At 46.9% G+C, this 144179-nt stretch overlaps 1 protein-coding gene across 1 annotated transcript; it reads left to right on the top strand.

Moving 5' to 3' along the window:
* Positions 1 to 20786: 20786 nt before the first annotated feature.
* GALR2 (galanin receptor 2) lies at positions 20787 to 91078 on the top strand. Its single transcript, XM_069200205.1, has 2 exons — positions 20787 to 22890; positions 85779 to 91078. The coding sequence occupies exons 1-2, from the start codon at positions 22550 to 22552 to the stop codon at positions 86551 to 86553; spliced, it is 1116 nt and encodes a 371-aa protein (XP_069056306.1). The 5' UTR covers positions 20787 to 22549; the 3' UTR covers positions 86554 to 91078.
* The last annotated feature ends 53101 nt before the right edge of the window (positions 91079 to 144179 follow it).

The following is a 144179-nucleotide window of genomic DNA, read 5'->3' on the forward strand; positions in this document are numbered from 1 at the left end:
ACGCGGTGCTTCCATTAGTAAGCCTTCATAAAATAAAGTAAAATTCTCTTACTTTGTTGCTCATGTTCGGTCGAATTATAAATTCCAGCTTCCTTTTATGGATTCCACTCGTTGTTCAATGCTTTGCTTGAAATTATTTTGTAGTATATAGAAAAATTCTAAAATCAAGAGAAAAAAATCCTTTGAACGATGGCAAGGTACTTAAGTTGATTCAGTGGGTAAGTATCCCATCCTCATCGCCAATTTGTTGTGTGAGGAAGGTGACACACATCGTAGTATTTCCAAGAAGTTTATTCCTGTAACAGAAGGCAGGTCCTGTGCAGCTGATGTCTAGAGTAAAGATAGTGACAGGTCACCCACCTCCTTACAGACGGGACAGGGCAGAGTCTAGGCAGTGTGAAAGACTGAGCTCTAATGTTTTGCAACCCATGCCCTGCCCTCTGCAATTGCTGTAAACAAGAGTTTAACCACACACACACACACACACCACAGACGCAAGGAGCAGAGAGGGGCTTTAAAGGACATAACAGTTTGACAGCATAAATGTAGGAAAGGGAAATAGAAGATCTCTTACGAAAATAAGCTGGCACAGTTAAGCGTTACCCACCCACCGGAGCAGAAACGGACTGTCACAGACGCAGCGTTGTCTTCCACTATGCTCCAACCTATAATTAATTGTCTTCAATTAAAAAAATATTAGTTAAGAAACATATTACAGCAACAGAAATGCATCCTTCTGCACTAGTAATGCCTACAGCATCCCCAGCCCAACTGTCACTGTGGAAAGAATCCGTGGGTGCAGTCAGAAGCAGGAAGTGAGCGAGCTAAAAGGGAAGCTTGAAAAAGTTAGTGGTGGAATAGCAGGGTGAACTCACTAACAAATGATTGCAGGAATACATTGAAAGCAGAGGTGCGCGAAACTTGTATCGTTTGCTGTATCGTAACTATGTGAAATTACCTGGAAATTTCACATAATTAGGCAAAATGCATCTTGCACTAAAAAATATTTATAACGGTCTGTTCGGGTAAATATTCAATTCAAAAATGTAATTTTGAGTTGATTTCCAGACTCTTGAATTCAAAACACTGCCACTTTTGTTAGGATTTGTAGTTTTGTATTCACAAATTACCCGAATGGTCCTTTCGGGTACTAAATTCTACCTGAAATGTTTGTTGATCGCCCACCTAAAAGCAACTGCTGCTCGTGTTCAAAACACTGCTGCTCACATTTGGATTTGTAGTTTTGCTCAGGTAGGGGTCGCTCTTCCGGCCGCCATTTCCAACAAGGCCCGCTGCATACAGAAACAACGGTTGGCGTGATGGTCGCCAGGGAACCTTCTACCCCAACAGAGGCAGAGGAAAAGGCAGAGCGCATAGACTCGCCCGGGGAGCAAGTAATGCCCCAGGAGGACCCTCGGGTGAGGCTTATCCCTTTTTCCCCTCAAAAATTTGGAGGGAGGTTACGTTTATTCAGAACCGCTTGGGAACGTATCACCTCAGATGCCTGGATACTTCAAACAGTCTCCGGTTTTCAAATAGAGTTTTGGGGGACCCCTATCCAGGACTCTTTACCCATTCCTTTAGTCTTCTCAAGGGCAGAATCCAATCTCATAGATGCGGAGGTTCAGGATCTCCTCCAGAAAGAGGCCATTTGTGTCACGGCCTTGCATCCCAGGGGTTTCTTGAGCAACATCTTCCTTGTGGAGAAAAAGGACAAGGGTTTTCGCCCGGTCATCAATCTCCGGTCCTTCAACGAATGGGTAACATACAGGCATTTCAAAATGGAGGGCATTCATTTACTCCGAGATCTCCTCTTGAAAGGGGACTGGATGGTCCGCCTGGACCTAAAAGATGCTTATCTCACAGTCCCGATTTTTCCGCCTCACCGCAGGTTCCTACAATTTCAGTGGAGGGACCAGGTGTTCGAGTTCACCTCTCTCCCATTCGGTCTGTCATCAGCACCATGGTGCTTTACCAAACTCCTCAAACCGGTAGTGGAGGTTCTCCGGTCGCAGGGAATTTGTCTTATCATTTATCTAGACGACATCCTTCTTATGGACCAAGCCAGGTCTCAGCTTATCTCCAATATGAACACAACTATTCTGCTTCTGCAGAATCTAGGATTTGTGATCAACCAACAGAAGTCAGATCTCCTCCCTTCCCAAACCATGATTTTTCTGGGTTTCCTTATAGACTCCCGGTCAGCATCTCTCAGTCTCCCGAGCCCGAAGATCTCCAAGATCAGGAAGGAATTAAAAAAGGTCCTAAGACGCGACAGGATTTCGTTGCGCCAGTTGGCCAGGATAGTGGGTCTGCTTTCATCATCGATTCAGGCCATCTTTCCGGGCCCCCTCCACTACCAGACCAGAGACAGCGACTTCTTGATACATCTACAATTCCTTTTGCAGCAAAGTCGACGAAGATTGACAGGCTCGTGGATATTTATACTGCCGGCAACACTGGACCCTCATTGAATGGCGGTTACCATGGTGGCAGTCTCGTGGAGCTCATTGCCGTTTTTTGTTTCTTGTGTTTAACTTTGAACTTGCGGTTTAAATAAAAAGTGAAGAAAGATATGCATAATCCTCGCCTCCGGTCCTGTCATAGAATCATTCCCTCTGCCAGCGCTCTGGGGGACGTATGCAGAGGAGAAAATGGCAGCCAGCTGGTTACTGATGCAAGCCATCTTGCACCAGCCTCCCTACCTCTGATCTCTTGGGCAACGGAGCAGCCCTCCTGAGAGGGCGGGGCAGCTGGCAAGGTAATGACACCCATCCCCTAGTATCCACCTCCAAGGAGAAGTGATTGAAATGCTGTTGAGAATCAGTGTGGCCCAGTCAGGCATGCATCAGTGCAGTGGGCCCCCTGCTGGTGACCTGAAGACAACTGACTAAACTTTGCTATCCTCGCACAGCAGGTGGTCCAAGGAGGGTGCACACCGTGAAGCGCCAGAATAGAGAACAATGTCTTGCTGCCAGACGACTCCTGTCCCCTCCCCAGTAACAGCCATGAAGTACAAATCCTATGACAAGGAGAAGACCCACGGCAGACGGCGAGGACATTTTGAACATTCAGGAGGGCGGCCCCTCCACAGTACCATCCAGGTCACCTCATTGAGTCACCCAACTGGGCCCGGCACAGCACAGGACTGCATTGCAGTAGAGAACACTACTTTGGACACCTGCTTGTGAGGCAGTCCTCACTCTTGCCCCTGACCCACTCAGAGAGCCTCCTGGCCACAGCTCCAGGGAACTCCTGTGTGGCTCCTCTTGTCCAGACCCTGTGGAGTACTAGGCGGCTCAATGATGAAGCAGAGGTTGGGTTACAGCGTGGGGAAAGAAGGCACACAACCTCAAGGACATGCTTACCCGCACTACCAACAGACTTGGAGAGGATAGCCATCAAACCCCACAGGGCCTCACCCCTAAACCCATCACTGATGATGAAGAACTCCTCACAGGCTCTTCCATGGAACCTCTCTTGTCCACTCTGTGGGATGACCTCCAGGCTCTCAAACAAGATCTATCCTACGATATTCAAGAGGTGCGTCACGAATTGGAGAATGACAGTCTCCAGGCTAGAGGACAACACAACGTCCCAGGGCGAGAGCTCTCACGTCTAGAGCAAGAGGTTCTCCACCTCTAGGAGAAAGAAGCCGCCTTACAGGCCCACAATGAAGACCTGGAGAACCGCTCCTGCAGAAATAGCATGCCCATAAGGGAGGTACCCGGGGGTGGGGGGGCAGAAGGCTCACACATAATAGATATGTGCAAATGCTTTTCTGCCACATCATAGGCACAAGAGAGGAGACACCCACAGAAGTAGATTGCACACACAGAGTGGGCTGTGAGAGTGGGGATGGAGTGCATCCCCCCAGACGTTCTAACCTGTGTCTGTGACTTTCAAATTAAAGAGAACATCATGTGATGTGTGACAGGCGCTCACCTGGTGCTCTTTGGTAGACACAAGCTAACACTCTATCAGGACCTTTCTGCATTGATGCTCCAGAAGGGTAGAGGGTTCCAACCTATTCCTCAGGGACAAGGGGGTAACGTACAGCTGGGGCTGCCCGTTACGCATCGTCTTCCATTGGGAGGACAAGCCTCACCAGGTCAGGACCATTGAAACGTGTGTCAAACACTAAACAATCCAGACGATACCCTCAATGTCTCACATAAGAAGCCTAGGGGAGCTGGTGGCAGATGGGAACACGATGGTGCCGAATAACAAACACCCAATGGGGTATGTGCCTGGATCCCGATACACTTACTGTAGCGCAGCAAGCTGTTACTGACAGACTAACGGGAGACACTGACCACGCAGAAGCAAAATGTCTCTTTTCTCAACCGGACCAGGCAGGGCACCTCTCAGTCCCCATCTAACTGCCCCCAGTTCTGCTGGGCAACAGCGAGTGGCAGGGACCTCTGGTTGTTTCGCTGGTTGCAGACAGACTCTCATTTACTGCTGGATTCACTCTTCAGACACTCCATCTTTCTCTGTCTATTGAACTTCTCTGTTGTTTTCATGTTTCGTAACAGGAGGGGAGCGAAAGTACTCACACTATGTACCAAACCACTTCAGCCACTGCCACCAACTCACCCAACTGACTACTGGCCCCTACAGCTTGGCATGCTGAATCGAAATCCTCTCAGCATCTCGTGTCAGGACTCTGGGATCATGTGCACCTTTATCCCCTCGAACTGATGACCCTCAAGTTAATCAGCCTAAAAGAACGAGGCCTTAATAACCCAGCTATGAGAAAGGCAATGCTCGCTATGCTGGAGCAGACAGTGCGGGAGCTCTGCCTTATCCAAGAAACTCACCTGGTGGCCCAAGACTGCACAGGATGAGATCACAACATTTCCTTCATCATTAGTTCTCTTCTGGCCCAGACAAGGGGGGTGATACCTGACCAAGCAATTCTTATAGGCAGAGATCTTAACCTAGTAATGAATAATGACTCAGGCAGATACAGTCAGTGCTTCTGCAAAGCGGAGTCAAGTGGAGGTAGGGCAACTTATGGAGGACAGCACACCCAAACAACAGAGAGTACAATTACTATTCATCTGTCCATAAAACCTATGCCTGCATTGATCACTTTCTTGGTTTCCCAGCAGTACAATCTACAGTCCAGAACATTTCCATAGATCCCCGGGCACTATCTGACCAGGCCCCACTAGCCCTCACACTCTGCTTAGAGACCATGAATCGGTCGCCAGGCCCATGGAGACTATGAGACACTCTCCTACACTGACCCAACACAGTTCAAAAACTGACCTGCACCCTGATGGACTTTCTTACTACCAACACAGGGGGCACCCATAGCTAACCTCTGGAAGACACTGAATGTGGTGATGAGGGGAGGAATTCATTGCCATCTCCACAGCCAACAATAAACTACAAAAAGAAAAGTGGGTGGAGCTAGAAGAGTGGGTCACAGAATTAGCAATGTTTCATTAGTGCACCAGGGACCCCAGGATCGGTTGACAGATTATGTCAAATGTTCTAGACGGGAGGTAATGGTCCTGGCAGTCGAAACAGAGAAAGTGTTTGATAGGGTGCACTGGCCCTATCGCCTTGCTACCCTGAGACACTTTGGCTTTTGGAGTATTTGAGCAGATTCTGCAGCTGGATATGAAGTGGCTAAAGTGCGCCTTAGGAGATGATGAGAGTCAACTGTGTCACATAGGACCCCTCCCTTATTCGCAGGGGGACTCAGCAGCGGTGTCTGCTGTCCTCACTGCTGTTCACCCACTACATGGAGGCAATGGCTCAGAACGTCAGAGATGAGCTGCGGATCACTGAGGTCAACTTTGGAGGGGATACACATACTTTTAGCCTGTATACTGATGATGTATTTTCTTCACTTGATGACTGTACACACTCTCTGCTGGCCATTTTGGAAAAGTTGCAGCTCTTCAGGAGGACATCAGGGTTTAAAATAAATGTACAGAAATCGCAGGCCCTCAACTTCTCATTCACACTGGCCCTTCAGGCAGAACTAACCATCCAATATTCTTTGACATGGTCCCATTCCTCTATCTCCTACCTAGGCGTGCAGAAAGCCACTGCACTCAATGACACAGTTGCACTTCACTATGGCACTCCACTATGCTAGGTGAAATTGGACCTATCCCAACGGAAACAATACCTTCTTTCCTGGCTCGGCTGGATAGCGGCTTTGAAAATGATAGAGCTCCCTAGGGCCCTATATCTGTTCCAAGCACACCCACTTACACTACCACAGGACACCTCAGAACTCTACAAAAAGAGCTCCTCCACTTTGTTTGGAATGGCAGGCACCTCTCGCATACATAGGTACTTAGCTTATCATCCCACGGTGGAGGGCCGACTGGGAGTCCCCAGTGTGATCCGATACCACAAGGCCGCCCAGCTCTGCTATTTTGTAGAATGCCGCTGGAGAGAATTAGAGAAACATTGATGCTTCATGGACTGAGCGATAGAAGGGACATGTGTGGAAAACTCCTTGGCTACCTCGGAGGCATAGGACATGGAGGCTCTATTTCTCCCCTATTGCGAGGGTCACACTCACGACTTGGGACTCCATCATGCTACGGGGAACATTAACCACACCTCCATTGCCAATGACTCCAATTCTGGGCAACCCAGACTTCACCCCAGGCCTCCAACCCACTGCTTTCACTGTTTGGCAGAAGTCTGGCTGCAAGTCGATAGGACATCTCTTTGACAAAAGCCGGACACTCCCATTAGACCACCTAAAGATAGCCTACGGCCTTTCGGAGTCTGAATACCTCCAATATCTCCAGGTCCAGCCCTGGGTGATGCAGCCCTCCATGTGGAGTGGAGCACAGAGAACACTCCCTGTCCAGAGATGTCTCCAAGTAAAAGAGGAAAATAAACACTTAATAACAGAACTCTATACCCTTATTTCACTGGCTCCGATGAACGAGAAATCTCCAGAACAGTTGCGCAGGGAGCGTGAAATTGGATATCTACTCACACACAAGGACTGGGGAGCGATATACTGCAAAGGCAACACACAGCACATAATGTTGCAAGCAGAAAACGGCCATCAAAGCCACCACATACTGGTACCTCACCCCCTTCCAGGCTACGCAGCACTGCCGGGCAGCGGGGCAGCCCCGCCAGCATTCGTAGTAAGACCTGCTGGCGGGGCTGCAGAGCTACCGGTCTTCGACCTCGAGACAAGTGTTGCACAAGACATCAATGGATGCCGAAGGGGAAAACTAACCAACTTAACCTGTCCATCTTCACGGACCCATGGCCGCATAACTCTTCTTACAGCGAGCGTGTGTATGGGAGGGAGTGGGTTGGTGGGAGGGGACAGTTGGGAATTACCTGTCAGTTCTTTCCTATTTTCAATCTATTTTCTTGTAACATATGCTCGGGCTCTCTCGGCCCCAATTTAGTACGCGCTGTTGTGTGTTACCTTGTAATACAATTAATAAAACAGATTTGAACACCAAAGTTCATAGAGGATTCAACATGACAGTGTTGACTAATAATTAATTGGACAGTACAGGTTTCTTTCCATTTAGTACCCAGATTAACCCTTTATTTGATGGCTGCTTTAGACATATAAAGATGTGCCTATATATTTGTTCTTATATGTATACGTAAATGTACGTTTGTCTATACATGTTATTAATATATGTCCGAATTTGTTGTTGCTGTTTCTAAATGTTTTAAGTGATGGGGCATTGTAACTGACATGCAGTAACCTAGACTATTTAAAGTAGCAGGAGCATTATACATGTATGTTCTTCTCCGGCACTGAATAGTGAAAGTTCACTGATGATATATGAAGTCAGGGCACTCTCTTTCGTTACTATTAGAAGAATACATATAACTGCATTGTTCTTGGTTAGTTCGTTCTAACATTTACACAAATACATTTGCCTTGCTTCCTATGACGTCTAGACAGCATGGGAATGCTGGTATGAAATGACATGTTGAGAAGCATTGTCTGTTAAGACTAATGTACTCGCATTTACAAGGGGGAAGGATCAGGTAGGTTGTATTTAGGATTTCTGGTTAATGTACGTGAAAGAGTTGTGGAACATGAAAATAGCAAAATACATGAAGGGTGCAGCAGAAAATGAATGTTAATGGCGTGAGAAGAAACGTGGAGCAGTGTCGAAGAATGAGCGCCCTGGGTGGGGCACAAGGCAGGAGAGAAAGTACTGATAAAATCTGCCCTTAAACAAGATGCATTTACCACGATGCCTTTACAACGCATATGCGTTTACCACGCATGCCTTTACCACGAATATGCTTTTACCACGCATGCATTTACCACGAATATACCTTTAACACGCATGGCTTTACAATGAATTTCGTTGTAAAGGCATGAATGGTAAAGGTGTATGTGTGGTAAAGGTGTTAAAGGTATATATCTATATCATATATATATGTATATAGTGTTTAGGGTGGGTAACGGTTATTGGTGGTAAATGCATTTTTAAGTTTATGGGTGGATAAGGGATTTGGGGGGGTGAGGGCATTTTTAGGTTTTAGGGTGGGTATGGGTTTTTTGGTGGTAAGGGCATTTTGAGCTTTTAGGATGGATATGGGTTTTGGGGTGGTAAGGGTATGTTTACGTTTTAGGGTGGGTATGGGTTTTTGGGTACTAAGTTAATTTTTAGGATTTAGGGTGGGTATGGGATTTGGGGTGCAAAGGGGTGTTTAGGTTTTAGGGTGGTTATGGGTTTTGGGTGGTAAGGGCATTTTTAGCTTTTAGGGTGGATATAGATTTTGGGGTGGTAAGGGTATGTTTACGTTTTAATGTGGGTATGGGTTTTGGGGTGGTAGGGGTATTTTTTCTATTTTAGGGTGGGTATGGGTTTTTGGGTAGTAAGGACAATTTTAGGATTTAGGATGGGTCTGGGATTTGGGGTGGCAAGGGGTGTTTAGGTTTTAGGGTGGGTATGGCTTTTGAGGTGGTGAGGGCATTGTTAGGTTTTAGGGTGGGCATGGGTTTTGGGGTGGTAAGGGTATTTTTAGATTTTAGGATGGGTAAGGGTTTTGGGGCGGTAAGGACATTTTAAGGTTTTAGGGTATGTCTGGGATTTGGGCTGGTTAAGGGGTGGTTAGGTTTTAGGGTGTAAATGGGTTTTGGATGGTAAGGTAATTTTTAGGGTAGGTGTGTTTGTATATATATGTATATATAGTATGTTATACTTACCTCTACTTTTTCCCATGCATATGCCTTTACCAACTATGCCTTTACTATGAAATTTTCGTGGTAAAGACATGCGTGCTAAAAGCATATGCGTGGTAAAAGCATTTTGTGGTAAGTGCATGTGTGGTAAGGACCATGCATTGTAGTCACTGCGTCGTAAAGTCATGCGTTGTAAGTGCATGTGTTGTTCCATCATACATCCAGCAAGGCTATCTAATTGCACCTTATGTTGTTCACGCAGTGTGTGTTCTATGTTGAAGCAACATTTCTGCAAGGAATTTATTCTGCACGAGTTGCTGTATTGGTTGTTTTAATAAATATCCTGTGTTGTGGGTACAGAAAAAGCAACAACTATTTACACAATACATGGGCATATCTTTGAAGTTGTTCCTCACTTTTGGGCAACCCTATGTTTCCAGAACTTAATTCACATCAGTTGGTCCTTACGTAAGAAACGAAAATGTGGGTAGTGAAGCCTACCTGTTCATTGCCATTAATTTGCTATACATGTGGACTGTGGTTAGATGAGCTGCTCATCCAAACACTGTATAAAAGGTCCCAAAAGATATATTTTGTTCACATGTACCAGGATAGCTCACATGGCGTCATGCCCCGGAAACAGTTGTAAAATGCATTTGAAAGAATAAGAGTTTTGACCTTTTAATGGAAGAGAACTCTGATTTGGAACACCATGCTTTGTGAATGTACATTTGACTGATGACTGGTTGTTCTGGATTATTGCCTGGTATCGCATTTATAGACTTCTACAGCTTTTAAAAATAGCCTTCTGCAGGCTCCAAATGACCTTTTTCAAGCTTTGTAGTTTTTAAGATTACCATAATGAAATGTGCTGCTTGTACGTCATAAAAAGATTCTGCAAAAGAATATTCAACTACAAGTTGTACTTTTAACGTGCTTGCGACAATACCAAAGTCAACTGAATGGAAAATGCTTGGTCATTATTTCGAGCCACAGTATGTGCAGCAAGGGGTTACAGTATGTTAATTACAGTCTCGACCTCAATGTTGATGTGTGCAAACAGAGGAGGACCATATAGGTAGGTCCAAATGAGCAACTCTGTTCATCAATAGCTCTGCTTCCAACAATGGCATGATGATTTCATGGCCCCCCACATGCTGAAACATTGTGCAAAAGGATCTTCTCAAAGTTTACAATTTAATTTTCTTGAAATGCCCCTCCCAACTAATTCAAATATCTACTCTGTTTCTGATTGTTTACAGACGAATTGAGGCATTTCCCACAAAGAACTGTGAAATCTTGACTACTGCCAAATGACTTTTAAAGAACTGATTCAGCTCCTTGAGGTTCAAAGGCTTCTCAACTCTCACAACAAAAACTTGCATTTGTTTCCCAAATATCAAGATGTCTGCAAAGGGCTTGGGGTGAGGCAGAAATTTCACTATTCCTATCATCCACAAGCATCTTGTGCGGTAGAAAGGAGGAAGGATTTGGTATTAAAATACTATTGGAATTTATCTGACATATTGCTCCAACTTCATTGCCAGAAATTGCAGTCCCTGCCTGATCCACAAGCAACTTCAGGACGCATCTTGCACTTAAAAGATTGGGTGCATGTGAAGGTCCACAACAGATGTCGTTGCCTTCAACGTCAGTGGTGGTTCATTCCAGGAACTTTTAACAACTGAAATTGCAGTAAAGTTTGCTGGACTGAGTTCCTGAGTGCATGGCTTCCATAAAGAGAAAGGAATTCTTCTGGAGCAACAGCAGAGAATCTTCGGCTCTCAGCCCAAACTACCTGCACCTTTTACCACAACAACAGGCTGAAATGTAAGGTTGAAGAAGAATACTTGTTTGCAACCAATGCTCAACTGAAACCGCAAGCAAATGACTTCTCTGTGCATAATGGCTGAGACCTCTGGAAGAACAAAGAAGTGGCCTTGCTTGCTGGCTGTGATGTGCACCTTGATCCAGCTACATTAGTGACTGTGTTGTTCATCGTTTTCAAGGAACACATACAATGTGGATATTGATTGAAAGGCAGTCACTGTGAATGATTTAAAAATGAATGAATGAATGAATGAAAATGGAACTTGTAGAGCACACAGTCACTCATCCAGGGCCAGCTTGCACACAGATCCTGTTTACATAGGCCATCGTAGAAGAGTAAGGCAAAGAAAAGGTTAAATTAAACCATAACACAGATCGTCCTGAGCCGTAATCAGCCTCTTTTTAAGGCTCTTCTTAAAGCTGACTTTGTTAGTTATGAATTGAAGAGGGCCCGGAAGTTGGTTCCAGGCCTTAAACCCCAAGACAGCAAAGGATTTTGGCAGGAACATCTAGAGATCAGAGATGAGGGGATAAGAGGAGAGAAATTGGAAAGATTATAGGTACCGGAGCTTAGTTGGGGGGAGGAATAGCGAGTGTTGGAGGGAGTGGGGAGGACTCTGCTTAAATTGTGAGAAACTCTGTGTCAGGGCCCTGCGTTCTGCTCAGAAGCCATGGCAGTGCCACAGAATGGGAAGGCTGTGGAATACTAGGGCTGCTGAGTCTTGATTCCACCTCAAGCCTACTTCACCCAGCACCACACACTCCCTGCCCCTTTATCTCACTCTTACAGATTATTTGTGTCCGTGCTTTCTCCCTTTGTTGCTGGTTTCCTCTTCTTTCCTCTTTCTTTCCCCTTTCATGTAGTTCTTGCTCTTGTTCTGGGCCAAACCTTGATTTTGATGAATGTCACAGGCGGCCACCTGCAACCATAAGCTCAAATTAAGCACTGGGAGGACTACTTTGAGAGGAAGGGGGGAAAGGTGAGCCAGAGCTCCTGGGAGGACCTCATGTAGTGCAGTGCATATCTAATGCATGTGCGACCTAAAGAGTTAAGTAACTGATGAATGAATGAGTGTGCTTTTGAGATGTAAAACAGTTCATGCTGTCCAAAGCAAGCACTTCATAGAAGGCGGAATGATACACTGAACACCCAGTAGCATGATGTGAGAGATCACTCCTCTTCTAGGCAGGTCCAACATGTGACTGATAAAGCCTAATGCCTAAAGCCAGTGACTAAAAGAGTGTGGATGCAAATAATTCAGTAGCTGAAGGGACTGACCCAAGAGGGTATTGCATATAGCTGTGCTGCCACAACAAACCTATGAAAAATGCTCAGATTCAGACAGAGCAGGGACTCAGAAATTAGTATTAAGTGTGAACGCATGGGAGCGTGGCCAAGATGGCGACCGGAGCGGCAGCATAATCTGCAGCTCCGATCCTGTCCGAACAAAGTCTCCTGCTAATAAGCGATCCCCGATCCATGTCGATGGATCGCATGTCTCCCCGCTGACCTGGCACCGCTGGGGGAGCCTTGGCTGTGATCGGCCGCGTGGACGCTTAAGGAGGCTGAGCGGAGGGGTGCTTGGCTCGAATTGGACCTGGTGGAGTTGAGGCCTGGGGCGCAGCCACGAGTCTTCGTGAGCGGAGGTGCCTACCCGATGGTGCGGAGGCCGAGGGCGGGCTCTGGCTGCCTTGCGCTGCTCGGCTTGGACGCAGGAGTCCTGTGACCCAGTCCGGGTCGTGGACGGGGTTGAGCAGGCCGCGCACGGCCATGTGAGGGTGCTGTGCACCACGAGTGGCTAGTCGGTGGCGCACATCGGGCCGCGCCGCTCCAGTGCCATCGGTCCTGGGGGCCCGTAGATGGGTGCGTTCCCTCGCGGGTGCCGCTGTAAACCCGCTGTAAGGAAGAAACAAATAACGCGGAGGTGCCACGCTACATTATCGCACCACAAGACACAGGATTAGATAAAACCTATGAAGTGGCTGGGTCCCTGGCCTGAACGAGTGTGGCCCGGGCTCCTGTGCTGCCTGGCCCTACGTGGAGGGGTGCAACATCTGTCACCATTACGGACAAAGTTTGCCTCCAACGCAAGGGGAGCAGCAGAAAAAGTGCCGGGCACCGCCATTTGCCTCCGCAGGGGCAGTTGAGCTCTACATCCTGTGGTTTGCATTTACCACCACATGCCGAGTGGATTCCAAGTGGAATAAAGTGTAGGTACATGGGTGCGGAAACCTGTTGCTGTCGTGGGTGATCGGTTAAAAACCTGAGCACTGGATGATCTCTTTCCCACGTCATAGCTCTGAAGGGACGCAATCCGGGCGGTTTTGATCAGAAGGCTGTCCCCTGGCAGCCTCTTTCACTGCTGTGAGGGCAAAATGGGAGAGCCAAAGATGGCGAAAGCACCCTTGGGGGCTATGAACGCTCCAGACGCCCCAACTAAGGAGCAGGATACGACTATCCAGGCGTTGCTGCAGATGGATCTCACTTTGCGCAACCATACTTTGCAGTTTGAGAGAGTTTTGCAGGCCATTGTAGAAACCAAGACCACCCTGGAATCAAAGATCGGAGAAGTGGTGGCAGATGTCAGACTACTCAGGGCCGACCAACGTGCGTTGGCAGACTGGGTCTCGGATGCAGAGAAGGACCTGGTTGGGTTGGTCCCAACGGTCCAAACGCTACCAGAAAAGGTACTGCGTCTGTCGACAGAGGTGGACGGGCTGAAGCGCAGAGCTGATGATGCTGAAGGTAGATCAAGACGGAAAAATATCCACCTGGCGGGGTTCCCAGAGAGAGCCAAGAGCCCTAGTGCCGAACTGTTTGTAGAAAAATGGCTGGCAGAGACTGTCTTACGGGACAAAATATCGAAATTCTTTTAGATTGAACGAGCTCACAGAGTCCCAGGCAGACCACCACCGCCGGGAGAACATCCTCGCCCCATAAAAGCCAGGTTACTCCATTATCGGGACAGAGACCTCATACGTCAATTGTTTCGCAAGTTGGGACCGTGGCAATTTGAGAATGCCTCAATCACAGCTTATCCAGACTTCACCGCGGAAGTCCAGAAGAAACGTAGTTCCTTCTACCAGGTAAAAGAGCGCTCTTGTTCCTCGCCAAACTACGTGCACAGAACGAGCCCAAGGTGCATAACTTCACCTCTCCAGATGATGCCTGGACCTGGCTTCAAGCCAAGGGTCTTTCCAGGTCTGCACGCTCGGAAAACTCGGAGGAGCGTTGGTTGTCCTCTAAGGAGAAATGCAGACGCCAGCTGCGCTCAAAGATCAAGCCAACTGTGGATTAGGTGGCGGAGGAGCGCTCCCGTCTACTACGTGAGACGATATGATTTGTGGCCGACCCTCCAGCAGAGACATTAGAGCAAGGTGATACTGAACCTGAGCATGAAACCCATTCTGGCTCTGCAGACTCCCTCCCGGGTCCGCTTCTCACCCCGCGTTTGGCAGATGACATTTGACTCGCACTTATATTTAGCTGACTGTGTATGTACTGAGTCCCTGGGTCTTCCATGCGGCTGGCCGGAGGTGCCAATGGAGATCTGACAGAGATGAGGTGTGTGGAGCATGGCGCATGCCCTGGGGCCTCCCCTGTTGGCGCGCTGTAAGGCGGGTGCATCCACTGGGCTGGGAATGTGCACCTCTAAAGCTGGCCTACATCACCCGCGCCCCATTCCATATGGACCTGTTCGACCTTATGCCTGCTTGCAGGAATTGTTTTGTTTTTTGCACACTCAGTGCTACTGTTTATTAGTGTTGTTGTTTCTCTTATTTTTCTTCAATGGGGTTATCCCTCTGTTTTTACATGGGACTGTTACATCAATGCCACACATTACACTTATCCTAGTGGGTGGCGAATACGCTGTGGGCTCTCAGGGGCGAACATGTCTGGGGTAGGATGCTCCGGGTACTCCTTATGGTCATCATGGGTTGGGATCTCTGCGCTCCCCCACCATTCTACCTTCACGTATTTCCATGACTGGGCAAGGACAATCGCATACTCCAAGATATAACGTGCTTACATGGAATGTAAGGGGGATAGCGAATCCGCGCAGGTGACAGCGCATACACGCCTACTTAAAACGTCACCAGGTACATTTTGCCATGCTTCAGAAAACACACCTGTTGGACGCCACTCTGGATAAAACTTGGACAAACTGGAAGGGGCAATTATTAGGCATGGTATCCTCATCTTTTGCTCATGGGGTAGCGATCTGGATCGCTCTGGGGGTGCTCTATGTGGTCACTTGCACACAGATTGATCCTGATGACAAATATGTGGTAGTGGAGGGAAGCCTGGATGGTGCGCCACTGGCACTAGTGGCGCTGTATGCTCTCAATTCTAATCAACCTGTTTTTTTACACACATTATCATCGGGACTGCTCCACGATCCAGCAGTAGATAGCATCTGGGGTGGAGACTTTAACTGTGTCATAGACATTCACATGGATAGGTCCTTTCCACCACTCCCGACTGCCCTAAACAGTCGTATCTCACGGGAGCTGGCTACCTGGAAGTCGACAAACGGTCTGTGTGATGTTTGGCGACTGAGACATCTGACACAGCACAAATATTCCTTTTACTCCCCCGTCCACGCTCTACATACCAGGATAGACATGATTCTCACATCGCCGGCTGTAATACAAAAGATCCATGCGTCGGACTACCTGGCTCGCACTATATCAGACCATAGCCCTCGACGTGCGGTACTGGGTGGGGTAAGCCGCAAACACGGATCCCTACGTGGCGCCTGCAGGTAGAAGCACTATCTGCCCCCCCCTTTTGTGCTGAACTTGCCCAGTGTCTATCCACTTACTTCTCTATAAATGATAACATAGCATCCAACCGTGCAATTGAATGGGACACCCACAAGGTGGTGGTGCAGGGCCACTGTATGATTGCCTCAGTGGGGGTCCGATGGGTGTTGATAAGGGAGATTGCGGGTCTGGAGTCCCGGCTGCGCGAGGCGGAGACCACAGTGGCAAGCAATGAGATGACAGTAGAGGAGCTACAGTCACCGAGGGCAAGTCACAGAGAAGCGGATACCAGATTGAGCAAACATGACTATAGACACTATGACACATAAATATGCAGAGGGAGATAGGGAAGGCCGCTTACTGGCCTGCCTTGTCCGACAAGCCAGGCCGCTTACTGGCCTGGCTTGTCCGACAATCCTCTCAACCCTCACCCATAGAAGCAATTTGGTTAATTTCAGGGCGGATAGTAAATTCACAGGTAGAAATCAATTATGCCTTTTACAATTCCTATTGGTCCCTATACTCATCCATTCCTCCTCCACCCGCAATGCAGATGGCTGATTTTTCAGTGTCCGCTCCTCAGAGACACGTCAGCCTGAGCAGGCTGACACGTTAGATGGTCCAATTAGTACAGAAGAAATCCGCTTAGCGCTATCACAGATGGCCCCCAACAAGGCACCTGGTTCAGACGGCCTACCAGTGGAATATCTGACATCTTAAACCAATCACCTCCTACAGCCACTGCTTCAAGTGTTCAATGAGGCATATGATAGGACGCAATTACCTGACACGATGAACAAGGCTCTTATAGTTGTGCTCCCAAAGCCTGGCCGCGACCCCCTAGACGTCCGATCATACCGCCCCCTCTCCTTGCTCAACACAGACTGCAAGTTGCTGGGGAAAATTTTAGCCAACAGACTCCTTCCCTTTTTGCCGCATCTGATCCATGAGGATCAATCAAGGTTTATACCTGGTAGAAATACCTTCCTAGATATTGGAAGATTACTTTGTATAATACACAGCGCCAACTCTGAGTCCCCCACCAATGTGGTGGCCCTGTCCCTGGATATAGAAAAGGCGTTTGATATGCTGAGCTGGGACTTTCTTATCGGCACGCTAGAAGCAATGGGATTCGGGCTGGATACATTCAATGGATTAAGACACTGTATGCTAAGCCCATAACCCGCGTGAAAACAGGGCAAGTTATCTCTGAGTCCTTCCCAATATGTAGAGGCACCAGACAGGGGTGTCTGCTGTCTCCCCTACTCTTTGCAATCGCCATGGAACCGCTAGCAGCCAAGCTGCGCACGCGGGCACCTACATGGGGCATCCCGGAACTTAATACACATCATATTATCTCTCTGTATGCAGATGACGCTCTGATATATTTGTGTGATCATACTACTTCCATGGTTGGGGTAATGGAAACACTTTTCACCTTTGCAACCATTTCCGGCCTACGGGTCATATGGACTAAAACTTGCATCTTTCCTCTTTTCACTGTACCACTGGAGCTCCGCTTGTTCTTCCAAATTATCAACTACTGTGGTGCCACTCTACTTTTAAATATTTGGGCATACAGATACATAATTCTGTAGATGACCTCAGAGAGGGCAACATAGACAGGGTTCTTCGCTCAGTTCGAGGCTCTTTACCATTTTGGGTGGCTCTCCCTCTGTCACCTTTGGGGAGGATGGCCATCGCAAAAATGCTCATCCTCCCGAGATTTCAATACTATTTTACAGCGCTCCCGATTACCCTGCCTCGCTCTTTTTTCAAGGCCTTACAATCAATAATGACTGACTTACTACGGGGCAGGGAAAAAGTATTATGCAGCAGCCCAATTACAATGGCCAGCCTCATGGCTTGGTGAGACTCCTTCAGCGGAACGTACAGCAATAATAGAGATGCTGGCACCGCTCTCGGTGCTCACTTGGCTGCTGGACGGTTCACACCATCCACCACATGGCTCCGTTTTACTAGAAGCTGCCAAGTCGTGCTGGCAGCGAAATGTCCATGGCAGAGGTGCCCCAGTGCCATATTCTCCTATGCTCACATGGACTCAGTTGCCTAGGACCCAAGCTCTGATAGAGCATCACGACGTATCTCTGTGGCGCGAAGCCGGCCTTTCAAACTCAGGTGAGCTCTATGTAGGCTCTACACTGAGGTCCTTCGATGAACTTATGACGACAGTAGGGATTCAGGCCAGCGCTTCCATCACATACTGCGCAGTTAAGCACTTGTTGGGAGCCACATGGGAACAGGGCAGCGCTGAACCACAAGAATCACAATAGCTCACACTGATCCTCTCGATTGGAAACACGAGGGGCGCAATCTCAAGATTATACTCTACATTATTAGCTCAGGTATGCCCCCCGAACTGATGAGCGCCAAAGCCCGATGGGATGAGGTGCTCCCCTCTCCCCTCTCCCTTGTCCCACAATGCCTGGACGGCGGTATTGTCAGCTGTCAAAAATGTTTCTCGCAATACCAGACTTCGCTACACTCGGTTCAATTACGTGCATCACGCCTATTTGTCTCCAGCCAGCATAAAATGGATATACCCAGGCTCGAACCCGTTGTATCCTAGATGTGTGCAGCCATCAGCAGATTTTTACCACATGGTGTGGGCGTGTCCCCCACTAGCCACAGCATGGCAACGCATTACTGACACCATAGCTGATATTACAGATTATACGCTACATATGGAACCAGAATCATGCCTGCTAGGCCTGCGCCGGCGTGCTAAAGGGGATAAACAGCTACACAGGTTTATCGATTTGGCCTTCATAGTGTTTAAGCGCCTAATAGCGACTCACTGGAAGGCTCCACATATTCCCGGATACAACAACTGGTTGCGTGACCTGATACAATGCTCCCACGCAGAGGCGCACACACTACGTCAGCTACAATACAGAGGATTAGCCCAGTGAGGGTCTGAAATTTGTGACGCTTTTATTGTTACCATGGAGGCCAAAAATGATACCCACCCACCTTGAATTGCGTATGTACCTCATGGTATTAGATAGTCAAATGATTCCCCCTATCCTCGGGTTGACTGTACCCTTATAGGAGTCACCTACGTGCCTTGCTCGCCACGCTGTAAGGGGCAGAAGCAGCTGCCATACATACAGGTCACTATTTATTACATTGCCCCCCCCCCGTAAAAGGTGTTGGCCATGCCGAGACCAGAGTATCCCCCGACTGACACATTCCCTCACCATGTTTAGTGATGCAAAATGGGCCACCAATGAGTACCCAATGTATGCATGCATATATACATAAATAAATGCATCCACAGGTCCCTTAATTAGAGAAGAGTTAAATCTTACCACCCCACACGAAACATAACCACAGTGATCGCTACTGCTGTGGCACAGTTCTTTGACACACTACCACACCATATTCCCATGTTCGTTTTACTGTTTTACTGTATGAGTAAATATATATGCATGTACATGTCTGCCCACTTGGGTGGACGACTGATCTGACAAATCTCAACTTGTTCAATAAAAAGATTTGGAAAAAAAAGTGTGAACGCATGTCTGGGACCATAACCAGCGCTGGACAACGAGTTTCAACTGCTCCCACAGAGCAAACGACCCCGACCTTCTCTGAGGCGTTGGGGGACAGGCCTCTCCACGAGATGGTGTGTTTTTACATGTGCACAAAGATTGCTTTTAAGGCATGAGCAAAGTGTGCAGCTGCCCAGGACCCCCATCTTCCAAGGGGTCCCCTGAGGAAGAGAACTTCCTCTCTATCTCATCTCTGGCTAATTCTGTATCTCAAATCCTCTCTGCTTGTACCATGTCTCCCTGCCCCTGATCATCTGAAGGGTTCCAGGGCCCTGTGTAAGGTACATTTCAACTGTTTTCTGTGTGGCCATATTTCTAAACGTTTGTTTAGCATCATGCAGATTTGAATTATCAGAAAATTAGCTAAAATTCAAAGTTGTTCCAGACAAGTGCCCCCAAAGCATGTCTTGCCCATGAATCCCAAAATTATTGAAATTACACTGTTAATGTGACTTAAAGATTTATTGGACAGTCACTTTATAAATTATATTGACCAAAGTTGTTAGGCTTCCAGGCACATGTGTACAGCAGCTGGTGAAAAGTTCCAGTATTTTGGGGGTCTTTCATGGCGGAATGATTTCTACACAGTAGCAAGTCGAGCGTGTAATGCTGGTGGCCGAGATATTTATGTTTACAGGACCTTTAAAAACTTGTATTAACCATCCCACTGACTCAGTGCTAACCCAACCGTGACTGAAGTTGGTCAACAGTAGACTGCTCATCCGTGTCTGCAACAGGTGCACCAACCCACTGAGCCATCACACTGGGATTGAAAACGGTCACCTGGAGGCGGCACACAGATTTCTATAGCATATGCATCGACTCACTGAATTACCAGAATGGAATTGGAACATTTGACCCGCAGAGTACATACATCGATCTCTGCAGGAGGTGCTTTCACCTTCCCTAAGGTGTCAGCTCCGGGGCGGAGGGCCGATAGGCCCCGCTAGAGGATAGTTAATGCACACTGCATGGCTCCTGGTCTCAGCCTCAGGCCCTAGACATGTTGACAGTTTGAGAAGCTCCGTGCATAAGGAGTCGTCCCTCGCCCCCGACCGTCCAGCCCTCTGACGCGCGGGAGAGAGGATATATCGGGGGCAGGTTTCTATGGACACATCCGTGTGTCCTCTTTTTTATACATTTCTTTCTTCCCTGGAGACTGGATGGCCTTTAGTTTCAGGAATACTCAGTACAACGGGCGCACGTCTGCAGGTGTCCAGTCTGAAGAGAGGAGCCGAGCGCCTTGAAGCTGGGACGTGGAAGAAGAAGCACGAAACTAAGTGTCGGCAACTTCATCCTGTTCGGGATGTGAACTCCGCAAACACGAGATGTGAAAAGGGGGTAGGGGCTGCAGGGGTTGCAGTCTGTGGGAGTGGTGTGCGCGGCTGCGGTGCTTCGGAGAGGGCGTGAAACAAGGAGAGGCGGGAGGAGTCCCTCAGTGGAGCGAGGGAGCCGGGAACTCACCGCAGCTGCCCACCGGAGGAGCGCGGGGTCCGACCGGAGAGGGCTGGGCAACAGGTCACTGACCGCAGAGGAGCGCGCTGACCAGGACTCTGACCGCAGGAGAGCACACTGGCCAGAGGACGGCACTGACCACTGGAAAGACACTGACCACAGCAGAGAGATTGAGCGCAGGAGAGGACACTGATCATAGGAGGTGCAGACCACTGCGAGGACACCGTCCGGAACGCTGATTTCAGAAGGGTCACTGGTCAGAGGAGAACGCCACAGCGAGGATGCTCAGGACGCTGGTCATAGATGGTTCTTTCTGACCACCGAACAGATCCCTGACTAAAAGCGTGGGTCACTGATCAGAGGAGGACGCTTTCCACAGAAAGAACATTGACTAATGAAAGGACCCTCGTCGGAGGAGAATAGTGACCGAAGGGGGCAGTGATTTGAGAAGGACACTGAGCACTGGGGAGGACACTAATCAAACGAGGACAGTGCCACAAAAAGGTCACTGGCCACTGAAGAGGTCACTGATCAGAGAATACGCTGGCACAGAGAGGGTACTGATCAGAGCACTGTCCACAGAAAAGACACTGACCAGAGAAGACGTTACTGATCAGAGGATGGCACTGCCCACAGACAGAACACCCATCAGAGGACACTGACCACAGGAAGGGGGCACTGGCCAAAATACTGACCACATGGGAGGATGCTCACTGGAGGGCACCGATCCCGAGCGAGCTTGGTGATTAGAGGACACTGACCACAGGGGAGGACACTAAGCAGGGGAGGACAGTGGACACATAGGAGGACACTGACCAGAGGGGGAGGCACTGCCCACGGAGGGGTTGCTGGCTGCAGAGAGGACGCTGATTAACGGAGAGGGAGGAGGACACTGACCACTGAGTACACCTAAAAGAGGAGGGGCGTTTCGCAGGGGAGGACACTGACCAGAGAGTGCACGGGGAGGATACGAGACAACTGGGATCCTCACCACAAAAGTACTCCGACTAGAGAAGGGCACTGGACAGAGGCTGTCTGCAGGGAGGTCATTGATGACAGGAGGGGAGGGGCACGTGGTGGACACTGACCACCTCAGATACACTGACGACATGTGAAGAAACTCACCACAGAGAAAAGGCTCTGACCCCTGAGACACGTGTCCTTCAAGAATGACACTGACCACAGAAGACGCTGTCCAGTGAGGGTCACTGACTCTAAACAGGACTTTGATTTGAATTGAGAAGACTGACCGGGACGGAGGGCACTGTCCACGGAGATTACAGTGACACTTGAGAAGTATGCCGACCAAAGGAGGGTCTGACGTCAGCAGAGGACAGCGACCAAAGGGTGCAGAATATTAGCGGACAGAGGAGTCCAAGACCTCGGCCAGGAGCGTCCGAGGAACTAACTGCGAACAGATCTGATAAATCTGACAGTTCAGGGAGTTGAACCCAGAGGAGACTGACCGCAAACGTGGACACTGGTGGACGCTGTACCTCGGCGCCCTGTCTGTCCTCGGAGTGAACCTGCCCTAAGGTGCTGTCGTGTGCACACAGTCCAGGGGCGGATCGCAGCCTCCGAAGCGAGGTCAAGTGTTGTTGAAACTTCAGGTGGCACTGGAGCGCGCTTTGCCTCTGAAAGTTTATGGCGTAGCACGCCCTGAACTAACCACTCCAACACCGTTCGTTTGGCCGCGGTGGGTAAGTAGGCAGGGGTTCTTCTGTCCGAACCCCGCCCTAAAACCAGCCCTCTCCGCAGGATGAACAGGTCAGCAATGCCCCTTGGCGAGAGCACCCGCCCGGAGTCGGTGATCATCCCTCTGCTCTTCTCTGCCATCTTCGTGGTGGGCACGGTGGGCAACAGCCTGGTGCTGGCGGTGCTTCTGCGCAACGGGCAGGTGCACAACACCACCAACCTATTCATCCTGAACCTGGGCGTGGCCGACCTGGCCTTCATCGTCTTCTGCGTGCCCTTCCAGGCCACCATCTACACCCTGGACGGATGGGTCTTCGGCCCCTTCATGTGCAAGGCCGTGCACTTCTTCATCTTCCTCACCATGCACGCCAGCAGCTTCACCCTGACCACCGTGTCCCTGGACAGGTAAGGGCCGCGCCCACAGTACTGGGTGTCTGTGCGGGGAGAGGATACTGATCACCATGTCCCTGGGAATGCAAGGGCCGCGCCCACGGTACTAGGCATAGGGTGTCGGTAAGGGGGGGACGGCGCCCTAGTAAGGAGCACTGTGCCTCCGGACAGGCAAGGGCCGCGCCCACAGTCCTGGACACTAAGTGCCTTTGCGGGGAGGGTGAGCCCCCGGTATAGACCTCCGTGGCCCTGTATAGGTAAGGGCCTCTCCCACAGTACTGGGTCCTGTGTGACTCTGAACAATGTGCCTCCGGACAGGTAAGGGCAGCTCCCACAGTGCAGGCCACTGGGTGTCTGTGGAGGGACGGCGGCACCCCAGTACTGAACATAGTGCGGGGAGGGCGGAGCTTCATTCCTGAACATAATGTGGCTGGACAGGTAAGGGCCGCGTCTCAGCACAGAACAGTGGTTTCCCAGTACTGACCACCTTGCCCCGGGCGGGTAAGGGCAGGGTCCCTGATGCCTACCCATGTGTTTCTGGGCAGGCAAGAGTGGTCCCCCAAATCTGACCGTAATGGCCAGCAGAGAACTCTCTGTACCCTGATAACCCTAATGTTGCCCATCTTGGGGCATAAAAAGTAAATCCCCCAGGGCCGAACTCCCTGTCCATGGACAGGAAGGGGTGCAGCATCCCTAATATTAACCACAAAGGGGAGGAACATTTGGGGGCAATATTAAGCACGGCGTTATAAGAAAATAGATTTATACCCCAATAGTCACCACTCTGACTCTTGACTGATATGGGCAGCACACCACTACTGATCAACATTGAGAAGTAAGGGTTACCACCCCCGCCTGCAATACTGACCATCCTTTTCTTGTTAGTATAGAGCAAAGCCCCCAGTGATTATCATCCTTTCATTGGCCGGAAATGGCTGTGTCGTAAATACTGACCATCGTGCTCCTTATCAGTGAAGTGCCCCCAATACTGACCACAGTGCTCCCTGCCATCCAACAGTCCCCTAGTACCAACCATGCTGGGGGAGGTTAAGAACATCTCCTCCTTGAACGCCAGCTACATATCACAACCTCAACTTCAACCCCCCACCTAGCCGCACTACCTTCCTAAGAATAACTCTTTACTCAACTCCACCCGTAATACACAACCTCCAACCACGAATCAAAACACAGCACAAAACCTAACTACAAGCCCCACCTTCACCTCAGCAACTTATAACTGCCAACTTCCAACCACAACTTAATCCACAGCACAACACTTAACAACAAGCCCCAATTTAACCTCAGCAATAAATAACAGTCCAACCGCAACTTCATCCACAGCACAAAACTTAACAAGCCCCAACTTAACCTCAGCAACCTATAACAGCCAACTTCCAACCGCAATTTCAGCCACAGTGAAAACTTAACAACAAGCCCCAACTTAACCTCAGCAGTTTATAACACCCATCTTGCAACTGCAACTTCATCCACAGCACAAATCCTAACCACAATCCCTAGCTTAATCTCAGCAACCTATAAAACCCAACTTCCAACAGCAACTTCATCCACAGCACAAAACCTAACCACAAGCCCCAACTTAATCTCTGAAACCTACAACACCCAGCCTTCACCCGTGACTCCATCCACAGCACAAAACTTAACTATAAGCCCCAACTTAACCCTCGGCAACCTACAACACCCAACTTTCAACAGCAACTCCATCCACAGCAAAAAAACTTAACCAGAAGCCGCAACTTAACTTCAGCAACCTATAACACCCAACTTTCAACCCTAACTCCATCCACAGCACAAAAGTTATCCATAAGCTCCAACTTTACCTCATCAAACTATAACACCCAACTTCCAACTGCAACTTCATTCACAGCACAAAACCTAACCACAAACTAACAACCAACGTCCAACTGCAACTTCAGTCACAGCACAAAACGTTTCAACAGCAACAATGCCCCAAATGTAACTTTAATTCCCAATCAAAATCCTCAAGCAGCTCCAACCTCCAGTACCGTACTGACGACCTCGAGGAGGTATTGAATGTGTGACCCTCAGCATTGGATTTCCAAACACGGTAAGCGTGTGTGTAGGGGGCGGTGCAGTGCTATGCGGAGGGAAGGGTAGGCCTTCAGTGCACTGACCTCTGTGTCCCCAGTAAAGTATGGACAAGACCTTTACACATTGATAGCTACTGGCGACGCCTCCAACAAACAAAGGAAGGCAAGGGCTGCTCCCCTAGTAAAAAGCATAAACCAACATTAATTACTACAATGACTTCCCGGACACCTGGAGGAGAGAAAAAGAAACGTTTTCCGGAGATTGCTACAGGGCACCAGGGTCAGACTGGCCTATAGGGCAACCAGGCAGTGCTCGAAGGCTGGCCCGGCTGCAAGATTTGGGATCTGGGAGGGCCATGAAGAAAAGATGGATAGGCCTTAAAGATGAGTGCAGTTGTCCAGAGTCTTCCACGTGTCTGAGAGCTGTCTCTGGCCATACTATATGGTCTTGCACGGATATTTCCAGAGGTTTAACCCTACGGGCTTCACCTCTTCTGCTCTTTCCATCTCACCCTTCTTTTCCTCTGAGTACCCCCCTCCTCGCCCTTGACTTTACGCCCTTTTCGCTCCACTTCACTCTGCTGTCCCACTCACCTCACAGCCTTCTTCCTTCCACCTCACTCTCTTCACCTCGCCCTACTCTCTTTCCATCTTGTCCACCTGTTTCCATGCTGTGCCCTTCTCTTTCACCACTTCACCCTCATAATTATCCCACGTCACCCTCTTCTCTTTCTGGCTTATTCAACTTTTTGCTCTCCGGACTGCGCCATCCTCCCGCTGTGCGTCAGCTTATTCACACTCCTCTTTAATCTTCTGTTTCCACCTCACCCTTCTCTCTCTCTCTTCCTCGCCATCCTCTCACCCTTGTCACCCTCTTGGCCCACCCTCTAGAACCGGGCCTGACAGGTCACTGTCTGGGCTATTTATTTGCCTGTTTATGGTCTGTTGGGCCGATTTTTATTGTTGATTTTCCTGATGTTGATGCAAGCTCAAATCCATCCAATCTTCCACACCTCACACTCATTGCCATAGTATGCAAATATGGGCCACTGTTTCAGCTATCTAATTCACTCATGGGGCTTGGAGAGGGTTTGGGGGTACACTTTTATTTTAGTGCCCAAGCCTATGATCTGCTCCAGTCCTACCCTGCTGGTCACTTTTTGAAAAGAAGGGCACAGTGAACAAAAAACTATGAAATGGAATGTTGAACAGAGAGATTACCACTGGTTAAGTTTGATTCATTCGTCCACTCATGGCTTTTTTTCTGACGAGTCACTCTAAGTGCCATGGGTGCTCCCAGGAACAGCTAGCTCCCTGGCTCATTCGCCACCATGGAGAGGAAGGGCAGCTCCCAACACACCGATCTTCCACAGGAGGAAGGAACGGCCCCTCTAGGTAGTAACAGTCCATAGCAGGTAGGGGAAGAGCCCGGCTCAAGCACTGGGGAGGTGACAGCAGCCAACCCCAGCACACTTCCCATCATGGGGTGAGAAAACCACCCCGACCACGTTGCCCGCCCTGGGCATGGTGTTAGCTGCCCACTGTCATGGCTGCCGCAGGGTGCAGGCATGAAGAGACGCGAGCAGCATTTACAACACGTTCACCACCCGGCAGACTTGGAGCCCCCAAAGCTCTGCTCCCCACCCACTTCCTCCTCCCCGAGAGAAGTGAGGGAAGCACCCCAGAGAACAAGGCACAGGTGTAGAACAGCTGACCACACCTAGGATGTCCTGACACTTAGAGACGCACGGACACCGCTTCTGCTGACCGCACCCAGGCCAGGATGTCCTGACACTTAGAGGCGCACGGACACCGCTTCTGCTGAGCGCACCTAGGATGTCCTGACACTTATAGACACGCAGACACCGCCTCTGCTGAGCGCACCTAGGACGTCCTGACCCTTATAGACACGCAGACACCGCCTCTGCTGAGCGCACCTAGGATGTCCTGACACTTATAGACACGCAGACACCGCCTCTGCTGAGCGCACCTAGGATGTCCTGACACTTAGAGACACGCAGACACCGCTTCTGCTGACCGCACCAGGGATGTCCTGACACTCACAGGCAGGCAGACACCGACTCTACTGACCAAACCTAGGATTTCCTGACACAGAGAGGCATGCAGATACCGCCTCTGCTGAGCGCACCTAGGATGTCCTGACACTTAGAGGCGCACGGACACCGCCTCTGCTGAGCGCACCTAGGATGTCCTGACACTTAGAGACGCACGGACACCGCTTCTGCTGACCGCACCTAGGATGTCCTGACACTTAGAGACGCACGGACACCGCTTCTGCTGACCGCACCTAGGATGTCCTGACACTTAGAGGCGCACGGACACCGCATCTGCTGAGCGCACCCAGGCCAGGATGTCCTGACACTTAGAGGCGCACGGACACCGCCTCTGGTGAGCGCACCTAGGATGTCCTGACACTTAGAGACGCACGGACACCGCTTCTGCTGACCGCACCCAGGCCAGGATGTCCTGACACTTAGAGGCGCACGGACACCGCCTCTGCTGAGCGCACCTAGGATGTCCTGACACTTAGAGACGCACGGACACCGCCTCTGCTGAGCGTACCTAGGATGTCCTGACACTTAGAGACGCACGGACACCGCATCTGCTGAGCGCACCTAGGATATCCTGACACTTAGAGACACGCAGACACCGCCTCTGCTGAGCGCAACTAGGATGTCCTGACACTTAGAGACACGCAGACACCGCCTCTGCTGAGCGCACCTAGGATGTCCTGACACTCAGAGGCACGCAGACTCCGCTTCTGCTGACCGCACCCAGGCCAGGATGTCCTGACACTTAGAGACACGCAGGCATCGCCTCTGCTGAGCGCACCTAGGATGTCCTGACACTTATAGACACGCAGACATAACCTCTGGTGACCGCCTCTAACATGTGCAGAGAGGCACCCAGACAACGCCTATGCTGACTGCACCTAGGGTGTCCTGACACAGACACGCAGACACCGCTTCTGCTGACCGCACCAGGGATGTCCTGACACTCACAGGCAGGCAGACACCGACTCTACTGACCAAACCTAGGATTTCCTGACACAGAGAGGCATGCAGATACCGCCTCTGCTGACCACACTTAAGATGTCCTGACACGCAGAGGCACACAGACACCACCTCTGGTGACTGTAGCTAAGATGTCCTGATACAGAGAGGCACACAGACACAGCCTCTGCTGACCACACCTAGGATGTCCTGACACTCAGAGGCACGTAGAATCCGCCTCTGCTGACCACACCTATGATTAGGGTGACCAGGTATCCCGGATTTGCCGGGACAGTCCCGGTTTTCCACCATCTGTCCCCGCAGATTCGGGGAAATTCAGCTCATGTCCCGGTTTTTTGACAGGGTCGACTGAACAAGGTGAGAGGGAATTTTTATGTTTTCCGAAGTAGGCAGAGATAGCATCTGTTATAAGAAAGCAAATTAATTAACAGGCAGAATACTGGCATTAAAATTTGCTTTTTATTTATGTTCCATGTGGCTCTGCTGTAATTTTTTCGCTGATGGGCGCGCTCATTCTGTGCGCTCGGTTGAGGTAAAATTGTAGTCCTTCTTCTATTTTAGTTAAATGTCCCGGTTTTTTGGCTTTAAAATTCTGGTCATCCTACCTATGATGTCCTGACACGCAGAGGTACGCAGACACCACCTCTGGTGACTGCATCTAAGTTGTCCTGATGCAGAGAGGCACGCAGACACTCCCTCTGCTGACCGCACCTAGGATGTCCTGACACTTAGAGACACGCAGACACCGCCTCTGCTGAGCGCACCTAGGATATCCTGATACTTAGAGACACGCAGGCACCGCCTCTGCTGAGCGCACCTAGGATGTCCTGACACTCAGAGGCACGCAGACTCCGCTTCTGCTGACCGCACCTAGAATGTCCTGACACTCGGAGGCAGTGATAACGCATCCAAACCTTGATAATTTAACTTACAAGGGGACTCGTTTTAGCCCAATGAATCTTTTGACCACGTTTGGGGACTTCCCAGAACGAGATATCCGTTTAGCATGTCAATCAATAGATCAATAACCTAATCACTATTCACAATAACTAGTCAATCAAACTAATCAATAACATTTAATAAGAATAAACACACCATGACCTTTCAGCCATGAATAACCACACAAAGCTAGTAAGATTTAGGATATTTATTCCCTATTAGTTACACTCTAGTATCATATTTATTAGTCGTAATATCAAAAAGCACATCAAAACCACTATAACTTGGCAACTCGAATAAGACTTTATCAAAGCAAAGGTCATGAACATTAAAACAAAGCACGACGTTAGCATGAGTCAACTTTAGCAGAGTATCATTAGTACATTATTCAACAAAGAAAGAATTTCAGTCATTTGTCTATTTGCACCTGATATTAGTGAACTCCTTAACTAGTCTCTAATTAGCATCAGCATGTTGGGCTTCATGCAAAACAATTTAGCGACATGAATTTGGAAAACATCTAACTATGGCCGCTATCAAAAGAGCAGTTGGTACCTAGAAAGAAAAGGCAAACAGACAATTACAGTTCATCATCAGATAGTTACCCCTCCGAATGAGTCAGCATGCAGGATCAGTCTTCGTCCTCAGGACATCAGTTGATTCGCCATCAGCCAGGATGGAACAGGTAAGTCTCAGCAGGGCATAGCAAGAAAGCTCTTCCCTCATAAGGAGGAGAAGTGCATAACAGGCAAGGGGTAAGGCGAGGATGGTTTAAAGTATAAGGCAAAGTCTCTCAGAAGGGCAAGGTATAGCAAAGTAATGGGTCGGTGGAATGGCCGGTAATGGCTGATTACTCCTTGTGTCACGCCGTTATATCAAAGTTGTCGAACAAGTCTCTAATTTCCTATTGGGCAATATTTGATGCATCGTTATCTCTGTCCAATAATCCGTCACACACCTTACTAGAATTTTCACCTAAGACAGTTCTCATGCAGTTTATTGGCTCCTGTGATTGACGTCTTCAACGGGTAGAATGTCAGGTAAGAAAAGTTATACTTGTCGCTCCAGTCAGTAGTTCCATTGTCTTCCCCTAGTCCAGGCGACCTTGCACCTGTTGCGAATTACACTGTTGCATTCGACAAGAATGTCTCCTTGAGCAAGTCGGGTCCCATGAGAAAGAATTTACTACAGCTACACACATATCTCTAGCTTCTGGAAAAGTACAGCTTTGTGTCCTTCAGGAAAGCAGCACATTGCACATTCGAAAACACAGTTAATATGAGACCAGGCAGCTAGGCCCAGACCCTTTCTACCTAAGGCCTAGTGAGAACTTTAGCAGAACCTTAATACATAACTCTAATTAGGATACGTTAATACAAAACCATACATGAGTACATTATTAATTCATTATTAGTCAGTTTCATTAAACATCGTATACATTGGTGGCCACTCCCCATGGGCACATTTCAAACGCGTACATTAGTATTACATTAACACATTTTATTCGGTTTCATTAGACATTTTATTTCAAGCTTTTCATGTTAATATTGATTATAAAAGTCACACTCCAACACATGCAGACCGCCTCTGCTCAACAAACCTAGGGTGTCCTGACACTTAGAGACATGCAGATACCCCCTCTGCTGACCACACCTAAGATGTCCTGACACGCAGAGGCATGCAGACACCACCTCTGGTGACCACAACTAAGATGTCCTGATACAGCGAGGCACGCAGACACTCCAACTGCTGACTGCACCTAGGGTGTCCTGACACTTAGAGACACGCAGATACCCCCTCTGCAGACCGCACCTACAGTGTCCTGACACTCACAGGCACGCAGACACTGCATCTGCCGATCACACCTAGGATTTCCTGACACACAGAGGCATGCAGATACCGCCTCTGCTGGCCACACCTATGATGTCCTGACACGCAGAGGCACGCAGACATCACCTCTGGTGACTGCAACTAAGATGTCCTGATACAGAGAGGCACGCAGACACTCCAACTGCTGACTGCACCTAGGGTGTCCTGACACTTAGAGACACACAGGCACTGCTGACCGCACCTAGAATGTCCTGACACTCAGAGGCACGCAGACACCGCTTCTGCTGACCACACCTAAAATGTCCTGACACTCAGAGGCATGCAGACACCACCTCTGCTGTCCGCACCTATGATGTCCTGACACGCAGAGGCAAGTAGATACCCCCTCCTCTGACCACACCTATGATGTCCTGACACGCAGAGGCACGCAGACACCGCCTCTGGTGACTGCAACTAAGATGTCCTGATACAGAGAGGCAGGCAGACACTCCCTCTGCTGACTGCCCCTAGGATGTCCTGACACTCAGAGGCACGCAGACTCCGCTTCTGCTGACCGCACCTAAAATGTCCTGCCACTCAGAGGCATGCAGACACCACCTCTGCTGTCCGCACCTAGGTTGTCCTGACACGCAGAGGTACACAGATACCTACTCTGCTGACTACACCTAGGATGTCCTGACACTCAGAGGCAAGTAGATACCCCCTCCTCTGACCACACCTAGGATGTCCTGACATGCAGAGGCACGCAGACATCACCTCTGGTGACCGCATCTAAGATATCCTGATGCAGAAAGGCACCCAGACACCACCTCTGAAGACTACACCTAGTGTGTCCTGACATCAGTGCTTCATTTGTAAATAAAAAGGTGCCGGTGCCCAAAGCCCTCTTCTTAAACACACGGCTGCCGCAATTCAAACTGCGAGCAAGGAATACTGAGGCAGCTAATCCTGAAGCCATCTCGGGCCTCTTCAATCCTTTTAAAGCCACTCCCTGCCCCTTCAGCTCACACCTGCAGCTTTCTGCTTTCTCTTATTGTGACACTTCTTCAATTTTCTCTTCCTCTGTCTTTCCCAAATGTCTCTTTTGCCCGCAACAAATGCTTGAGGCAGAAGGCTAAGCGCCGCCCCTCAAAAATAAGTGCCGGTGCACAGCACCGGAAACAACAAGCACAAATTAAGTACTGCCTGACATAGACACGCAGGCACCGCCTCTGCTGCTCACCTAGGATGTCCTGACACTTAGAAACACGCAGGCACTGCTGAACGCACCTAGGAAGTCCTGGTAGTCAGAGGCACCCAGACACCACCTCCCTGCACCCTGTGCTGGAAGATGAAGGCCTCTACCTTCTTGGAACGGGAGATCCCTCTGATGCGATCAAAGGCCTTGATCTGAAAATCTAGGGGTTGAGAAAGGTTCTGCGTAGAATGCGGAACTGTACAGGATAACATTCTCTGGTGGCAGGAGCACTTCTTACTGTTATTTCTATATCTGAGGACTTGTCTGTACTGCTGCACGAGCCGGGCGTGTTCTGTGTGTGAAGAATGTGAACACTGAGCCTACTACTGCTGTATGCGCTGCACGCGCTGCAAGCGTTCGGTGCGTGAGGAACACGAGCAACACCATTAATACTGCTGCATGCGCTGCATGCGCTGCACGCGCTGCAAGCGTTCTGTGCGTGAGGAACAGGAGCAACAGCAGTAGTACTGCTGCATGCGCTGCACGTGTTCTGTGCATGAGGATTGTGAGCAACAACAGTAATACTGCTGCATGCGCTGCACGTGTTCTGTGCATGAGGATTGTGAGCAACAACAGTAATACTGCTGCACGCACTGCGCGTATTCTGACATGAGGATCACCAGTACTACAGCTACACAAACCGTAGGTCTTCAGTGCGTGAATTACATGAGCAACGAGTCTACTAGCGCTGCATGCGCTCTGCGTGTTCTGTGCATGAGAGACGTGAGCCGCACCAGTGAAGCTGATACACGCGCTGCATGTGTTCTATGCGTGAGTATTGTGAGCATCACCAGTACTACGGCTGCATGTGCTGACTGTAACTGTGCATGAGGAATTTGAGGAACGCCAGTCTCTTGCTGCATGTGCTGTACATGTCCTGTGTGTGAAGAATGAGAGACACTCCAGTACTACTGCTGCATGTGCTGTACATGTCCTGTGTGTGAAGAATGAGAGACACTCCAGTACTACTGCTGCATGTGCTGTGCGTGTTCTGTGCATGAAGAACGCAAGTAACTCCAGTACTACTGCAGAATTTCTGTACATGACGAGGATTGCCAGGACTACTGCTGCATTTCTGTACGTGGGGAATGCCAGGCTACTGCTGCATTTCAATACGTGGGGAATGCCAGGCTACTGCTGCATTTCTGTACGTGAGGAATGCCAGGCTACTGCTGAATTTCTGTACGTGATGAGGAATGCCAGGCTACTGCTGCATTTCTGTACGTGATGAGGAATGCCAGGACTTCTGCTGCATTTCTGTATGTGATAAGGATGCCAGGGCTACTGCTGCATTTCTGTACGTGATGAGGAATGCCAGGCTACTGCTGCATTTCTGTACGTGATGAGGAATGCCAGGCTACTGCTGGATTTCTGTACATGATGAGGATTGCCAGGACTACTGCTGAATTTCTGTACGTGATGAGGAATGCCAGGACTTCTGCTGCATTTCTGTACGTGAGGAATGCCAGGCTACTGCTGCATTTCTGTACGTGATGAGGAATGCCAGGCTACTGCTGGATTTCTGTATGTGATGAGGATGCCAGGACTTCTGCTGCATTTCTGTACGTGAGGAATGCCAGGCTACTGCTGGATTTCTGTATGTGATGAGGAATGCCAGGCTACTGCTGCATTTCCGTATGTGATGAGGAATGCCAGGCTACTTCTGCATTTCTGTATGTGATGAGGATGCCAGGATTACTGCTTCATTTCTGTAGGTGATGAGGAATGCCAGGCTACTGCTGCATTTCTGTACGTGAGGAATGCCAGGACTACTGCTGTATTTCTGTATGTGAGGAATGTGATGAGGATGCCAGGACTCCTGCTCCATTTCTGTATGTGAGGAATGCCAGGACTAATGCTGCATTTCTGTATGTGAGGAATGCCAGGACTACTGCTGTATTTCTGTATGTGAGGAATGTGATGAGGATGCCAGGACTACTGCTCCATTTCTGTATGTGAGGAATGCAAGGAGTACTGCTGCATTTTTGTATGTGATGAGGATGCCAGGGCTACTGCTGCATTTCTGTACATGAGCAATGCCAGACCTGCTGCTGCATTTCTGTACATGATGAGGAATGCCAGGACTACTGCTGCATTTCTGTACGTGAGGAATGCCAGGTTACTGCTGCATTTCTGTATGTGATGAGGAATGCCAGGCTACTGCTGCATTTCTGTACGTGAGGAATGCCAGGAATACTGTTGCATTTCTGTATGTGATGAGGATGCCAGGACTACTGCTTCATTTCTGTACATGAGGAATGCTAGGCTACTGCTGCATTTCTGTACGTGAGGAATGCAAGGACTACCACTGCATTTCTGTACATGATGAGGAATGCCAGGCTACTGCTACATTTCTGTACATGATGAGGAATGCCAGGACTACTGCTGCATTTCTATATGTGATGAGGAATGCTAGGCTACTGCTGCATTTCCTTATGTGATGAGGATGCCAGGTCTGCTGCATTTCTGTATGTGATGAGGAATGCCAGGACTACTGCTGCATTTCTGTACGTGAGGAATGCAAGGACTACTGCTGCATTTCTGCATGTGAGGAATGCCAGGACTACTGCATTTCTGTGCATGATGAGGAATGCCAGGACTACTGCTGCATTTCTTTACAAGATGAGGAATGCCAGGCTACTGCTGCATTTCTGTACTTGAGGAATGCCAGAACTACTGCTGCATTTCTGTACGTGAGGAATGCCAGGAATACCTCTGCATTTCTGTACACAAGGAATGTCAGGACTACTCTGCATTTCTGTACGTAAGGAATGCCAGGACTGCTGTAGCATTTCTGTGCGTGAGGAATGCCAGGAATACTGCTGCATTTCTGTACGTGAGGAATGCCAGGAATACCTCTGCATTTCTGTACTCGAGGAATGCCAGGACTACTCTGCATTTCTGTATGGAAGGAATGCCAGGACTGCTATAGCATTTCTGTACATGAGGAATGTCAGGAATACTGCTGCATTTCTGCATGTGAGGAATGCCAGGACTACGCTGCATTTCTGTATTTGAGGCATGCCAGGAATACTGCCGCATTTCTGTGCATGATGAGGAATGCCAGGCTACTGCTGCATTTCTGTACGTGAGGAATGCAAGGACTACTGCTGCATTTCTGTACATGAAGAGGAATGCCAGGCTACTGCTGCATTTCTGTACATGATGAGGAATTCCAGGACTACTGCTGCATTTCTGTACGTGAGGAATGCAAGGACTACTGCTGCATTTCTGTACGTGAGGAATGCCAGGACTACTGCATTTCTGTGCATGATGAGGAATGCCAGGACTACTGCTGCATTTCTTTACAAGATGAGGAATGCCAGGCTACAGCTGCATTTCTGTACATGAGGAATGCCAGAACTACTGCTGCATTTCTGTACGTGGGGAATGCCAGGCTACTGCTGCATTTCTGTACGTGATGAGGAATGCCAGGCTACTGCTGGATTTCTGTATGTGATGAGGATGCCAGGACTTCTGCTGCATTTCTGTACGTGAGGAATGCCAGGCTACTGCTGGATTTCTGTATGTGATGAGGAATGCCAGGCTACTGCTGCATTTCCGTATGTGATGAGGATGCCAGGTCTGCTGCATTTCTGTATGTGATGAGGATGCCAGGGCTACTGCTGCATTTCTGTACGTGATGAGGAATGCCAGGCTACTTCTGCATTTCTGTATGTGATGAGGATGCCAGGATTACTGCTTCATTTCTGTAGGTGATGAGGAATGCCAGGCTACTGCTGCATTTCTGTACGTGAGGAATGCCAGGACTACTGCTGTATTTCTGTATGTGAGGAATGTGATGAGGATGCCAGGACTACTGCTCCATTTCTGTATGTGAGGAATGCCAGGACTACTGCTGCATTTCTGTATGTGAGGAATGCCAGGACTACTGCTGTATTTCTGTATGTGAGGAATGTGATGAGGATGCCAGGACTACTGCTCCATTTCTGTATGTGAGGAATGCAAGGAGTACTGCTGCATTTTTGTATGTGATGAGGATGCCAGGGCTACTGCTGCATTTCTGTACATGAGGAATGTCAGACCTGCTGCTGCATTTCTGTACATGATGAGGAATGCCAGGACTACTGCTGCATTTCTGTACGTGAGGAATGCCAGGTTACTGCTGCATTTCTGTATGTGATGAGGAATGCCAGGCTACTGCTGCATTTCTGTACGTGAGGAATGCCAGGAATACTGTTGCATTTCTGTATGTGATGAGGATGCCAGGACTACTGCTTCATTTCTGTACATGAGGAATGCTAGGCTACTGCTGCATTTCTGTACGTGAGGAATGCAAGGACTACCACTGCATTTCTATACATGATGAGGAATGCCAGGCTACTGCTACATTTCTGTACATGATGAGGAATGCCAGGACTACTGCTGCATTTCTATATGTGATGAGGAATGCCAGGCTACTGCTGCATTTCCGTATGCGATGAGGATGCCAGGTCTGCTGCATTTCTGTATGTGATGAGGAATGCCAGGACTACTGCTGCATTTCTGTACGTGAGGAATGCAAGGACTACTGCTGCATTTCTGCATGTGAGGAATGCCAGGACTACTGCATTTCTGTGCATGATGAGGAATGCCAGGACTACTGCTGCATTTCTTTACAAGATGAGGAATGCCAGGCTACTGCTGCATTTCTGTACTTGAGGAATGCCAGAACTACTGCTGCATTTCTGTACGTGAGGAATGCCAGGAATACCTCTGCATTTCTGTACACCAGGAATGTCAGGACTACTCTGCATTTCTGTACGTAAGGAATGGCAGGACTGCTGTAGTATTTCTGTGCGTGAGGAATGCCAGGAATACTGCTGCATTTCTGCACGTGAGGAATGCCAGAACTACTGCTGCATTTCTGTACGTGAGGAATGCCAGGAATCCCTCTGCATTTCTGTACTCGAGGAATGCCAGGACTACTCTGCATTCCTGTACGGAAGGAATGCCAGGACTGCTATAGCATTTCTGTACATGAGGAATGTCAGGAATACTGCTGCATTTCTTTACAAGATGAGGAATGCCAGGCTACTGCTGCATTTCTGTACGTGAGGAATGCCAGAACTACTGCTGCATTTCTGTACGTGGGGAATGCCAGGCTACTGCTGCATTTCTGTACGTGATGAGGAATGCCAGGCTACTGCTGGATTTCTGTATGTGATGAGGATGCCAGGACTTCTGCTGCATTTCTGTACGTGAGGAATGCCAGGCTACTGCTGGATTTCTGTATGTGATGAGGAATGCCAGGCTACTGTTGCATTTCCGTATGTGATGAGGATGCCAGGTCTGCTGCATTTCTGTATGTGATGAGGATGCCAGGGCTACTGCTGCATTTCTGTACGTGATGAGGAATGCCAGGCTACTTCTGCATTTCTGTATGTGATGAGGATGCCAGGATTACTGCTTCATTTCTGTAGGTGATGAGGAATGCCAGGCTACTGCTGCATTTCTGTACGTGAGGAATGCCAGGACTACTGCTGTATTTCTGTATGTGAGGAATGTGATGAGGATGCCAGGACTACTGCTCCATTTCTGTATGTGAGGAATGCCAGGACTACTGCTGCATTTCTGTATGTGAGGAATGCCAGGACTACTGCTGTATTTCTGTATGTGAGGAATGTGATGAGGATGCCAGGACTACTGCTCCATTTCTGTATGTGAGGAATGCAAGGAGTACTGCTGCATTTTTGTATGTGATGAGGATGCCAGGGCTACTGCTGCATTTCTGTACATGAGGAATGCCAGACCTGCTGCTGCATTTCTGTACATGATCAGGAATGCCAGGACTACTGCTGCATTTCTGTACGTGAGGAATGCCAGGTTACTGCTGCATTTCTGTATATGATGAGGAATGACAGTCTACTGCTGCATTTCTGTACGTGAGGAATGCCAGGAATACTGTTGCATTTCTGTATGTGATGAGGATGCCAGGACTACTGCTTCATTTCTCTACATGAGGAATGCTAGGCTACTGCTGCATTTCTGTACGTGAGGAATGCAAGGACTACCACTGCATTTCTGTACATGATGAGGAATGCCAGGCTACTGCTACATTTCTGTACATGATGAGGAATGCCAGGACTACTGCTGCATTTCTATATGTGATGAGGAATGCCAGGCTACTGCTGCATTTCCGTATGTGATGAGGATGCCAGGTCTGCTGCATTTCTGTATGTGATGAGGAATGCCAGGACTACTGCTGCATTTCTGTACGTGAGGAATGCAAGGACTACTGCTGCATTTCTGCATGTGAGGAATGCCAGGACTACTGCATTTCTGTGCATGATGAGGAATGCCAGGACTACTGCTGCATTTCTTTACAAGATGAGGAATGCCAGGCTACTGCTGCATTTCTGTACTTGAGGAATGCCAGAACTACTGCTGCATTTCTGTACGTGAGGAATGCCAGGAATACCTCTGCATTTCTGTACACAAGGAATGTCAGGACTACTCTGCATTTCTGTACGTAAGGAATGCCAGGACTGCTGTAGCATTTCTGTGCGTGAGGAATGCCAGGAATACTGCTGCATTTCTGCACATGAGGAATGCCAGAACTACTGCTGCATTTCTGTACGTGAGGAATGCCAGGAATACCTCTGCATTTCTGTACTCGAGGAATGCCAGGACTACTCTGCATTTCTGTACGGAAGGAATGCCAGGACTGCTATAGCATTTCTGTACATGAGGAATGTCAGGAATACTGCTGCATTTCTGCATGTGAGGAATGCCAGGACTACGCTGCATTTCTGTATTTGAGGCATGCCAGGAATACTGCCGCATTTCTGTGCATGATGAGGAATGCCAGGCTACTGCTGCATTTCTGTACATGAGGACTGCAAGGACTACTGCTGCATTTCTGTACATGAAGAGGAATGCCAGGCTACTGCTGCATTTCTGTACATGATGAGGAATGCCAGGACTACTGCTGCATTTCTGTACGTGAGGAATGCAAGGACTACTGCTGCATTTCTGTACGTGAGGAATGCCAGGACTACTGCATTTCTGTGCATGATGAGGAATGCCAGGACTACTGCTGCATTTCTTTACAAGATGAGGAATGCCAGGCTACTGCTGCATTTCTGTACGTGAGGAATGCCAGAACTACTGCTGCATTTCTGTACGTGAGGAATGCCAGGAATACCTCTGAATTTCTGTACGCGAGGAATGCCAGAACTACTCTGCATTTCTGTATGTAAGGAATGCCAGGACTGCTGCTGCATTTCAGCATGTGAGAAATGTCAGAATACTGCTACATTTCTGTACGTGAGGAATGCCAGGAATACTGCTGCATTTCTGTGCATGATAAGGAATGCCAGGCTACTGCTTCATTTCTGTACGTGAAGAATGCAAGGACTTCTGCTGCATTTCTGTACGTGAGGAATGCAAGAAGTACTGCTGCATTTCTGTACATGAGGAATGTCAGGACTACTGCAGCATTTCTGCACGTGAGGAATGTCAGGACCACTGATGCATTTCTGTAAATGATGAGGAATGCCAGGACTACTGCTGCAATTCTGTAAATGATAAGGAATGCCAGGATTACTGCTGCATTTCTGTACGTGAGGAATGCCATGGCTATGCTGCATTTCTGTATGTGAGGAATGCAAGGACTGTTGCTGCATTTCTGTGCATGAGAAATGCAAGGAGTACTGCTGCATTTCTGTACGTGAGGAATGCCAGGACTACTGATGAATTTCTGTACAAGATGGGGAATGCCAGGACTACTGCTACATTTCTGTAAATGATGAGGAATGCCAGGACTACTGCTGCATTTCTGTACGTGAGGAATGCAAGGACTACTGCTGTATTTCTGTACGTGAGGAATGCCAAGACTACTGCTGTAGGTTTTCTGTTCCTAAAAAGACACTTGCAGCCCCAGTACTATTGCTGCATGTGCTATATGTGCTTTGCACGTGAAGAATGCAAGGAATACCAGTACTCCTGCTACATGTGCTGTACATGCTTTGTGTGTGTAGAATTCAAGGAACATGAGTACTACTTCTGCCGCTCTTCCCCCAGGTCGCCTTCTGGTGCTCCCTCCCTTCATCAGTGCAAGGCAGGATGGCGCTTTCAAAAATGGTAATGCTCCTGAGACTCCTATTACTTCGTCGTTCTGCCAGTAATGGTGCCACGTAGCACTTTCTGTAGATTACACGTCATGATGGGTGGTATCATTTGGAACAGGAGTAGACAGTGGATGGCACTTTTTAATTTACAGCTCCCGCCGCAGTGAGGGGGCCTTGGGGCCCCAAATTTTGAACAGTACTATCTGGCATGCCCACTGGATTGCAGGGAGTCACATAAACAAATTGGATCGTGCCCTAGGTGAAAGCACACGGCAGGTAGTACAAGAGGCCTTTTCACTTAATGCGGAGCTACCTTTGTCAGCAAATGGACTGTTGCGGGTGGCCCATTTTTGTAAACCACTTTAAATCCCTTATTGCCATGCGACCGTGGCCCCGCAATGAGAAGGAGAACCTTCTTATTGCCAAGATTCCTTTGCCTACTTTGACCCCAGCTGAAAGAGAGGCCCTTGACCAACCCTTGACAGTCGAGGAGCTTTGTGATGACATGACAGACTTCAATCCAGGCAATTCTCTGGGCCCAGACAGGTTTCCCATGGAATACTGCTGCAGGTTATGTATTTCGTATCTTGTCCCCTCTTTTAGATATACTTTTTGAGGTGATCAAGCAAGGCCACCTTCCACTGGGCATAGATTTAGCTACTATCATGGTCCTGTTGAAGCCAGGTATACTTCTAGACCAATACGTCTCATACAGGCCCATCTTCCTCATAATGCAGAGGTTGAAATATACGCTAAACTGCTGCCACAGCGCCTGATCCGTGTGCTGGGCCACTTGGTCCATCCAGACCAATGTGGATTTATTCTCACCAAAGCACTAGACACTCAACCCGTAGCGTCCATCTTGCCCTGGCAAGGTTCTGGGACGGCTACACTGTGCTACAGCACTGATGATGCTGGATTTCAAGAAGCCATTTGATTCCCTGGATTGGGACTTCCTCCAGGAGGTGCTGACCAAGATAGGGTTGAGACCCAGATTCCAGGCCTACATCTGTACCTTGTATGCCAGGCCGCAGGCACACGTGCAGGTGAACGGTGTGCTCTCCCCTAGATTTCCAATTTGTCAGAGCACAAGGCAGGGATTCCCCTTGTCACCCCTTATTTTCGCCCAAGCTATGGGACCTCTGGCCTCATTGATACGATGTGATGCCCAGGTCTGAGGTTTTGATTGGGGAATGGCCCTGGAAGCCTTCTTTGCTGATGACGTCCTTTGGCTTATGGCCCATCCGGTGGAAACGGGACGCAATTTCTTTCTGTTATTGTCACCTTCGAAGACACATCTGGATTAGCAGTGAATTGGCGCAAGTCCCTGTTGATCCAACATATCAGTCCAGAGGGTGCCCCAGGAAACATTCAAAGCCGTGGGTCCATAGCTCCCCATGCCACTGGAGTCAGGTTAGCCTGGTTGATGAAAGGTGATACCCTGAAACTGGTCCCAGGATGCTTGTTTCCAGTCCAGGGAGGACCTGGCTTGGCAGTTCAGCTTGACCGTTCCCATTTGCATATGGCTGGGCTCAAACTGGAATGGCATGGGTATCAAAAAAATGATGGATTTAGGCCCAGATCTCTATACTGGGGGTGAATTTTTTACATTGTTCAGCATTCTGCCCATCACTTGTTCTTTTTGCATTTGTCTATATTTGTGACCTGTCAATGGTGCTGGGCTGGACCCTTGTCATTTGCTGGGTGCATGGATGGCGAAAGACAATGTGGCCACATATTGGAAGTCACCAGGGGCCTTGATGCTGAAGGAGTGGAGGTCGGACATGGACCACTTCTCAACGTTGGAGGAACCAACATATCGGTCTCAAGGGTGTCCCAGGAAACATTCAAAGAGATGGAGGAAATGGTGGTTGTACTACAGGCTAGAAATTGTGTCTGCATATATGCCACGGGACAGGGTGGGTTAAGTGTGGGTACTGTCCGAGAATGCATGAGTGATTCCCCTGTGTGGCTTGGCATTGTGTGTGTTGGTCTGTGCCTTAAATAAAACCAATAAAGTGTTGTTATAAAATATATTTATTTAGGCATGTGGGTTTTTGAGTACATGGAGAGGATGGGGTTTACTATATAAGTGCAGTTAGTCACTCAGTTAGGATGGAAAACCATTTGTAAGATCTCATCTAGAGTCTAGTATCCCATGTAATGATAGGACAGGTCAGTGTGTTCATATATCTTCTGTACAGATCCCAAAAAGAACTAATATCTAGGAAAAGACTAATAACCTACATGGAAGCTTGCTGCATTTACATAATAAGATGGCATATGGTAGTGCCACACAATTATTTATAGAACCTAAACTTTAAGTATATTGAAGTACCTAGATCAGAAACCTACATGTAACCTAAATTTAAATCCCGACACTTTACAGATAGAGAAAGGTAAACACAGATGTACAGAATATAAAAGAATATCAGTGGTTTGTAAGACTTTTTTCCTTCAATAAACAGTGAGTGCTGCAGGGAAAACTGTTTTGACGGTCTGACTGTTGCCTATCTTCCTTTTGCAGCGAAAGCCGAGCCAGAGGTGAATCAAGGGACTAGCTGGGAACTTAGAGTCTGTGCATAAGCCGAGCCTTGAAAATGTTAGCTATGTAAATCATACAACAAACATCACGTAAATCATGATAAAACTTTTTAAAATTTTTGAAGGGCTTTATTTCTTTAACATATAGCAGCCATAGCATTAATATGTCCCGATATAATACTGCATTAAGAAGTACTTATTCAAAGTGATGATAGTTTTTAATCATAAACTATTAGTGAAATAGGAAGGCAAGCCAGTTGTCATGTAAACCCTGTACCTGGCCAATTTATCATAGAGCATCATTATAATCTATTAAATCAAACACAATAGGTTTTTGTACAACTGGTGTTCTGAACTCACATAGTTGAAAGTGTTTCATAGATGATAACGAAGAAAAAAGTGTTTTGTTTAAATAAAATATTTGCCTAAAATCACACAATTTAAGTGGGAAAGCTGTGATTTATCCCTTTTTTGGTTTCACTTTTTACTAATCATGCTGTACATGGGTATCTATTTGTCTTTCCTTATGTTAAGGATTTTTTTACTTCTTTGTGCAGTTTTTATATCGAGGAAACTAGACCTGAAGGTATTGGAGCGCTTTACATGAGCACCAGTTACCTTACACAAGGTAAACATTCATTGTTTATAGGGATGGGACGATTACGGATGGGAACATTAATCACAGAATGTTGAGCTGATGCAGAGACTCAAACCTGGTTCCCCAGTTCCACAATCAGCAGCTCTGGCCCTAACACCATATCCAGGCTACAGGGAGGGGGGTGGGTAGGCAAACGCCACACGAAAGCTTGGCTCGTTATTGGCCTAAGGTTCCAACAGAACCTCAAGCGGAGTCAGAGTCAGGCTTGTGGCTCGCCCACCTGTAGCTAGGAGGTTATGGGGAATTGTTAGGAGGCCAGTGATTGGCTGGCAGTATCCTACAGGGCTTTTAGGGACAAATGCACTAATTTATGTCAGGCCTGTTTGCTTCTGTTCTTAACTGTGACAGAACGCCACGAGTCAGGTTTCAAGTTTCATGTTTATTTGATTGAACTCGGCTCCAGCCTTAGCTTACGTGGTCGATTTATAAAAATGTCAGGATAAATAAATAGTAGAGAGAGAGGATAGCCGTACCTCCATATTTCATATTAATAAACTAAACATACGTGGGACAGGCAAAGGCTTCGGGAGCGTAGGAGGGAGGTTTCTGTGGCTCTCTGGGAATCAAGTGAGACATTTTAGTCAAAACAGCGGGGGCATGGGAGACTTTTTAGGTCTGTCTACTCAAGTGCATGTGAACCACAAAACATATTTTAAACGCAGCATAGTGAGAAGGGCGTTGGCCTTTGTTGATCTTCCTGACAACATTTGATTGGGCAGCAATTTCTCAAAACTGAGAGCAGCGTTGTTAGCATAGACCCGGTGTTGGACACAGAAAGAAGGGACTTTGCCTGCTGTGACAATCACAGTTAGAAGAGGCCCTACATTGGGAACTTGTTGATAAATGTATGTTCAGGGTCTGACACTGTGAACTCTTACTAATCCAACAGGAAGGGACTTACATTGTAAACTCAGACAAATACAATAGGAAGGGGTTTTATATTACAATCTCTGCCCTGATAAATACAACTTGGAGGAGTTTTATTTTGTGAACACCATAAGAAGAGGTATTACATTGTGAACTATCTGACAAACATCATAGGGAATGAGGCTTACATGGTTTAACACTGGGGCCTTCTTACACAGATCTATAGTTCAGGGTGGACCAGAGGTGTCTAATTTTATTTTGTGCACATTTGCAATTTTATGTTTATAATTTAGTTATGTGTGAACGGAAGCCCCAGTCATTGTCGAATGGACAAGGCACCATGCATCGTGCTCCAGCAGAGGTAGGCGTGTGTAACATGACGTGACCATCGGGGTACTCCTTACACCTTCGCTAGCAGTCATATATAAATGCAATGATGGAGGCAGATGAGCACATGGGGGGAGTTGCATGCATTGTGTGTGGTGCTAAGAAACAAACTGCAGAGCCCCAGTGCTTTGCTCCCTGCCTTAACCTCAGCAATGACCATGTTATGTTAATGGATAAAACACCCATTAGCTTTAAGGGCCCTTAGCACAAAGATCAGATGGTATCATATGACGAGAAATGCTAAGGGCTACTGGAGAAATAGGAAAGTTAACGTTTTTTTCTGAAATCAATATGAGACGGAATTGATTTCAGATTAAAAGGAAGCTTATTTCCACAAGGACAGCAAAGACAAAAAAACTCAACATAATTAAATTAATTTAATTACACCTTTCAGCCCCTGCCAGCATAAAAGCAATTTCCCCAGCAGGACAGCCTGTGTGTGGCGCTTGCCCTGGGTAGTACCAGGAGGACTCTGTAGACAGGCACTGCACCTAGGATTCCCTGCTGGGGAACTTTCTTTCAAGGTCACTGTCAGGGGTTCGGGCAAGGTATTTACTTTAATGCAATTATCATTAAGATAAATACACTGAGGCTTGGTCTGACAACTGAAGATGGTGGACGATCTCTGGGGAGCTCCTGCGCTGGATCCCCACACCGATGCCCATCCTGCTGCTGGCAGCCTAACATGGGCTCAGCGGGGGCCCCTATGCTCCTCAGAGCAGCCACCAGGGTGGTGGAGCTGCCCCTCAAATCGTGGGTCCCCCGCGCTTGCGGGATGACAGCCGTGGCCCATGTGGCTTAAGCGAGCAGCCTCCCCAGAATTCCGGACCGCGCCGGGCGATCATCGTGGGAATGTGGCGAGCCGCTGTCGCCCACAGCGCACTCCGCTCACCTCCCATCCCAGGCCCTGCATGGAACCAGCTGGCTTTGTGAGCCTCCCTCTCGTCTCTGGACTGGGGCCTTCCCAAAGACACCACTGAGGCTGTTGCAGCCTGCACCAGCGCCGGGAGAAGTGGCATATAATAGGTTGTGCTGGGGACGGGGCTTTTGGAGTGTGGACAGCGCTGTATGATCACCACATTCTTACAGTGAATTGGGTGGGGAACGCAACACTCCCCACCAGGCCCCCCCTGTGCTCCACCTGGGACCTCAGGAGGGCAGGCCTTCTACCTACTTTGTGGCATAGAATTTGGCTGCAGGTGCTGCCGGAGATGGGACAGCTGGCACTAACACCAGTGGAGCTGTGCAGTCGGTTGGGGTAGTCAGTCTGTTGGGGGCCTCCCATGACCTCTCTTGTACCCTCCTTCCCTACCCCTTATGCTTACATCCGCAGGCCACTAGGTACTCCTGGGCCTAATGTGTTTCTCCGCTACACGAACTGGGAACTCTGCAGCACCTGAATCCCTGTGCCTGAGGTGGGGTTGATTGGAGGAGTGAAGGAAGCTCCCACATGTGAAGTGGGTGCTACAATGGACCCTGGCCACCCCCGAACTCTCTCCTGGCCGGGTTGCGAGGGTCCTGGTTTGGCTGGGCCCTGAACTATTGACTCTACCCTTTTCTGGGAGTCCCTGGAGACAACCATTCAAGGGTCTGTTCAGCTGCTCGTGCTGCCCATGTAGGCCTGTAGGGCATGCATGACGAGCAACACCTTTTCACCCTTCCTGTGGTTTGGACTCAACACCAGCAGCGTCACCATGGGCAAGGACTGGCTGCCTTCCTCTGAGGTCCAAACGAAAATAGACAACCACACTACTTTCTCAACTGACACCTTTAAGCCTGCTGTGAACGCAATATTGACCTTGGGCTCTTGGACGCTGCAGGCACTGAGTCGATCCTCCAGGCTATAAATCCTCCTGTGTGACCCTCAAGACAAAAGTTGGCAAAGTGGAGGTGGACGCTACGCTGTTGTACCAGGACCTGCACAACGTAGTAGACCGGGTCTCTGAAAGCGAGGCCTGCATCTTGCAATTCAAGGACACTATCTTTCTACTTCCACTATGGTCCTGGAGAAACGTGCAGAGGACACAGAGAATCGTGCTCTCATGAACAACCTTCACTTCATTGGCGTTCTGGATGAAGTCAAGGGATCTGCATTCAAAAAAGTCCTGGAAGATTGGATTAAATCCTTGCTCCCACATGACAACCTATCCTCCTGCTTTGTCCTGGTGCAGGCTCAAAGGGCTTTGGGCCCCCCAGCAAAGTAGTGTAAAGATCTTCTACAGCAGATAGCAAAAGCAACAATCCTAAGTGAAAAGTTAGGGACGCTGAAAAGGTCTAATTCAGTTTAATCAGTGTGTTTTCATCCAGGCTGAATTAAAAGTCATTGTTTAACATTTAAAAACATTGACTAACTCCCCATGCCATGACGATTATGCCCATTAATGAATCAAGAGTGCTAAGTCATTTTGTCAAGTGCATTTGACATATGGAAAATTTCATTTTATATGGTGCAAAATTATTATATATTGAACCATATGAAAGCAAGGTTTTTTTTTATTAATCACATTTTGAACCATCCAGGAGCTGTCATATTTAATAATCAGGACAGAGAAGCAAAATGTTTTGCCTAAGATCACACAGTTTGGGCAAGTGGGCAAGGCAAAATGTGAGTCTATATTTTCCTGGTTCTGCACTGTACAATTCCACTTATAATTTCTCTTTCGTTCTTGCATTTCACACTAAAGGACAATACTATGGGTTTAACTATTTCAGGGGTTATATTACACTGACTTCAATGCACACGTATTATTATATCTTATGTCAGCCTTTAATTACAAAGATAAGCGTGAGGGAAAGCAGGACACCTTTTATGCTAATATTACTGTCTTCCTCTAATAAAACATTCAACATGCACAAAAACTTCAAGAAGGGCTCAAAAGGGCTTAATACACCTATGAAGGCAATTACAAAGATTATCGAAATAAAGAGATCTCTTCATTCATCTGACAGAGTTATCTGAGCTGTAAGTGGGATGCATGCAAAGAGGAACTCAGCTGCAGTCAGAGAAACTCCAATTTGTGTAGACATCCTGGACCAGTTGCTCAAACAATGTAGTCAGTTGCGGGTGGTGTGGAGAGGTAGGAGTACAAGTGGGAACGGGGGGACAGCAGGGACAGGGGAAACAAAACAAACAAAATAAAAGTACCTGCTGCATTGCCGCAATGCAGGTCTTCAGGCTCCACTGAAAGCACAGACTCCCAGCCTGCCCTGGGGCCAATCCTAACGCTGCGCCTTGGCTTTGCGCTCCCAGGCAGACTGGGAGCCTGTGGCTGATGTCTCCAACCGGGCAACACAGCTCAGGTTGGAGAGAGCTCAGTGCGCATGAAAGCTTGGCCGTCCTGAGACAGCCAGCCCAACACCCATGCACACTGAGGGGAGGGCACACCACTCCCCCTCCCTGCCGTCCCCCCTGGCCCTGCCCCCTTGAAAAATAAAACAGTAATAAACATGGTTAATTATCGTTTTATTTTTGAAGTTTTACAGCTGCTGCTGCTGGCAGGGGGTGACACTCCTCCCCCATAGCAGGGGAGCCAACACTAAATGTAGTACGGAAACCAAATTTGCTGCACTGAACAAGGAGGGGGGCACAGCACAGAGACATGTCTGCTAGGATTGGCCTGCTGCTTGTGTCATCCCCTACTCCGGTGCACAAACAGGCTGGTTTGTGCAACTCACAGCCTCACACCATGGTGCAGACGAGAATGTACACTGTTTAGTATAAGATTTGTGTTGGAAGTATGCCCTTTCAATACAAATTCTTACACCTAGCAATTCAGAAAAAAACCTGTGCACTGGATTTGTGCTGTGCAGCGGAGCACTCAAGCCTAGGATGTTTCCCTTTGTTAATGCTTAGTTCAAGGAGGTGTTAGTTTTTAATATAAAGTCTTGTCTGGATATCTTGGTTGATTGGACTTTGCGTCAAAACCTATGGGTATTTACTCTGATGCAATGTACTAAGGCCTTAGTAATGCCCCCTTGATGTAAAGCGATGCAAAGCAGAGCAAAGCTGTTTTTTTGCTGAGAAAATTTCCAGCACACAACTGTTACACTGAATAGTAAATAACCTTGCAAAAATTTGCTCTGCTTTGAATAATTTCCCATTGCTTTGCACTGGCGCAAAGCCTTCAGAAAGCTAGGGCTCTGCTCTTAAACTCCATAAAAAGCTGAAGCAGTAATTAATGTATCGAGAGAAGGGCATACTGGTAAATAATTGGAAACTAATGGGAAATCGCTATAGTGTAAGTATTTATTATCCATCTTCGGAGGTGCTGGCAGAACTGACATTTTATGAAAGGACACATTAAGGCCTTTATTATGAGTTGTCCAGAACTTGGTGCAGATATCAAGGGACCTGCATCTATGATTAAAGCCGGTATTCCTATACGAAATTCAGGCCATTCCGAGTTTTCTCCCCAGAAGAGGGAATAGGTGCATGACACTGGAAATACCAGGTCCATTACCGGCCATGTTTCCTGTTCTTGGCAAACAAATGCTGAACTGAGCCAAATCTGAGCAGGTGAAAAGTGACAGAGGGAGGTCCCGGGGGGCGAGCGGCTGGGTTTTGTGTCCAGAGTTTCAGGGCAAGCTTCTATTTTTATGGGAGTGCTGCTTGCTCCCCCATGCGTCTGCAGGGATCAGGCTGAGTCTGGGCTGTGCTGCAACCTGCAGCCCCTTCAGCAGCAAAGTGAGTTCTCATTAGGCCTCATCAGTGAGGAATAGTTATATCTGAGCCTCCAGTTACACTTCACTGATGAGGTAGTGTTCCTTGAGGTCGCTTCTGGAGGGGGCCTTTCCTGACAGCCGGGGTGAACTGTTTCCATGAGGCGCAGGGTCAGTGCTGAATTGTATACGGTGGGCCTGTTTCTAGGGCGGCCCTTTGGGTGAAAATGCTGTCCGAGTGATTGCCAGTGGTTAAACGTTTTGCAAGCATTTCTCCCATCGCCTTTTGTGTACACTCCCTACTGGAATGCCGCTCTGGCCGCCATGTCAAGGGAGGCTGTCTGCTTTTATTTTGGTCTAATAGTTTACAGACCCCACCTACGACATGAGAGGAAGTATTCTCATACCCAGACATAACAACAGGTTTGGTGGCCGTACAGTGGTCAATAAAGGCAAATAACTATTTCAGGTGTAATATATTGTAAATGCATTCATATAGCATATTAATGCGATTGCAATGCACTGAAGCACTTTGAAGAGGGACGCATGTTACTCTGGAACCCAAGATTAGTGGTTAGTTGAATTGGTTATTGTTGGTAACTGGGATTAGCCTGTTCTCTCAAGGAAACCGTTCCATGCATTTACTCCAGTTTCTTGTTGGTGGATTAATTTAATATGAGCTGGATGTAATCACTAGTGGGCGGTTATGTGAGTTCATGCAAATAGTTGGAGGGAGGAATAGATAGGACAGGGGAGGTTAGGGATTGAAATGTTGCAGGCATATGGTTTCCAGAGGAGAGGTCATATAGGAATTGAGGTGTGGGCGATTTTCAGAAATATAGTAGAAAATAAGGCAGACAGGTATTCAACTCGGAGTATGCTGTACTTCAAGAGAGGCGGCATGCAGGGAAAAGAGGGTATGGACCTGGGGAGGCTCCTCCGTTAAGGCAGAGGAGCATCGCCCCCTGCCAGCAGTGGCAAAACTTGAAAAATAAAATGATAATAAACCAGGTTTTTATCAGTTTATTTTTCATCACTAGGCGAGTCTTGGGGGCGGAGTAATCATCGTGATGACAGCCATGGAGTGGGAGTGGTGTGCACTCCCCTCAGTGCGCATGTGGGTTTGACCGGCTGTCTCAGGACGGCCAAACCGGCATGCGCACTGAGCTGTCTCCACCTCGAGCTATACTGTCGGATTTGGGACAGCAGGCATAGGGTCGCAGTCTGCATGGGGCACAAATCGAGGGCACTCAGGCCAGTCCTAATGCTGCTCTCATGCTGCCAGCATCATGAGAGCAACGTTTGGATTGGCTGCAAGGCAGGCTGGGAGCCTGTGCCTGCTATGGAGCCAGAGGAGCAAAAGAGCAGCAATCCCTCGTGAGGCAGGTAAGTTATTTTTTTTTAACATTTATTTTCTTATTTTCACCCCCCCTGAAACCCTCCCTCTATACCCCTCCGCCCTTTTGCCCCACCACCCTTCCCTGACATCGGCCGCTACTGGTAAGGACAGCTTCATTCAATAGAAAGAAAGGAGAGGGAACAATCTATAGTTTTAAATCAAGGCTAGTTTTCATGAAAGATTTGGGGAATATACAGGGAGGAGGCTTTTTGAGATAGTAATCTTAGGATATAAAGCCGTGGAAGGAAACAACATTATTTTCAAGTGACAGCGTACTGTATAGCATATTGTTATGCAGCAGTCAGCGTCCATCACCTGCTTGGATGCTTATCCATGCTGACAACATGGCACTGCAAGCTATGTAAAATTACGATAAGCGACTGCCCTGCAACAAAAACTTAAATGTGAACCTGCCCAAAATACATAACTAGACATGTAACGGAAAGAATGAAAGCACTATTTATTATTGAATAAGTACGAGGCGGAACTTGGCATTTTTAGTTTTCTTCCTCGTCAACTGCATAGTGCAAAAAAGTTTCAGACAATGATTATGTTATTTATTATATGAAAATAAATATTTTCTATACAAATGTTGTGCAACAAACAAACAACAGAAGATGTTTTCAGTCTGGCAACAATGCTATTTACTACACATGTGCAACGTCACTGAGGCACGTTTCCAATATTTATAGATTTGCCATTGGATTGGATAGTTAGTCTGTTCATTGCTCATTTCCATGTTTGCTAATTCGTGTTTGTCTAATTTATTTACACGCTTACTGTCAAGAGACTTCACCAGCCTGGTGCTATTTATACTATAAGGGTGGCACAAACGTGCAAGAGCGCAAATGGTACAAATCGGGGCAAATGCTGTTTTTAGTCCTAAAATGTCAATACACACCCACCGAGAAGATACATTGCCAGCCTGGTGTGATGCCCACTGCAAAGTGATTCGCTTGTATGATAACATGTGTAATGCACTGTGGGACTCTTGTTATGATTCACTGCAGAGGGAAATGAATTTCCCACCCAAAAGGAAGGCAGTGGCCATTCTGTTTCTGAAGCACGTCACAATGCCCCAGAAAAGAAAATATAAACTTGCCTTTCATGGCACGTGTGTGTGTGTCCAAAATGTGCCTTTGTCCTACAGTGACTCCATCTCGTGACCTTCAAAAATTCTTTATGGCTTGTAACTTGCTGCAGATAACAGCTCTGATGGTACTGGAGTTAAGTAACTAATATTTTCGTTTTACGAAGCACCGGAGTCTCACTTCCGCTCCGCTGATGCAGCTGTCCCCGATTGCCTACACAAGCCAAAATTCTGTGAATCGTACAAGCACTGCCTGGGATTTATGGAGCATTTCACAAATATTACTTCCATATTCCGTTTGAAACCCTGGGTCAGATCTTCCTTAATTTGACTTGTTTATTTGTGGCTTTGCTGTCTGACCATCTGAAGGTCAAATACAATAAACGTACTTTTTTGTTGAGAGAAAAGACAAGCATTAGCAAAGCCAAAATGTCGTGCCATTTGGGTTCCATGCAGACCTACTGGCTTTCCCAACTTTTTGTAGATTCTGGTCATAATTGTAAACATTAAAAAGTGAATACTGCTATTGGTGAGCAGGACTGGCAAAAACATATCACAATGGCATATATGTACATGCCATCATTCATGTGAGACATGGAGGGAAAAGCAATGGAAAAGCTGGGTGGATATGGGGGCAACACAGAGATAATAGGGGTGGGGGACTTTGAGTGGGGAATCAGTACCCGCGTGTGACAGGAACAAAACATATGCACTCCCATGGAGTAGAAAAATAAAAAAATAACTGAAAAAGATAATTCACTTAATATAAGGAGGGGACATATACAAGTCATCCAATCAAAAAGATACTCCAGGAGAGGTATAAACAAATGAAGAGGTAGAAATGTAATCAAATAAGAAGCAAGCAAATGAGATTGAGGAGAAAGTCAACCCATGTTAAGCAATGGTTTGACCCAAAGCACACTGCAAGTATTAGTATTATATTGAATAGGCCTTTGATAAAGAACAGCTGAAAGCTGTCTTTAGGCAAGACCTAAAAAGTTGATAGACATGGAAGGAGTAAGGAGCAGATTAGCTGCTGAGCGGGATACTGGGAAGAGCAGCACAGAGAGTGCAGGGAGGACTTGAGAGGAGAAGCCGTGGGAAAGAGAGCAAGAAAATATGTACACTCCTGCGGAATGCTTAATGTAAAAGAAAAAGGTCGTTTTCTGAACGCAAGCAGTAGAAGGATATAAGTCAACTAATCAAAAGCACAGTAAATAAGCTATGCTTCAGGGAAGAGACAAAAGAAGAGGGTTGGGGACGAGAGAAGATGAAAGAAAGCCATCAAAAATGAGATCAACAAGAAATAAAACCAATCGATAGCAATGGGCTCATCCAAAACCCATTCCTTTGTACGCCAGAGGTCTTTTTTCACCTAAAAGGAGTCTGTAGAAAAGATGGAAAAAATAATATTTCAGACGTGTTGCACTTTATTCCCTTTTAGAACGTATATTGTAGCCCATATGAAGAATCCCAGTTCAATTCATATGCATTTCTGTATATGCATGCACGGAAAAGCAAAATGGTCTTGCCAGTGGCACCTATTGGCTTTGCCATTGCTTATTTACCACCATGCAATAAAAAGTAAGAGCATCACAAAGTGAAACAGTATAACTCATTTAAGAAAAACTCAGCGAAGGTGGAAGGCTCATTGGCTAGACAAACACAAGTGTCAAGCTTGTCAAAACTTCCTATTGTACTAATGAATTAAGCCCAAACATAGTAACCTAACCAATAGCGTCTAACTAGGAAATACGGGATTAGCATTAACCATAGCAGTGTGGCCTTACAATGTACAACATACCTTACATACAACCACTAGGCCATGCACATGGCCGTGTTGGTGAATCTCAGTGGTGGATTATATAGAGGAAAACAACAGGTTCAGTGGTCTAAAGTTTTTTTAAATGTTCAAAGTGACCCTCCTTGCTAAGCACCCAAAATACTAGGTTGTAACCAGTGAAAGGAATTTAGCTGAGCTGGAAAGCACCAAGACGTAGCAACGTGAGTGGGTATAGCGTCATCGTATTATTGCCATGGGAACGTTATCGGCCAAAAAGGCACTAATTCATTGAAAGGCCCTCGTGTAGAACAGTTGTGTAAAACCAATTAATACCACTTATTGGACAAACTACAGAGCCTAGTGGGTAATTAAGAAGCTGACCCTGGGAACATGAACCTCGTGAGTAAGCCTGGAGCCCAACCATTATTGCCATCAGGAGCCCAGTACAAAACACGTCAGTCACATCAGGCTTGGCAAACTGAAATCTTTGTAAAAATAAAAACACACATGAACCCAAGCGTTGTGAGCCGAATGAGAGACGCTGGTTCCCAACCTGCGCTGTCCCTTCACAATAGCTCGGGGTGAAAGCATTAATCATACTGAAACCGCCCCCCGAGGTGAGGCAATATTTCAAGCGTTGGAAAGCGGACGGCAATCGGCTACGCATAGCAGCAATGGCAACGTGGGTGTACCAAAACATGAAGAAAACGGAGATTAGTGTAATTAACGGGCTCTCTTGGAACACAAAGTAAATTCACATAAAAATGCATCTAGTTTAGAAACCAAACCCAAACATGACCTTTTGATAACACTAACATATTAATGAACTCGAAGCCGTATACGTATTCATCTTTAACGAGCACTTGGTTAGAGAGTTCGTTGAATCATCCTTATTTCGTGGGACCAGTTATAAATGTCACCCTAACACGAGGGCAGCTACCTGGTCCGGCGCGAGGGCAAAGAGAAAATACCATGGCAACGAATATGCGCAAAAGAAGGGCTACAGTCTTCTGACGGAATTACAGTTGCGCGCTACGAAATGTGAAAAGCCAGGGGCCCTGTCAAAGTGCCTGAGAGATGTCTAAAGTTCAAAGATATAACTATGAACTATGGCATTTTAATGCATGAGCTTTAAACAGAACATGCTGGCAACAATGCATAGAGGTTGACTTTCTCTGTACCGGACAGTACCGGCCCTTTTAAAGCACTGGTTATCCCAAATTGGAAGTTCGAACATTCGACACCTCAAATGAAGAAAAAAAAACAGGTGCTCGGCTGAGCATAAAGCCATCATGATGTGGCCGCTGAAATCCTTCGTGGTCATGGAAAACTGGACGAATCTATAACACAACCAATATTTAATTTGGTTTCACTCCGTAGCAGCAGAAGCCTCAGCGTCATTCAATATACAAGTACGTACCTGTGAGCAATGAAATCATTCTGCAGTTGCCCAGTGAAAGCAATGAAAACACCTGGGCCCATAATATGTAATGGGGGCAATATCCCTTTTTGCACCACGGCACAGCTTCAAGCAGCAGCACTGCACGGGGACAGTGCACCCTATTACAATCAATGTGCTGGCCCGCAGGGCAGCCGCGAACTTGCAGGTGCCCTGGTGACTGAGCATTCAGTGAAGTACAGAGCAGATGCTTCCAAGCCGCTCCAAGTCTCACAGCATAGACAACATCTGCTGACACTTTAAAGAGGGGACCCTATTGAACCCCTTCAGAGAGCTGCCTTAAGGGGTGCACTAATGGTGCACCACTTCTTTGTGGTGCACTGGCAGTGCACCTCTTACAGGGCTGTTTGCCTCTTCACCCACACCCCTATTAGGGCCTGGGAACAAAGGCAAAGTGATTCCCTCATTTGCATTGGGCCATGCCCTTATGCAAGAGAGGAACACACTTTTAAGATATCACTGGCGTTACATGTGAACCAGTACTATCAGTACTATAGGAGGCTACACAGGCCTCTGCAGTCCCTTCTGTAATACCATTGTGCCTTGGGGGTACACAAAGTGGACATGCACCCCTTAAGCCCCCATAGCGCAATGCATAATATGGCCGCTGGTGCTCTCAGCAGTAGCAGCGACCTAATGGCTTCTGATGCAAACAAGACAATAAGGGAAACAATCAATGTGCTTCAAAGGATCATGCCCTCAAAATAAAATGCACCATTTAATGATATTACAGGACACTGATCAGATGTCTTAATCAGTATGTGTGTAAAAACCTTGAAGGTCCCATTACAAGGGATATGAAACTCTTGCTATTTTTAAGAAGATATAAACTGCATTACTTAGGCGCAGAATATAAGGTTGTCCAGCAAAGATGGTAAAGCTTGCTGACAAATTGAATCCTTATAGTTGTAATGAAAAGTGGCTAATAAAGCTGTTTTTCATTGTCTCTCTTTTCCTGCCCAAACAAGATAGGATGGGTGCGGACAAATGAGCTAACAAAGGGCAGGGGCATGGGGCGGATTTGAAAAAAGAAAAGAAAAGTATTAAAAAAGCAGCTGGGGAGGATGTGGTAAGCAAAGAAGCTGAGTGGGGTGGGTATAAAGGAGGAAGCAGCACACAGGGGAGGGTGAAATAAAAACACATGCACTCTTATGGAGTGCTGAAATAAAAAGAAAAATAGCTCCTTGTTTGTGAGTAGTGGAAGGATACTTTATCAATTTAAAATACACAGTAATAAAACTACTGTGCTCTGGATGGGGGCAAGCACAAGCGGAAGGAAAATCACTGAATAAGAAGCAAGCAAAAGAGATTGACAAGAGAGACAAACAATAGTAAGCAATGGGATGGCTCAAAGCCCACTGTAAGTTTAGGTATTTTCAATAGAATGCAACTGACAACTGTTAGAAATGGGGTCTTTGGTTGGCAGTCAGGTTACCCCCTGTCTAAGCAAGGACCCTAACTCTAGTCAGGGTAAAAGAGAATCACCCTCAGCTAACCCCCACAGTAGGCTTAACTTCAGAGTGTTAGGTGTAAATAGGTGTAAATATTTGTACCAAAACACACAGTAACTCAATGAAAACACTACAAATGACACAACACAGGTTTAGAAAAATAGAAAATATTTATCTAAACAAAACAAGACCAAAACAACAAAAATCCACAATACACAAGTCATCAATTAAAAACCAAAAAGAGTCTTCATGTAAATTTAAACACAGCGCTAATGCTGTTAGCGTGAAAATGTACCTGGGTGCGTCAAAAATAACCCCGCACGGGGTGTGCATCAAAAAGGGCTTGAGATGTGTCGATATCACTCACGAGCGAGACCTTGCGTCGTTTCTCCTTCATTCGAGTCGGCGTGCGTCGTTTCTTCTCTCTGCAGGAGAGCGATGCATCAATTCGAACAGCACTCTTGGGTCCGGGCAGGCCTTATGTCGTTTTTACATGCCTAATGATGTTTGCGTCGGAAATCCTGTTGCACAATGATCCAAAAACCACGCAGCGCGGGTTGCGATCTCACCAGCCTCTGTCAGCGATGCTGCGTGTCATTTCTCCAGCTACGGGCATCGATCTTCCGGTCGCGTTGCAGGCGAGTGTCGATTTTCAACCGTGAAGCCAGCTGTGCCTTGATTTTTCAGCCACAGTTCAGAGTTGCGTCGATCTTTTCCCCGCACAGCGGTCGGTGCGTGGATTTCTCACTCTTGGGGTGCCATCTCCTCCTTTCAGGGTCCCAGGAACTGGGTGGACACCACTTGGCAGAGTAGGAGTCTCAGCAGAGGCTCCAGGTGCTGGCAGAGAGAAGGCTTTGTTGTCCATGAGAGTGCAAACAACAGGAGGCAAGTTCTAAATCAAGCCCTTGGAGAGTTCTTCACAAGAAGGAAGGCAACACAAAGTCCAGTCTTTGTTGTCTAGCGCAGGCAGAAGCAGCAACTGCAGGAGGGCTCCACCAAGCACAGTCACAGGCAGGGCAGCTCTTCAGCTCTTCTCCAGGCAGAGGTTCCTCTGTGTTTCCAGAAGTGTTCTGAAGTCTGTGGTTTTGGGTGCCCTTCTTATACCCATTTTGCCCTTTGAAGTGGGCCTACTTCAAAGGAAAGTCTCTCTTGCTTGTGAAATCCTGCCTTGCGCAGGCCAGACCCCAGACACACACCAGTGGGTTGGAGTCTGCATTGTGTGAGGGCAGGCACAGCCCTTTCAGGTGTAAGTCACCACTCCTCCCCTCCCTCCTAGCACAGATGGCTCATCAGGAAATGCAGACTACATCCTAGCTCCCTGTGTGTCACTGTCGAGTGAGAGGTGCAACCAGCCCATCTGTCAAACTGACCCAGACAGGGAATCCACAAACAGGCAGAGTCACAGAAATGGTTTAAGCAAGACATGCTCACTTTCTAAAAGAGGCATTTTCAAACACACAATCTCAAAATCAACTTTACTACAAGATGTATTTTTAAATTGTGAGCTCAGAGGCCCCAAACTCCACATGTCCATCCGCTCCCAAAGGGAATCTACACTTTAATCATATTGAAAGGTACCCCCCATGTTAACCTATGAGAGGGACAGGCCTTGCAACAGTGAAAAACGAATTTAGCAGTATTGCACTGTCAGGACATATAAAACACATTACTATGGGCCTGATTCTAATGTTGGCGGGCGGCGGGAGCTGCCCGCCAAGCTACCGCCGCTGAATGACCGCACCGCGGTCAAAAGACCGCGGCGGCCATTTAGACATTTCCTCTGGGCCGGCGGGCGCTCTCCAAAAGAGCGCCCGCCGGCCCAGAGGAAATGCCCCTGCAACGAGGACGCCGGCTCAGAATTGAGCCGGCGGAGTTGCAGGGGTGCGACGGGTGCAGTTTGCACCCGTCGCGTATTTCAGTGTCTGCTTAGCAGATACTGAAATACTTTGCGGGGCCCTCTTACGGGGGCCCCTGCCGTGCCCATGCCATTGGCATGGGCACGACAGGGGCCCCCAGGGGCCCCGCAGCACCCCCTACCGCCATCCTGTTCCTGGCGGGCGAACCGCCAGGAACAGGATGGCGGTAGGGGGTGTCAGAATCCCCCATGGCGGCGCGGCAAGCTGCGCCGCCATGGGGGATTCAAAGGGCAGCGGTAAACCGGCGGGAGACCGCCGGTCTGCCTCTTCTGACCGCGGCCGAAGCGCCGCGGTCAGAATGCCCTGCGGGGCACCGCCGGCCTGTCGGCGGTGCTCCCGCCGACCCCGGCCCCGGCGGTCTTAGACCGCCGGGGTCAGAATGACCCCCTATATGTCCTACCTTAACCATACACTGCACCCTGCCCTTGGGGCTACCTCGGGCCTACCTTACGGGTGTCTTACATGTAAGAAAAGGGAAGGTTTAGGCCTGGCAAGTGGGTACACTTGCCAAGTCTAATTTACAGTTTAAAACTGCACTCACAGGCACTGCAGTGGCAAGTCTGAGCCATGTTTACAGAGCTACTAATGTGGGTGGCACAACCAGTGCTGCAGGCACACTAGTAGCATTTGATTTACAGGACCTGGCACCTCTAGTGCACTGTACTAGGGACTTACCAGTAAATCAAATATGTCAGTCATGGATGAACCAATTACATACACATTTTGCATAGGTGCACTTGCACAGTAGCACTGGTTAGCAGTGGTAAAGTGCCCAGAGTGACAAAAACAGCAAAAACAGCAAAAACAGAGTCCAGCACACATCAACAACCTGGGGAAACAGAGGCACAAAGTTAAGGGAGACCAAGGATGAAAAGTCTAACAACAACAGACAGCTAAAAGATGTCTTGGTGAACCTAAATCTGTTGTTCCTATTTCTTACATATTTGCAAAAGTATGGCAATTGATAATATGTAGTGAATGTTTTTGTCATATAAAATGCCTGTATCCTGGCTTCCAGGTGTCCTCTCACATCTAACTCTAAAATCCAGTTTTAGGCAGACCCTGTACCCCCAACAAACTCAAGGACAGAAGTCCGGTTGGACAAAGTGGAGCTTTCAGCAACAAAATAGTAGATAAACACAAATTGTTTTGCAATTCTGTTTCCACCCTTCAACGCGCGCAAGTAATGTCATATGAAAAACCCAGAAAGGTCTTGACACTCCAGCAGACTCTGACACTGTGATGTCAATGAGATGCCCACTGTGATGGAGGCTGGTCTGGCCGGAGTGACAATAGAAGGGCGCAGGCCTAGGTGTTAGCCACATCTGCTTGTGACAGGGTTGACTCTTTGAAGTTAATCAGGTCCTTGGGGCCAGCCCACAGGCCATCATGTCAAGGGCATAACAACCTCTCCACATTAAAGACCTTTTGTTCTTGTCCTGGAAGCAAGTTCACATCTCATTCACACCCAGTAACACACTGAAATTACTAGCTGGCAGAAGGGAGAGAGCAAAATGAAGATATAGGTTTCCAGGGACTTAAATGCAGGGCAAACGTGACTTTTTTAAAAGCCATTTTTCCAAAATATGTATTACAAATTCAACTGCACCAGTGAACTGGGAATGTAATGCATATTTCATGAAGTCTTAAAAATTAATTTGTAGTTGTTTCTTTGGCAGAGATAATATTTATCAATCATAATATTTTATCCTAAGGCTTTCCTATGGAACAGCCAATCCTGTTACATTAAACACATCTTTGAGGTGCTGATCACTTTAGGGACATGTTTAATATTAATCTTTGCATGCCTTACTTTTAAATACTACTCTTTTAATAAGCAGGAAGGCTTACTTAGGGGTGACTTATACATATTTAAAAGGAGGGGTTCGGCTCTATCAAAAAAGGTTATTTTGACAGGCCGAATTTGCAATTTAAAACTACATAGCCAGGCTTCTGGAAGCAGGCCTGGTGGCATGTTTGAACTGCCACTGCAATGGGTGGCACAATGAGTGCTGCAGCCCTCTGATGACATTTAACTCACTGGCCCGGGGTACACGAAGGGCACCATATTCTAGGGACTTGTAGGTAAGTTAAAAATATCAGTAAGCAACATGCCAACTTCATCATGTTGAAAGTTCTACAGCCAGCGAAAATAGGCTTCAGCAAAAAGACAAACCAATTGGGGCATCCCTGCAAAGCATAAAAATTTTCAACTTGGTCGTTTTAGCGTTTTTTGAACTTGCATTCTACACCACCCTCCCACACCTCTAGGTCACATAGGAAACCTCCCCCTATCCTCTTTGACCATCCTTTGAAGTACTTCTTCTATGGGAGGTTGTAGCACAAACACTGGTCCTAATGAGAGGTGTTAGGAAGAACCCTATGATGAAACATGCCACCTACCAGTGGGTGACAGTTTTCTTCCTAAACAGAAGGATTTGTTAAGAAGACAGAGAGACAAACACTGGAATGATCCATCCAAACCTAAAAAATATATGTATTTTGGGTGTATGAGATACTGCCATCAACCAATAAGAATTACCCTCTTCTGGGTGCAAAGATGTGCTTTTGCTATAAAGGCATTCTCCTGAGTGGAGTGACCATTTCTCAGGTGCATTGACATATGTTAACTTTCTCCAGGGTTGGATGGCCTTTTCCAGGCAGAAAGCCATTGTGTGGGTAAAATGTGTCTCTCCTGGGTAACATGAACCTCCCTTGGATGCATGCAAGGTTTCTCTAGTGAGGGGAAGTCCCTCTCTAGGGTGGAATAGCTTCTAAAATCTCTTGGGTGGAATGGTTTTGGTCTGGTTAGGATAGTCCTCTACCAGGTATAATTGCTATCTCCAATACAGAATTGGCTGTATCAAGTTATAATATATATAATTATAGATGAATAACTGTAAATGGAAGGGATGTGTTTTTTCACTGAGGGGTTCTGAGTGCTATCAAATAGACAGGAAGAGTGAAGACATCGATAATTTTATGTTACATATGCCCAACCCCCCAAGCCATCTGTCTGTGCTTCCAACAAATATTCAGGGCAGAGGAGAGATAGGGGAGTCATAGAAAACATGTCAACAATTGCTTTAGAAAATGACCTCCTGTCATCCAACACCTTCCACATATACCCTTCCTTTCCGTCCCCAAAATAAAAAATAAATTCCTGGCCTCTTGCCCTTAGTTCTCCATGATCCAGTAAAAAATAATACTCTCTTGCCCAAATCCAAATAGTAAAAACAAATCTTACCTCTTGCATTTCTAAAAGCCCTGAAGCAAGTTCCTCATTTCTACCCATCTCACCTTGTAAGACAGTTGTCCATGCACAAATCATGGCCGGACAGAAGTACTGGAACTCCCTCTATTTAGGTATTCCAGAATACATGATGCAGAGGCTGCAAGTAGTCCAAAATGCATCTGCGCCACTCATCCTTAACCTACCATGGAGTTACTAAGCATCCGGCCATCAAATATATCTACTCTGGCTTCAAGTGCATAAGCCCGTCATCTTCAAGTCTCTGTGTCTAGTCTTTAAAGTCATGCCGAACAAAGTTCCATTCTATAGCCAATTTCTTTTTTAACCCTATGTTCCTTTAAACACTATATGCTTCTCCAACTGCAATGCACTGGTATCACACATTTATCTAGAGCTAATATTGGAGTATGGCCTTTCTAACTGCCATCACTAGAATTATTATCTACTTCAAACCAAGAGCATCAGTTACAACAGTGTTTATAATAAGAACCTTAAAGCGTTCCTTCCTGCCTTTACCTGTTATCAGTGACAGAGTGCCCTTTTTGAGGAGCTGCCACACTTTATAAATATTCATTAATTCATTCCTTCCACACGCATGCACCACCCTTTTTATATAATCTTCCCAACTCGCCCAATAAGAAAATGCCTAGACTCCTGCAACCCAAACCACACCACTACCAACCTCTTCATAACCCCACAGTCCAAACTGATATAAATACCTGGCCTCCTGTCACCCGCGCCCATCTGCTCCACCCCACCTTACCATTCCCAGGGGAATGTCCATCTCCTGGGTAAATTATCTGTGACCTTGAAAGAATGGCCTTTTCACAGGAAGAACAGCCCTATCTTGGTCTTCAGCATAATGAACAAAAGCCAAGTGGAATGCCTTCTAGGCAGTAGACGGCCCCATGCATGGTGGAATAACGGCCGTTCCTCAATGCAACTGCCCTCTTCTGTGTAAAATTCCTCTATTCTAGATAGAATGACTCTCTGCAACTGGAATGTCCCTCTACCTAGGAGACGGCCCTCTGCAGAGTAGATTGTCCTTATACTCTGTGGAATATCTTTTTGCAAGTTGGAATGTTTCACTCCTTCTAGAATGGTCCTCCCCTGGTATTACAAAGCATATCACTTCTACGAGCTAGAATGGCCTTCTCCTAAGCAGACTGTCATACTCTTGGCTATAGAGGCTAATGGTCCTTTCATGAGTAGGACATGACTCCCTGCCAAGGTGGAATGATCTTCTAGTGCATGGGAGCCTGCAATACCTGCATAAGATCCTCTCTCTAATTTTCGTTATTACAGTCAAGTTGCGACGTCTCTAGGCAGCTGTAATAAGAAAAGAACATAACTTTTCAACTGTAATAAGTTATTACAGTGGAGTTGCAACATCATAATGCCTGCTGCCCGAACCAGCAGCCAAGACAAAAGGCAGGCCACTGAGCATAATTACATTTGTAGCTTAAATAATGAAATGGGAACTGTTTTTTGTTCTTCTGATTTTTTTATTCTAAAATGAACAAAGATCAGCAGAAAGGAGATACTTACGGCAGCATGTTTCATTTTTGCATGCTACAGATCATTACAGAAAATATAGAATCTCTCTGCATGTTTCTGGGCATTCCGAGGGACAGCATTTTCATACTGATTTATGTTGAAATCATTCTAATGTCTTTTTTGCAACAAATTACTAAGTGCCTTTTAATGTGTTTAATTTTGCACCACAGATTGTGCTTTTATTCTTCATGTCTGCAACCAAGCTATTGCTTTCATATGAAAGATAAAGTCAAGAAGAATTTATGCAGTTTGTGGGAAGGGTGATGGTGTGAGCATGCATTCAATGAATAAAATACCCTCTGCGAATGCTAAAAGGATATTGTAGGTCACCTTGAAGTTCCATAGCCTTCAAAGTACAGTAGGGTGTACTTGAATCCATATATAATAGCTGTGTGACCCTCTTGCCCATGCAGAGAGCTGCAGCAGCGCACAGCCTGTCATTGTCCCTGTCAGACCACACTCACCTCACAATGACATTTTCAGCTAATGGGCTGGGTAATCGCCAACAGGCTCTAGACACTCTAAATGAATTACTGTTCATCGGATATCACCTCTGAGGAAATAGAAAGGGGGCAGGCGAGGTGAGGGGACAGTCTGACTTTTTCTGCTAGAAAAGCTTGTAGGGCAATCAGGCAGTGCCCAGTGAGCTGCTTTGACAGGTCAGTGTGTGTGTATCGGTTTTGTGGGATTATGTGCGCCGGTTTTATGTTACGCAGAGCTGGTTTTGTTGTTTAGAATTTCCTGACATTTAAACACATTTAAATGACAAAAGCAAGCAAACCCAAATGATGGAAGGGATGCGGAATGAATCAAACATTCACCCCAGTCATTTGTCGCCCTAAGTGTGCCGGGTATGCCCAGATGTGGGTCCCGGGCTCACTATGCCACTGGATTCAAGTTAGCCTGGCTGATGAAGGGTGATACCCTGAAACTGGTCCCAGGATACTTGTTTCTGGTCCAGGGAGGACCTGGCTTGGCAGTTTGGCTGGACTGTTCCCATGGGGAACAGGGTCAAGACTGATTTGCATATGTGCTGGGTCTAAACTGGGATGGCATGGTGAGCAAAAGAATTGATGGATTTAACCCAGATCTGTGACTGGGGTTGAATGTTTGATTGGTTCCGCATTCTGTCCATCATTTGTGTTTATTTGATTTTGTCACCATAAGTGTGCCGGTTATGCCTAGACGTGGGTCCTGGGCTCACTATGCCACTGGATTCAAGCTAGCCTGACTGATGAAGGGTGATACCCTGAAACTGGTCTCAGGATGCTTGTTTCCAGTCCAGGGAGGACCTGGCTTGGCAGTTTGGGCTGGACTGTTCCCATGGGGAACAGGGTCAAGACTGTTTTGCATATGGCTAGACCCAAACTGGGATGGCATGGTGAGCAACAGAATCAATGAATTTAACCCAGATATGTGACTGGGGGTGAATGTTTCATTAGTTCCGCATTCCGTCCACTTCAGCTGGGACCACCCGAAGTGACCCCCTCCTTGCAAAATACTCCATCTTGATTTGGAGGACAGGGAGCAATATGGTTAGGTCTGTGTCCCCCTCCCCAAATGGAGTGGACGCTGGAAGGGTGTGGTCATCCTCAGGGACAGTAGCTATTGGTTGTTGCCTCTGACCCCTGTAATGCCCCTAAATCCAGGATTTAAGGGCTCCCCTGAACCTAGCTTGTCAGATTCCTGGCAATGTCAAGAAGAAGAAAGAAGAAGGACTGCTAAGCTGACCCCCAGCAGAGAAGACTGAAGACACCAACTGACTTAGCCCCAGTCCAACAGGCCTGTCTCCAGCTTCTGAAGCCCTGCAACCAAAAGGCAACGCATCTTGCAGGACCAGTGACCTCTTAAAAGCCTCAAGAGGACTGCCTGCACTCCAGAGGTCCAAGATCTCCTGTGGACAGCGGCCTTGTCTAGAAAGAAACACCAGCAAAGGACTCCAAAACCGCCCCAGATCCACGAGTCCTGCCCACTCTGCACCCAACGCCCACGGCCCGTGTCCAGGTGGCCAAACCGACTAGAGCTGGTCCCCAGGCATTTCTGACCTGGTGTCAACTCTGGGTTGACCCCTCCTGTCAAACACGATGACGCTTGCAGCCTAAATCCAGAGGCCCCCATGACTGCAACAGAACGGAACAAAGATTAAAGATGCCAAGAGGTACCCCTGTACCCGCAGCCCCCTGGCCCTGGGGAATCCGACCTTTGGTGCAGCAATGTCCAGCAGGTGGCCCTCCTCCTTGTCCAGCCGTTGGTTTTCCGGAACCGACCCCCTGGATGTCACCTGCAGCATCAATGTGACCCCCGTGGTCCCCCTATAGGAAAGCACTGGGAGCCTGATGCTGTGTTTGCACCCGGCTGCCCCTGTGCCGCTGAGGGTGTGTGTTTGGTGCTGCCTGTGGCCCCTCCAGTGCCTCTCTAAATCCCGCAGGTCTGCCCTCGGAAGACGTGGGTACTTACCTGCAAGCAGGACTGATTCTGAGTGCCCCCAGTTTCCATAGGAGCCCATATTAAATCGACCCCAACTTCGGCCGGCCCCGTGTTGCTGGTGGTGGGTGTTTGGCGTTAACTTGAACCCCAACCTGTGGACATCCTAACCCCTGGTGACTGGAACTGTAAGTCTTGTACTTACCTTGAAACTGTGCTAACTTTTCTCCCCCCCAGAACTGTTTCTGAAAATTACACTGTCAAGTATTATAACAGATATTTGCTATTTATTCGAAAAACTTATAACTTGCCAAATTGGAACAAAGTGGTATTGATACATATGTTGGATACTTATTTGCAAATGTACTTACCTGCAACTTGAATCTTGTGGTTCTAGAAATAATGTAACAAAATATATTTTAGCTATATAAAAAACATTGGTCTGGAGTTAGTCATTGAGTGTGTGCTTCATGTATTGCCTGTGTGTGTACAACAAATGCTTTGCACTACTCTCTAACTGCTCGACCACAAAAGAGAGCATTAGTATTATCTACTTTAGCCTCTGTTAAGCCTCTGGGGAACCCCTGGACTCTGTGCGCACTATATCTCATTTTGATATAGCATATACAGAGCCAGCTTCCTACACCCTCACCCTCAAATAAGCATTAGATGAAGATACTTATGAATGCAAAATAGTCAAAACAACCGTAGGGCCTAAGAAAGAAAAATATAATCCCTAGCAGCAGGAAACAACCAGCCTTCCAGGTGAGGGGACAGCAACGCCCAGGCCTAGCGGAAGTGGAAATAATATTTTACAAGAAACTCTTGGCTGAAGAGACTAGTGGTCCTTTCCTGAGGGGAACGCGCCTCCCTGACCAAAGTAGAATTACCTTCTATGCATGGGAGCCTGCAATCCATACATAAAATCTTGTCTGTAATTTCCTTATTGCAGTTAAGTTGTGACTTCTCTTGTCAGCCGTAATAATAAAACAACGTAATTGCTGAACTGCAATAAGCTATTACAGCTAAACTGTGACATCATTTCTGCTGCCTGAGCCACCAGCCAAGATGAAAGGCAGATTGCAGAGCACAATTACATCTGCAGTTTAAAAAATGAAATTGAGAATTGTTTTTTTGTTCTTCTGATCTATTTTTTCCCTAGAATGAACAGTGATCAGCAGAATGGAGATATTTTGGCAGTATGTTTCAGTTTTGCATGCTGCAGGTCATTTCACAAATACAGAGGGGGTCATTACGACCCTGGCGGAACAAGTCCGCCAGGGGCGTGGGACGCGGTGGCACCGCCGACAGGCCGGCGGTGCCCCGCGGGGCATTCTGACCGCGGCGGCTCAGCCGCGGTCAGAGAAGGGAAACCGGCGGTCTCCCGCCGGTTTCCCGCTGCCCCAAAGGAATCCTCCAAGCCGGCGCAGCATGCTGCGCCGGCATGGGGATTCCGACTCCCCCTCCCGCCATCCAGTTCCTGGCGGTTCTCCCGCCGGGAACCGGATGGCGGGAGGGGGAGTCGCGGGGCCCCTGGGGGCCCCTGCCGTGCCCATGCCTATGGCATGGGCACGGCAGGGGCCCCCGTAAGAGGGCCCCTAAAAGTATTTCAGTGTCTGCAAAGCAGACACTGAAATACGCGACGGGTGCAACTGCACCCGTCGCACCTTCCCACTCCGCCGGCTCTATTACGAGCCGGCGTCATCGTGGGAAGGGAGTTTTCCCCTGGGCTGGCGGGCGGTCTTGTGAAGACCGCCCGCCAGCCCAGGGGAAAACTCGGAATACCCTCCGCGGTCTTACGACCGCGGAGCGGTATTTCGGAGGGGGGAAGCCTGGCGGGCGGCCTCCGCCGCCCGCCAGGCTCGGAATGAGGGCCAGAATCTTTGCAAGTTTCTAGGAATTCTGAGAGACAGAATTTGTAATCTGAATTATGTTAAACTGATCCTCATATCTTTTTTTACAACAAATTACTAAATGATTTTTGGTGTGTTTAATTTTGTACCACTGATTGTAGTTGTTTTCTTCATGTCTGCAGCCAAGCTGTTGCCTTCTTATTAAAGAATGCAACACGGACTTGTAAGAGGTTTGTAGGAAGGTGAAAGCTGTGAGCATTCATTTTAAGTAACAAAATACCCTCTGTCGTATGTTAAAAGGATATTGCAAGTCACCTTTGAGTTCTATGGCCTTATAGAGCAACTCAGCATTTGGTCTAATTCCTATGTGTCCAATATCCTTACAATGCACAACAGGGTGTACTTTATTCAATATATCATAGCTGCACGGCCCTCTTGCTGTGCAGAGAGCTGCGGCAGCGCACAGCTTGTCACTGGCCCTCTCAGAACACACCCACCTCAGTCCGACATCTTCTGGTGATGGACTGTAACCGACACCAGGCTCGAGGAACTCTAGATTAATTACTGTGGATCGAATCTGAACACTGAAGGAATATGAAGGGGGCGGGCGAGGGGACTGTCCGACTTTTCGTGCTAGAAAAGCTTCCTATGCTTAAAAGGCAAGATCACGAGGGGTATTATCCAGCAGAGCTTAAGGCGGTAGGAAAACAACATGTCTGCATTGCTAAAACTCTGGATTTGGCTAGAGATCACTCAGGCGTCCCTCAAGAAGCCGAGACTACAGGGAGGGCCGCGGGGACATTTCAAGCGCTCCCACTCGACCGTCTGACTCCGTCCGCTGCCTATTGGCTACGTTTTCACTATATCCAAATATCACACACATGCACGCATAGAGGGCGCAGGAAGGCTGGAAAACTGGCACACAGCTGCTACCACATGGATTCCATGAAGAGCACATCTCCACACACCATGAAGAGCACATCTCCACACATCTAACGCCATGTGCGAGAGACGCGTCGGAACCGTTCCGGAAACGACAATTCAGGATTTTCTAAAGGCTCTGAGATGCCACACTAATGGCTGATTGCTGCTCTCGATACAAACGTAGCTGTGAATCTGCGGACGCCCCAATGAGTGTGACGTCACAAATCTAAGAGGGTGACATCATTAAATTGAATAGAGAAGGAACAGTTTTTGAAGGATGAACCACTGAAATCTATGGCGGCCCTTTTTGTGTCATGAAGGTGAATAAGAATGAAAAGAGGAAGCCCCCGCCCCCAAATAAGCATGAGTTGGCAGGTACTTACGAATGCCAAACAGTAACAACAACCCTTGGGCCTAAAGAAGAAAAATGCACTCCTTACCAGCAGGAAACAACTTTCCTTCCACGTGTGGGCACAGCCACGCTTGGGCCCCTCAATGAAGCTGAAACTTTATAAGTCATAACATCCAGTGGGAATGTAATGTCAGCTATCTAGATCTGTAACACTGCTTCTCTCTATGGATTTATTTTTAACATAGAGCACGTATCAGACAATGATGTCACCCAAGCAGTACAACATGAAAGTAAGTGTTTGCCTGCTTTCCCTCCAGTGTCTAGAAAAGATGTCAGGACTTCTCCCATATCCTTGAAGTCGTAGGAACCACATAGCAGTCTCGAAGGTCAGGCCGCTTGTGTTCCCTACTAACCAGGATGCTGAGTACTTAGAGATGAGAAGCTGGGCCTCCAAAGCCTCAACTGACAGGATAGGTTGGTCGAGCAGAAAGGATCTAGTTCACGGGAGGCAGTATGTAGTTTGACTCTAATTGCAGTGTATTACGGTGAACACAATCACAATAAAAATGAATAGGCAGTCAGGTTATTTCTTGAGCAGTAATCACTTTGTAATAAAAGTCCTCAAAATTGTAGACAAGTAAGAATGGCTGTAACTGGTGCTTAATTTGTAAAACAATGAGTGCTGGTGCCCAAAGCTCTGTTAAGAAGTCCGTGGCTGGTACTATTACAGGCCGGCATGCAGAAAACCAATGTTGCATAGTCTCAAATCCACCACATGGTGCTTTAAACCACTAACAACGCTCCCTATCCCTTTATCTCAATCTCGCAGGTTCCCTGCGTTGTCTTCCTCCATCTTTCCACTTTGTGTGTTTTTCCCTGCCTTATGGGAAAAATAAGAGCCAGTCTCTAAAAAAGAGTGCCAGTAGCCTCCACTGGCAACCACCGGCTCAAATTAAGCACTGGCTGCAGTCTGATATCTCTAGTACTAACCTTTATAGGCCCCCGCCACCAACAGCAGCTAAAAAACGTTTACTAAAAAACAATAATAAACCAGGTTTATTATTGTTTTTTAGTAAAATGGGTGGGGCCATAGACTGTGAGGAGCACTGAGGTGAGGTGCAGAGCACTCCCCCTCATTGTGCATGTATGTTTGGCCATCCGTCTCGGGCCGGCCAAACACACATGCGCAGTGGGCTGTCTCCTGCCAAACACACATGCGCAGTGGGCTGTCTCCTGCCTGGGACTGTGTTTCCGGGCTGGAGGGAGCAGGAACAGGCTCCCAGTCTGCCTGGGAGCGCCCTGGCTGGGCGCTCCCAGACAATCCTAAAGCTGCTCTGAGGAGCGTCAGGATTGGCCACAGGGCAGGCTGGGAGCCTGTGCCTGCAGCCTGCCTGCAGCAGAGGAGCGGCGCGGTGGTGACGGCAGCGGTGGCGGTGATGATACAGGTACTTTTTTTAAAATTAATTACCCCCGTGTGTTCGGCCCTGCCCCAATTAAGCGCGATGATGAAACTCCCCCATTCTTTCAGACAGACACATTGCTCTGTGCAATCTAAGGTATGGGGAGACTGTTCTTCCCCTGAGAAAGGATTAGTAATGAAAGAAAGAGAAATCTTTTCTAGATTATGCATATAGGGAATATTGGAAATAACATTAGGCTCCTACCTTGGAAAAACTCTGAAAAAATTCTTAGACAGGAAGGAATGCAAACCAAAGAGACCAAATATCGTAGCTGTTTAGCAGAGATAATGGCTGTAAGGATACCTTGAGAGCCAGACATTTTAGGAAACCTCTTCTACTGGCTCATAAGGGGGATGCTAGTAGGCTTTAAGAACGGAAGATACCAAGGAGGAACCTGGATGCACACATAACCACCGCCCACTCCTTAAGTAGCATTTGGGCAGGGGATTTTAACATTCTCAAGGTTTCCTGAAGGCTCTGTAAGGTGACCATTGAGCTGTGAAACTGACAGGCCTATATTGAACCAATTTATACTAATGTTGCAATCCCAATGATCACCTCTCTATCCTTGCACCAACTTTGGAAGGAAGGCCACTGATAGCCATAAGCATAAAGAGTAGATTTTCTGTGAGAATTCTGGACTCCGAAATCTATGTTACTGGAAAACACTAAATGTTGGAGCTGTAACCTCTGAATAGTCAGGTCACTAACTGGAACTTCAGAAGAGAAGCAGACTAAAGAAATCCTTAGGGTGTATGGAAATATCAGAAGACATCTACCTGAGGATGATCCAGGGCCTCCGAGGCCAAAATGGGGTAATCACTAAAACCCAAGTTAGCAATTGATGTACCCTCAAGAGGAACCTCTGGATCAGGGGAATAGGAAGGAAGGTATAAAGGAAACTCTCTGGTCAATGACAAGAAAGAGTATCCAACATCCAAACTGTCAGCTCCAGAAACTCAGTGCTAAACTAATGTATTTAGGCATTACACTAAGAAGCAAACAGGTTTAAAGCAAGACAGCCAAACCACATGCATAACCTGAAAAAGAAAGGGGAGACAAAAAGAAGCCTATAGATAGCGGAAAGTGCCTTCTGAGGGAATCTGCGTGACAATTTTTCAGACCTCTGATATGCACTGTGGTACAGTCACAGCTGGTCCTTTGGGGATGAGGGGCCAGACCCCCTCCACCTTTTGCCCCTCAAGAAGAGTGTCTGTCAGGTTTAGCAAAGGCCAGCCTGACAGACACTATTTTCAGGTCAGGCAGCCAGGAGCTAGATGTGAGCTATTTGCGCAGGCTCCTGGCTGCCTGAGATGAACTTTGCTGGAGTGGAGAGGTCAGAGCCCTATGAGCGTGACCTCTTCAGCCTAGCAAAGGTACCTCGAGGCCCTTCCCCTCGGTGACGAGGGGAGGCGCCACCCATTGACTCCGACCTGGGCGCTTCAGATTTAAGCCCTGCACCGCCCAAGGGTGAGTGTCAATCAGTGACACCTCGTCACAGAGTGAGGTGGGGTCAGAAGTCCCCATCCTACTCTGACGAAGTTGTGACCTTAGGTTAGCCAAAGAGGAAAGGCAGCAGTACCAACCCTCATGGGACCGCCGAGGCATAGCTGAAGGTAAGTGTGTGTGTTTTATTAAATGAAAGTTTGGTGCGCGCATGTTTGAATATTTGATAATGAATGTTGTGAATGCATGTGTTTGTGCGCATGTGTGTGAATGAATGAGTGTGAGTGTGCATGTGTGCCCCGCCTGCCTCCCCCCTCCTAAAAGTACTGGCCACCACTGTTGTGGTGTGTCTTGGCGATGAGTCTGATAAAACTGCTGAATTTGGTGACACTCAGATGGTTAATGGATGCTTGGGTGAAAGTACTGTCCATCTGACAACTGCAAAACCTATGACATTGAGTTGAAAACATTGAAGTACTTGAACTACAGCTATCGGTTCCCTTCAGTTGGAAGAGCAAATAGCCTTACGTCTAAACCAAAATTCCTGAGATGACAGTGCCCTGAAAGCAGCCGCTCACCTTCTGGTACTGGCGTCTGTCGTTACTGTGACTTGCCGCAGTAAGTCTAGATGAATTTGCTCTAACAAGCCAAAGGGACTCATGCACTATTCCAGTTTTCATTGGATAGCTGGAAGAGCTGGAAGAACTAAAACTGGATCCTCTAAACTGCCCCGCAGGGGCGAGAGACCAGACCTTGAGGACGTGCTGGACAAAACATTCCAGATATAAAGTATCCCACTTCACCATCAATAAAATACCTGCCATATTGTCTTGAAGTTGTGCCATCAAAGAGCAGGAGCTTCTGAAAGATCATGATCTGTGACATACGTAACCTCTGGACCCTTGCTATTGTAGAACGATATAGTCCAGATCTTTCCTGAACGTGGCCCCGGTTTATTGGACATCATGAACTGTGGTGAGATGAGAAATCTTCCTATTTGTCAGAAATCTGTGATCTTGAAACATGCTGCACACACAGAGCATATCCTCTGATGTCTGTTTTGATGATGATGTAAGAACTAACCCCTTGTTCAGATAAGTGTGGATCATTATCTCTTCCTCTTGAAGGAATGCCATAAGAGGAGCAAGGACCTTTGAAAGCATATTTAGGGAAGACTTGAGCCTGAAATGAGAGAACCAAAAACTGTAACTGGTATGACTGAATTGCAAAGCCAAGAGGCGGCTTTTTTGTCAAACTAGTATGTGTATATAATCCCCTTCTAGAGCCAGCGAGGCCAAGAAGTCCCTTGGAGACATTATTGGCTGAATAGTCTGCACTGTATCCGTCTTGAAATGAATCATGGGAATTAACTGGTTCAGAGCGTTTTAATGTATGATGAGGGGAAAAGCTCCTGCATGTATGTCTGAAACATGAAGAAAGTCGAAAAGACGATGAGGATTTTTTGATACCCTCTTTATTTCACATATTCACTTGTTGGCAATTAGCAGTCAAAGTTTCAGAGGCCAAGGAAGATGCTGCAAGGTAATCAAAGGATACATCTGTTAGAAATCAGACATGTAAATAGAGCGGCAAAATCTTTTTCGTTCTGGATGGCTAACAAGAATTGCTGGAAGTGCTTGACCAGTGACTGTGATGAATATATAGCTCAGACTCCTGCATGCATGCGTAAGTTCAAACTACCATATACCATCTTCATGAAACCATTCACCTTGTGGTCTATAGGCTTTGTAGGTAAAGCATCTCACAGGAAGCGGGGCTGGAGTTGCCTCTTAAATTTTAGTCTGGTCTTAGTGTGAGAAAGCAGTAATCTGAGGCAATCTGCACTATGTGCTTTTCAGAGAAGGAAAGGCTGGCGGCCATTACAGAGTGCTTGTGTTGAGTGGATTCAGACAACACACGTGCAGATAACACGCTGCACAGCAAACAGCGGTGAGCAAAGTTTCCCAGTAGACCACAAACATGCATGTATCTATAGAGATGGCAGCTATCTTGGATTTCAGGTATAATTTTTCTTGTGGTGCACAGTGTTCTTACAATGTTGTTGTCGTATAATGTTGCTGCAGCCTGGACCTTGCTACATGGATGTTGACTTTCACGTGTCAAGATCTCTTGCCTTGTAACATAGTGTAATATTGCCATTTTGGATTACAGACAAATATCTTGAAGTGTGTGATTGAAAACAATTGTTTTATTATTTCTTTGTATTATTTTGAACTCTAAGGACAGGATTATATTTTTCTGCGCTCTTAAAGTCTGTGATTGTATGTTATGCTAAGAGTTCCTATGAAGAACAAGACAGAGTCTTAAGAAGACTATGAGGAGAGGGTGGAAGGAACCCTAACTTCTTACTTTATGAGAACGGTGATAGCCATATTGCATCTAGAGAGAGAAGGCAACACCGTTAGGAAGGGAGAGGAAACTCAGGAATGACGAAGAGTTGAGTGGAAAGTAAGAAAGGACACAAAGATACACCAGAGAAGGGAGCAGAGATTGAAGGAGCAAAGAAAAGTAATGACGGATGCTGGTCAACAGGGAGGAGGTGTGGTAAAGGAGAAAGAAGGAGAGGACGACATGGAAGGAAGAGGAGGAGATGAAGAGGAGGAGATGCTCGGGAATCAGGGAAAAAATGACACAATGGGGAGAAGCATCAGGGGAAGGACTCTGAGAAGACCGCAGCCAGTGACAAGGAGGCCCAGCAAGAAGACTGAAACTCTGGGAGGCCATGACAGCCTGACGATGAGCAGCCCGAAGTTGAGGGAGAAGACTTGGGGAGTGAAGCAGAGGAAGACTGTAGTATGAGGATTGGTGGGTGCCGCCAGCTCACGTGAAATCTCCTGTCACAGTTCAGGGAACATGTGGCATACCCATGTGATTGAAAAAAGGGTGAAGGGGAAAAGATCAAAGAAGTGCCCAAACCCTTTTCCCTTCTCTGTATGTTTTTTTCAGTATGGGGAGGCCTTTAATCTAAGGTTATATCGTTATGTTCACCCTGTGGGTGCTATATTTGAAGCTAGATGATGACCGGGTCACAGGGGTCACCAAAACCCCTCGAAGCCCAGTATGTGAAACTGCTGAGTACACAGCTTAAGACCGAGGGGCAAATACCACATAAATAGGGAACTGGGAGCTATTTATACTTCTGATTTCTGTTGTGTGCCACCCTTTTCATTGTATGCTATGAAGCTTGTACACCAAGTGGTGAAGAGGCATAACAAGTAAAAAGGGAGATGGAAAGATCAGAAACAGAAAAAAGGAAGGAAGAGACATAGAAAATATATAACACAGAAACACTTACCTGGGTCTTCTGTTTTGCTACGAGGGTGTTGGTGGCATCCGACTAGCAAAAGTGGGAATAGAAGAAACAGATTTCACCTACAGAAACATTGTCCCTTTCTATAAAGACAACATTCAAGTGGTACCTGGGAATAGTAACTTTCATGTACCATCTGTCTTTTTATTTCTTTTTTTCCCTTTTTTCTGTTTAGCTTCTGAACGATTATTGTATTAACGACTCATTAAAGTAATCATTCGCAAATCAGTCAAGCCTAAAAGCTCTATTTCCACCCATCCCTCAACAGGAACATATGTTATGTTATGTTGATGTGCATAGCGCACTAGTCATGTGGAAGGGTATGAAGGCACTTGGGCAGGTCTGTAGGTGTGTGGTCCTCAAGGTGCTTATATGAATAGCCAGGTCTTCAGCTTCTTGCAGAATTCAAGAAGTGAGGAGGAGGATCTCATGTGTTAAAGAAGATCGTTCCATGTCTTGGAATAATTTTGCAATATAGGAGAATTGAGCGACTCCAGTTTTGATTTGCAGAAGTGCGGAATGTGCGAGTGAGGGTGAGGCAGAGCATAGGTGTCAAGTAGATTGGTGAAAGTGTGTCCGGCTGCTCAGGTATTCTGGTTGTGTGTTTAGTAGGGCTATGCATGTGTGCGTGAAAAGTTTGATTTGGCTGCTCTTGGGAATGGGGAGCCAGTGTAGCTTCCTGAGGTGTGGTGTGATGTCAGTGCAGCATGGGAGGATGAGTAAGAGCCTTGCAGCAGTGTTCTGGGTAGTCTGGAGTATGTGGAGGAATTGTTTGGAAATTCTGGCACACAGAGTGTTGCCATAGTCTAGTCTGCTGGTGATGCATGCTAGTGTGATGATCCATCCAGTGTTCTGCGGCAACCATTTGATGATCTTTCCCAGCATGGAGAGGATGTGGAAGCAGAAGGGCACAATGTGTTGACTTGAGCCATCATGTTGAGCTTGTTATCTAGGATGATCTCTAGTTTTCTTGAGCAGTCTGTGAGTGTGGGTTTGGGTGTTGCTCTTAGCTCCAAAGGCCATCAAGTAGAGTCCCAAGGGGAGGCCCTGTGGCCAAAGACCATCCCTTCCGTATTGTTGGAGTTAAGCTTCAGGCAGTTGGTTCACATCCAGTCTCCTACCATGGTCATGCAGTTGGTGAAGATGGTCCTTGTGGTGGTTGTCCTTTCTGTCAGGGAGAGCATGAGTTGGGTGCCATCAGCATAGGAGATGATGGTGACCTGTTGTAATTGGATGATGTTTGCGAGTGGTATATATATTGGAAAGGTAAGCCTGAGGGACGATACCCGTGGGACTCTTCATATCACTTTCTTCGTCTCTGATGTGAAGGGTGGCAGCCTGACCCTCTGGGTTCCTTTTGTGGGGGAAGGAACAAATTCCTTTAGTGAAGAAGGAACCGATTCGTGTATGCTAATCTGAGGGAGTCTCCTGATGAGGGTATTGTGAGAGACAGTGTCAAAGGCCATGGAGAGGTTGAGAAGGATGAGGGCTGATGTTTGTCCTTGGTCCAAGATGATTCGAAAGTTGTCTTTGGCCACAATGAGTGCTGTTTCAGTGCTGTGGGTCCATCTGAATCCTGATTAATGTAGTCTAGAAGTTGGTGAGTTTTTTTGGTGTGTTATGAGTTGCTTGTTGATGGCCTTCTCAATCACTTTGGCTGGATAGGGGAGTAGGGAAATGGGTCGGAAGTTGCCCAATTGATTCAGGTCGGCTGTGGGATTCTTGAGGAGGGCATTGATTTCTGCAAGTTTCCATTCATTCAGGAAAGTGGCAGACTTGATGGAGGTGTTGATTGTGTGGGTCAGGGTGGTCCAGATTGGTGATGTTCCAAGGCTGTGGATGTGGTGGGACATGGGCCCATTGGGGCCCCTGAGTGGATGATCCACCTGACTGCTGCTGTGTTGATGGGTGCAAGGGAGCCTGCACAGTTTTTGATCCAGTTGTTGAAGTTGTTGATGTCCTTGTTGAGGTGGTGTGTGGGGCTAAGTTGATCAGTGCTGAGGGTGCAGAGCCAGTCAGCTTCTGTGATTTTACCCCAGCTGTGGCTTGGAATGCCGAACGGGTTAGGGGTGTTGACTTGAGGTGTGTTGATTTGGAAGTGGATTTGAGCAGTGCAGTGGAGTTGTATTTGATGCAGTCGCTTATGGTGAAGATCGGATCCAGTTTGTGCCCTGTGGTTTGTGTTGGTTCTCAAATGAGTTAGGTAAATCCAATGCTGCTCAAGGTTTTGAGGATTCCTGCGGAGCAGGGTTTGTTTCAGTCTTCCAGGTGAAAGTTGAGGTCAACGAGGAGAATGCAGCCTCTGGAGTCGATGCTGAGTGGAGCGACAAAGTTGGTGATGAAGTTGGTAAAGGTGGCTTGTGGTCCGGGTGACTGGTAGGTGAAGGTTCCTTTTAAGGTGAAGCTTTAGGAGAATGGCAGCTTCGAGTGGAGTGGCGTTCGCTGTGGGTGTTGTGCATTTGATAGATTCCTTGTAGATGATGGTGAGTTATCCTCCTGGCTTGTGAAAGCGGTCCTGTTGAGCAATCCTGTAGCATACTGGGATTGCTGTTGCAATGAGGGGGCTGATGAGGGGTTAAGCAAAGTCTCTGGGATGAAGAGGATGTCGGGTGCGCCGCTGCTTAGCAGATCCCATATTTTGTCTGTGTATTTGATGAGTGATCTTGTGTTGAAAAGCATGCATGCATTCATACATTGCACACACACCCCCACACTCCCACACCCAGATATATTTTTTTCTCATTGGTCACCACTAGGTAGGTACAGTTAGGATTGTGTTTACATAGGAAATTGATTTTTTTGGGTTTGATAATAACTTTGGCACCATTTATAAATCATCAGGAAACTTTCCAACACTCTTTTTTGCTTAGCTCCTTCCTGGGAAGTTGTAAGGTGTTCTGTCAAATGGGAGCTGAGAAAAAGGTGGAGGGTAGGGGTGTAAAATGCAAAATCTCCATGCAATTTCCATTGACGTTGTTTGAAACGCACTACAGCCAAAATGACTGAATAGACTTACACCAAATTTGTCAGGGAGCAAGATCTTTGTCCAGAAAGTGTGCTTTTTGTGATTTTGTGTAAATCAGGTAAGTTGTTTTTGAGAAATTAAGGATCACAAATATTTGTATATCTGGATGGTTTGATTTGAAGGACTCTTGCAGGGCACATCTTTAAAAATTAGAGCATTCTGATTGGCCAAGAGTGCTTTTTATCCCTCTGGCCACCTTGTTCCCAAAGGAGTGATGGTCCATCGAGAGTGAGTGCTCTAATTGGCTGGCCTCACCATGGAAACAAATGTTGCAGCGGCCATTACAGGTCTTCAGGACTGGTCCCCTGTCCTGAAAATGTTTAAAAAACAATATAAGTGGGCAGGGTAGACTCTGGCTCCTTGCTTTTGGAGCCAAAATATAAAAAAAATTGCTGCAATTGTATTGTACTCCTGAATTGCAGCAAAAAAGACAATCACCATTGATTTTTTAATTAAAATGATCCCTGAGGTGGGCTAGGGCCCAGGGGTCAAAATATATTTAATTATGTGGGTGAGGGGGTAAGATCCCAGGCAGGAATAAAATGTTCACTACCACCTGGCGGTAGCTGCTCCCTCTTCGGCCCCAACAAACAATAGGCGTCTGGGTGTCCCAGGTGTGCACCAAAAAGGAAAAAATGAATAATAAATTAGCATTAAGAATCCTAGCAAGGAGCACCCCATATGCCCTAGGGCATTTTAACATAATATAATTTCATGCTTGTGGTGCCCTTAGAATGAGCAGGGGCACCATCAATAATGTATTTAATGTTATGGGGGGTGGCTGAAGGGCGTCCAAGCAACATTAAAAATAACAGTTAGTCTCATGGGTTATTGGATCCATGAGCCAAGAAGAGTTTACCATAATTTGTCAAGCACTCTTAGCTACATTTCTATGCTCTGCAACTGCAGTGCAGAGCCCCTTGTGGTTGGTTCTACAGCTGCACTTTGTAGCTCGAAAATGTTAAAAAAACACTCAGACATATTGATGTATTTTTTTTAATAAAGCTTTATTACATTTTTTGACATTCACTTTTATCACTTTATCACTTTTGTCACTTATATCAGCCATTGAACAGAACAAATTAATGAAATATACATTTAACAATAAGTAGTGGTCATTTTCAGTCAAAGTCAATGCATATGCTTTAAATATGTTGAGATTCTGACCCCTTTATAAAGCTCATTTTTAATATTTTGATTTCTGATAGTAGCTCTGCCTCACTTAAAATGGTACCCCTTATAACTCACGCCCTGGCCATGCATTGCTAATTAGCCCGCATATCACATCACTCATGACATAGTCTATGACATCTTTGGTAACATGACTGCAACATCTGAAATTACATCACTGATGACAAGACTGTGCATGGAAAGTGTGTGATTTATATTTATCTTAGGCCATGAGTTATAGTTACGTGAGATAACTATAACTTGCAAATTTCAGTTGTTTTGTTAGTTTATAACATCAGGTTTTAACTGCCATTTTCACCTAATTATAACTTCCTGTTAAACTTTTTTCATTGATTTTCTAAGATATATACATATATATATAATTTTTTTTTCCCCATATATCTATATCTATATATATATATATATATATATATATATATATATATATATATATATATATATATATTTGCCTAGTGGCGGTCACCACTGTGTAGTTATAGTTAGGACCATGTTTCCATAGAAAAAGCGTTTTTTGACTTGCATACATCTTTGGCACCTTTTGACGAATCTTCACAAAATTGTCCAAAAAAAGTGGCCTGTGATTCTTGGTGTGCATGGAAAGTTTCAGGGTGATCCGCCAAAGTGGGACTGAGAAAAAGGGGGCTCAAAAAGCGTTGTGTTTCCCATGTTAATTGCCAGAGGCCTGTCAACATGTCTCCAGCCGCCCAAACCACTGGATGGAATTGTACCAAGTTTGGCAGAAAACTAGCTGCCGGTACACAGATTGTGCTTTTTGTTATGTGGTGTGAATACGTTCAGTAGTTTAGGCGATATTTAAGGGCAAATACATTTATATATCTGTGGCCGTGAATAATTTGCAAAATTGTACGAATTATTCGCAAATACACATGCAAAAAGTAGCATTGCAATTCGCTGACCACAACTTGACTATAAAGTTGCGACCTCCATTTTATTTCAGGGGACACAGTCCTCGGGGTGAAAATTTAAATTGAAAGTGGGGTAAGGGGTCAGAGTGAAGGTACCCTGACCCCAGGTGGGTGATATAGGTGTGTTTTAGGGGCAAATTATATGTTTAATATAATTTTACGTCACGGCATGCGATATTCATGAGAATTTGCACATTTTTATGAATTTCCACAAATTTTGGGTGAAATATTTGTGAATGTTTAAGAAGTTGAAAGAAAAACCACAGACTCATTCATACACTAATTCATGCACTCAGAGGCTCAGGCACCCACTTACACCACCACTCAGACACTCATGCACCCACTCAGACCCACTTATAGACTCGCACACACACATCCATTGACAGAGACAGGCCCTGTGGCTAACCTGCGCACGGCCAAAGGCCATGTGTGGTGCGGTAGTTATAAGGGCCAGGCATTGCAACCAACCCCTGCCGCGCACGGACAGAGGCCATGTGCAGCGGGGGTTTGGAATGACATGTAGTAATTAAAATCACTTTACGTTAAAAAAACATAGAAATTCACTGAAAAAAACAAAGGTTGCAGGTATGTTATAGTTAGGTTCTGAATTTACCCGTATAAAACCATAGAGATTAGAGTTCTTTCAAGTAACTATAACTTGCGCCCTAAGGTAACTATAACTTGTGCCTTCGCCATGCACAGCTAATTACTCCACATATTATGTCATTCATGTCATTGATGAGATCTTCTATGGCATGTTTGATATCACTGCAACATTTGCAATAACATTATTGATAATAAAACTGTGTATGGCTAGCGCGCGGGTTACAGTTGCTTGAAGGAATTTTAACTATAACTGCTGAATTTCTATGGTTTTGTATAAGTAAATTCAGAACCTAACGATAACGTCCCTGAAACCTTTGTTTTTTCCAGTGGATATATATATATATATATATATATATATATATACATATATATATATATATATATATATTTATATATATATATATGAGTCTGTGTGAGAGAGATAGATATAGATATATGGATATATGTGCATTATCTAGAGCAGTGGTTCCCAACCTGTGGTCCGGGGACCCCTGGGGTTCCGCGAAGCCTTCTCAGGGGGTCCGCGAGAGCCTAGAAAATTAAAAAATATTAACAAATATTGACAAATTAGTTTAGTTTAGTTTAGTTTATAGATTTGTAGATGAGGTCCCCAGCTTCCATTATTGACTCAGGCAGGGGTCCCCGAATTCCCATAATGATTCAGTGGTGGTCCATGGGTTCCATTAATGTTAAAGTGGGGGTCCACAGAAATAAAAAGGTTGGGAACCACTGATCTAGAGGCTGTTGCCACTAGGTAGTCATAGCTAGGACCCAGTTTATGTACAAAAAGTGTTTTTTTACTTGCCTATATCTATATTTTAATTGCCTATAAACAAAAGTTTCTGAAAACATATGATGCTCATGTCAGCTGCTGTCTGGAAAGTTTTGGGGTGATCCGTCAGGTGGGGGCCGAGAAATAGGCGGGTCCACAAAACTTGTGTTTTCTCCATGTTAATTTCCACAGGGATTTTGAACAGGAATAGCGGCCGAACTGCTGGATGGATTACCACCAAATTTGGCAGAAAGCTAGCTCTTGGTCCAGAAAGTGACCTTTTTTGTGATTTGGTGTAAATCTGTTCAGTAGTTATTGACATCTTAAACAAAATTCAAATTTGTATATATAGGGATGGCGGATCCTCTGCACATCCTTCTTGGATTGGTGAATCCATTCGTCAACAGTAAGGCTGTGATTAGCTGGCCACAACCTGAGAGGAAAGTTGCGGCCGGCATTTTGTTCATCAGGACTCAGTTCCCAGCAGGGAAAAAAAAGATAAAAAGTGATAGAAGGGGTCAGGGTAGAGGTACCCTGACCCCATGGGAAAAGAGGAAGGGTCTGTGAGAGACCCCTCATGAGCAAGAAATTATCCAAAAGCCTTTTTTTACCACACAAGGAGGTGCAGATCATCACAGATTGGGGTGGATTTGGGGAGGATTTGGTTGATTCAGACCCTAATTTAAAATAAAATATACGTTCACTCAGAGATCCACACACCTACTCACACACTCACTTACACACCCACTTACATGCCCACACAACCACTCACACACCCACACACCCACAGACTCACACAGCTACTCTCATAGCCACTCAGACACTCACACAACCATTTACACATACACTCACTCATTCATACAGCCACACACACCCACTCACACACCCATACAGCCACTCACGCACCCTCTCACAGACCCTCATAACCACTCACACACACTCACAGACCCACACAGCTTTCACATACCTACACAACCACTCAGACAGCCACTGACACACCCATGCAGCCACTCACACACCAACTCACATACCCACAAAACCACTCACACACCCACACAGCCACTCGCACACCTACTCACACACACCCCCACCCCCAAACCCACTCACAGGCTCACACATCCAGTCACACATGCACTCACACACCCACCACACACTCACACACCCACTTACACACCCACACAACCACTCACACACCAACCCACATGCCTCCCTCACACACCCATGTTGCAGTGACCTTATATTTAAGAAATAGCATTAAAAACCATAGGAATTTACTGAAAAAAACTAATCTTGATCCGATGTTATAGTTAGGAAATAAAAAATGCAAAAACACTTAGAAATTCACTGAAAAAACAAAGATTACAGGGACATTATGGTTAGGCTCAGATTTCACTCGTACAAAACTATTGAATTTCAGAAGGTATAGTTCTTAATAGATAGATAATTCACACATATATATATTAATGAAAGCTGTGTACAAGACCTTCACAAGTCAAGTAGAAACTCTGCTTATCTTTCAAAAAAGAGTAAATAGTGACAGAACTTAGGGCCAGATGTATCAAACAGGCCTACCGGGCTGTTTGCGATTGCAAAAATGCGTTTTGGTATGTAACATGTCTAATTGGATTTGCGACTACAGACCGATTCGGTATTAGGAAGGGGCGTGTCAAGGGTGTCACTTCCTAATACCAAATTTGCAGAGGTATGTATGATTGTTTTGTGACCGTGAATGCGGTTGCAAAACAATCGCAGTTATCACCTACTTCAAGTAGGTGGTAACCCATTTGGGACCCCTTGCCCTTTGTGAATGCATGCGAAAACGTTTTTTAAGAGCAGGCAGTGGTCCCACGGACCACTGCCTACCCTTGAAAAATAAAAATAAAACTTTTCATTTTTCATTTTTAAACGCATCCCGTTTTCCTTTAAGGAAAACGGGATGCAGTTTAAAAAAAAAAATATTGCTTTATTGAAAAGCAATCACAGACATGGTGGTCTGCTGAGCCCAGCAGGCCACCATCCTGTGATTGTAGCCATTTGCAATGGCTCACAAATTGCGACTTACCTCATGAATATTGATGAGGTAGGTCCATTTGCGAGCCCTTGCGAATCGCAGTATAAAAATCCTGGAGTTTCATACATTCCAATAGTGATTACTTAATTGTGATTCGCAAACAATCGCAATTAGGCCATCGCTATTGGATAGCAAGATACATCTGGCCCTTAAACTTTTAGGAATTCCCAGTTACCTATCAAAGTAAAGACAATTGGCTATTGAGCGATATTGGTAAGATATCCCCTATAACCTGAAGGTCTCATTGACCGTAGAAGTACAAAGTACAATGTGGAATCCTGTATCTCTTTTTTAGGCTCGAGCCTGCAAGTGCATGTGCTAGCGCATGCGTCTCGCATGCGAGACTCTGTTGTGTTCAGTAAAGGGCTTAGAGCCTGCTTGTCATTCACCATTTGTTGGTTAGTGTGGCACTATTCTGTAAAGCCTCGTAATTTGTTGAGGCATGTCTGGCATAATGTCTATTCCTCTGTGTGGAGCAGGGATCAAGCACTAATTAATCAGTACCCATCCGCTGCTCCCAATGTGATCGAGGTACTATTTTGTTCTAACTTCCAGTGCCCCGCAAACAGAAGGATTGTGACTGGCAAAAACGCAAAAACTTGCTCATCAGGACAAACAAAATTGCAAAGTTGTATTTTTTAAAACTAACTTTATTTTATTTTGTCAAGTTGTCTTTTCTCAATTTCCAATCATGTTTTTTTTTTTCCTCATGGGCGCTGTGTCAGAAGATGAGATTTAACTTGTTTGAAATATGTGAGACCCATTGCATTGCAAATGCTTGTTTTTTCTCTTATCCTATTCTCCTTGCCTTGCTTCTACTACTGACCCATATTATATATTAGCATATGTTGTCATTGGTAGGGATGATGATAGATGGAAAAGAACACTGATTATGTTGGATGTTTCACACAAGATTAATGCAAACCTGACAGCTTCTAAGCGCTGCATTCCATTGCAGCTCTCAGCAACAGGCACTACAGCAAGGCCCATCCACAGACTGCCCCAACTTGATATATACTCCTACACAGTGCACGGCTTTTGGTGTACACCTTGGTGCACAGAACGGCCCTAAAATCTGTAAGGCTGAGATCCTGTAGCCCTTCTGTGGGGTTTAACTTCACGCATAAGACTGGGAATCAGATGAATTGCTCCTTCACTCAGAAATGGCCATGGGCCACCACCATCAGAACTGAGAAAGAGTCCTCCATTTCCCAGTCTTTTCTGGGACCTCTGCATAATGTTTTGCATGTTGACTAAAAGGAAGCCGTATGATACACTCATGGTTGTGCCCTACAGAATTTTGTCCATGGTTCAGCTTCCTAATCCTTCTCGCCACTTAGAACACACGTATTTTCGTTTTCTAGAAGAATAATACAAGTGACTCTTTAGTCAGCATTATTGATGGTCACGACTGTTGATAAACACTGACCCATTCAAATTAGCAGGTGCATGGCTGTGTTCTCTTAAGGACGAACAGGCATTTTATTGCTCGATCTTGTGTTGCCGCCTTCAATGGTTCCCATGAAGGCGTAAGGTTTGTGATTTGAATTAACAAGACAAAGCATTCGAATTTCAAGGAACAGCATGCACTACTAGCATCAGAATCAATACAGCCCATCAGTCAGTCAATTCCCTCTCAAGTACAAGAATTATGATTATCAGAGCCCGGGACAGTATGATGTGCTGGTGCTGCCCCTATTCTGGCAACAGGGCCATATTTGTGTCCTTTAAATTGAATATGTTTCCCATTTATTGCCACACCCTGCGGAACCTCAATCACATATCAAAAAAGAGGAGGAAGCTATATAGAGAAGCTGCAGTACCCACAGCAGACAATGAATCCCACAACTCCATCCCTAACACAATAAAGATGTAGGAGTGTTGTGATTTGGAGATGATCATCAGGGGATACTGGGATACTAATCAAGGGTTAGGTCACATAAAGGTGCTGAATAGGGCCTACATCTAGGTGCTGAGTGGGGGCAGCGAGGTCTTAAGGTGCTGCATTTTAGGGTTTTGGATGCTGAGTGGAGTGTCACTGGGCGCTGAACCAGGTGGTCCCTAACTGTTGAGTGGCAGATCATCGAGTTGCTGAGTGCGAGGCTTTAGATGCAGAGGCTTGATTAAATGAGCACAGAAGGTCTTGAATTGTTGAGCATTGGGGTGAAAGTCTGCAGGTACCGAGCAGGAAGAACTGAGCAAGACTTTAAGATGCTTTAGGGGGAAGGTTAAGGTGCAAAACTGGGGATGGGTGGGATGAGATGCACCCTGCATGCTCGTTACTTATGAGTTTCTTTTGTCTCATCCCATGCACCAGGTACCTGGCAATCCGCTATCCTCTACGCTCCAGGGAGCTCCGGACACCAAGGAATGCCCTGACTGCCATTGGCCTCATCTGGTGCCTCTCCCTGGTGCTCTCAGGCCCCTATCTCAGCTACTACCAGGAGTACCGCACTGGCAATGTTACTCTTTGCCACCCTGACTGGCTCGGCCCACAGCGCAAAGCCATGGACTTGTGCACCTTCGCCTTCAGCTATGTCATCCCTGTTCTTGTCCTTGGTGTCACCTATGCTAGGACCCTCCGCTACCTCTGGAAGTCAGTAGACCCCATTGAGGATATGTCAGAGTCCAAGAAGGCCAAGCGCAAGGTGACGCGCATGATCATCATTGTGGCTGTGCTCTTCTGCCTCTGCTGGCTGCCCCACCATCTAGTCATTCTCTGCTTCTGGTTTGGCTACTTTCCTCTCAATCAATTCACTTATGCCATTCGCATCCTCTCTCACCTGGTGTCCTATGCCAACTCTTGTGTCAACCCCATCGTCTATGCCCTTGTCTCCAAGCACTTCCGCAAGGGCTTCCGCAAGATCTTCCACTGTCTGCTCCGCAAGAAGGTGGCCAACAAGGTGCATGTGGTGCAGGCCACGAACACAGGCGTCAGCACCGTAGATGCAGGCTCTACTGAGGTCAGCGAGGGTGGCCATGCTCGCTTGTCAAGCTGCTGCCAAATGCCTGGGCAGGACTGGGAGGGGCCTGAAAGGCTGTGGCTCCGCCAGGCTGCCCCCAACTCCTTCATGACCTTCAATGTGACATAAATTGCCCTGTTTGGTCGGTGGTTCCGGAGTGACCAGGTTTGAGGGTGGTTCAGGCATGATCTGATTCGACAGTGGATCTCAAGCAACACAGTTTGAGACTGGTTCTCCTGTGACCTGAATGGACTGGTTCTTGTTTGACTGCCTCAAGGGTGGTTCAAGAATGCCTTGATTCAGTGCTAAATCTGGAACGACCCAGATGACGATAGTTGTGACGACTACTGAGGGGGTGGACAAGCCAAGGGCCAAGTACTTATTTTAGTTGTTCAGGTGTACTGCCCTTGATGATCTGAGACTGCCCAATCTGGAGGTGGGGCAGTTAATTTCAAGGCTAGACTGTCCTTGCTGGACATATCATGGGAACAGCATCACCTTTGGACCAATCACTACGACCCAGAGTTTTGTCAGCTCCATCTCTGGAGGGAAAAGGGGACAAAATGGGTTGCATGCAGAAGTTGGGACAAGAGTTGACTCCAGTGGGGCAGAGACTAAATATTGGGATTTCCAGTGCCACAGGAGAGGCCTCAGTAACCATGTAAGACTAGTCCACATCCCACAGACATTGATCAGCACCCACTCCTCACCCAAAACCCACTCCGATGGGAGAGTTGGTGGAAGGAGAACAGAAAGAGTGTGAGATGGAGAGAGGAAAACAGGGAGGACAGAGAAAAATATAAAGGGGAAAGGGGGAGCGGAGTAAGGACGGGGAGTACATGGGGTAGGAGAGAGAAAAGTGGGCTGAGACAGGATTACAGGGTGATCACACCTCCCCTGGGCAGCAGTATAACCTGAAGTCACATCACCCGAGACAGGGGTGCAGGCAAACTTAGATCCCCTGCGACAGAATTGCAGCCTGCCTAAAAGCAGATCTCCCTGGCGCACGAATGCAGCTTGAACACAGATGCACAGCTATATCAACATATACGCACGAATTGTTCATGAAATCGCCTCTTTTAGTAAACGGGGCTCAGTACACTCGCTTTTAAAGTTCCCTCATTTGATTTGGAAAGTGCTTTTTTCGGCTGCGGGTTCCCGGCCGACACCGTGGTGCGTTCTGATTGGCCACTTCCTGGCCTGATAGCCGCTCAGACTCTCTCAGGCCTCAGAGATGAAACGGCCGCGGCGCCGTACCAAGGATCAAAGCCGCAGCTAGCAGCCTAGGGATAACTTTCAGCCGAGCTAACTCATGCAACTGAGGCGTCTCTCCCTCGCGCTCTCCTCTATTTCTCACTTGGGGCCTAGCAAGGCTGAAACGCACCCTAATTCTAGCAATGACAATGGACCCTCCTAGCTAGAACCTGGGTAGCGAAAGAGAGTAATAACTGGGGTGCACCCCCAGACCCTGGTGTCACTTCACTTGCTACACTAATGATAGCTAGGTCCCTGCTATTTCGCAACCTCTCGATTCATCCCCTCTTCCCGAGTCACACCCTCGCCCTTCTCCCTGCCTACTTACTCTGCTCCCTCTATCACTTCCATCTCACTCCTCTCCCCTCGCAGCGTTTCTGTGCTGGATCTGAAGTCAAATTCGGCCCTGACAAAAATGTTCAGACCTGCGGGGGCTCTGGAGTGTGGCGCGGTGGCTTCCATGGTTAGATCAGCGTAGCCTGTTGCCTACCAGGAAAATGTCAGGGTGACAGAATGATCCTTACAGCCCTGCTCCTGCCTGTCAGGCCTTTTCCCAGATCCTGTCAGTGGACAGGGAGCGCATAGCTGACACTGACGTTGCACTACTTACGCTCTCACCAATTTGTCACTGGGCAGACTCCGGAGCTTCCTAGGACCACCAATGGAAGCAGAGATAAGCACTCAGTGGATAATGCAGACAATTAGAACACCCCACTTTTAACCAAACCTCTTACAACACCGAGTGAGCAAAGCAAGTATTCCAGACCCTTCATAGAATAGTTCCCTTCATCCTTACATCTACCCGTCTATCCATTCATCCTCCCAGCCTTCCATTAATCCTTTCACCTTTCCATCTTCCATCATCCATCCTTTCATTTTTCAACCATCCATTGGCAGTCCATCCATCCTCTGACCCACCCATTATTTCATGTTTCCATCCATACATCCATCATCCAAGCACCCACCCACCCATCCATCCATTTGACATTTCTATCCATCCATCCACCCTTCCTCACAGCCTTTCACCAGTTGATCCTTTCACCCTTCCATCAACCTATCCTTTCATCCTTCCAACCATCAAACCTTCCACCCTGTGTTCCTTGTTCTTTTTACCCCGCCTTCCTTCCTTTCACTTTTCCTTTTACCTTTCATTTCTTTCACATTCCCTTTCTTCCGTCTTTCCACCCTTTACTTTTTACAGTCTTCCTTTCTAGTTTCTATCTACCATTATTCTTTCTTCTCTCACAATCTCTTCCTTTCCTCCATACGCTCTATGTGTTGCGCTCCATCCTTTTTAGATGTTTTCATTATTTCGTTCTAACTCTTTTTTTACTGACTTCGGCTCACTTAGCTTCCATTGACCCCAAATTCTCTGCACCGTCCTGCTAGCCCCTTAGAGTTGTTTTATGAGCTTTTTCCTGCAGACCTGCAAACAGAAGAGACCAGTATAAAATTAACCACCATTTAATGGGACCCAGATTACCAGGTACAGGTGCAGTGGCCACCCCCACTTACACTACTAATAATGGTGTTTCATGATGCAGCTGAATCAAGTAGGCCTGAGGGATGGCAATAAATACAGTATTGGGACATAGCTGCATTTATGTAGTGTTTCATACTATTAACGCAGTGCTAAAGCGCATACGAGGAATGGTAGGGCGCTATTCTGCAGGGAAATGCTTAATTCGATTTCCCGGGGTCCTATGTGGGAAGCATTTTGGCATTGCGAGTTAGTGTTTTAAATGGCACTCTTATCCTGTGTTGGGACAGAAATGCCCTGTGTGGCAAAGAGGTGTGTTCACCTGCCCGCAAATGCCCAACCGCACGTTCAACTGGTATCCTGGGTTTTATTTGGGCTATGGTGACTTGCTAATCTAGTGTGGGCACAGAATCCTCGGCCTGTCCCTGACAATGCAAGGCCCAATATCTGTCCTGTGACCTGGAGTTGGACATCAAGTGTGTCCTAGAGTGGTTCATGGACCTCTTTCTGTCTCCTGTGTGTAGCACATAAAGCTGTGGTGACAGCATTCAGAGTTTTGTGAATCTTTAGTGTGTTTAAACACATACAGTGAACCTGTGACACATATGGTAGTATAACTATGTGTGCACACATTCATTTAATTGTGCCCAGTGCTACCTGCTGTGAGAAGAATCACTTTACATAAAGGACGTGTCTGGACAGCAGGCTAAATGGGACACTTGAAAGGGAAGTATCCCAAAACACTTCTGAAGCTCGAGAGAGTTGATCCACATTCCCTGTCTGGAAAATGTGTATAAATGTATAAATAATGACCCCACTTTTCTGCAGACCCAAAGTGTTCTTGACCAAGGAAGGGAGTGTTCCTCAGAGTATTTAAATAGCTGCCATGTAACAGAGCTTGAGTCTGTCAGACAGCCGGTCTGTCAGAAGTGAAGGGACAGCATCTGCAGTTAACACTTTCTCCTGTAGGAGCTGAGGGCCTGTCTAAAGAGCCTATAAACATGTCTGCATGCTGAAACAATAAAGGAGAATGCCAAGCCCTGCAGGAGGAGAGACTTCCTAAGAGGAGAGGCTTGTGTGTTCCCAGCATGGAGAATCCTAGAGAAAACTGATGATTCAAGACCTGTGATGTGAGACTGTCTCCTAGCCTCTGTGCGCAGTTCACCAAGTGAGTTGTACCACGTTTTCCACCAGAAAGTGTCACCCAGCAGGCAGCTGTGGGTTTGATCACCTGGTACTTCCGAGGATGATGAGCAGCAAAGGACTGCGTCACTGCCGAACGGAGAGTCTGAGCTGCCACTACCTGAAGATATCACTAGGAGAAGATTCGACATGTAGGCCACAACTTCTTCAGGTGAGTGCCTTCCAGTAGCCGACCAAGAGAGCTGCCATTGGTCAGCTGGGTGCTGCTGTGAAGACATCGCTTTGTGAATCGGTCCTGCAATGCTCACCGAAAGGATGCCACTCACAATAAGGAGTCCCACCAAAAGTAGTAAGGTGCAACCACATCTGCTGCATGCACTGTCGAGTGCATGTTGCAGGTAAACCAGAAGTCTGGGCCTGTGCGGGGGACGAAAGACACAAATACTTGTGGGCTGGTCTGTTGCATCCGCTGGAAACTGTTTGATACTGAAAGAAAGTATAAGCTGTTCAACTGGGCTGGATACTAAAAAACAATCAGAACATTTGTGCTAACTACCCCAAGACTAATCCTGCCTACGCACATAGAATGGTAGAGACACCAATAGTGTTGAATCTTGGCCATAGCAGGAAAGCGGAACAGTACATGGAACTGAAGGGAAGGTGGTAGCGCCTCACTGATGAAATGCAGCATTCAGAATCCTTGTATGTCATAGCCATTGAACTGTACCACATTTAGTTGTGCTGTGAGATTAAAAGAACTATCTTTTTCATAAAAAAGCACTTGGTTGGACATTACTTTATTGTGACTGTTGATTGATTGATGAGTTCTAAGCCCTCACTACCTTACACTGCCTCCCTGTGAAGTCTGTGACTGCCTGTCCTCGCTACCTTGAGACAAGTGCAGAAATGGTTTTACTTGGCCCAGATTGCAGAGCCACAGTAAGACATGCCTAAGGACAACAACGAACACCAGAGGCAAACAACCTCAAACCACCAGGTTTGTGCTCAGTAGCCCAAACTCCTCTGTGACCCACTCAAAAGGGTCTTGACATCCTGCCCTGACACAGTGCTAGGCCTGAAGAGATAGAAGAAGAATGAGGTATCAAACACAGTTTCCATTCATATAGTACTGTGCCTGACAGGTTTCTGTGCAGGTCACTCAGGTGCAAGAGAGAAGCAGGCAGAATATCAAGGATAATAATATCGAACTGCATTTATATCAACTTCAGAATATAAACTACTAACATACTGTCAAGCAATTCATACATAGGACAACATAGCTTTAACTTCAGGGAAATCTGTCAGCAGTCGATATCCTGGAGTGCATGTAAGTGCATGTTGGTATTAAAATCTTGATGTGTTGGAAGAACGAGGCCTCCAACCAGCTTCTTGGGTGGTAAGTTCATTCTCTATTTTTTCAGAATTTACCCAAATTCATGACTGACGGCGTCTTTTTCATAGTTTCATTGTTGCTAAGACATGTATCTCCGAACTCTGTCCTGAGCAAGATCCCATGTTAATCATCTTATGGGTCTAAACGGTGTCATCTATTACAGCTTTGGACTATGCTATTATGACCATTGATTGATACTGAACAGTCTGTTTCTCCTTGTGATATATGTGGTATCACATTAACTGTCATTTGAAGATGTCTTGTTTTAACTAAACACTGAGCCATCACTGCTCATGTTCTCGTAGCACCCTGGTTGCATGTAAAACTAAAAAATGTAAAATACAGTATTCTGCATACCACTGTCACGTTTCATTTTCAAATAGTACTCTTGCTGCTTGTAAAGCAGAAAAATGGAAAATAAAATATTCATATATCAATACATCATTTGCCAAACACGCTACCACCAGCTGGGCATAATAGTTCGGAAGTTGTTCATTATTAATTTACTAACCAGCATGAACATCTTTCTAATTACAAATCCACGGGTACCTTTTGTCTTTGAAATATATTTTTCTAGATTCCGTGCAATACAAGGTTTCTTTACTGCGTTTTAAATATAGCTTGTACGAGACACAGGTGGATGCATTAGTTGGTCACTGCAATCCCTCTAAGGGGGAGCGAGTGTGAATGGACCATTGGTAATGCACTCTATACAACACACCTTGAAGGTGCAGCCAAGGAACTGCTCTTTAGAGATGATCCAGGATTGACATAGCAGCAACTTACTTGAGAAGACTGGTTACAGGCGTCCAGCGTAAAGCTTTATTGGGGCCATCCATGGCTTATATAAGACTGAGATGCCAGTGTGCACTTGATACAGGCAGCCAATAGAGAAAGGTCTTATCTTGCAAGTCCATCCAGGAACGATGAAGTATGGCCGACAAGTATGCCCTAGTGTGAATCACCCATACTAATGCTCATCAGAGCATGTCCAGAAGAGACAAAGGTGCGATCTGCAGGAGTGCCTGGTTACCTACAGCAACTGAAATCTTTTCAGGGCAGTTCACAAGTGGTGGGGAGTACCTAACAGGAAGTCTAGGATGACCTCCTCCATAATGAGTACTCTTTGATGGACTACTCAAGGGCGACATAGGGTCAATCCTGAGGTATGCACTGGATATGGATCTCCAGGGTTCCGGGTCACCTTTTGGTGTGATGGCCCACAGAGGGAAAGCTGGATGGAAGTGAACATATCATAATGGCAAGCAGTCAGTCTGAGAGGCAATGACAAGATACCCTGGACTTATAGTTAATGTTCGAGTTTGCCCGCATCAAGAATATCGGCATGCATATTTCAGACTGGGCTTGTGAGATTCCATGCAGGTCAATCCATGGCACCCAGCGGCTGTAGGCAGCCTGGGTACATGCTCTATATTGCTAGACCCAGAATGGATGAGGAGTAGACAGCAGTATCTATTGGATACAGAGCGATATCCATAATGTATTGGGTCAACAACAGGCGCAGAGAGATTAGAAGGTCACTAATTCAGTCAGCGAAGTTAAATACCTTATTTAAGTTGCCATATTTGTTCTTTGTGTCTTTTTGGAACAGAGTTCCTTAGTTGTATTTTTAGGTTCAAGAGGTCCTTCTGAGTCTGGTTATTTACCAGGGAACAGCCATGTCTTTATCTCCTTCCTTCTTGTTTTTGCAGGGAGGCAGTTCCATACTTTTGCCTCTCGTACTACAAGAGACTTGATTTTGAGGGTTGGTTATACAGCTGAGGCGCTATTGTAGAATGACGTGTCCTGTTCTCTGTGACTCTTGAATGTAGCTTGGCTGAATAATAGGCCTTTGCCACTTGCGCCCCTTTGGTCATTGCAGAGTCCTTTGAAGACACAGCATGTCGCAAAAGCAAGCTAGTGGAGAGCTTAGTATACTGGAGTGATGTGTTTCCATGGCCGAAGACATAGGAGTTGTCTTCATGCAATGCCTTCAATCCTTTGTAATTGCAGAAGTAGGCAGAGCGAGTCCCCGTGGGTGGACCATTTGTCTAGTCTACGCATTAATGTACATTAAGATTCAATCTATAAAACCAACTTTATCCTATTAGACCACCCCTCATACTAACGCAAAAACATGCAAGCCTTTTATAAGAGGTGGATGGCTTCTGCACGTTGGCAATGTGGCTATAAAACAATATGGATGCAGAAGATTAGAGACTTGTAAGTAGGACTCATGCACTGCATTCCACAGGCAGATCAATGTTTCTCAGTTTAGACTTACACAACAGGCGTTTAAATTCAGGGTAGGAATGGAGCAGACTGGGGAGGGAAAGCAGGGGCAATGCAAATGTGTTATCCTCAGTGAGGAGGCACTGTTAATGAAATATCAAATCCCAGATAGGCCTTATTACAGAAAAGGTTGGAGACCCCTGATCTAATCACACCTCGAAGTCAGCATTTCCACTGGACTTCCAAGGTGATGTTATAGGAGCAGGGCAGCCTCCGATCATTCATGCAGGAAGCACAGGCGGCACCGATCACAACATTTGAAATATCTGATTCTTTTGGCCAAAACATGAAATAAACCACGCAAGCCCACATCTGGGCTGTAGAGAACAACATTCATATACTATATATTTTATCGGAACACCTTCCAGGGTTCATAGCTAATCTTCACTTGTAGAAGTCTTGCACGCCGTAGTCCAATACTTAGGAATCGGGGTATCCTGTGCCGTCGTCTTTGATGAGTGTTTTAACAGGAATTTGAAACTTGAATACGAAAGTAAACGAAAGAAGAACTAAAAAGAAGGAAAAGGATGCTGCAGATGGTTTCATTGCGTGCAGGTTTCTGATTAGACAGACGGCCACGTAGGGCACTTAAACCCTACAGGTATCAAGAGTGAATATTTATCCGCTAAATAAATGAAGTACCTTTTAACCGGAAGCGAGCCCTGCTTATGCGGAAGTCTGGGGCAGGAGGCAGCAGAAGATAGTGCGTTCAAAGGGACAGGAGTGGTGGCTCCAGAATGCATAATTAACAGGGGCGGAACTTGAAGGGTGTGTGTGTGGGGTGCTAAACCCCCCTAATAAATGTATTTTGCGTTAAATAGTTGGGTGCAGGTGCTTTCAGTTGGGTATGGTGATGTATTGTATTGTAATAGTATTTTTATAGCGCTTACTACCCCTGACAAAGCGCCAAAGCGATTTTCGGTGTGTAGCACGCTACTCCAGAACCCAAAACGAATTAGTGGTGGATTATGTGTTTCGGATTTCACCAGGATTTTTTCCACACAGACAAAAACACACATTCACTCTCTCCCTCTCTCTGTTTGGAAAGTCTTCCAAATGTTGGTTATTTCACTAAATAATGCGCTTTCTCTCACTTAGCACACCTCCCAATCTGCATTCCTCTCTCTTTCCACTGCCTCTTAAGCACCTCTTGTGCGCCCTGTTTGTCGCAACAAAGATTTATACTTTTTGAAGCAAACCTGTGCTAACGCAGTTTAGCGTCAAAAAGGTTAGCGCTGTCTAGCGACATTTCTTAATGCCACCCTGCGTCATATTTATACTTGAATGCTGGGTGGCCCTAAGAAGAGATTAGAGTCATTTTTCCTGACGCTAACCATTGCACCTTGTCATAAGGCAAAATGAAGTTAACGCAGGAAAAATTACTCTAATCCAGTTTACGACATGGAAACACATTGCAAAACGGAAATGCACCATTTTCCCCCACAATAGCGTTAAAAAGCGATGCAAACAGAGTAAACAGTGCAAAGGAGCATCAAAATGGATCCCAGAAGCCAGGAAAGATCCCAGGGAGACCCCAGACAACCAGGAACCAGCCAGAAGGACACAGACAAGACCCAGGGGAGAGACAAGAAGAAAAGGAAGTGTAACTTCAGCGCAGAGGAGCATGAAATACTGGTGAGAGAGGTGACGGAGCACCAGCATCAACTCTTCGTCACTTCTAAATTGCCAATTGGAAGGAGAGAGGCAATTTGGCAACAGATTGTGGACAAGATTAACAATGCAGCAGAGGTCAGGAGAACTGTCACTGAGTGATAGAAACGCTGGCATGACTGCAAGTGGAGGGCAAAGGAGAAAATGTCAAGGAACAGGAAGGCAGCACTGCAGACCAGAGGTTGGAGTCCAGCACCGCAAGAGGACCTGGATGAGATGGAGGAGATGGTTGCAGCCGTCACCCCGGAAGAAATCCTTACTGGTATCGCAGGACAGCACAGACTACCAGGAAACAACACATATGCAGGGTAAGTTTCATGGGGGACCAAAATGCCAAAATGTCAAGTGCAAGAAGGGGAAGGCACATACCTACTACACAATGCATGTCAGCCCTGCAAATAAAGCAGTGGAAAGGGCAAAGAGGGACGGCATGGGACTCCCTGCACTGCCAATGCCAGGTGCATGGGCTGTGCAAGGGCATCCAAGGGCAAGGCACAACAAAACAACAACAACCTTTGCATGGGGGTACACCACCATGCCAAGGCTGCTGGAAATGCTGAAGCAGACCAGGAGGGTAGGGTAGAACGTAAAAGTGGTCTGGTGTTGCAGGACAGCTGGTATTGTCAGAATGTAAACTAGAGGACAATGCCCAGTCTCAGGCCATGGGCTCAAGCGACATTCCCCATTGACAACATTTGCCACAACTACCTGGAACAAACACTCTCGAAATGAGGGTTCTGTATGACTACGTGATCAATCCCTATCCAAGTGCAATGCCTGTCACCCGGCCATGTCCATAGACTCAATAACCATCAGGCACTGTCACATACATAATGATGTATACAACAGTAATCTCATACCCATGCTGGCCATCCCTGGGTTTACCCCTGTGCCTGTGTCACATTAGCTGCAATGCCACCATGCAACATCTCAGGTATCATAGTGCTAAGACAACTGCATTGAGGGGGAGGACATATGTGTGTAGGAAGGCAAACACACCCGCACAGTCACAAGAGGAAACAGAACTCTGCCAGGTCCATCAGTACAATGGAATGTAAACACATACGCAAACATCATCATGAGAAACTACCAATGGTAACACGTGCATTGTCTCATGGAATGCCATTCATGGTGTGGTGCTAGGTCTCAGCACCACATAGGTGTATGTCAAAAATGATAGACTGGGACAGGGCCATATTGTCATGTGCGGTGCTATGGCATCAACACACCAACAATCATTGCAAGGCCTCACCATGCAAATGGAAGCGGAGGGAGGATTGATGAGGACGAGAAGGGGGCAAGCCACAATTTGGACAAAACCCACACCTAGAAGATGTGACGCAGACAATTGCCCAAACTGCCCTTCACTACATGTGACATGCAGGTGGAGCATAGGGCTGAGAGACTGCAAACATGAATGACAGGATCAATGCATTGGAACCAAGATAACAATGTACCACAAATAGGAAGTCAGTGACGTCACTTTACAACTGGCACAACACAGACACACTAATCGTACAATATCTCATTGCAGAGGACGATGGCTTTCCTGTGGATCTGCCTGTCCTGGACTACCCTGATGAACTGGATGACCAGCTGACAACCATCAGCCAGGAAACCCTCCAAGATGTCCTGGGACCCCTCCAGACACCACCTCCAGTCGAAAGGAGGAGCATACATGTAGCAGCCATCCCAGAGGACCCACCCACCACCCCAATAGTATGACCTGCCAGCTCAAACACAGCTGAGGACTCTGATGACACAGGGACCACCTTTGAGAGGACAGTAGTGAGTGTACAGCGAGAGCTGGCCAAGGAGGTGCGGATGGGGATGCAAACTATGGCAGTCAGCCTTGAGGGGATGCGCATGTGCATGATAACATCTGAACAGACAGCAGTAAAACAAGTCACACAATCCCTACTGCATGGAGTCCAACAGTGTGTGAGGGACCTAACCACTGCTGTGAGGGAGTTGCCACAACACCTGCCCTCCCAATTTTGCTGCTGCATGCATGACAACAAGCAGGACCCCATGCACTGGGAACTGGCCTCTCTCAGGCCAGACATGGCTGCCTACCACAGGGATGTTGCTGCCATACTCAATAATCAGCAGCTCAAAATTGGTGCAGTGATGCCATATGTAGTTTCACAGATGGAAGCTGCCGAGAATTTGGTGTCCACTTCTCCAACCACTGAAGTGTGTGTGGCCCCTCAAACCCACCACCACCAACATCAAGGGCAGAGGAGACAACACACACATCAGAGGATGAAGATGTGGAACAGATCATCTTCACCCATAGGAGTACCTGGTAGCACCAGCCCATGCCACATGGGCACTGATTTCCCTTTGTCATATGTGCTTGACAATATGCCAGTGTTGCTACAGTTGGTGACATGCTCTCTTCACCAACACACTGTTAACCTTTCCACTATGGACTGCAATTGTCTCTCACTACTCCAGTGGCAATTTATGTTCCCCTGCACTGAACAACACTTCTCCTCAGCATGTCCAATGACATGTCCCTCAACCTTGCCCTTGTGTTGCGTCACAATAGAATGGTTTACACTAATGGGGTCGCAGACCCAGACTATGTAAATATTGCACTACAGCACTTTACAATAAACAGCACCTACACAACCACTTTGTCTCTGTGTAATGTGACATATCTACTTTTCTGGAGATTTGTGATGCGTGTAACATGTCTATGGACACAGAGTGTCAATACAATAGTGGAGAAATAATGTGGGCAGATATCTACGCACAAGATTTCTACATGATGAGCGCCAATGCTGGCCACATCCCCTACAAGCAAGTCACTGTGTATGTGACATTTGCTTTAAAACATACATGCATCACCCACTACATACAGCAGGAATGGCTGTGTAAGAGTGCTCGGCCAATATTGTCGGCTGGGAGTACAAGTGAAACACATTGGCGTGAAATTTGTATACTTGACCTCATCTGAAATTGGCACTACTCAGTTTAGCAGTGTTGAGGTGAACTTCAGGCAGACGTCCCACAGTGCCCAACATCACGACACAGGATCAAAACAATTACAGCTTAAAAAGCACACCTACCTGTCCAATACATGGGAACCATAGTCATGTTGAGTGGTGGGTGCAATGGATGGCAGATGCATTGAGATTTAGATTTGTTGTAGCTGCCAGTGTGACAGCTCAGTTGGAAGTGGGAATTAACATGTCAAGAGAGGGATGTGGATGCAGGACAGGATTCACAGGCCAACAGACCATTGGCACTGTACACTCATGCAAAGACCCTGAGCCCCAAGCATATGTATGTATGTATGTATGTATGTATGTATGTATGATGTATTTCTAAAGCGCGTCCTGGCTCGTGGGCATCGAAGCGCTGACAACAGTGAGAGTGTGGAAGCTCGCAAGAAAAGAAAAGGATCAGGGTCAGGACCTAACCTGGGAAAAGCCAGGTCCTGACCCGTTACCTGAAAGTAAGATAATTGTGCTCTTTCCTAAATTCCAAAGGGAGTAGATTCCAATTCTTTGCAGCCATGATAATGAAGGCTTTGTCACCCCACTTCACCTTCTTGGTGCGGGGGACTTGAAGTTGATAGGTGCTAGCAGAACACAGCAGTCTTTTGGGTCTATACCATTGTAATTTGGACGTCAGATACTTAGATCCGATCCTATGGGTAGCTTTGTGAGTGATACAAAGAGTTTTAAAAATAATTTGTTGGGCTACCGGAAGCCAATGTAAGCATTTAAGGCTATCCTTAGCGGAAGCCAATCGCAGAAGGTTCAATAGCATTCTAGCAGCAGTATTCTGCATCAACTGCAATTTATTGAGGGATCATTTGTCCAGATTGAGCAGAAGAGTGTTACCGTAGTCCAATCTGGACAGAACAAGGGCCAGGGTAGCTGTAATTCTCCATTGTTTTTAAATATAGGGAAAAACTTTCTTCAATTTCTTCAGGATCCACATACAGGTTTGGACCATCTGGTTGACCTGAGGTTTAAAAGATAGATGGTCATCAAAGAGTAGGCCTAAGTTCCTTGAGGTGGAACCCAGGATGGGGGGAATGCCACACTCTTTAGGCCACCAACTCGGGGACCAATATTCCCTGTTCATACCAAAGCAGAGAATCTCGTTTTTTTCACAATTCACTTTTAGCCAATTGTCCTTCATTGACTATTTACAGCTAACATACAGGTGTTAAAACGAGCCGCAACTTCTTCCACATTTTTATTGATGGAGATGATACGTTGTGTGTCATCTGCGTAGGAGGTAGGGATGAAGCCAAAAGAGCGTATTAGTTCGGCCAGAGGGGCAAAATAAACATTGAATGGAGTAGGGCTGAGAGACGAGCCCTGCGGTACCCCACATGGCAAAAGATAGGCAGAAGATTTAAAATCTCCACAATTTACCGTAGACCACCTGTTAGTTAAAAAAGATTCAAGGAGCTTAAGGGCTTGATCCCGGATACCTGTCTGATCTAATCGTTCTAGGAAAATATGGGGTGTGATGGTGTCAAATGCTGACACCTGCAGTAAGGGAGTACCTAATTTTGTATTATCTATGTATGGAACTGAACTTAAAACTATGTAACACACCTATACTAACCTAATATATACTAACTATACATTACCCACAACTGGCCCTGACTACCATATGCTAAGCTTACTTACCACATTTAACAACACATTCTAAACATTTGTCCCCCACCCCCCCTTATATGACGAGACACATGCAGGACAACATATACTAACCTAAACATATACTACCTTATACTAAACAAATATATATATATATATTTTAAAAATGTGTTTTAATTTTTTTTTATGTTTGTGTGTTTTTTTTTCAAATACACAAAAGCCCCAACATTAACACCCACCCACTCACAAACTAACATGTAATAATATGAAAAACCAACCCCCAGACCTACTTATCCTATCTAAACAACTACCATACCCTAACCTATCACTAAATCTTTTAAACCTACTACAAAACAGGATGAGGAATGAGAAGGGAGGGGACTGAACTAGGGGTGAGGGGAGGCAAGCATTCACAGGTTGGCCCTCCTCAGTGTCTTTTTGATGGCCTTCAGTCTCCTTGTGTTTTTGTCCACATTCTTTTGAATGCTGTCCAGCTTTTTGAGGAATTTTTTCATGTCCCTTTGGAGCTCCCCTATTGCCGACATGTCCATTGCAGCAGGTGTGGTGGGCTGTGGTGCTGAGGTTTATGGTGCAGCAGGTGGGGCAGATGTGACAGTGGCGGCTGTGGTACTCAGTGTAGGTGTGGTGGTGGCTACAACCTTTGTGGCCAATGCCGGTCTCCCTTGGCTGAAAGCCCGCCATTCCCCTGTAGCTCGCTCTCTTTGATAGCGTTGTGCCATCTTGTGGTACCCAGACTCAACATCCAAGATGTGTCGATATCGCAATGCCCGCTTTTGGAAAGCCCTGATTTCCGCAACGTCCATGTTGGCAGCTGTAAAAATCAGACAGGCAAACATCACTTTCCTCATTGTGTGATGCATGTACAGATGATAATCTAACACTCATGAGAAGGATTTAAAATTGGTAGTCGGCATAATGTGCAGACCACGAAGAGGAGGGAGAAAGGTGCAACCACCATATTCAAGTATCAGATGGCTTGAGATTCCTATCTACCATGACCAAGTATACAGTAAAGTCAGACTAAATGTTTTTTTTTTGTCTGACAGTACACTAAAAGGAACAATACGTTTCCACAAGATTGTTTGGTTACACCATATTGTGCAACCACACAGAATGTTCTAGGACAGGACACTTAAGCCATCCAATTGCCACACATTACCTAGCTATATTGATCTCATAACACAAGCTCCTTCTACTAATGGGCTGTATTTCAAATAAACCCAATCAGCAAACATCAGGTGTATAGGCGAAGTTGACAGAAATCATCTCAGAAAGACAACCACAAACGTTCTACCAGAACTTGTTAATTGAAGGGCAAGACCAAGACAGATGCAGGGACCCTTGCCCAGAGAGTCAACATCAAAGACGCATATCAGGAACAGAGGAATCTATCTTGTGAAGGTGTGACCGATGTAAGGATTTAAATCATAGTAGTTTGTTTATTGTTAAGAGACATTTTTAGTCTGCATACACGCCGCGGCCAATTGTCTGCTGTGTGTACCCTAAGCTAGCCTTCCAGTTAATCTAAAAGACAAACCTCGACGGCGAAGATCTAGAATCTGACATGATCAAAGACTCTATGGGCATCTTTGGGAATTCTGGATTTTCTAAGTTTCAGAGCATTAAGTGACTGAAAATAAAACAAACAGCACCTTTTGACGATCCACAAAGCCCGTCAGCCCAGAGCATGCTAATCCAGTATGAATCCATACAGTGCAGTAAGAGCCCATTGATTCCTCCTGAAAGCCAAACCCCCTCCTCACTTGTCCCCCCTCCCCTCCACCATCCACCTAGACCAGGATCCAAACACTCGATTTGCACATGCAGTCTCAATCACAGTCCAGATAATACAATGTACCTGATGAATGTAATGGCAACGCTGCCTATCCATTATGTCTTTTACACCACAGCAAAGCACAACAAGAGTTGGACTAAATATAGTGATCAGTGCATTGATGTAGTGCAATGTGTCAAAATGCAAAGGCAGCAACTACTTCACAGGGGCCAGGCCGACTAATCTTTATCATCTGAATCAACCTCAAAGCACACAAGACCAGTGACTTGCCGATGTAATTGGCAGGATGGTATGCAGTTGTTAATCATAAGGGATCAGTGTTGTTTGGGACACATGCATGCTTGAATGAGATGACTGTCATCTACACTGTGGTCATCACATCTACCTACATATATGTTGTTCCCCTGCCCCTGTGCCTCAGGGGTGATGGGCATGTAATACATCATAACAACTGTCGAGGACAACCACAAAGGCATGTCCACTTATACATGGACTTAGTGAATGGAACACATGTGAGGAGGGCTGCCACCTAGGAATAAGGTATCCATAGGCCATTCACATCCACATTCATGTGTCCAGTTGTGGACAACCATCAACACCTGATCTGCTAACACAATTCTCAAAACACCCATATTGATGCCAGCATATGTCTGGCCTTGACCTGCATGCACGCCTATTACATACCACATAAGTGTCACATAAATGGAGTACAACTTATGGGGTTAGATGCTGGGGGACAGTTACCCATACAGTCCTACATGTACATTATAATAGAGGGATGCACAATTTTGTGTGGAAAACTGCTGCATTACGGTGTTGCTAGATTTACGGTATGACCCTGTGCCAATATACTGACACTCATGCACTTCCAAGTCACATGTGGGCCTACATGTGGCTAGTAGTCACCTTGTTCATATGCTACTGCCTATTGCGCAGCACAAGACTCTCAAGATATGACTCTGTGCCTGTAAATGTGTAACCCTTGCACGGAACACTATGTCAACATCCAGCCGAGTAGGATATCAGATCACATGCCAGCTCACCATATCTTGCAATGAGTGCAACACACAAGAGTCAATCACACAACAGCCGCAAACACTACACGGGACAGACATTATCACACTTAAGGGATACATCTGGGTCCTGAAATCTAGCCACTTCCCCATGGTATAGGGGGCTGGTCCACCTGTAAGACGTGGAAAGGAAATATATGCTCAATGTCAGATCACTGTACATATATGTGGACAACATATCACAGTGTGTAAGATTTTACATGAGTGAGCTGGTGATCCTGCATGTAGACAGTACAACAGACATACCACTGCAAACTCACATTGACACTGACACTCCAGTGAGTGATAGCCACACATCTGCACACATGCACTGGGCCTAACAATCAGGTGGTGCTAAACCCTACTACAACCATACGTGGGTAATACATTTCAGATGGTACTCCATGGCATGATTTGTATTTTGGTGACAATTTCAATGGCACTTCCCTGGTGCACTGCAGTACAAGTAACACAGGTATTGTGGCTTGTGCATCAAGGGACACAGAGTCACTGTGTGATGGACATGTGGCTCAATTTTCAGTCTGCAATTATCATGCGTTCAGTGGTCCATGACAAATGTGGCACAGTTATATGTAGGTAACAAATGTCCCATTGGCAGTGTCCCCTAAGCTGTGTATGCCCCCTTTGCCAACATAATGGCAGGGATCATGTGTGTTTAATGATGACAATGTAGCGCTAAACATGGATTGCCCACTTTGCTCTCCCGATACAGTGAAATGTGGTATGCTGAAAGTGTCTTACCTGATCATCATTGACAGAATGCATGGGCACAGGTGTTCCCATAGCAACCAAAATGTGTGACTAAAGGCCACATGTACGAAGATCAGGCTTTGTGAGTCGCACATTGCGAGAGTTAGCAACTCACAGTTTGCGAGTAGGATAATCTGATGTACAAAACTGTCAGTGACATTGTTTGCAATTCACAAATGGGCTAGCAAATGACCTACCTCATGAATATTCATGAGGAAGGTCTCATTTTGCAAACCCCTTGGGAATGGCGGCACTCACAGAGATGTTGGCCTGCTGTGCTCAGTAGACCACCATGTCTGTGACTGCTTTCTAATAAAGATGTATTTTCTTTTTTCAAATGCAGCCTTATTTCATTAACTTTAACTTTTAATTTTTTAAAAGCAGACAGTGTCGCTGGGACCACTGCCTGCTCTGAATTATTTTTTTGCATGCATTCACAAAGGGGAAGGGATCCCATGGGTACCCCTTCCCTTTTGCGAATGGGTTAGCACCAACTTGAAACTGGTGTTAACTGCATTTGTTTTGTGACGGCATTTGCATTCACCAAACAATCAATCAGCAGACTGCGACTCACAAATAGGAAGGGAACGCCCCTTCTTAAATGCCACTAGCAAACCCTGTTTTGTGATTCGGCAATGTGATTGCAGAATGGCAAAATTGGGTATGTGCATTGGAATAGACATTTTTTCGTGATGTAAACACACAAATTCAGAAAACTAGGCCATTTGTGACAGTTAAAAATAGCTTTGTACATGTGGCCCTAAGTGATAGTCGTACATGACTCAACAAACCTCAGGCTTGCATTGCTAACATGTATAGACATGTGGAATCCATCTCAGTACTGGGAAACTGACACTTTGTTCTGCTTGCATTCAACCTGGCCACAAACATGGTATGCAGCATGTCAACACATCTGCTACTGTCACTCAGGAACGTTCTACTGTACACATTTGTCAATGGGATACTCATCCAACAGGGCCACCGATCATCACACCCAAGTGGTCCAGAAGATCCTGCTCTCTGGACATTAGGTCAGCCAAGCAATGCTTTAGCTGGTGCCCATTCCTGCTTGTATGGTAGACTCTCTTGAGGTGGTAGAGCACATTTCCCCACCACCGCTGCCTCGCCTCTGTGTGATATCCCTGTATCACCCGCCCACCCATCTCCAGCATCAAGGGTAGGAAGTGGTACACCAGTCACACAAAGACCCCAAGCTCCTTCTTCCCCATGCAGGTCAGCCTCGCCTTTCCTGACATGTCCCTGAACAACTTATCCAAACTGAGAATGTGTAAAAAAGAGGAAAATAAATGAAAATAAAGGAAACTTACAGCCCAAACCTAAGAACCCCAAATAACCCAAATAATCTAACTCCCAGACAGACACCAGACAGTACAAATACAATATGAAAGACACTAAACTACACAAAATCACATGCACAGGTACAAGAAGCAAACACATTTCACAAAAGACACCACAAGATACAATAAACGCAATTGAGACACCATTAATAGCGAGACACAGCCACACATCAAGAAATAGCACAGACTGTAAAGTGAAAGTGAAAGTACACCCACTGTACCATGACTGTAAACAGGATTTCCTAATCCATCACTTCCTGTCCATTTTGCAGCCTGTTTTCTGCCATGCGTGTATTTTTTGACACATACGATGTTTGTGTGAATATTTTCGACGCATAACCTACATCTGTGGCAAAATACCATGCATTACCTGTAGACTTCAATTTCAACGGATATCTGCATGCATGTGGTGCGCAGGTGGAATTCACGCTAAGGGCCCATGCATGGTTAGTTTGCATTTGTGTGATTTTTTGCCGCATTTACATGAACATTTCTGTAATTGCTTGATTTTCTAATATTTAACATGCTTGCACCCTGTGTCAACATGAAGATAGGATGGTATGGCCTGCAGTGTGTGGTATAGTGTTTGGCTACATGTGGTAGAACATGCAACTGTGTGTTTTGGGTGTGAATGATCTGTAACAACAATGTGTGTGTTTCTGAAGCAACAGCATGCAATACATTGGACGTCATGCAAATGTATGAATGTGTTCCAAATGTGAATCTACATCTGATGGCAATCAGTGATCTACAACAGTCATGGTATGTGTTTGTAATATGTGTTGACTCATGTGAAGTGTAGTTGTTTGACTTAGGGGACATTACATTTCAGACGACAAACAAAACTCAGGTATCATTGAGGATGGCTGATGAGTGCTATGTAGGATATGTTACCCCTCATGTGTCATTAATTGTTGGTTAAGACTTCATGGTGACTTGTGTGTGGACTACACAAATGTCTGATATGTGTACATGTTTGGTACGTACTGTGTTTGAGACACTGAGCCTTAGTTCCACCCATAAAATGTTTGGTACACGTCAGTTTGACTCATTACAATTACCTACGTTACTTTGTTGATGTGGTTGACCTGCTGCCCTGGCTGCATGTGTTCACATATTTTGAGATGTGCATTCCACAGAAGTGTCCAGTTCAAGTTTGTGGGCATGTGTACCGTGTGTCAGGATTGGGCTCCATGGTGACACGGTTTCAGGCGGGTCTAGTCAGGACTCTATTAAGGGCACCCCTTGAGTTCACAGAGTATCTCGCAAGGAGGTAGTGTACCAAAGCAGAAGAGCAGCTAAAGGCATTCAAGGGGAAAGGCCAGCTATGGTAAGACAGAGAAAACAGAAAGGTGAAGGCAGAGCAACCATAGTGTGAACAAATATGGAACGGGTCAGTAATGGACAAACACGCTGGGGTTATCACTAGGGTTGTACACAGGGTAGGGCTCAGAACTTTCCACAGCAACAGGTAACATCAATGCCTCTGTGCAGATTACTCTTACAGATAGTCACCACGCAAGCCCCATAGAAAGGAGGCAGCCGAAATGATACCGTGTCTGGACCCCTAGGGCACAAACCAGGATTGCACTTACATACACAAGACTATCCTTTGTGGGTCCAGCTGGAGACACAGTGGCATTTCCTGGAATACAGCCACAGAACACTGTCATTGTTAGGCACTAAAGACTACATGCAACACTAGACAAAGGATGGGGGCTGGATTTGCCTCCTGGAAACCAGGTACCAACCCAAGTACAAAGGAGAACATTTCTACACATGTGAGGACTTATAGGACACTTACCAGACACAATAACCCAAGAGGAAACAGAAAGTGAACGAACAAACTAGGAGGCCAAGCCAGGAACAGGGAACAGCCTCAGGCTGATGCAAAGGCAGGAACAAGTCTGGGAAACAGAAAGCAGGCTCTGGATGAAAAAAACATGAACAAGGCTCAGAAATAGGGAGCAGACTCTGACTGGAACAGGCAGGAACAGGACTGGGAAAACAGAGAGCAGGTTCAGGCTGAATCAGGACTGTAACACAATCCAACAAGGGGTCTTGAACACAAAGGAATCATACTCCAATGCACGACAAGGAGCCTCAGGGAATGGCAGCTTCTAAGCAGTTCCAGGCAGCAGCAAGGCCAGGGCAGAGTCACATGGCTTGGCTACACAAGAGAGGCCATAGGTGTGTGCAGCTTCAGTCTCTCACAAGTCCTGGAGGAGAGAATCCAGTATAATGGGACAACTGGACTTTTCCCATAGGAAGCAATGGACAGAAGATTACAGGTCTTACCGACTACCAGGCAGTGCATTATGGGACCTGAAGTCCATGGAAGCTAATGCAGTTCTTCTATAGCATGCCATATGGAAAAGGGAAGCAATCAGGAGTCAGAAAGGGACTCTGGGTGAGTGTTAATGATGATTTCCAGGGTACAGATAGTCCCCTTACAGCACCCCCTAGAGATGGGAGGGCAGAGACATAACACATGGCAGTGGCAGGACTGATTTCCATGGATGGACTGCGCAGGGCATGTGTTGTGAACATTGCTTGTCATACCTGGGACACTAATGCTATCCATTTTCACAAATGATGTCCCCCTTGTCACACAAGCTCTTTGCAGAGATTGCAATTGTCACACTAACTTATGTCAGGGGTCTGTTCATACATTCCTGTTTCTACTGATATTTCACATCCACTGCCTCATGTATGGGTCGCCCTTATTTACCTTATGATTGGAGATGTCATAGTTGTGTGTCATGTGCTGCAGTAGACCACGTTGGCAACGTGGATGTGAGTCATATGCTGCGGCCCATTGAATTTGTCCATCATATATGAAATTCAAGAGATGAGTATTTTTTATATGTGTGTGATGTTTGCTGTACAATCATACACATCACATGTGATGTTGCATCAGAAGTAGTCAGATTTGTCTTTGTAACGTGCTCCCTGAGGTAATACTCACATTCCTAAGGAACATGTGATGGAGAATGAAGAAACCAGAGCAGGATTGTGTGAACAAGTAAGGTGTTTATTTACATATCTTAACAAGGTGTGTAGAGTGACTATTAAGTAAAAAGTTTTGTACAGTTTGCTGTCTGCGGCGCATTCCTGCAGCTTTGTTCTGCTGTTTCCCCTCCTTTTCCCTGCCACCATCCTCCTCCTCCTCCTCAGGCAGTTCTTGGTCTGGCTCTCATAAAGGGATGTTCCTCCTCACACACCTGTTGTGCAGGACAGCACAGGTAAGTATAACTTTACACACAATGGGGGTTATTCCAACTTTGGAGGAGGTGGTAATCCGTCCCAAATGTGACGGATTTACCACCAGCCGTATTACGAGTTCCATAGGATATAATGGACTCGTAATACGGCTGGTGGTATATCCGTCACTTTACCGTCACTTTTGGGACGGATTACCACTTCCTCCAAAGTTGGAATAACCCCCAATGTCTCCCTCCTGTGATGTCCAGGCACCTGAATCTGGACTTCAGCATGCCAAAGGTCCTTTCCACAATGGTGCATGTCCTCCGATGTGCCCCATTATAGGCACACTCTGCTGCTGTGCTTGGATTGGGGAATGGGGTCATGATCCATGGTTGGATCCCGTAACCCTGATCTGCTGCAAAAGATAACAGGAGTGAGTATTTTGTTAGTGCTTACAACAGGAAATGTAGCATGGCAGTTTATATCTTGTGTTGTCTGTGACTCATATGTGTTTGTGGTATTGTGTGAAATCCTGGGCTTCTGTGAGGTTTTTTCTGAAGTGGGTTGTTTGACTTGACAACTTGTGTTTGGCTCATTGACCTGGGATCTATGATTTTTTTTCCGAACTGTTGGTCAGTATGTATCTACCATGCGTTGCGTAGTGTCCAACATGTTTTAGTGTGCTTTCACTGGAGGGGACATGATACTTCCACATACACAATGGATTCAGATGTGGTAGTAACCTGGTTGCACTGCATGGCCTGGACATCCCATCCATTTAGAGATATGTCATTGCTGATGAAATGCAACAGTGAGGCCCTTTGATTTGGCTAGGTGACAATGCACAATTGTCCATAAGTTGGCAGCACTGAGGTGTTCAGTATTGACAATGCACAATTGTCCCATGTGTGACTTGTTTCTAGGCAAGCCTTTGTTATTCCCTCTGCCAGTAGCTCATGTGCAACTGTGCACCTACACTATCGAACTTGGTCCAGAGAACCTGGCTAATTGCCTTGTGGAGGTGGATGTATCTGTGCAGGAAGGGCCATCTCCCTGTACATATGCTATTTTGATGGACAATTGGCTCTTTCAGTGTGTGCAGCAGTATGCAGTTTGCATTCGTGCCACATCAATATGTGTTCATAGCACAGTCCACTTCCTTATTGCAACCTGGCAACGGCACCCCAGGAGTGATATATGATGTTGGGACTGCCTCAGTATTTCCGTGTCACCTACATGCGAGTCAGCATCATCATGCTATGTGTCTCATGGTGTTAGACCTGCTGCAACACACATTGCACACCCCTTCCATGCTACATACTGCTTGGGAGGGTGGCTGATTGACTATGTGGCCTAATGTAATTGTAAATGGTTCATCTTCCATGTTGTACTTCCTATGCAGGCCATGTCATTGTCACTGTGGGCTTTGACATTGGTCCCTTGTTGCTCTAGAGTGGCAGCTAAGGTTTGTGGCAGCCGTCATTTGTCCAGAGATGTGTATCCCATTGTGTCAGGGTGTACAACATAACTACCAGTGTCACACCTCAGTGTCAGCCTTCCCACATGTCAATGTAGTGGTGTATGTTTTGTGTGTGCTACAGGGTTGTTGTGCTGTGTGTCTATTGCTAGGCCATTGCCATATTGTCTGTCCTGGAAGTGCTGATTGATCCTGCTGTGGCGGAATATGAATGAATCATGGACACTCCCAGGATACTTGGCCAAGATGTTAGTAAACAATCCATGGTGGTCAACTATGGCCTGCACATCAATGGATTGTGTGTGCTTTCTGATCCAGAATAGGTGCTCTGTTGCTGCAGTTGGGACGATCCAGACAAGGGTGCAGTCAATTGCACCTGGCACATGCGGGAAGCCATGGATTTAATAGAAGCCCTGTTTTATCTCCTGCTGCTTCTGCTGGGTGTTGGGGAAGCTGATGTGGCAGGGTGTGAGGGAGATTATGGCATCTAACACCTTGGGCAGGAATGCCGAGAATGAGGGCTGTGATACCCCAGCACCTAGGGCACCCGTTGTCTGGAAGGAGCCACTTGCCAACATATGCAGGACACCTAGCAGCTTGGTCACCTATAGTATGTTGTGTGGTGTCTGCAGGTTAACTGTTAGTTGTGGCTCAATATGGCGCAGCAGCTGCTGTATGGCTTGCCAGTTGAGTCGATACCTCCGGATGATGTCCTATTCCCTGAGGCCATGGAGGGTTGTCCTGTTCCTGAAAAGTCTCTCCTGCCTTGGGGGGCGTGGCTTCAAGCTCATGGAGTGAGCTGCCTCGGGGAAGAGCTCCGGTCCGGGGCTCCCTGTTACGCATAGATCCTGCAACCATTGACCAACACTTTGCTCACCCCCACTTTCCCTAAGGGTCAGGAGGAGGGGGGGGGACACGAACAAGGCCGAGTGAGCAACATGGGGGCCTCTGAACTGACCAACACACGGAATCCCGCCGGGCTGCTTGACTCCAAAATGGCGGGCGCCCTCGGGACGCTGGAGTACGGACCAAACGGGGCCTAAAGAAGCTGCCCAATGCGGTGGGTGCCCCGAGTGTCATCTGACTCCTGCTGCTGGGGAGTAGACCCCGGAATGAGATTCCGCCCCGCGCTTTGATGAGGTGGCGCTCCTCACAGCGGTGAGTACTGCCGCGTGGGCTGGGGCAAGGGGGAAGCATCCCATCTCTCCTAGCCCCAACAGCCACTGTAGAGCGAAACAGAGAGGTGCCTGGTCTGGCGGTGCTACCGGGCGACTGTTTCCCCCCCTGGAATTGCGGGGGAGAGGAGAGAGCGCGGCGCTGAGGCAGGAGGCACCCCAGAAAGCGGGATGGAGGAGCTTGGGCCTTGATTGGGCCTGGACTGTGCTAGGCACCCCGGGGCAAGCCATATAGCTGCACGGACTGCAGGAGGAGCCCCGCTGTGCCGTGGCGCAATGGGCAAGACCACCAAAAGAAAAGATATGGTCCAAGACTCTGGCGACCATCCATCTGACCCCTTCCCCACTCCTGTCGGATCGGCGCAGACAGTGGCCACTGAGGGCCCAACCCTGGGGGACATTATGTAGGCTATTACATCATCAAGGGAAAGCCTAGAACTTAAAATTCATATCCTTGCGCTGGATTTGGGCTTGCTGAGGGAGGACCAGCGCCGAATCATGGAAAGAGTTGTGACAACTGAAAAAACTGTTGAGGAACTTAAGCCCGAGTTGGAGACGACCGGAGGTCGGGTAACTGCCTTCGAAAAGCAAGTGGGCATGCTCCTGGTGTGCATTAAGGATGCCGAAAATAGATCTAGGAGGAACAACATTCGGGTAATTGGCCTACCTGAAAAAGTTGAGCGACAGGACTTAACTGACTCCCTGGAAAAATGTATAGCAGAGGGGGTGGCCCCAGAGGGTCTCTCACACTTCATTGCCTTTGAAAGGGCACATAGAGTGCCGGCAAAGGCTCCCCCACCCCCCGGGGGCACTGCCGAGACCAGTGGTAGCCAGACTATTGCACTATGAGGACCGCAATCATATACTAGCACAGGCTAGGAAGGCCAGAGAACTAAGAGTGGAGAACACACTAGTCTGCATCTTTCCCGACTTCTCCCGCGTGGTCCAGAGGCAAAGAGCATCCTATCTGGAGATCAAGAGGCAACTGCGAACATTAAACATTCAGTATGCTATGCTCTTCCCTTCTACGCTTAGAATGGTGGAGGGCAGAGGAGGCAGATTTTTCCGGACACCCAAAGAGACCAGGGTCTGGCTCGATGAGCAAGAAGGCCCCACACGGGCTAGAACTCCCCGGGGACCCAGACCAGAAGCAGACGGCCCCCAACAGGAGGACCTCAACGGTGGGGAGCAGCTCCCACTTCAGAGGAGATCAAGGCAGAGCGCCAGTGGGCCACTGTGGCTGATGTAAATTTGAGTGGAGGAGAAACTAGCCCACGATCCACAGAGACAAGGAAAGAAGATCGAAGCTCGGACACTGATGCTGAATAGGAGAGCTCGGCAGCTCTGAGCATTGAGTTTCCTGTAGTGACACCAGGAACTTTCGAGAATATAATATGAAATAAAACCTAGGCTTCGCAAATAAAATAATTTTGGGGGCCCCGATGGGGCAACGCCTTTATTCTTTGGCAGAATACTGTGTAGTAAGGTCAGCAGGATATTGAAGGGGGTCACCCTGTAGCAGGTGGCTTCACCCAAATGGAGCTCTCTTTTCAACTACCCCATAAGCATTGACTGTTGGTTTGATAAAGTTTGGATGGGGAGCTGTTCCGACACCTGTCCAGGGGTAGGGGGGTTGGGGAAGTTTTTGTTTAGAGTTTTGGGAACCTGCCACATACCCCACCAGGGGAGGAATAATAACCCTGACAACCGTTGCCCTGAAGTTACCGCATGCATGGACGGAGTGCAGAGACAGAACAATCTTGCAATATTCGCATGGGTGATCGCCAGGAGTATAAGGTGGTCTCCTCGAACATAAGGGGCATGCACAATATGGATAAGCATTACAAAGTATATTTGTATCTACGCAGAAGGGGTGCTCACATAGCAATGCTACAGGAGACTCACCTGACAGCGACGGAGGGTGCTGCGCTACAGAAGACGTGGAGGGTCAAGGGGCCAGATGTAAGTCGCAATGCAGGATGGTGTCCCTGACACCATCTGCGAGTCGCAAGGGGGTCGCAAAGGCCCACCTCATTAATATTAATGAGGTGGGTCGCAATTTGCAACCCCCTTGCAACTCGTAGCACTCACAGGGATGGTGGCCTGCTGGAGACAGCAGACCACCATGTCTGTGACTGCTTTTAAATAAAGCAGGTTTTTTTTTGTAATGCAGCCCGTTTTCCTTAAAGGAAAACAAGATGCATTACAAAATGAAAAAATGAAATGTGTCACTTTCATTTTTTCAGAGCAGGCAGTGGTCCATAGGACCACTGCCTGCTCTGATTTGCTTTTTTTTCAATGCCATTCACAAAGGGTTAGGGGTCCCCTGGGGACAACTTCCCTTTTGCGAATGGGTTACCACCAGTGTGACACTGGTGGTAACTGCGATTGCTTTGCGACGGCATTCGCGGTCACAAAGCAATCCTGCATCGCGCTGCGACTCGCAGTCCCGTTTTGCGAGTCGGTAACCAGGTTACCGACTCGCAAAAGGGGAATAGGGCGAAAATCGCTGTTTGCGACGCGTAAAACCCTTGCTACATCAGGCCCCAAGTCTTTTATACAGCTTACTCTGCATACCCAAGTGGCACCCTGTAAAAAAAAAAACTGTAAACTTTGCACTTGTACAGCGCACTACTCACCTGTTAGGGTTGCAAGGCGCTGTACACATACCACCATGGAACCCCTCCTGGCTTTTTCCCTGTGGGGTGCCCACTCCTGGGCAACCCCCAGGCATCCAAGTGCTGTGAGGGTCATTGTGGAGATTAAGCAAGCTATTGCCCAGAGTTACAGAGTGGGAACCGAGGCAAGAATTATCTGGTCCAAGGGAATTGAGCCCACGACCCGCTGAGGGGGGAATTGAACCCTGGCCCCAGGCCAAATTTTTGCATCAGGGTCTGCTACTCTAACCATTGTGCCACACTTCTCCCTCATTTGGATAAGGGCGGGAATACCATTTCAGAGGACCAATACACCAATAGATCCTGATGGGCGATATGTGGTGGTCACCGGCAGATTAGGAGGGCGGGATATCACTCTGATAAATATATATGCACCTAACATAGAACAGTGAACATTTTTAGATGAGTTATCAAATGCCCTGGCTCCTCACTTGTTCCGTTCAGTACTGATTGGGGGGGATTTTAATTGTGTGGCTGCCCCAGGTCTAGACAGGTCCCACCCACCACTGAGGAACTCATCAGTGAATACCTTAGCTAAAGAATTTCTCGACTGGCAAACGGGCTGGCAGCTGTTAGACTCCTGGAGGACCCTCCATCCACAAACCAGGGATTATTCATACTAATCTGCAGTGCATGACCTGCATGTGCGACTTGACACTTTCCTATGCACACCAGAAATACACACTCAGATACAGGACATAGAATACTTGGGGAGAACCCTCTCAGATCACAATCCCATTCTAATGCACATACCATGGGTAAGGGCTAACTCCAGCATCCCCACTTGGCATCTTAAGCCTGGCTCCCTCGAAGATCCTGCATATCGTGACCAATTAAGGGGGCATTTTACACAATACTTTAAGAACAATGAGGCAACGGCACCTTCCCCTCAAATGCTGTGGGAAGCATTCAACGTGGTGATACGCAGGCGCTGCATTGCTGCGTCTATGGGGGTCAGGAAAACATTGCTACAAGAAGTTGAAATGGCTGAGGCAGACCTCCGCTCGTTGGAGAGATGGGCACCTGAAAACCCTGATCTACAGGGGGACCTTCGGACGGCTAGGGAGAGGGTAGCTGAGTACACGGAGAAGCTTCGCTGCTTTGCCGCTTCGACTACAAACACTACATGACTAAGGCGCATGCCGAAAGGGATAAAGCGGGCACGTTGTTGGCGTGGTTGGCCAACCCCACCCGGCGAGGTTCCCCCATTACAGAAATCAACACCCAGTCGGAAATCAGGCTTTACCATCAAGTCGACAGTAATCATCACTTCCTTGAATACTACACCACCATGTACGCCAGTACCTTACGGGGGAGGGAGAAGAACTGCAGACATTTCTAGAAGCACTCCCATGCCCATACCATAGCGATGTGGAGAGGGGTGTTCTGGGAGACGACATAATGACACTAGAAATTAGGGACGCCATCAGAGGACTGGCCGGAGAGAAAACACCTGGGACCGACGGCCTACCAATCGAGTTTTATGCCACTTATGCGCTGGAATTGGCCCCCAAGTTGGCGTAGTTGTACAACGCTGCATGTGCAATGAAACAACTTCCGCATTCCACGGGAGAGGCCCTGATTGTCCCTCTGCTCAAACTCAGTAAGCCCCTAAGTGATAGTAGGGCTTATAGACCCCTCTCCATGTTAAATTCAGACTACAAGATCGTAGGCAGAATGTTGCCGACTAGATTACTCCCACACATGACTCGATTGGTACACCCCGACTAGGTGGGCTTTATTCCCTCCAGGAATACTGCCCAGAATATCCAGAGAGTAATGCATATTAAGGATACGATTGCCCCTCTGATGGCAGCGGCTCCCGTAATGGCTGTAGACATAGAAAAGACATTCAATAGTCTCGAATGGGATTATTTATATGCAGTGCTAACCCGTATGGGGTTGGGCAAGGGCTTTGTCAATTAAATGAGACTCTTATACACAAACCTGAAGACAAGAGTCAGAACGGGCACCATTGTATCAGAACAGTACTCAGTGGAGAGGGGCACCAGGCAGGGCTGCCCCTATCGCCGTTAATATTTGCACTGGCAATGGAGCCCTTAGCTGCCCAGGCTCAGACTGCCACCTGGTATCGGGGACTACTGCAGGGCACCAGGCATCATACAATAGCATTATATGCAGATGACTTGCTATTATTCTTACAGAACAGTGATCGGGATATGGAGGGGGCTCAGTCTCTGCTGGCTTTATTTGGCCGACTGACAGGTTTGAAAGTCAATTGGTGGAAATCTTTTTTGTTTCCCTTGTCTGTGCGCAGCGATTCACCAGAGGAATTGGGGAATGTAACATGGGAACCCCGGTGCATTCCATACTTGAGAGTTGAAATATATAATTCTAGATCTGACTTATTAGAGGGTAACATAGGGGGTGCCATTAGGGCCTTGAGAACCAGCATAGCTTTTTGGACCTCGCTTCCGCTCTCAGTTGCTGGGAGAATAGCAGTCATTAAGATGGTGGCACTCCAACGCCTGTTGTATTACTTCGTGGCCTTGCCGGTCTGCATCCCTGCGGCGATGTTCAGGGAGCTCGATTCTATGCTCACGATGTTTATATGAGGAAAAGGGAGACGTAGAGTGGCACTCACCTAGCTGAAGTGACCCCGGGCAGTTGGGAGGGCTGGCAGTTCCTGATTTTGAGTCCTATTATTTGGCTGCTCAACTACAGTGGCTTACTCGTTGGGTGGCGGAACGAGGGGCCGGCGAGGGAGGTGATGACACTTTGGCTCCCCATGTGTCCTTGCTGGCAGGAGTGTTCTTGGGCTTCCCTACCCTGGGCCTGAGCTTTCTCTCGAGGTTGGGGTTCTCGGCCAGTGTTGAAGGCACTGTCTTTAACGCTCCGGCTTGACTGTGCCATATGCACCGGAGATTCCACTGGCCTGGCTTCAATGGTTGCACCGCGCAGGGTACTGGAGGGGACTGTTAGCCTGGGAGGAGGCTGGGGTCCTGCAGATGGGGGACCTCTACCGGGAGGGCAGTCTTCTGCCATTCGAAGACTTTCGGCAAGCTCATGATCTTTCGCAAGACCAATTTCTGTTGCACCGAGCGATCACACATGCAATCGGAGCGCACTGGAAGACGGGGAATGGAGAGCCTGCTCCCCATCACCCAAGTATCTATATATTAACTTTGGATGGGATTCAGAAGGCCGTCACAAATTTATACAGGGCAATCAATGCAAGGACACAAGGGCTGCTCGAGGAGCTGAGATGCAAATGGGAGGTAGATCTGGAGACCCAGATTTCGGAAGATGATTGGGACCAAATACTAGAAAGGGTACCGAAGATCTCCAGAAACGCTAGGTTTCAGCTCATACAATTTTATATCTTACACAGAGCTTACCTTACCCGCAGAGACTGCGGGATCATTTCCGGGTCCCAGAAGCGAAATGCCCCCGATGCGAGACAGAGGCGGCAGACTTCATACATATGCTTTGGTCTTAACCTCTGCTGAAGGCATATTGGAACACAGTGGTGAGGGAAGTGGCAGATATCATAGAACATGAAGTTCCTTGCACAGCTGCGCATTCCTTACTACACTGGTTCCCTCACACCCCCAGGAACCTGGCAACTAGCAGAATCAGGATCTCGCATTCATACTCGCTAAAAGAGAGCTGATGAAGAACTGGAAAAGCATTGCTGGCCCTTATCTTCCCAACTGGAAGAAATTAAGAACTAAAGAAATAGTCAGAGAGTGAAAGACTGGTATGGCACATAGAGCTTGGGAAGGGTAGAGGGTCTCCTGAGTTGAAGGAGGCCTGGGATCAGCTTAATACTAAGCTGCAGGATGAGGCATTGTGTCCCTGCACAGAAGGAGTAGAGCCAACTTCTGTATCCACTGTTCGACAGGATGCAACACACAATAGTTCACAAGACGGCTAATGCTGGGAATAGGAAGCATGCAAAAACACTTCGGGCCTGATTCTAACTTTGGAGGACGGTGTTAAACCGTCCCAAAAGTGGCGGATATACCACCTACCGTATTACGAGTTCCATAGGATATAATGGACTCGTAATACGGTAGGTGGTATATCCGCCACTTTTGGGACGGTTTAACACCGTCCTCCAAAGTTAGAATCAGGCCCTTCATCCTGAGGGCACAGCGAGGTACATGGGGCAGCATGGGGGGAAGAACAATGAATAACATTAACACTGGGTGGCAAGGGTGGGGGATGGCGGGAACACGGGGGAGTTAAAGGTTCAGAAGTTTATGCGTTATATTATAGTAACACTCGACAGAGATTTCATATCATACACTTAGGCCCTCATTCTGACCTTGGCGGTCTTTTCGCGAGACCGCCGAGTTACCGCCGCGGTGAAGACCGCCGACCGCGGCGGTATGCCGCTGTGCGCATTCCGACCGCTGGGAGCGTTCCGCCGGGAAACCGCCAGCAGCCACACTGGCGGCCGGCGGAAAAGTGGAGACTGGTCAACCTCCACCGCCACGCCAGCAGAACACCGCCCACAGAATTACGACCCACATATCTGTGTGGCGGTCTTCTGTTGGCGGTGTTCTGTTGGCGGTCACCTCCCCATGGCTCCCGTCGCCTCCCGGAGGACCAACGCACAAGGTAAGTTGACCGTCCGTGAGGGGAGGGGGAGGGGGGGTGTTGTGTGATGTGGGCGTGCATGGGGGTGTGCGTGTGAGTGTGTAGAGGGGGTGTGTGAGTGCGTGTATGCGGGCGGGGGGTGCTGCTGTGTCTATGGGTAATGTGTGCTGTTCGGCAGGTGCGCATGTCTGCATGTATGTGTGTGGGTATGTGTCCCCGTTGTGTATGTGTGTGTAGGGGGTGTGTATATGTGCATGTTGGGGGTGTGTGCATGTCGGGGTGCATGTATGTGCATGTCGGGGTGGGGGTGGGGAGGGGGTTCGTACCACCTCTGGGGGGTGGCAGGGGGGTGGAGGGTGTGGGGGGAGGACTCGGGTGGGTAGTGGGGGGTGGGGGAGACCCCTATCAGTGCCAGGGAAGGAATTCCCTGGCCCCGATAGTGCTTACCGCCATGGTTCGCATGGCGGTTCCCGACCGCCAGAAACCGCGGCGGTAGGTAGGGTCATGATACCGTTGGCGGTCTTGGGACGACCGCCGGGCCGGAGTGCGCAAACTCCAGCCCGGCGGTCATGACCGCCGTGGCGGTCGGAGTGGGGAAGCGGCGGTCGATCGCGGCGGTGACCGCCGCGGTCAGAATGCCATTTTTCTGACCGCCGGTCTGTTCGCGGTCCGACCGCCGCCTCTCCGCCGACCGCCAAGGTCAGAATGAGGGCCTTAGTTTCCTTAGACGCCTGCACCTGACAGCCAGAGTGAGGATAGGGGTACAGTACCGGATGAGGCTGGTCTGCTCACTGTCAGCATGTTAAGACTGCGACACGTATGATATACGATAATAGCCTGATGTATGATATTCATTTCATTGTGTGCTGTCAAGAATGTTGACACTTCTACATTCCATGTTCTAGTTTGATTGAAATGAGAAACTAATAAAATCTGTTTAAAAAAAAAAAAGTATCTCCTGCCTTCTGCGTTGCCTTTGTGGGCCGAATTGGGGTGGTGGTGGCTGCTGCCATTGGTCCTGTGCTCTGCGTTGTCTAGCAAGCTGAATGAGTAGCACCTCCATGTTGTCCTGTTGGTCTGTAATGTTGCGTGTGTGTGTTTTTTCCTTAAGCAGTGTTGTATTTGCCTCATTTTAACACCTACCCTGACCCAGGAATTCAATTTTGACGCAAATTGGGTATAGCATCATTTTTCAGGTCCGGGTGGATAAATATGGAGCTATGATGTTTGAGTCATTTTTTGGATAGAAATGCCTACCTTGCATCTCATTGATGCAAGGTGGTTTCATGAATCCTTAAAATGACGTTAACTCCATATTTTTGATGCTAGACAGGTCTAGCGGCAACATATAAATATGGAGTTAAGTTTGTGCTGGATTTACGTTAAAAAAAAAGTCGCAAATCCGGTGCAAACAGAGTATAAATATGGGCCAATGTATTTAAACTTCATGTGCCAGCGCGATTGTCATGCCAACACCCGCCAATCAAACTGACCAAGCCACGCCCCTTCTGATTACAATAGAAATTGGAAAGGTCCTCCCTGCACTTCCAAACAGGTGACAAGGCCGAAGCTTCTCATCTCATTTTATAAGAGAGATATGGGTAGTGGGTGAAATGTACTGAAGAGATTAACTAAATCCACAGAATTCCTGGAAAAGACAAAGCAACTGCAAGCTCCGCTTGGACCTTATAGAGTGAATGGTGCAGTCGGCTTAAGGAGGCACCATTGGTTGGTGGAGCAGCGGCAGGTTTTTGTGCTGGTGATTTACATTTTGAGTTATCTGTGTGGTGTGGTAAATGGTGCAGTGTGAGGTCTCTGTGCAAAATCTTAAAGATCTCTGACACCAACCGACTTGCGGTACGCTGTTTTATCTGAAAGTTGCACCAGATTTAGATGCCTTATCATTGGAGCTTTCAGTGTTGGGTTTGTTCAGGTGCAGAGATACCTACAAAGAATGCACTCTCACTCTCTCGCTTCCATTGCAGGACTTAAAGGCTCCATCCCTTTACTTTCGGTGTGCCCAAAGAGTGGTTTCTAGGAGTTGATAGTAAGTTGTAGTTCATTTGGTTGGGAGGATGTAACAATGTGTAGCCCATCAGTCTCTGCGGTTTTAACACGGATGAAAGCAGATGGGCTTTTCTCTGGCATGCTTTTTGGTACACTTGCTTGTACAGACACATATCTGCCACCCCTGAAGAGGAGCAGCACACAACTCGATAGGCTGAACTGCAGCTATTGTCATGCTAAGCTTCCAGGAGGTGTGTGTGTGGAGGGGTGGATGAATACTACTATAAGAGTAGCTGTCATAACAGAATAGTGAGCCACAATGTTGTACGCATGAAGTATGATATGCCTGGGCTCAAACTCCAAATCAGCGAGTCGCAATCAGGAGAAATGATAAAAGAAAAGACAATTCTCAGGCATCACCAGAACTGTGCACCAATTAAAATGGAATAAACTCATAATTCAATTCAGTTCCTCCCAGTCGGCCGAAAATGAGAGCCAGAGAAACAGGACAACCCCTTCTGAAGGATGATTCCACTACTCTGGGTGTAACCATCCCCTTCTCACCGTCCTAGGTTCAGATGTCCACCTACTCCTCCTGGCCCTTCCAATCATACTTTGCTGTAACCCTCGTTACCCTTTCACATCCACCTTGTCCACACAAGCATCAAGGCTTGCATTCCGGACCTATGGTCTCTCTCTCTTTGTCCAGACATCCCTGTCAACTGTTTCCCCAGCCTCTTGGGTATCCTTGTTTCCCCCTCTGCACTAGGAACAGTGGACACTCCCACCACTGACTGCAAAGCCTGACACTTGGCATGTCTGCACTGACAGCCTTGCTGAAGGTTGAAGTATTGTGGTCTTATACCTTCTTTGTCTACGATTTGTTATACAACTGGTGACTTGTTTTAGTGTTTGTTTGTGTGACGAGTTTATTTAGTAATGTTGTTAATAAGACTGAATTGCTTCTTTGTGCAAAAAAGGGGGCTATATTGATTCTTCGGTTGGCTGGTGTTTGCATGCAGTTATGTAAATGCTGTTTTGTGTTCGGTGGCTCAGCACTCCAGGAAGACAACTGTGTTCAATGTTTGCATTCTGTGTGTCAGTGAGGCTGAGTACTACCAGGTGACCCATCTGTTACCATATAGATCGTGTTAGGGCTTACATGTTGTTTAATAAATGTAACTGAGTGTACCTGTGGGCCTCCAGCATTCGTTTTACACACCATAAGGCATATTCCTTTGACATGGTCCACTCGAGTGAGACTTAAGTGTTCGACAAACTAATCAAGAATTAATGCCCAGGAGTTATTAGTATCTGAAAGCTCTTAGAAATTAGCTAAATTAAACAGACCATCTGTAACATAAGTGGGCCAAGGACTGCAGGGTCAGGTCACCCTTGAGAGCAAAGCATTTGTGCGACCTTTTTTCCCACCACTGCTGCCATTCTGGATGTTGTCCATGACCACCTTGTGCCACACTTAAAATATCTGATGAGGACAGAATGTCAAACACAGCCAGGAGTTCACAGTGCTTTAGAATCACTGCAACACCCGTGTTTTACCAGCCACTGTGACACTTTTGGTAACTGCGAATTGCTTTGCGACAGCGTTCGCAGTCACAAAGCAATTCTACATAGCGATGCGAATCGCAAATAGGAAGGGGAACACCCCTTCCTATTTGCGAGTCGCATTCCCATTTTGAGAGTCGGTAACCAGGTTACCGACTCGCAAAATGGGAATGAGCATCGCAATGTGCTTTTTGCATGGCGCAAGCAGCAAAATTCGCTGTTTGCGCCATGCAAAAAGCTTGCTACATTTGGCCCCAGGTCCTTTATTCAAATGGCTATCTAGCTCAGGTATTTGCTCCTCACCAGTTGTTGGTTTGTCTTTTTTATTACATTCTCAGGGAATGGTCTACCTACCCCGATCCAGTACCTAGTCCTTAGTGTCATGTGAATTATTTTGACATACACGTGGATCAGTGATAGTCTCAGGGAATATTGAACTCCCTGTTCAACTTCAGAGCTTATCACATAATTCACAGTTTTAGTTGGTCCAGCTGTTTGAGCACATCAATGCATTGAACAGCCTGACGTTTTTTTTGTTTATTCAGCCTTTTGGACGCTGGAAGTGTGAATTGATTTGTGCTTATTTCCACCGTATGTGTTAGTTCTGTTCTTGCCCTGAACATAGAGAGAGAGGCGAGTTTGAAAAGTGGATGTAGCCTTACGGTCAGTCAGAGCTGCTGAGTTTAGAACTAGGGAACCAGGTTCGATTCTCGGTGTTGGCTTAAAATCCTGTGATTCCCATGCCTTAAAAATATGAACCTCTATGTCCAAAGTAACTGATATTCATGTAAAGTGTCCCGATACAAGGTCGAGATCGTGTTCTATAAAACTGCAAAGAAGTGGCTCTGTTTTTAATTCACTGGAAGATAATGAGTTGGAGACGTTATTATTTACTATTTTCAAATGTCCACATGAAACGTCCTTCTTCTCTACTATACATGTTACAGACTGGGTTCCCCTTCTTACTAGATTAGAGGCTGAGATTGCCAGAAGCTTTACTCCTGGGCACCTGTGACCCCTCTGTACTTGTTTTCCCTTTGGATATTTGCACGGTACCCAGTTCACAATAAACTTCCCAAGACAAGTCTGTCTAAGATGTGGTCACGTGGATCTCCCGTCATGCTCCGTGACTGAGAGCCCCATGAAGCAGGCAAGATAGTGGGCGAAGGAGGTCCCGGGGGGGATCACCAAGGGAGGCTGTATCCCCCCCGGGAGGTTTGGGGAAGTGGATTAGCCCACGGGCGCCGTTGGGCGCCTTTTGGGCTATTTGGAAGCAGGTATTTATACCTGCCATCTTGTAAGGTCGCCACCATTTTGTTGGTGGCGACGAAAGCGGGCGGTAGCAAGGATTTTTGCTCCTTCTTGCTCGAGTGGTGACTGTTGTCTTTGTAGGGGTTTTAGCAAAAAAAAAAAAAAGAGTTAGGGAATATTAGTCGATCGCGCCTAAAAAAAAAAAAAAACAACGTTTAATATTCCGACTGTACCTGCCAGGGTCCGTTCGGGTCGACGGTAGGAGTCCTGATGGCCGACGCCAGGGTGCAGGAGGCATTTCGGCTACTGAGGGAGGCTGGGCGCCTCGACCTCATTCAGAGCGGAGTGGGGGGCCCGTCGCGTCCTACGCGACGGGCGTCCAGCGGCGTGGCAGCGGCGGTGCTGGCCTGCTCCGAGTCCCGAGGAGCGGCCAGAAAGCACATGGTGAGTGGGAGGGGCGGGGGGAGGGCCCGGGCGAGAGGGGAGGGGCGGCGTAATGGGACGTGTTTCCCGGGGGCCCGCCGGGTGGTTTTCAAGGATTCCCCGGCGGGCAGAGGCGCTGCGGGGCACGCGTGACCCTCGGGAGAGGGCGCGCCCGAGGCGGCTACGTTAAAGCCGCGCGGCCGGGTCCTCTCAAGGAGGGGCCGGCCTCTCTAATATCTGCGCGAGCCGCGGGAGTTGGGGGCCGGGTGGCCGCGCCACGCGGGCGCGTGGTGGCGGCGGCGGCGGCCCCCACATTTTGTGGTAACAGCCCCGGGGGAATGGGGAAGAGAGAGAGGAGCAGGAGTGCTTTTAGGGGGCAAGCCCCGGCACCGGAGGAGGGCCAAGGCGTAGTTTTGGCAGGTGAGGCGGCCTCATTGGGGGGGATTACAGGTGATGCAGGTAAGGAAGGTGGGTGGGGGCCGGGTGGAGCAGGTATGGGGCTGGGACAGCTAGAGTGGAGTGATGGGGAGGGGGACGAAAGGGAAGCAGAGATGAAGGGGTGGGAGGGGGACGAGGCAGCAGAGGTGTGGGGGGGGAGAGTGACGGGGAATGGGGTTGGGGGTGGAGGAGGATGGGATCACGCTTCGCGTTCTTCCCCCTCGCCGCACTTACGGGAAAAGGGAGGGACCATTTCATTTCGAACGGGAAAGGGGGCCCGAGGTTTCTGGGTGGGTATGCGGAGGGGAGCAGGGAGATGAGAGTGACTCAGAGGAGGCCAGGGACAGGGAGGATTACCAGGGAGTAGGAGTTGGAGCAGAGGAGTTCAACCGTATTCCAATTTTTCCGCGGCAGGGCGAGGAGGAGATGCCACAGGACCTGGGCGGGCCACGGGCGGCTCGAATACCCCGGCAAGAAGGGAAGGCGGGGCCAAGTGCGGCCGGCCGGAGATCTAACGTCGAAGAGAAGTATGGTGTGTCCAAGGGGGTTCCTGGAGACAGCGGTGGCGGAGCGGGTTTTGCGCCCAACGCCATGGGTGGTCTACGGGAGCGACAACCTGGCGCGCGCCTACTGATGGGGACCAACAGTTGGGTGGAAGGGCACGGGGACGAAGGGGGGAGCTACCAGTCCACCCTGACGATTTCAGTTTACTGGGTATTCAGTTTGGTGGCCATTGGTACGTGGACAAAGCTCTGCCGATGGGATGCTCCACATCATGCGCCCTGTTTGAGTGTTTCAGCACTTTCCTTCAGTGGATTTTCGTGCGGGTGTCGGGGCACAGGGCCGTGACACATTACCTAGATGATTTTTTCTTTGTTGGACCGCAAGCCACGGACCTATGCGCGGTCGCGCTGCGGCGTTTCCAAGAGCTCATGGAGGACTTGGGTGTGCCCCTGGCCCCTGAGAAAACGGTTGGGCCCTGCGCGGCGCTAACTTTCTTAGGCATTGAATTGGACACCATAACCATGGTGGCGAGGTTGCCGAGTGAGAAGAAAGAGGTGATGCTAAGAACCTTAATGGCGGTTCTACGGAGTAAAAAGCCAACAGTGAGAGATATTCAAGTTTTGCTGGGCCACCTCAACTTTGCGTGTAGGGTGGTTAGAGCCGGGCGGACTTTTTGTCGAAGGCTCGGCTTCGCCCTGGCAGGTGGGAAGCTCCCACACCATCATGTGCGGCTGGGTGCGGGAGTAAAAGCGGACTTAAGGATGTGGACGGTTTTTCTGGAACATTTCAATGGCATTCCTTTGCAGTCCTGGCAGATGGTGGACTGGGATGTGCAGATTTTTTCTGACGCAGCGGGAGGGTCGGGGTTTGGTTTGTACTGGGATGGTAAGTACTGCGCGGAGTCGTGGCCGGCGTCTTGGAAAGGGGGGGGGGGCGCAGCATCGCGTTTCTAGAGTTTTTTTCCCCTGCTTGTGGCAGCTTGCGTGTGGGGCAGATCTTTGACTCACCATCGGGTTCTTTTTCGAGTTGACAACCTGGCCGTCGTGCACATTGTGAATAAGCAATCCGCGCGGGATGTGCAGGTTCTGCGATTACTGCGCCTGTTTGTTTTGCATTGTCTGCGACATGATATTCATTTCACTGCGCGACACGTGCCAGGAGTGAACAATGACATTGCGGGTGCTTTGTCTCGTTCACAGTGGGAGAGGTTCCATGGGCTGGTTGCGGGCGCAGAGTTATACAGGATTCGGATGCCCGACGTGCTCTGGGCCGCGGGCGACACAGAATGCTTCAGCTGCTGCTGAATTCACTGGCGCCATCTACACAGCGGGCGTATCTGCGGGCTTGGCGAGAATTCACGAGACTGGGTGCACGCCGTAGGAGCAGCGAACGGGATAGAGTCGAAGACGTGGTATGCTTTATTCTGGACTTGGTCGAAAGACGTCAGTCCAGGGTCACCATTGCGGGTAAATTGGCAGGTATTGCTTTCATGGGCAAGCTGTTTTGGGGTTACCCACCTTCGGCGGGGAGTTGGGTCAGCGTATTTTGGAAGGGTGGGAGAGGAAGGGGGGTAGACAAGGGCTGAGGAGGCAACCCTTAACGTTGTCATTATTGAAGGAGGTGACTGGGGCCTTGTCGGAGATTTGTTACGATGAATGGGAATGCCTTTTATTCCACACTTTGATGACTTGGATGTTTTTCGGGGCTTTTCGAGTATCGGAACTGTTGGGAGCCCGTGGATCTGGGGGAGTGATATGGGACGATGTCCTGTTCAAAGGGGACCATTTGGTTTTACAGCTCGGGAGAACAAAAGCGGATCAGAAGGGTTTTGGGTCAAGGATTGTTTTGGCGTCCTACCCGGACCATGCGGTGTGTCCTGTGAAATGGGCACGGGAGTGGCGTGCGGTTTCTTACGAAGCTGGGCAACTTGTTTTTCGACATTTTTCGAAGGAGGGGGTGACGGCCTACCAGTTGCTTCGAGTGCTCCGCGCGGGTTTGAAAAAAGTGGGTCAGAGCGAGGGACTATTCGGCACCCATTCTTTTCGGATTGGGATGGCTACCGAGGCGGGGTGCAGAGGATGGTCAGATGCGCTTATAATGGCTTTGGGGCGTTGGCAATCGGATGCTTACAAGCGCTACGTGCGACAAGCGGGGCCGGGTGTAGGCGGCGCGCAGTAACAGGTCTATTTTTGTTTTGCCACAGGTTCTGTCCCGGGTCCTGCGGTGCAGTTTCTCCAGATATGGGTCGTGGGACATTCTTTCGTAAAGTGGGCACAGCGCCAAGCTCGGGCGATGGTTTTGGGTGACAATTTGGGTTTTGACAGGGACAGATATAGAGTGAGGTGGCAGGGAAAGGGGGGCATGCAGTGGGGCCAGTTATTAGGGACGTTGAAGGAGATGAAAGGGCAAGGGTTTTGTCCCGATGTTTTATTGTTGCATGTAGGGGAAAATTATCTAGTGAGGCGGACGGGGCTGGATTTAATTAAGGACATGAAGGCCGACTTATTGCAGATACGAAGGTGTTGGCATGGTTGCCATATAGCGTGGACGGCTTTTGTGCCACGTAGATTTTGGAGAGGGGCCAGGAAGCCGGCAGCGATTGAAAAGGCAAGGAGAAAAATAAATAAAGAATTGAAACTGTTTTGTGCATCTCAGGGCATGTCGTGTGTTGAGCACGTTGATTTGAGATTTGAGGACAAAGAATTTTTTCGTGATGACGGAGTGCACCTGTCGTTTATCGGCATGGAGCTATACCTGTTGCAATTAAAAGACACTTTGAGGTTGCTTTTCAGGGAGTCTTAGTCGGGGGGCAGAAAAAGGCAGGGAGTGCCTTTTTCTGGTGGCGGGGGGTTGGGACGGATCAGGAATGTGACAACAGAGAAGGGAGACAGAGCTGACAACATCTCGCGGGAAAAAGGGAGTGAAGAACAGGACAAATAGGACAGATAGTTCGACTTTAAGAATAGGAACGTGGACGTTTCGTTGATGACAAAGGGGGTTTACAGGAAAAGGTTTACAGGACATGCGGTTAAAATGGGGGGGAAGGGGTGGGATGGGTAGGGGTGGGGGTGAGAGGTTACAGGAAGTTTTTGTATAGTGAGGTCTTTAGTTTTGTGAGGCGTAAGGCCTAGGGTATAAAAATGTGAGTGCACCTGTTTCCAATAAAGCGGCCTTTTTCACACAACAACAAGCCGGTGTGTTATCCTTCTTCCCCAAGGAGGTCCCGGGGGGGATCACCAAGGGAGGCTGTATCCCCCCCGGGAGGTTTGGGGAAGTGGATTAGCCCACGGGCGCCGTTGGGCGCCTTTTGGGCTATTTGGAAGCAGGTATTTATACCTGCCATCTTGTAAGGTCGTCACCATTTTGTTGGTGGCGACGAAAGCGGGCGGATCTCCCGTCATGCTCCGTGACTGAGAGCCCCATGAAGCAGGCAAGATAGTGGGCGAATGGATTGCGGTGGCAGATGCGGGTCCGTGAAAAAATAATAACGGAGGAGTGAGTTTCGAGCGAGGTGAAGAGCCCGAAGGCTGTGATCGGCGTGAGGGCGTGAAGGCAGGATAATAACACGCACTACAGTACGGCATTGAACAGAGCTTGCAGGTGTGCAAGAGGACAGCTATAGCTGTAGTGCTTGCAGACGCGGTCGGAAAGACGCTGGTGGATTGATGGCCCCCTATGCTGAGGTAGGTGACATCCTGCATACAGGGGCTGAAAAATTCAAGTGATTTCTTCCGGGAGAGTGTGAAGAAACACAAAGGGGAGAGGAAAAAAGGAACGTTCATGGTAATACAGTGATTTATAACAGAAAGGATGTTCAGCAGAGGCTGGAAACAGGCGCGGACATATCCTTTTTTTTTCTTTTTCTTTTCAGTGAGTACACTAACTGTGCTAACTTACTAGGAAAAGCACCCCAGGAGTAAAAACAAGTAGGAGAACAATCAAGTCTAACTATAATCCATTTATTACTTCTCCCCATCTAAAAGTAAAAAAAGGGATACGCATTGCTTCTTCGGAACTGCAGTCAGCCGCATTGTATTTCATATAAACTGCATATTCAGCTTCTACCAGCGCCATTCTAGAAACAGTATTCTGCCCTTGACTTGGTATTTCTTTCTTACTAACTACATCGAAATCAAAAGACCCAGAGCAACAACGGGGAAGAAAGCGGCAGCACGTGGAAAAGCGAAAGGGGATGAAAAGAGGGTAGCCCCCGCAACTCTTGGCACATAAGCTCCACTATTTTGAAGGACAGGAAGCGAACAATACAACACCGTATAATTGGGCAAAGGGGGAGATAGAGCCAGACTGTGAATTGCTAATGGAGCCAGAATAATCCACTATGGTAGCATTAGGCAGCACATTAGGCTGTACAGTGGGGCAATTATAGAACCATGGGCGCAACGGAAGTGGCTTGTGCTATCACGGGTGCAGCTTGTTGCCCCCTTGGCCTCTCGCGGTGACTTCTTGATACTAGCATCTTCCATAAATTTCACTAGGTTTCGTAGATTCCGTAAAACACCCGTCACCTCTTCTTGCCCCACAATGAAGCACATGGCCCGTGATGCAGGGTCTAAAACACGGATAGCTGGAAGATTTCCTAAAGGATCCAAATCCAAATCAGTGATGCCTCCACTAAGAAGGCAGGCATGGCTCTGGCCCACAGGGTCCAGGGGGTGTCCCCAGAGACATAAAAGACTCAAGTGACTCAAGGGATTCTACAGGGCTACTCTTGTGTCGAGCAACCAGACCTGCAATTCACAGACGACTTTGGCTTGTTCAGCAGCACCTACTACTCTCTCCCTCACCGCATTGCTAAGCACTCAACAGCTAAAAGATAAGCCTGCATACCCTCTATTCTCTACTATTGTCGTCATGGCCAAGGGGACATTAAAGGAAACCGAGAAGGAGAAAATAAAGGAGAAAAGGCAGCTAAAAGAAGCTTCTCTGTCTAAAGAACTACTTCTTGGGAGTAAACTACCCCTTGCTACGGCATCCAATGCTATCGCAGAAGACGCCTGCTGTACACCTTTAGACTCACTACCTTTTAAGGCAAATACTGTCTCACAGACTCTCTGCTCTCCTCCGCATACTCACATGTCAATCAGCCCATTGGGAAGGGCGATTGCTATCTCTCCAATGGAGGGCATGATGGGTCAGATCCTAGAAGAACTCCAGGCAATAAAACTATCCCACGAAGAAGCATGCAAGGAAACTAAGGATCAATTTAGCCAGCTTAATGCACATCTAACTCTTCTCTCTGCAGGGGTAGTGCAAACTGAACAGAGGGTATCTGATTTGGCAGATGGTAAAAAAGAACAGTAATCTGTAATCTACCGGGTTCAGTCAGAGTTAGAGGAACTACATTTTAAGCTTGATGATATAGAGAACAGATCTCGGCATTCGAATTTGAGGTTTATTGGGTTCCCCAAAGAGATCGAATCATCTTCATCAGTGACTAAAATTGTCACGGACCTCACCTATGGATGCATTCTACTGGATGAAGCCACTGCAAAATGGGATCTCTTGATTATGCGGGCACACAGAGTTCCTTCAAAGCATGCGTCAAACTCTAAATTCCCATGTACCATACTGGTCAACTTTTGGGATTATAGGATTAAGGAGCAAAGTCTGTCTCAGGCTATAAGAACTAGAAGCTTCAATTCTGGTGATAATTTTAGCTTTTGTGTTTTCTTAGAAATGTCTCCTGCAGCTGCACAGTGGCGGCAGAAATTTGTGGGTCTCATAGATTATTTTAAAAGATTGGGGCCCCCGCTGGCATTGTGCAATTGGCTAAATTGAAGGTACTGCATAAAGGACAGGTTCATATTTTTCAGGCTGTACAGGACGCAAAGAACTTCCTTGCAATATTAAAAAAACAATGACTTGATATTGATAGAACGAGTTGGTAGGGGGCAATTGCCTATCTGTCTTGATGGTTTTCTTTTTTCATTCATGTTTGCCTTGCTGTCTTGCTGTCTTCCCTTTCAACAAGAGGCTCTACGAGTGCCATGTCAGTGCACTCACACATTTGGGTTTTTGGGGGGAGATTGTGAGTGAGGGGTGGTTCATTGTTGGTGGGGCCATGACAGGTGGGGCCCTCGGAGGCAGAGGGGGGAGCACCACCCGTCTGCTGTTTTTTTTTTTTTTTCACTAAGCGGGGAAAAAGAGCAAATGGCAGGGGAAAAAGAAACATTCTTGAGAAGCATGTTGGGGGGATTGAACATTATCCTTTTACATGTCTATGTCATCTACGAGAGGGGGGAGTGGGAAGCTGCTAAGGGTCATATCTTGTAATATAAATGGGGGCAACAACCATGTTAAGTTTATTGCTATTCTTAACTGGCTTAGGGCTTCACAATCACACATTTTTCTTTTGCAGGAGACACATTTAAAAAGCCAAGGCAATCAGCCTAAATTCCCGAGTTTTATTGCACATGCTTACTGTGCGTCGGCTAGTGCTTCGGTCCGAGGGGTGGCCGTAATGGTGTCTTGGGAATTTTCTGGGAAGATCTATGAAATCCATAGAGACCCACATGCACGATGGGTGATAGTCAGTACATTTACTTCGAAAAAAGATATTCATTTTGCAAGCTTTTATGGTCCAATAAAAGATGATCCAAGTCCCTTACAAGGTCTCTACAAGGTGTTGAGCTCATTGCCCGGCCTTTTTATTATCGGTGGAGACTTCAATGTTATTCCTGATACACAGATGGATACTTCTCACAAGAACAAAATGCTGAATTAACCAAAGGTCTCTCAGTGGCTTGGTAAGATCAGGTCTGATTTAGCATTAGTAGATGCTTGGAGGCTTGACCACCCTCAAGATTATGAATACACCTGCTTTTCAAAAAAATATAATACAGCTTCTAGGATACATTTTATAATAATTTCATTTTTTTTTACTAGGAGAGGTACCAGCATTTATGCCAACCCTTTTTCAGTTTATGTGGCACCTCAGGCTAGTATCGTTTTGCCTGCTGAGATATGCGCTCGTCCACGTTGGTGCTTTGACAAATCCCTTTTAATAGATGAAGGATGGGTACAGACCCCCAAAACCTTAGTTACCGATTTTTTAGTAACTAATAAAGACTCTGCTTCCATATTCTCCATTTGGGAAGCTCTTAAGGCTCACACAGAGGAAAAACAATATACCATAATGCTTACATGGTACCGCTGGCTGCAGCAATACGTCAAGAAAATTCTGTCTTCCCACCTGTTCCGCTCGCACCCAAGTTGACATTTTATGCAGATGATATAATTCTATTTCTTTCAGAAGAGACCTCAAATATTGAAAGGGCTTTGGGAAAAATGAAGATTTTTTCAGACCTGGGGGGATATAGTATCAACCTAGCTAAGTCGGAAACGCTAGCCAATTATGCGAGCCAAGTTTCATCCTTCATGCCCCATTAGATATCTAGGCATTTATGTCTCGCATAATATCTTGGATCTTTTCAACTTAAATTATGTTTCTACTTTTAAGAAAGCTCAACAGCTATTACAGAAATGGCAAGCTTCATCGCTCTCAATCATCGGGCGTGTAGCATTGGTTAAGATGATGATTCTTCCCCTCTTCTTCTTTGTTTTTTCTAGTATGATTTTGAAAATGCCTCAAAAGTTTTTTAAGGATCTTGATACGATAATTCAGAAATGTATATGGGCTGATAAGAAACCAAGGGCGAAGCTAGAAGTTCTCTCTCTTTCTGTTGATGAGGGAGGGCTATTGTTACCACATTTCAAGATGTATTATGAAGCTGCACTTATGGACTGGGATAGTAGAGCAGCTTCCTCTCCCAATCTCAATTTCTACCTGAAAGCTATGCTAGCAGAACATGATTGTAAGCTTGCATCATTCCTTAAATTCCTGCGACAGCCTAAAGTTACCAGATATAAAGTCCCTACGTCCATCTGTGCTATGCTTCTGCAATTTTTGCAGAATTACCAAGCCCCCAGGTTTCATCCTGCATTATCGATTCAGGGACGATAGGGCTTCATGGACGTTGGGGCTTCCATTGATTCCAGGTCAAGCTAGGCAATGGGCAGAACTGGGGTTCACCAGATTTTCAATTTTTAATAGGGTAACAAATTAAGACTTGGGCACAATGTCAGGGCAAAGTACCTATTCCAGACACTCTTAGATTTTCCTACCTTCAAATTGTGCATTTTTTGCTCCCCCTCTCTATTTGATCTATCTTCCGCCACAATATCTCAGGCATTCTATGGGAATCAGAAGGGGATAGCCAATTGGTATAGGATTTTGTGCTCCCCTGGCGCATCGCGAGTGGCCCCTAGTTTTCTGACAAAAATTGAAAATACCCCTGGGTGCAAAATAGATATGCAAACATGGAAGAAGTATAATATTACTTCGTATAAAACTATAAGGTGGCAAATTTCAAGGGAATGGCCTTTTTTTCAAAATGGATGCTATATCTCACTCCAGCACAGATCAAAAGACTTTATCCAGATGCTTCAGGTGGTTGTCCAAGATGCAACAATATTCAGGGGTACACGTAGTACTTGCTCCTGACGCTATGGGAGCCCTGTTTGGTACATCTTGTCACTCCGAGCTAACTATGCGGGGCAACAAATTCTGTTTATAGCTTCACTGACTGCTAAATCTTTAATTCTGCAAGCATGGAAATAACCTACTCCCCCAACCAATAGGGCCTGGGAGATAAAAATGAAAGCTGTACGTGTTAAAGAAAAACTCTATGCGCAAAGAATAGGGGCACTCCGCAAGTTTAAGGGCCTGTGGGGCTCAACTTTTGAGACAGAATAATCAGATCTGGTAATCTAGGATGTTTTTCAAAGATCAATGTAACATCACAAGATGAACGGCTGGTGTAGGAACACAACGCAGAATAATGATCGATGATAGCATGGCTCAGCTGACAGGGCTTCTTCCCTTCTCTTCTGTCCTTTCTTTCATTTTCTCTTTTTTCTCCTTGTTCATAAATGTATTATTTTCTCTTTTTGAAAATATAATCTTCTTGAATTTTCACGCTGTATATTTGCTCATTTAAAAAAAAAAAAAAAAACTTCCCAAGACAAGAGATGCTGCCACAGTTGGGTCTCTCAGAAACATTCCCAAATGCCTGCGATTACGTCTAGTTAACAGGCACAGAACACAACTCTCAATGTGACACATATTAATCATGGTGACATTTTCAGAGGAATGCACTGTAATGAAATGAACATATAGAAATTAGGCTTAAAGTCAATGAAGCTGGCAATAGGGGTGAGGTGGGGGTCTCTGGGAGCAATGTACAATTTGCTTGGCCCTTAGTAGCTCACACTGATTTTCACCAATCAGAAGTAGATCTCACTACGGAAAAGGTTGGAGACCACTGCCACAAACTGCTTCCCAAGACAGCTAACTGATCCTATTTCAGTGGGTCCTAGCAGCAGGCTGTACTGTGGGGTGGGACACGAGACTGAGTTCTCCAGTCGGACATGACTGGTCATTCTGTCACCAGTTGGAGAGCCGGGTAATGAACCTACACCTCCAAAGGGGGATATGGAGTTCCCCATCCCACCTGCAAATGGACGGGAGATGTCACATTTGGCCTGGTTGGCCGTTGTTTGTTTACTGTTGTTTCTTACTGTTTGTCCTATTCTGGGGGGGGAGGGCAGGTGAATTCCACAACCATCTGCAGGATACTCCTACCTACTTAATGTCAGGAAGCACCCACTATACTAAACTCCTATTCCTAAATGTGAGGGTCCTTAACTCACCCAACAAATACAAACACATTTGGAGATACCTCACCCAGCATGACCCTGATATAATTTTCTTGCAAGAGACAAATCTCCTTTGTGAAAGCAGCACACATGCAACACGTGAAATAACCTCACCAGTTCTGGGCAATGACTGTGATCACAAGAGACATCAAGAATCTCCTTCTCAGAACACACCCCTGTGGCAATATGATGGAACACTGAACACGGCTCCCCTCCCACTCCCTCATGTTGGCCCTTACAACCCCACATTCTATATGACTCGGTAAATAGGGAAAGAGTGGCAAAGGCCATCAAAAGACTACCTTAAACTTAATGCCTAGCCCAAGTGAGCCCTACACACTCTATAGGATGCCTTCAAAGCCATCATCTGGTGTTCCCACATCATCCTTGAGATTAATAGGGCTCAGGAGACACAACTCCTGGACCAGTCCCTCACCAAAGAAATAAAGGTGATGGAATGCCACGACAAACAAAACTCGAGCAAGGATACCCGCAGACAATAAGCCATCCTGTGGTACCAGCTTTGATACCATAGAACAAACAGGGTCGAGGGCTTGCTGAAACAGCACCAAAGGGGACAAGGTAGGGACATTATTGGCCCGCAAACTGCAACTTCAAAGTGCCAAGTCACACACAACCTGAATCCAAAACAAAGATGACACTTGGATGATTAGGGAGCCTGACAAAAAAAAAGCATTTCACAAGTTTTACCAGGCCGTTTTACACTCAGGGTGGTGAGCAACTCACTGACATACAAGCCTATTTGCAAACCTGCAAATGGACCTCGATCACACACGCTCACAAGGAACTCCTGAAGGCCCCTATAATCCCAGAGGAAATTTGGAAGGCACTTTGAACGATGCCTACTGTGAAATCCCAGGGACCGCATGGTCTTCCTGTCATATTTTATAAAGTGTTCCTATCACTATTTTTGGACCACCTCACGCAGATATTTAACTCCCTGTCGGCTTTCATTCGTCTCAATGGCCACTCCCCCCATAAAGATCAAAAGAAGTTCAAGATAGGGGTGCCTTCTCTCCCCACTCCTCGTTGTCCTGGTAGCAGAACTGCTGGCCATATGCAGTCAAACATCCCCAGGATCTCAGGTTCCACTTTTGGTGGCAGCACACACAAGGTACACCTGTTTGATGAGTATCTTCTGCTTGCCCTTGCTAACCCCTCTGAATCCCTGCTGGAAGTGTTATGACTACTTGACACATTCAAAACACATCTCAGGCTTCAAAGTAAATATTGAGAAATCCCAGGCCCTTAATCTCACCATCCCAGAGGACCAATTCCCCACCATTATACTTGGTGGCTTCCTTTCACTGGGGCCAACACTCCATCCGTTCCCTAGGCCTCAACATCACACCGCATCTCACAGGTGGCCAATGGCCAACTGGCCAATCTTGAGCAGAAAAATAATTGAAGATCTGAGATGGTGAAAGCCCTTATATATCTTGGCTGGGACTCATAAACATGGTCAAGTTGAAAGTCCTTCTGAGCATACTATACCTGTTCCAGGCACTGCCCATGCCCATCTCCTAGGCCTAGATTAAACTCCTCCAAACTAAGCTGAGGCTGTTTAACTGGTGAGGGGGACTTGACCCACATATCCAAAAACTCCAGATGACCCCAATATCATGGGGAGGTTTGGCATGGCCAAACATGTTTGAATACTATTGGGTGGCCCATCTCCGATATGTTTCGGAATGGGTGGTCCAATAATGTGATAAGATGTGGTTCCACACGGACGAGGGGTGGCCTGCAAAACACAGTGGGCTCTGGCTTGCCTCCCCACACCAAGCCGCCTAAAAGCACATCTATAGCCTTTCCCACAAAACGGTCCTGAATATATAGGATCAGGTGACCACCTTTCCCTCCTCCAATACCCCACTGGCTTGCAAATCAGATTTCACTCCTGCTTTAGATCCCAGGGCATTTTGGGCTTGGATGCAGGAGGAATACAGGATCCTGAGCGACCTGTTTCAGAGACCTATTATTAAATCTCTCTACCAGCGAAAAAAGGAATTCCACGTTCCAGAGACAGCCCAGCTCCAATATCTTCAACTCTGTCATTGGGTGTTACATCCTGCAAATTTCCTAGCAGGTACCAGCACCCCGACCCGGTTTAAGAACTTAGCTAGATCCTTTGAGGGCACATAGGAACTAACTGCTAGAATTTATGCTAAACTTCACTCCATACCACCCGTCTGTACCACACACAGTGGGAGAATATGTTTAGAACTCTTAATCTTAGATAAACAGTGGGGCTACTTCTGGAAAGAGAACCCCAAAACACACAAGAGCATCCCCCACGGGGAATTTGCATTTCAGTCGTGCTTGACCCCAGACAGACTCACCCACCATGTTTCTCAATGCAACCAGTATATGCTGGAGATGTCACAAAGACAGGGATCCATTCATTCATATCTGTTAGTCATGTTCGGTAATCCAAATGTACTGGAAAGAAATCCTTGGATACATCTAAGGTGTATTAGATCACCCCATCCCATCTGATCTTGCTGCTTCGATCTTGGGGCTAAAACCCTTAAGTTTGGAAGACATGATGCAGGCAGACTGAGCACTGACCTGGCACATGACTGGGGCAGCTAAACCGCTGATAATATTGTTTTGGAAGAAGTCTGAGCCCCTACCAATAGTCACTTGATTCCATAGTCTATGGCACATTGTTTCCATGGAACACTTTACCCACAACCTCTCACTCTCAGGGGCAAAACTCACCTGTCCATGGCTACCACTTATCGACTATATGTCTAAGCAGGAATTTCTCTGCTTTTACCCCACTAGTCTTCAGGCATAACACATTTTCAACTGAGAAAGTCATATGATCACCCCATACGATGAGCACACCTCGGGAGAATGTCTGAATTAATTATAAACTATCACCACCACCTTGTATGGTGGGAATGGGCCGCATTGATACACAATAATTGTTTGTTTACCACACTTGCATGGACAGTATTGATACACAATAATTGTGTGTTTACCACACTTGCCCTACTGGATGTTTTCACTGTGAATGGTTATACTAAGTCCCTGACCAGAGAGGTCTTTGTCCCTATTTCTATCAGTTACTTCTGAAAATGAATAAAGATATATATATTTTTTAAGTGTCTTACAAAAGTAAGTCATTTATGCTGGCAGCAGCACAGATGGGAGTTGTGTAGTCATAAACCTACATGGATTTTTAGGTCTGACTTGACAGTGCAACTGTTACCTGACCTTATGTGATCAACATAAAAGATCTTTGAGAATCTTACAGAGAGAGGGGCTAAGGCTCCACTCACACGTTGGTCCTCTGAGTACAAGATCTGATTGGGCCAAATTTGTGTGCTTCCTTTAAAAAGACTTTGAGTATTTAACTTTTTAGCTTGTGCCAATGTTTATACTCAATGCAGCAGGACTGAGATGGCAATGGTGGTAAGCCAATGATCATGACTATATGCCTGATCTGTTTATTGTGAAATCTTATTATAAAGGCACTAGGCCTGATGTATTTACTGTAAGAAGCATATGTTAAAGTCAATAAGCATTTAGGTGTAGATTGTCATTAAGCCTACAGATAGGTATTTTGTTGCATGGAATCACGTGGATTACTGTGGTAGGCTAAGGTATTGACATAGGCCACCCACTCTGACAAATCCTGGATAGTTGCATTATGATGATTCATGTTACGCCCTGTAGATAAAGGTTGCATATTGTTTTGCAAGATGTATGTTTCTACATATTTGAAGTTTAGTAACTGTATGTATGATGGTTGCCAGTATATGTGCACATGAAGAGTATGGTGTTCGGTAAAGTGTAAAGCCCATGTTGAAGGGTAAATGCTTCATGATTTCACTGGGTAAAGGATGCAATATTTTATAGATTTGATCTGTTTATCATCAAATATCATGAGAAAGCCAGTATCCTGAACTACCCGTTGTGAGAATCATGTGTTAAAGTCAATAAGCATTTATGTATGGACTGTGCTAAGGCCTGTAGGCAAGTACTTTGTTACATAGAATGTTACTTATTACAGTAGTAGGCAAGAGTTCTGGTGTTGGTGATTGAACAAACAGGTGGGGATAGAAGATATGGACTACAATAATCCTTATTAGGCTCCCTTAGGAGAGATAGTATTTTGCTTTGCGTTCTGTAATTTGGTCCACGTGTACTTTTATGACTGTATGCTGGGTGGTTGCCTTGTGAAAAGCTTAGGCTCAGTACAACTGTCTTAAGTTGATTATAGTGACAAGCCAATTACAAAGGATATATGCCTGGTTGCTTATCATAAAAAGTTACGATAAAGGCAGTAAACCTGATGTACTAATTGTGAAAAGCATATGTTAAAGTCAATAAGCATTTAAGGTTAGATTGTTATTGCTATGAATTAAAGCCTACAGATAGTTTTTTGTTATATGGAATCTCATAGATCATCTTAGTAGGCAAGGGTTTTGGTGTTGGTTACTGCCTCTAACAAACCCCAGGGGAGAATATTTGCAATGTAATAATTCTTGCTAAAATCTCTTCTTAGATGTCTGCCAGGATCTTGTAATAGAAAAAGTAAACATACATCCATACATATGGATGTAAATCCATATAGATACATAGAGGGCCTTTGGGTTCACTCTGTTCTGACAATGGTCTGCCTGTGCATCATTTACACTCTGCTTCCATCCATGACAGCAAATTGCATTGGGTACTGGTTCAGTCTCCATCTGCCATTGACTCTTTTGCCCTGTTGATGATGGCATTTTCCAGATCACGTGTGCACATCCACCTGAAAATGAGTGTGCTTCAGTATCATGGCTGGTTGGACAGTCCTTTAGCTATGTAATGTTTTCCTTTTATAGTTCCTCTTTCATTTCTTTGCTCCCGTCTTTTTATTTTAATGTTTCTTAAAAGTGCACTGCAGCTCTCCAGCAGTGATAACAGGTTGCTTGCTTGCTGCTAATTTCATCTGCAGTGCACCACATTCCACATGGCCACTTCCTTGAAACCAGGAGATCATTATGGAATGCTGTTATCCACAGACTTTTACCATTTCCTCATTCGGGCACTTCTAGTATGTCGCCTGGGCTATGGCAACACCCTTATGGTAGCAGTGAATTAAGCTCTCCTAGCAAAACTTCAGGCAGTACAAAACACGGCTGCCTGCCTGGTTTGTAACTGGCCACTCTGCTCGGAGCCCATGCTCAAGTCGCTGGATTGACCAGGGGCAACTTCTCCATAAGGGCGGAGGAGAGTTGCCCCCCCACCATCAGCAGCAGCTGCAAACCTTTTCCCAAAAACCAATAATAAACTGTGTTTATTATTGTTTTTTGGGGGAAAGGGGCAGGGCCACGGGGGTGAAGAGGTATGAGGGGGACTGCAACAACACTCCCCTTCGGAGCACTTGTGTGTTTGTCCAGCCGTCTCGGGCAGGCCAAACACACATGGCACAGGGCTCTCTCCAGCCCAGCAACTGGGTGCTCCCAGCCAATCCTAACGCTGCTCTAAGCAGCATCAGGATTGGTGCAGAGTAGGCTGGAAGCCTGTGCCTGCCCGCAATGAGGAGATGGAGGGGCAGAGTGGTGTGCTGCGGTAAGGTAAGTGTTTTAAATTTTTTTTATTATTATTTGTAATTTAATTTATTTCCCCTACCCCCGTGCGCCACCCCGCTCCTTCTGTTTCGAGCAAGCCGCGACTGGGATTGGCTACCTATAAAAAAGCATTCTCTCTTCAAACTCCTCTGCCTAGTACAAAAGTCCCTATTTGAAAATGTCCCCTTTACCTCTGTAACAAGCTGCAGCTTTATGTGCCAACCTGCAACCTTAGATCCAGTGGGCAAGCTTTACTATGCCCTTGCCGCATACACACGACCATATATAGGGATAGATCATTTTCATATCTGGCCCCCCTTCATTGGAATGGGCTACCCTTACACATACTGTCCTGCCCTGACTTACCACTATTCAAAACATTCCTCAACACCTGGCTCTTTGGATCTTTTTGACCTTTTAATGTGCAATAGCAATGCAAGACCCTCCCGGGGGTGATTTGTACGCCCTATATAAATGTAAATAACGTAGCATAACATAACATTCCAAGATGGCCAACACGTTGGTTATAAATGTGGCAGTCATGCTTGAACTTTCAGACAATGATAGATTATCTACAGTACCTTTGCAAGATGAATACCAGCTGCTATGTTTAGTTTTGTTATTACTACTCATTTTTCTACTCCTATTCATTTAATTTATTTTGCATAAGTTATTGAGTTTATGTGATTGTGTCAGAGAGGGTGAATGGAAGGATGAGACAGTGGATTGATGAACGGATGCATGAGTGCAAATGAGTGACAGTGCGTGTGTGATGACTTAATGAGTGGCCATACCCATCAGTGAATAAAAGGAACTTTCACTAATAAGCAGACATATTGGCATTGCCAATGCTTTTTAATATATATTAAATATGGGATCTTTGTTGTCGCACAGCACAGTCTCAACCACTGAACATTTTTATGAAATCTGCTTCGAGCCTGGACAAAGGGGGAGAGGTCAGACAGGCACAGAGACATGTTTTTTTGCAAGAAACCTGGTTGCTCTTTGATTCTCAGAGTGAGGTTTCCTATTGCAAATGACCAAGGCCTGCTTCCAAAGAGACTGGGAAAGAGTGAAGTATGTAACGCATCCAGTAAATACCAACAGTGAGGAGTGCAGTATTTATTAGATGCAATAAATGCTCCTATTTGTGTTTTCATTTGGAACCTGAGCAATTTGCATGTGCTTTCCATGTAGAATTCCACACGTACCACACTTTACCCCGTGTTCTCCCTCTGTAGGTTTCAGCAGGTTTGGCCTGCAAAAATTTATCAGGGGAAAAATGAGCGCAATGTTTACCGCAAATTTCTGACTTCCTGTCTCTATGCAGAGTGGCATTTGTGCAGGTATAGGAACTTACTCCCAAATTTTAACAGGACCGAAGTGTTACATATCACTGAGATTCTCCTAAGGCTTCTGAGCTCCCAGCTGTGGGATAACACAGGCCATAGAATTCAATGTAAAGTGATGATATCGTCTTTACATCTGATTGATACTCCTACTTACTCGAACAGAAGGAACGTGTTTTTGGGCCTCGCAAAGCGTAAGAGAGCCCGCCTAATAGATATGGTTCCACAATAAAATACAAGCAAACTTGCCTCGCTCTCGTCCCCTGTAAAAGCGCCCCCTCTCCAAGGCTCCCGTGGGCCGGCGCGAGAGGTCCATTTCACATTTTGTACATTTGTTTATCCAGGCTCAAGAGCTCTGTTTACCTCTCATTGGGTCAAAGCGGTGGGCTGGGACCTGGGGTTCGTCTAGGTCTGGCGCCTGCAGGCATGCACAATCACCAGGGAAACCGGTGACAAATGAAAGGAAGGGCGACTTAAATTATCACAAAAACAGGCAGTTGTTGAAAGGGGAGAGTCTGTGAGGCTAAAGAAAAACTACGTAGACAAAGAGGGATGAACCAAGGCAGAGAAGGATACGGAACAGAAACACTCCCGCCCGAGAAGTTCTGCAACAGAAAGAGGGACCTGCAGAATAAGACTTTCCATCATGGAAGACAGAGGGACACGTGTGTTCGAAAGGTATTTACAATTGCAAACCATGTATGATGACGCAGAAAAAGAGGGTCCAACATATATTCATGCATATCATGTAATCAAAAGCGTATAATGTAGTGTGATTTTAGTAAAGAAAATAACGTACGAGGGAAATTGTGCCCTCGGGGTAGTTTGCCATCATTGTAAACGAGCTTTATTAATCATGAAGAATTGAAAATTGTAGTAATCCGTGATAATTGCAAATGTATGCCATGATTTCTTGTTTGAAACTGTTTTGCTTAGCTTAAATTTAGTAGAGGCTTTGGCCTAGTTGCCTGGTCTCAAATTCTAACTGCGTGGCTTTTCCTTGAACTAATGAAACATATATTCTTGCTTGAAGTTGTATTTTTCCAGCAGAGATGACTAATACACTTATCTCCAAGGTTTCGTACTAGGCCGGTTTCATCCCCTTTGATACAAGGTCAGTCTGCAGGTGCGGACAATGAAGGTACAGATAGTAAAATAATTGGCAAACCATGTTACAACTTGTGTTCCAAGGCTCCAAGGACAATGTATGCATAAATGAGAGCTAGTAAAAAGACAATTTTCATTGGACAATTTGAAGCCAACCTATGAACCCTCCAATGGAAGACCCTGCAGAATTTGGAATGTTCCTTATTTAAACCCACTGGACAAAGAGAAGTCAGCCATTTTCCTTGATGCCAATTTGAAGCCAGATGCCAGACTCCATTTTGGATAACACCCTGATGCCCTTTTCTCTATCTGAGAGAAAGAGACTTTAAGAATTCTCACCCTAGAGACTTTAACTTTGATTTGCCCAGTCTTGCCCATGAAGTAACTTTGCCCCATTCTCCTTGCCGCTGCAAGGAAGCTTGCCCTTAACTTTGCCCCATTTTAACTTGCCCCATGCTGATCGAACCGGTACCTGAGGGACGAAGACTTTCTTGAATGCTGATTGTATTTGGTAAATATGAAAGGATAAATGTATTATGCATTGTGTTTTTCCTTTTAGGTACCAGCTGCTATTTTGATAGGGCCCAAGCTAGAAGTTTTTCCAAATTTGTGTTGACTAAATTCGTTTTGCATGAAGTCCCACATGCCAATGCTAATTAGAGGTTAGTCGAGGGATTCATTCGATGCACCATGTTAATTTGAAATCTTGTTATGCTGACCAATGTATGAAATTAGTCAAATACAGTTAGTTATATTAGTGATTTGCATTGCCATAACTGAGTGTATCATTATTCAGATTTTGCGTAGATTGCGTTTCTTCCGCCGTTATGGACAACTAGTAATGTTCATATACATATATCATTTGGTTTTGAGACTTATATACATCGTGCTAGCTTTGTTAATATAGGGAAATAAATTCACTAACTTTTAATAAACTGGTGTGGTTATTCATGACTGAAAGGTCATGGTGCGCCGAAATACCAACTGTTATTGATTTCTGATGTGTTATCTTGACCTATTAATTGAGTATTAACTATCGATTACAATAGTTATTGATTATTGATCTAAGTGACCCGACTATTCTAGGATGAGGAGAGCCTGACTCGGCTAAAAGGTTCACCGACCTCCAACGTGTCCAGGTACAGGTAATTTATAAGGGCTAGACGCGTTATCATGTACTGTGCAAACTCTCAGGCTATGTAGCTACAAAAACCCAATTCTTTATGTGGCATTTCAAGTTGCAAAAGGCATTGCAAGTGAAAATGTAGCGTTGTAGTTCTTTGCAAATCATAAGACAAAATGGCAGCAAAGGGGACATTACTCTCTTCCTTGAGACTTGTAAGGACATTTATCAATGGTTTGTAAAGAATCTTGTGGACGTAAAGTAATGAAGGATTATTGGGTGCCAAGAGCAGTCAGTGTGCGTAGCAAAATGGGAGATGCCTGTGGGATAGGTTGCGCTGTGCGAGTGGTAGATGAGCATTGAATGAAGCAGAAGGACCTCTGACCTCACTACTTGTGATCCGGTAGGTGGATGCCTAATATCACCTTTCTGTGCTACCTGGGTGTCTTACGAATCCAGTAAAGGAGCTTCATGGCGACTGATTAAATGTATGACGTGGGAGTGTTCTGGAACAGTGAGGGTCCCATCAGGACTCAGTAGATGAGATGAGCCAGGAGGAACATTAGCTGCTGGTGTAGTGTGGACACAAGATCCTCATAAGGATATTTATCCAGTTGTACATACCGAATACATCCTTCTACAAGTACCTGCCAAAGTCTGGACAGTGATATTTACAATCTGCTTAAAACTAGCATAGCCA

The sequence above is a fragment of the Pleurodeles waltl genome, chromosome 7, assembly GCF_031143425.1.
Source record: "Pleurodeles waltl isolate 20211129_DDA chromosome 7, aPleWal1.hap1.20221129, whole genome shotgun sequence".
Lineage (NCBI taxonomy): Eukaryota > Metazoa > Chordata > Amphibia > Caudata > Salamandridae > Pleurodeles > Pleurodeles waltl.

Coding starts and splice junctions, on each gene's coding strand:
- GALR2 (XM_069200205.1), top strand. CDS start 22,550: ATGAACAGGTCAGCAATGCCCCTTGGCGAGAGCACCCGCCCGGAGTCG. Junction 22,891..85,778: donor ACCACCGTGTCCCTGGACAG/GTAAGGGCCGCG, acceptor CCCATGCACCAG/GTACCTGGCAATCCGCTATC.